The sequence below is a fragment of the Lampris incognitus genome, chromosome 10 (genome assembly GCF_029633865.1).
Source record: "Lampris incognitus isolate fLamInc1 chromosome 10, fLamInc1.hap2, whole genome shotgun sequence".
NCBI classification, from domain to species: domain Eukaryota; kingdom Metazoa; phylum Chordata; class Actinopteri; order Lampriformes; family Lampridae; genus Lampris; species Lampris incognitus.
This window is the reverse complement of record NC_079220.1, coordinates 56,883,210-57,027,388: the sequence shown is the minus strand read 5'-3', so window position 1 is coordinate 57,027,388 and position 144,179 is coordinate 56,883,210. Positions and strand designations below refer to the sequence as shown.

Here is a 144,179-nt window from a genome sequence, read left to right as displayed (position 1 = left end):
CATGGAAGACGAAGCCCCTCCATGGGATGTACCATCAACAGATAGAAGATGTGGCTGATATCGAGAAATCCTACTAGTGGCTAGAAAAAGCTGAACTGAAGGACAGCACAGAGACTCTGATCATATCAGCACAATAACAGGCACTCAGCACCAGATCGGTTGAGGCAGGGGTCTACCACACCAAACAAGACCCCAGATCCAGGCTGTGCAAAGACACCCCTGAGACAGTCCAGCACTTAGTAGCATGGTGTAAAATGCTAGCTGGGAAAGCGTACACTGAAAGGCATAACCAAGTGGCTGGGATAGTGTACAGGAACATCTGTACTGAATACAGACTCCAAGTCCCCAAGTCCAAATGGGAGACACTGCCAAAGGTGGTTGAGAATGGCAGGGCTAAGATCCTGTGGGACTTCAAGTCCCAGACTGACAAGCTGGTGATGGCTAACCAACCAGACATTGTGGTGGCCGACAAGGAACAGAAGACAGCAGTAGTGATCGATGCAGCAATCCCGAGAGACAGCAACATCAGAAAGAAAGAGCATGAGAAGCTAGAGAAACACCAAGGGCTGAGGGAAGAACTAGATTGGGTGTGGAAGGTGAAATCCACAGTAGTCCCAGTGGCAATAGGAGCACTAGGGACTGTGACCTCCAAACTGGGAGAGTGGCTCCAGCAGATTCCAGGAACATCTGAGGTCTCTGTCCAGAAGAGTGCAGTCCTAGGGACAGCTAAGATACTGTGCAGAACCCTCAAACTCCCAGGCCTTTGGTACAGGACCCGAGCTTGAGGAAGACACACGCCACCTGAAAAAGGGTGAGAGGGAGATTTATATATGAAGAGGACACGCTGTTGAGAAAATGATCACTCGACCATATCAGCCATCTCTCCAAAACTAAAATAAACTCCATCTCATCCTGGCCCGCAGCATGACAGATGTCAGCAGTCCAGAGACTCACAGAGGGTGTAAAAAATATGTGGAGGACTCGGAGGGGACGGACACATATGTTACCATGACGGCCTGACATTTAGAAACACACACACACACACACACACACACACACACACACACACACACACACACACACACACCAATGTGTCATGGGCGCATGACACACTAATTTCCTAAATATTGAACTAAATAAAGAGAAATGCATGTTGACATAGGTAGGTTATTCATTATCTGCAGAGTACATAACCAATTTTCTAACTTACAAATGAATTAAATAGCGAACTAAATAGACAGACAGACAGACAGACAGACAGATAGATAGATAAATAGATAGATAGATTGATTGATTGACTGATTGATTGAGAGAAAGTCATATACTACACCTGTGCCAGCAGATTTTTTTGCAGCAATAGGGCTATTATCTGCAGAGTAAAGGACTAATTTTCTTTATAACTTACAAATAGATAGATAGACGGACGGACGGACGGACAGATATAGATAGACAGACAGACAGACAGACAGACAGACAGACAGACAGACAGACAGACAGACAGACAGACAGACAGACAGACAGACAGATAGATAGATAGATAGATAGATAGATAGATAGATAGATAGATAGATAGATAGATAGATAGATAGATAGATAGATAGATAGATAGATAGATAGATAGATAGATAGATAGATAGATAGATAGATGGATGGATGGATGGAGGGGGAAATGCAGACCATACACCTGTGTCAGTGAGTGGTTTCTGGGCTGCAGGACAGTTTTCTGCAGAAGGTGCTGCGTCAGAGCCCTTGAAGGCAGTGGAGGTGGTAATTACCTGGCGAAAGGAGAAACAACTGGATAACCTGATTGTGTATCGATTCTGTATGTTGTGCTGTGGATAGATTCAGCAGTGCCAGGGGCCACAATGTGTGATGGGACCGGCAGCGCGATGTTACATGTTGTAAATACGATTGCTGGCATATCATATTCGAGGTACACCTCACACGGCTCCCCGAGAGAACCTTTATTCAGGAAATGAAATGGTGGCCTTCGTCCACTGTCTCATAATGAGCATCTGCCCTGGTAAACAAATAATATTTTTAAAAAAGAAATACAGCCGCAGCTTTTTGCTCAAAGTCAAGAAGATCAGAATTTCAATACACATTCTTGTCCTTTCCTTTTTTCTTCCAGAATATAACATGCAAGTTATGCCGTAGTTTGTGAATTTTGAGACCGGCCCTCAAGATGCAATGGGTGTCTATGGTATTTCGCAGCATCTGCTACGACCTAACTCCTCATCCTCCATGGAAAAAAACTGAACACCCTCGTTCCCCAGGAAAATAAACATTTTGTTAATAAATCTGATGGATAACTCAGATTCATTCTTTATTTTCAATCGAGGGAAGCTTCGGGATTTTAATCGGCGAGAGAAGATGCAGGGGGTCAGCAATGTGGGCACTTCTCCTCCCTGGTCTAATCACGAGCTGTTGACGGAGATGGATTTTGTTTTGTTTTGAAGGTGGGTGATAAGCAGAGGAAAATAATGAGCATTGTCTCATTAATGGATGATAGAAGAATGCAGTACGGGTCACACATCTCAAATGAATTATGCATGAGGCGCAAACAGCCACTGAGAGAGAGGCCACGCCATTTCGTAGCCATTGTTTGATCACGTCTTCTCACCCGACTGAAACTCGGTGACGCCGTAACTGGGAGGCCTTCGTCTGGAATGTGTCATGTGGCAAAATATGACAAGATGGCAGCTGGTGTTGTTTGATTTGTGCTGAAATGCAAACGGCCCTGCTAACGAGCAAACATCTTACCTTCACAATGTTTGGACTGAGGAAGTTATTGTATACACGACCCCCCCCCCCCCATCTCCTCATCTTCTTATGAACATAATTCCATCCATCCAGCCATCCATTATCCAAACCGCTTATCCTGCTCTCAGGGTCGCGGGGATGCTGGAGCCTATCCCAGCAGTCATTGTGCGACAGGCGGGGAGACACCCTGGACAGGCCGCCAGGCCATCATTGGGCCCCCCCCCCCCGAACACACACACACACACACACACACGCACACACGCACACACACACACCTAGGGATGATTTGGTACGGCCGATTCACCCGACCTACATGTCTTTGGACTGTGGGAGGAAACCCACGCAAACACGGGGAGAACACACAAACTCCACACAGAGGACGACCTGGGACGACCCCCGAGGTTGGACCACCCTGGGGCTCGAACCCAGGACCTTCTTACTGTGAGGCGACCGCGCTAACCACTGCGCCACCATGCCGCGACACAATTCATTTGAGGATTATTGATTTAAGGGGGTTATTTTTACTATCAAAACTTCATAGAAGTGAACGGCTTTATGACAGATTTTCAAAGAATTTTTCATCCTGTGAGAAAAGAGCTCGAACCTCTGTCCGTTAGTACTGAGTTGTGATTGAAATAAGAGCTTTGAAAGGGGATTTTTAAAAAAAATTTTACAACCGGTGTCTTATTGTTTGTATTTTTTGTCTCCGTGCACATAGGCTATGATGTCATTTTAATTAACAGCTTCGTCGTGGAGATTTTGGACATGGTGTCTTCTGGAGTCACAACACACGGTAACATCAGACATGTTTCAACAACTTCAAATTATCTCAGTTGTCTAAACCATGTATTTGTGAGTTAAAACCAAAGTGAAAGTTAAAAATTAGTACCCAAAATGTCCACGACCATGATTTATTTTGCATTGCTTAGCCACTTCTGGGTTCACCTTGCAGGAACGACCAGCCTATACTTTCCATATATATATATATATATATATATATATATATATATATATATATATATATATATATATATTCATGCACACGTGCAGGTTTGCTTATAGTGTGTGTGGCTCACCTCTGCATAAGCTATCTGCCAAAATCCAAATCCTAGTAAACCTGCAGCAATGGCTGAATATTTAACTATCACAAGGATAACTGGGTTGAACTGGACTTGTTGAAACATATATGTGACACTACTGTTTCATGGCCTCAAACGACGCCATTGTAAAGCAGTGTCTAGCGCCGCTAGACACTGCTTTACAATGGTGAGGAGATGGAGGAGGTTGCGAGGAGGTTACGGGAGGTGGCGAGTATTTGGCCAGATGTCCTACTTGCCAAAAGGAATGCGAAGCGGTGCGGTGGCCTCTCGCTTCCTAGTGTAGTGATCGCCGCGGGTCCACCAGGACCTTAGCATATCGCCATTCCTACGTAAATATGTCCACAGCAGCACCTTCTCCTGGTACCTCCTGTTTTCACAAAGTCTGCTGCGGGGGCGACCGGGTTCCCAGCGGTATAACCGGGTGGGTCGATTGGACTTGTTAGCCTTGGCTGGCAGCCAATCTAGGAGAAGGACAACTCTGATTTCAAACCCGGGCAGATGAAGCTCGCTAGCCTTGTCAGGCAGTTCATCGAGGAGAAGGAAAACTCTGATTTATAACCTCCACTGCCTTGCAGGTATACTCGTCTACGGGAAAGGCTTCGGGAAGAAACCCTGAGGAAAAATCTGCATCCGTCTCCATTGCCAGTCATCTCGCTTAGTCTTGCCACTGGTAGTAGGTGGTCTCGGACGAGAGAGTGGGGTTGATGATGCGCAACTCTTCCTCATCAGTCATCCATCACACGATGAGTACATGGTCCTCGTCGCTGCGACGGATGAATAACAGCGGTGCCACCGTTTCCAAAATCTCTACAAAGAAGCTGGCGGATGAAATGATATCATAACCGACATGCATCGTGGCAGGAATTGCGAAAATAACACCCCCGTTTTGGGGGGAAAAAGCGGAGTTACCCTTTAATGTCTCCACTGTGGCAAATCCACCCCTGCATTTAACAATCGGAGGGAAGAACTGCAACCAGCAGTATTTATAAGAACGTAACTTATCAGGAAATACACTTGTTTCTGTCAGTGCCATGAAAGAGCTCTCTCTCAGCTGCTCTAAACTACCCGGTCCTATCACCGCACAGTTAATTACCTTTTACTGCAAACACACAGGCACATAATAGCCAGTGAAGCATTTATAACAATGCAGGGGTTGAGGTCCAGACACTGTTTGTGTGAGGGCACTTGAGCTCAGGGCTGTTTTGAGAGACCCGCAGAGGATTGTGGATGTTCCCTTTGTTGCTGTTCCTTGGCTTTTACCTTTACCAGCCATTCTACATACGGGAACGAAAAAGAAGGGATTTGAGCAACGTGGGATTTTAGGCCACTTTTAAACTGATTTGCCACGGACCAACTTTGAATGGGTGTAGCTCGATGTTCCGTTTCAATGTCATTTCTTCACAGTAAGCAGATAAGAGATAAGTGGATTCACTGGTTTTCTTTATCTGCTTAATCAAATTGGGAGTCACATGAACTTGGAGTCTATCCCAGCAAGACAGGCGGGACCGCCCTGGAGAGGTCGCCGTACGGCCCACTCACAAAAACACAAACATGGGAAATGAGGGCACCCGGGTGGCAGTCTATTCCGTTCCTACCAACATGGGGATCGCTGGTTTACGCGTGTTACCTCCATCTTGGTCGGGCATCCCTACAGACACAATTGGCCGTGTCTGTGGGTGGGAAGCCGGATGTGGGTATGTGTCCTGGTCACTGCACTAGCGCCTCCTCTGGTCAGTCGGGGCGCCTGTTTGGGGGGGGGGACTGGAGGGAATAGCGTGATCCTCCTATGCGTTACAACCCCCTGGTGAAACTCCTCACTGTCAGGTGAAAAGAAGCGGCTGGTGACTCCACATGTATGGGAGGAGACATGTGGTAGTCTGCAGCCCTCCCCGGATCAGCAGAGGGGGTGGAGCAGCGACCGGGACGGCTCGGAAGGGTAGGGTAATTAGCCAAGTACAATTGGGGAGAATAGGGGGGGAGGGGGGAATTTTAAAAAAATTATATGGGAACACTGTTGTGCAGTAAGACTGATCATGGCCACACCGGCATCACATTTCAATTTATTTTGTTTTCCTGCTGGAGATGTTTCCGACACGTACATATTTCCCGTTGCACCAGTGTTCATCATCACATGTGGGTAAAAGTCTTCAAAAAAAAAAAAAATCCAACTTTACCACTATGGTACATATGGAGTGTGTTTCCAAACACAGTACGGATACCAGCTAGTGTTGTATACTCCATGGCTTGGATTGATCAAATAACTGATGGGGAAAAGTTGCAGATGTAAGCTTTAAATCATGCACTTTGTAACAAAACCCAAAGGAAGAAGTACAAACAAGCCATGTAGTGCCTTGTAATGCAAGCCTGCCTGTTAAGGTTACAGCATTTAAATAAACAATTGTCAGGCATAATCTCTCAAAATTGTTGCAAAGAGTAAATTATTAATTTATTCGTTTATGTATTTATCTCTTCAAATTTAAGTGTTTCATTATTCTTCAATTAAGGCAGTTTTTCTGTCCCCAGGGCAGATTTTCAAGGAATTTTTTATTTTTAAACAGTGATTGTATTTGTTAGAGTTAGGTGGTGTTGGCTATAAAAAACAGATTCGTGTCTCAGTGATGATATCTTTATACTTTTTCAGTCTGTTGAAAATTCAAATGTGGCAGAATGTCCCTGTTGTGGACTTGTCCCCAACCCAGACTTTTTAACTTCCCCTCTATAATAAAGTAATAAAAATGGTAAAATTCATGAAATCTTTACTTTGCATTTTCTCATAATAACTTAAAAAGACATATTTCAAATTCATACGGTTATACAGTGCATCCGGAAAGTATTCACACCCCTTCACTTTGCCTACATTTTGTTATGTTACAGCCTTATTCCAAAATTGATTAAATTCCTTTTTTTTCTCATCAATCTACACACAATACCCCATAATGACAAAGTAAAAAAGGTTTAGTAGAAATTTTTGCAAATTTATTAAAAATAAAAAACTGAAATATTGCATGTACATAAGTATTCACACCCTTTACTCAGTACTTGGTTGAGGCCCCCTTGGCAGCGATTACAGCCTCAAGCCTTCTTGGGTATGAAGCTACAAGCTTGGCACACGTATATTTGGGGTATTTCTCCCACTCTTCTCTGCAGATCCTCTCCAGCTCTGTAAGGTTAGATGGGGAGCGTCGCTGCACAGCTATTTTCAGGTCTTTCCAGAGATGTTCAATGGGGTTCAAGTCTGGGCTCTGGCTGGGCCACTCAAGGACATTCACAGACTTGTCCTGAAGCCACTCCTTCGTTGTCTTGGCTGTGTGCTTAGGGTCGTTGTCGTGTTGAAAGGTAAACCTTCGCCCCAGTCTGAGGTCCGGAGCGCTCTGGAGCAGGTTTTCATCAAGGATCTCTCTGTACTTTGCTCCATTCATCTTTCCCTCGATCCCGACTAGTCTCCCAGTTCCTGCCGCTGAAGAACATCCCCACAGCATGATGCTGCCACCACCATGCTTCACTGTAGGGATGGTATTAGCAAGGTGATGAGAGGCGCCTGGTTTCCTCCAGACGTGACGTTTGGCATTCAGGCCAAAGAGTTCAATCTTGCTTTCATCAGACCAGAGAATCTTGTTTTTCATGGTCTGAGAGTCCTTTAGGTGCTTTCTGGCAAACTCCAAGCGGGCTGTCATGTGCCTTTTACTGAGCAGAGGCTTCCGTCTGGCCACTCTACCATAAAGGCCTGATTGGTGGAGTGCTGCAGAGATGGTTGTCCTTCTGGAAGGTTCTCCCATCTCCACAGAGGACCGCTGAAGCTCTGTCAGAGTGACCATCGGGTTCTTGGTCAACTCCTTGACCAAGGCCCTTCTCCCCCGATTGCTCAGTTTGGCTGGGTGGCCAGCTCTAGGAAGAGTCCTGGTGGATCCAAACTTCTTCCATTTACGAATGATGGAGACCACTGTGCTCTTCGGGACCTTCAAAGCTGTAGAAATTTTTTTGTGCCCTTCCCCAGATCTGTGCCTCGATACAATCCTGTCTCGGAGGTCCACAGACAATTCCTTTGACTTCATGGCTTGATTTCTGCTCTGATATGCACTGTCAACAGTGGGACCTTATACAGACAGGTGTGTGCCTTTCCAAGTCATGCCCAATCAATTGAATTTACTACAGATGGACTCCAATCAAGATGTAGAAACATCTCAAGGATGATCAGTGGAAACAGGATGAACCTGAGCTCAATTTTGAGTGTCATAGCAAAGGGTGTGAATACTTATGTACATGCAATATTCCAGTTTTTTATTTTTAATAAATTTGCAAAAAATTCTACAAAACCTTTTTCACTTTGTCATTATGCGGTATTGTGTGTAGATTGATGAGAAAAAAAAGGAATTTAATCCATTTTGGAATAAGGCTGTAACATAACAAAATGTGGGGAAAGTGAAGGGGTGTGAATACTTTCCGGATGCACTGTATATGTGCAATTTGCACATTTTTATTGTTAAATATGGCTGTCCCTCATAGATCTGTCATCACCACCACACCCAATATTTTACAGCAACAACGCTTTTTCAAACAACAACGTGGTTGCCATGGAAACGGGAAGTGCCAGAGGCGCATGAGCAGTCATGGCAGCAGCGTGACTTTTTCATGTCATAAATGTAATGTAAAGATTTATATGTCCTGATCTGACAGGATGGTTATTACACATGTAGTAATGTGAAGGTTTATATGTCCTGATCTGACAGGATGGTTATTACACATGTAGTAATGTGAAGGTTTATATGTCCTGATCTGACAGGATGGTTATTACACATGTAGTAATGTGAAGGTTTATATGTCCTGATCTGACAGGATGGTTATTACACATGTAGTAATGTGAAGGTTTATACGTCCTGATCTGACAGGATGGTTATTACACATGTAGTAATGTGAAGGTTTATATGTCCTGATCTGACAGGATGGTTATTACACATGTAGTAATGTGAAGGTTTATATGTCCTGATCTGACAGGATGGTTATTACACATGTAGTAATGTGAAGGTTTATATGTCCTGATCTGACAGGATGGTTATTACAAGTCATTACCGAACACGTTACTAGTTGAGTATTTTAGTTCAGACATAAGAAACTTCACTTTATTCACGTGTTTTCATTGTACATTGTATACTAGCTAACAAGTTAGCTTAGCAAGTCTAAGACTTAGCCAACTCTTTCTCCGTCACATTTTGCTGTCACAACTTTGAAAAAAGCATCATAATATCAAACTTATTTTGTAGGACGATCAAAGCTCTGCTAAGATATTTGTTCCACACCACTTAACAGAGGTTTTGAACAAGAAAAATTTGATTTTAAAGAAATTTATTTTTATTTTTTCAAAATTTCAAAAGCCAAAAAATGCCTAAATGGAAGAATCACCCATGAGTGGAGAATGGAGATGAGCTGCTGCTGTTCTTGTCTCCAGAACGTGAGTTTAACGTTCAGAAACAAACCACTTGGCTGGGCAGCGGTAAATATGACCCTCTGTTTCAACAGCACCATGTCCGGCTCAGAAAGCCTCCTTAAATCTCGTCTCCAACATGTCTGGGTGAAGAAGAGAGATAAGAGACTTAACAACTTCTACAAGAAGAAGGGAAAAAAATAAGACGCTTGGATCAAAGCCGATCTATCGAACTTGAAAATGCTGAAGGCGCAACAAGACGTGATCCTTCACCAACTTCCCATCGACTTCACACAGTTTCCCACAAAACCCTGTGACGCACACCTGCAGTCCATCAATAACGAGTCCTCCATATTCCTGAATTCAGCCATCCTTTTCTTTTCCTTTCAAACAGGAATATGAAACAACTGTCCTGAGTTATAGAGGCTGTGTGTGTGTGTGTGTGGGGGGGGGGCTTTGTTACCTGCAGTAGGTCAAAACTGCAGATGTGAATGAAAACTGAAACGGAGCTATTCCTCCACTCATGCATATGCCAAAATCTAAATATGTCACCCTTCTGCTGCTGACTGATTGGACCACATTTCATCTTTTTTTTCCTTATTTTTTCCTCTGTCTCTTTCTGCCACCCAGAGATTGAGTGTTGATTGCCTGTCCCCTGCTGTTCCGAGGCACGGGTGTGATCCACAGGCGTCGGGACAGCAGGCCATTATTCAGTCTTTTAGATGTGCTGCTTCTTATCGCTGCACCGGCTTGACTGAGGCAGCTGCTCTTGTCAACACGTCAGCGCCCAAGTGTCCTTCGGGGACGGGCCTTGATGGGGCCCGCTCAACAAACTCCTCCACACAACACAATCTCCCACGGGCAGACGGACAGCTAAGTGTCATGCACTCCAATGTAGACAAACATGCCCCCCCCCCGAACCCTCATCTCCACCCCATACACATACAAGCACCCGGCCAAAATCAACACGCCACATCCTCGCCTTGCTGAGCTCACGCCGATGGGGACCTGATTTCAATTGGACTTCAGATTGCCGATGGCATGGACGACAACTTGCGGTCACTTAATATAGAGAAGATGATTATCTTAAATTAGAATGCTTCCAGCCGTGTTTCCCTTTGTGATGACTTGCCAGTCTGGATTAAAAGATATCTACCTGTGTCCTCGCAGGGAGTATTTACCCACAGTGATAAACTCATTATATTGTGATGTCTGTCACCTTTCTGCAACACAAACAACCAAACAACTTCTCAGAGGGCGTAGTCGAACTGCACGCTGCCTTTCTGGTCGAGAAAACAGAGCAGTGCACTGTGGTCCAATATAGCATATTATTATTACCATATAGTATGTTAAATCAGATCCGAAGCTGCCAAGGCTTAGAAATGTGTGGCCTTTGCATTCTTCTTTGTGTATTTTCATATGTAAAAGATATCATTGATATAAGCTCTGCTTCCGGTGTGGGAAGATGGCTGCGCGAATCCACATTTGCAGCGGCCTCCCCCCAGTGCCGGTGTGGGAAGATGGCGGCGCGAATTCTCATTTGCAGCGGCCTCACTCAGTTCCAGCCATGCAGTGTCTTTGTCCACGTCCGCGTCTAAGTTGTGTCTTCGTTTGATGGCTGGAAGAGTTGGCGCTGGATCGGCTGGGAGAGCGGGGCAGGCTAAGCTAACTGCTAGCCCATGCAGACCGGCAGTTCCGATAACACCGAGGGCGGTCTGGCCCACAGTCACCTGGCGTTGACTGTGGTGTTTTTGACGTCGTCGTGAGCAGTGCGGGGAGGTGTGTCGAGGGTGTCTGGCTGGGAGAGCTTGGTCTGCTTCGACCGGTGGGCCCGGGGACCACGGCCCATGCCTGTGCCCGAGGAGGAAATGCCGAGGACGGTCTGACAGGACGTGGAAGCGGGGCAGGCAGAGCTAACTGCTAGCCCATGCTGACCAACAGTTCCGACAGTCATCCTGGCTGGCGTTCGTTCCCTTGGATAGTGATTTTTTTGTGTGTTTAGTTTGGATATACGTGTTAGTTTGGGTATGTGTGTTAGTTTGGATATGTGTGTTAGTTTGGGTATATGTGTTAGTTTGGGTATGTGTGTTCTTGTAGTTTTTGGATGTGTTCTGGTGTTTGTGTTGTACTGCTGGGGGAAACGGCATTTCGTTTCATTTCATTTACACAACTACATGAAGTGAAATGACAAAGTGTCCCTGATTCCTGATCAACATTTGAAAAACCACTGACCTTCCTGTTGATAATATGTCAATGGTTTATACTAATATAGCACATGACGGAGGCATCGATGTGGTTGATTTTTATCTACGGTGCTCATTCAGATATGAATCCCAAGATGGCCTGTTATTAAAGAATTAACCAAATTGGTCCTAACAAGAAAATGCTGGCATGTACAAAGAATTTGCTTTATTTGCAGTTGAAGGGCACAGCTATGGGTAGCATCATGGCCCCGAACTACATTTCCTTGTGTCTCCACCAGCGCTACCATTAAATTCATTGTTTTCTTCCATAACCATTCCAGTCTCAACATCAATTCTGGAGACCATTTAATGGTCCAAACTCTGCCTATGTCTTTATAAAAATCTCGTTGTTGACCATCACTCCATTAGCTAACGTACATACTTCAAATAACCATGGGATAGTATAATGGCACCACAACAGAGTCCCTTATGTTATATCAACATACCACATCAGACCTGAGGTGCTGTGGCTCTGGGAAACAGCACTGGCCGACATGAGGTGTTAAGACTAAAAGAAGAAGAAAATAACTTCTAAGGACTACCATGACCTCTCCTTACCCTGGCAGAGAGGCTGCATACAGATCTTGCTGGATGAATTGTGTTTTACCAGAGGAGGGAATAAGAATGACCAAGGAGCCGGTCCACAGTCCTGTCAACAGATGCATTCACACCGTTCAGGGGGTTGAGCTAAATTCAAATCCGAGCCCCAGGGAAACGACAGCGGCTTCTCATTTTCCACTCTCACCTCCACCAGGAAATCATAAATAAGTAAGGCCTGCCCGCCAAGACCTTCTAACACACAGACAAATGCATGGATTACTGCTAAGCAGTGGAAACAGGGGGTTGTTCTCTCCATGACAGACATTTGGACGCTGGGAAGAAACAGTCGTGATGCTCCGATGTTTCACTGATCTCGCTGTTAACAGACCCGTCCTCGGACAGCTCACAGTCAGGTTTCCTAGAAGCCCAAGTGGGGATGCAGCCACATCATTTTTAAAACGTAGATAGCAACTCCAAACACAAATCTTCCATTTCTTTTGCTGAACGGTGCGGACTATTACCATTAATATGGGGTCAAAGGGCAAAACAATTGAGATGGAATCCGTTTTTTTTCCCACCGTCAAAGAAATACAGGCTTCCATGTGTCATAATACAGTAAGTCAAGCCATTTCCCCTCTTTTTCTCCCCAACTGTACTTGGCCAATTACCCCACTCTGCTGATCCGGGGAGGGCTGCAGACTACCACATGTCTCCTCCCATACATGTGGAGTCGCCAACCACTTCTTTTCACCTGACAGTGGGGAGTTTCACCAGGGGGACGTAGCGCGTGGGAGGATCACGCTATTCCCTCCAGTTCCCCCTCCCCGCTGAACAGGTGCCCTGACCCACCAGAGGAGGCGCTAGTGCAGTGACCAGGACACATACCCACATCCGGCTTCTATTCTGTCTGAGATTAGCGGTTTGAAACGCTACATGACACTAAAACAACTTATTTTCACTGAATACTGACGTACTTGGACACATCCACGTCAGAGACATCGACCCTGGTAAAGTGGTGAATTTCAGAAAAGTGCTGCTTCTGTGGTTCTGCCCCAAATGTTCTCCCTGCTGGAGCCCAAATCGGTCTGGTGTGACCAGCTTCCTCCCAGCCTTACTGGTGTCATGATGCTGCTGTCAGTAACAAACAGGGCTCTCCCACACTAAGTACGGAGAAGTGTTGCTGTGGGAGGAAACCGGAGCACCCGGAGGAAAGCCACACAGACACGGGGAGAACATGCAAACTCCACACAGAAAGGACCTGGGACGGCCTGGGGTGCGAACCCAGACAACGGTGCAAACCACTGGGACACTGTGCTGCCAAAGCACCATATAAATAAAATAAATCTGTCATTATGTTGACTGTTTGTGTTGAGTCTCATGAAATACAAAATAAGACAGCAAAATTCATAAGCATTCATGAGTCAGGTCTCAATTTCATAAAAAGTACACCACTACCCACTGACACATTTTATTCATTGTAAAAGAAACAAGATTTCCAGTGAGGATGCGACTAAGTTTCCAGAGTAACATGATCTACTCACTTTCCCCATTTGCATTCATTGTTAAAACGATTTTCTTGTTACAACGTTCCCTTCTGACGTCTTTCCCAGCTTAAATATTTACACAAATACACACGTGGAAAGGCCCAATCCATTACATTTTGATGCTTCCTGTAATCATAGGCAAGTCCCCTCACAGTTCCGTGTGGTGCATATTAAACCTGCCGTGTAAAAGATATCTGCGAATAATGAAACTCTTTGATGTGACAAAGTCGGGGAGACTTAAAATAGCAAGGACCGTTGTCACAAAATCCAATCTAAAACTTGGGCCCTGTTCAATCTTTCATAAGCCAAATTTCAAAAGAGGGGGATTGAATAATGTAGCAAAACGGAGACCTATTGTGTTTTACAGCCTCCACGAGAACCGCAAGAGCAGGGTGAGAAGACAACAGCCACCTTCCCTCTATCACGAACACTTTGTCATTTCGCTTCATGCAGTTGCGTACATGAAACGAAACGAAATGCCGTTTCCCCCAGCCCACAGCAATACAACACAAAGACAACAACACATCCAAAAACTACAAGAACACACATACCCAAACTCACACATATATATCCAAACTAAACAAAAGATCACTGTCCAAGGCAACGAACACCAGCCAGGATGACTGTCGGAACCGCCGGTCTGCATGGGCTAGCAGTTAGCTTAGCCTGGCCCGCTTCCGCGTCCTGTCAGACCGCCCTCGGTGTTTCCTCCTCGGGCACAGCTCCAGGCAGGGGCCGTGGTCCCCGAGCCCACCAGACGAAGAAGACCAAGCTCTCCCAGCCGATCTAGCATCAGCTCTCCCAGCCAGACACCCTCGACATACCTCCCCACACTCCTCATGATACCAAAAACACCAGAGTCAACGCCAGGTGAGGCCGTCGCCAGACCGCCCTTGGTGTTATCGGAACTGCCGGTCTGCATGGGCTAGCAGTTAGCTTAGCCTGCCCCACTCTCCCAGCCATCAAACGAAGAAAAAACTTAGACGCAGACGTGGACAAAGACACTGCATGGACGGTACTGGGTGAGGCCTCTGCAAATGTGAATTCAAGCAGCCATCTTCCATCAGATCCATCTCTACCACCACCACATCCCGCATTACAGTCGATCTGTGTGCTGTGGGAAGTGGTGCATATCTGACTGGCCGGACCAACACTTTTCCATTGAGTTTACCCCATCCCTTCTTCCAAACACCCCCCAAAAAAATCAAAGAAAGTCGAATCAGTTCATCTGGACACAATGTTTATTGACAGATACATTTCATCATTCTGTCAATAAACATTGTATCCAGATGAACTGATTCGACTCTCTGGATTATTGAGCATGCATCAAGACGTTTTGACCCCCCCCCAAAAATGGTACATAAATCTGTCAAAATACACTACAGCGTGACTATTGGGCACCTGTTCGGGGGGGGCGGGGGGAATACCGTGATCCTTCCACGCGCTACGTCCCCCTGGTGAAACTCCTCACTGTCAGGTGAAAAGAAGTGGCTGGTGACTCCACATGTATCAGAGGAGACATGTGGTAGTCTGCAGCCCTCCCCGGATCAGAAGAGAGGGTGGAGCAGCGACCGGGACGGCTCGGGAGAGAGGGGTAATTGAACAGGTACAGTTGGGGAGAAAAGGGGGGAAAACGCTCCCCCCAAAAAAACTGACATCTTTAGTCTCATTATTAGCTGTACTATTTGCATAGATTCAGGGGTTGCAACCCCTCCAAAAGTATTTGTGAGTGTGTCTAAAAAACATGTGCTGTTGTAATGTACTAAATATGATTTTTTAAAATTTACATTAAAGTCTTGATTGGCATGAAAATTGGCAAAGCATATTTCTCTGCACCCCCACCACTATTCTCTCTTAGTCTCTCCCTCATATTAGGTCACTTGGTATTGCCCACGCAGTTTCATTCCAGGTAGGATTTCGCAGAAACGCTATCGACAAGTGATCCAAGTAAGACGCGATCTATCACCTTTAACCTGCTCAAACTTCAATCTTTAGCTAAAAGTTTTTAAGTCTTTCTGGCGTATCGGCTTATTTTTCTGGGTTGTCGGTTCGCTAAAAACACGACTCGGACAAGCTAACTTTAGCTCTGTTGATCCGGTGCAGAAGCAATTTTACAATGTCCGACATTGTTGTGTAAGAAGTGGGGTTGTTGTGAAGCATCTAGTGTGTTGGTGTAGTGTTGTGTGTCTGTCACGTATCACGCTCAACCTTCACCGCTGGCTAGCAGACATGCCAACAGGAGAGCCGAGCCCGTGAGTCTCTCCCTGCCAGTCCATAGCCTCTCCATCAGCAAGCCCTATGTAGCGCCCCCTCGTGGCGACACACGGTAACTGGGTACACCTTGGACCCTGGCTGAACCACAAGGGACTCGGAGGAGGTCTGGCCCCTAGATGTGGGGTACGCAGGCCCACCGGTGTGTGGATATTCCCTGATGCCCATGAACCACCCCCAGCTATGGGTTAGATAGTGCCACTGCCTAGCGGATACCTCGGGAGGTATCCACTGTTTTTCTTGCCCTTTTGTATGTGTGTAAATGGGAGAGTACTGCTGGCGTGGTGTGTGGCTGCCGCTTCTCCCTCTCGTCGCCTCCCTTCCCATCCACCCCTGTATGTCTGCGTTATGTTTATCTGCTCTCTTGTTTCACCCCGTTTATTGTAAAGTGACTTTGAGTGTTATAAAAGCGCTATATAAGATTGATTTATCATTATTATAATGTCATGTAATGTGTCCAATCGGGATATGATGTAAATAATGTAACGTTAGCTACCCAACTGAAAATGTGCAGCCAATACTAGACCTACTTCAAATACAAACGTGACACAATGATCCTGTATCATATTACTACTACTGCTACCACTACTACTACCACTATTACTACTACTACTACCACTATTACTACTACTACTAACACTACTATTAATACTACTGCTACCACTACTACTACCACTATTACTACTACTACTACTACTACCACTACCACTATTACTACTACTACTAACACTACTACTACTACTACTGCTACCACTACTACTGCCACTACCACTACTACTACCACTACTACTACTACTACTACTACTACCACTAATACTACCACTACCACTATTACTACTACCACTACTACTACTACTACTACTACTACTACTACCACTACCACTATTACTACTACCACTACTACTACCACTACTACTACTAACACTACTATTAATACTACTGCTACCACTACTACTACCACTATTACTACTACTACTACTAACACTATTACTACTACTACTAACACTACTATTAATACTACTGCTACCACTACTACTACTACTACTACCACCACTATTACTACTACTACTACTAACACTACTATTACTACGACTACTACTACTTTCGGCTGCTCCCGTTAGGGGGCGCCACAACAGATCATCCCTTTCCATCTCTTCCTGTCCTCTGCATCTTCCTCTGTCACACCTGCCACCTGCATGTCCTCACTCACCACATCCATAAACCTCCTCTTTGGCCTTCCTCTTCTCCTCTTCCCTGGCAGCTCCATATTCAGCATCCTTCTCCCAATATACCCAGCATCTCTCCTCCACACATGTCCAAACCATCTCAATCTTGCCTCTCTTGCTTTGTCTCCAGACCGTCCAACCTGAGCTGTCCCTCTAATATACTCATTCCTAATCCTGTCCTTCTTCATCACTCCCAGTGAAAATCTTATCATCTTCATCTCTGCCACCTCCAGCTCCACCTCCTGTCTTTTCATCAGTGCCACTGTCTCCAAACCACACAACATAGCTGGTCTCACTACCATTGTTTGCTTTCTGGTGCTTCAACCTGTATATTCCTCTCTTTACTTTGACTTGGCGAGCCATCTGTTCCCACAACAGCTCCGCTCAGTGTCATGAAGTGGAACTCAGATACAGACCACCAACAAGCTGCTCCTGTCATCGCTCCAGCCAGAGACATGTCCTGCTGTGATACACGTGGGGGGTTGTGTGTGTGTGTGTGTGTAAAGGTGTATTTGTGTGAATGGGTCTAAGGGCATGTGTGCATAAATGTGCACGTGTGTGTAAACTCTCCGAACATGATACTGTTTAGCATTGGCAAAAGCTGTCAAGGTGAAATTGCTGAAGATAAAAGTGTAACTTCCGGGCAGATGACAGAGTCAGTAGGATGAAACAATAAACACCTTTACAAATAATGTGGACTATAAGATCCTGAATGGAGACTGAATGTTGATGACAGCATTTTTCTCGGCATGCGTGTGTGTGCCGAATGAGGAAGCTGCAGTCGGTCCATGCACAGAGGTGTTAGTATGGAGGACAGGACGGCACCACATGGACAGACCAGTCGGCTGATGTTGACACATTAAGTTCAGTCTAATGTCTGAATCCATCACACTGTCTCGTGCATGTGAAAGGTTGTGGTAACGTATTTTCTGCACTCTTCAGAGACCTTGCTCTAAATGAGGTGTTTTATTTTACCCATTATTTTGCAATTGTCTTTAGGGCTTTAGAAAACCACACAAAGTAGACAGTCCTGTATTAAACAAACAAATCTAATTTCCTTCTTAAAGGTCAGCCATCCCTTCAGAGGTGTGGACCATTTAAATGACTCATTGCCAGTCTTCCTAAAAGTAAATTACACACGCAGGGAGACACAGTCAGCGTCTTCGGGGTTTCAAACAGAATTTGCTCTGTAGTTAGTAGACCATCTATGTGGTCACGCATTTTGTCAAGAAAAATGGGATGGTTAAAAATGTTGGACCTGGGCATCCGGGTGGCATAGCGGTTTATTCCGTTGCCTACCAACACGGGGATCGTCGGTTCGAATCCTCGTGTTACCTCCGGCTTGGTCGGGCGTCCGTACACACAATTGGCCGTGTCTGCGGGTGGGAAGCCGGATGTGGGTATGTGTCCTGGTCTGCGTTATTATGAATCCCACAGCAAATCTAGGCAAGACATGGCCCCGCGTAGCATCCAGGCGCTAGGACTGGCCAGTACTGGTTGCTTCCGTTGGTTGGGTTGGTTAAGGTTAGGGTTAGGGCTAGGACGGGGTTAGGGTTAAGGTTAGCTAATCAGAGGCAGAGTAGGGGCGGGTCTTCCTAGAATCCTAGCGCCTGGATGTTACGCGGGGCGTGTCTTGCCAAGAAGTGCCATGGGATTCATAATAACGCATCGTGGTCACTGCACTAGCGCCTCCTCTGGTCAGCCGGGGTGCCTGTTTGGGGGGAAGGGGGAACTGGGGGGAGGAATAGCGTGATCCTCCCACGTGCTATGTCCCCCTGGTGAAACTCCTCACTGTCGGGTGAAAAGAAGCGGCTGGTGACTCCACATGTATGGGAGGAGACATGTGGTAGTCTGCAGCCCTCCCCGGATCAGCAGAGGGGGTGGAGCAGAGACCGGGACGGCTCGGGAAAGTGTGGTAATTGGCCAGGTACAATTAGGGAGAAAAAGGGAAAATAAAACAGCTGATCATGTGATTAAATTTAATTCACATTTTATTTTTTTATTCGTCAAAAGCGTTTCCATCGTCCAGTTAGCACAGGAACTCTACCGCCAAAGCAACCTCAAGCCGGCGTAACGCAGCACTGACAAAGCTTTATCGCATTTTGCAGTTTCCATCGAGCATTTCTGATGTGATGCTGCATAATGCGCATACGAATGTCTCGATGTGAGGGTCTAAGGACAGGATGCTGTGTCGGCATAAAGCCCCTTGAGGCAAATTTATAATTTGTGACACTGGGCTACACTATAAAACTGACTTCGACTTGATGGAAACACAGCTACTGATCTTTAAGAGCCGACTTCAACAATGTATTTTCCTTGTTCCAAAAAAAAGGAAAACCCAAAATACTTCACAAATAAATTCAGGTCTCGCCACAAGGGGTTTGCGTTTCTGACAGAACGTTGCAGGGGTATTTGTATTTTACACAACCTGCCAGGCGGAGGGAGGGGTCTTCAGTCCAGTGTGTCAGACGTGTGCACATATCTGGGGGGGGGGGGCAACAAGAAAGGGTATTTCACCAGGAGGAGGAAAGCTGGAGGGAAATAATGCGGTGTGGGGGTAAATGACAGCCACGTCTTCTTTCAAGGACAGCCAGAGGTAACTAGGGAGCTCACTGCTCCATTTGCCACAGGCCACAATGGAGTTCTCCATTTCCCTCTGTCCTTCTCTCCCTCTGTCTCTCTCCTTCTCTGTCTCTCGCTGCCTCTCCCTCTCTCTCTCTCCTTCTCTCTCTCTCCCTGTCTCTCCTTCTCTGTCTCTCCTTCTCTGCCTCTCCCTCTCTCTCTCTCCGTCTCTCCTTCTCTGCCTCTCCTTCTCTCGCTCCCTCTGTCTCTCTCTCTCTCTCCGTCTCTCCTTCTCTGCCTCTCCTTCTCTCTCTCCCTCTGTCTCTCCTCTGTCTCTCTCTGCCTCTCCTTCTCTCTCTCTCCCTGTCTCTCCTTCTCTGCCTCTCCTTCTCTCTCTGCCTCTCCTTCTCTCTCTCTCTCCTTCTCTGCCTCTCCTTCTCTCGCTCCCTCTCTCCCTCTCCTTCTCTCTCTCTCCGTCTCTCCTTCTCTCTCTCTCCCTCTGTCTCTCCTTCTCTCTCTCTCTGCCTCTCCCTCTCTCTCTCTCTCCCTCCGTCTCTCCTTTTCTGTCTCTCTCTCTCTCTCTCCGTCTCTCCTTCTCTGTCTGTCTCTCCTTCTCTCTCTCTCTCCATCTCTCCTTCTCTGTCTGTCCCTCTCTCTCCCTCCGTCTGTCCTTCTTTCTCCCTCTGTCTCCCTCCCTCCCTGTCTCTCCTTCTCTGTCTGTCCCTCTCTCTCCCTCCGTCTCTCCTTTTCTGTCTCTCTCTCTCCGTCTGTCCTTCTCTGTTTCCCTGTCTCTCCTTCTCTGTCTGTCTCTCCTTCTCTCCGTCTGTCCTTCTGTCTCCCTCTGTCTCTCTCCCTCCCTGTCTCTCCTTCTCTGTCTGTCCCTCTCTCTCCCTCCGTCTGTCCTTCTCTGTCTCTCGCTCTCTCTCTCTTACCATTACCCCCCCACCCCCCCTACTGTGACGACAGACTAACAGCGGCTCCCACAAGGACCAGGAGATGATTGCGAGCATGTCATTGGATCCGCTGGGCTGAGTGAGTTGCTATGCAGCGGACAGATGCTCCAGAACCCATCGACGAATGAGTCCGACGACAAAGAGGAAAATGTGCTGGCTGTGTGGGAATGCTACAGCAGAGGAAGTGCTGTCTCCTCAACACTCTGTCCAACTTTCAAAACATACAGCCTTTATGAAACAGCGCTTTCACCGATGGCGAACCTTTTACTTTTCATTCACGAGCTCTGACTCTGCTGTCGGTCAACTCCGGCCGCTGCGCATCAATTTCATTTTCATTCACGTCATTCTGCTTTATTACTGAATTTCTCTTCTTCGCCCTACTTCATACAAAGTTGAAGTTTTATTTTATTCACTGACTATCCATTTGCCTCTTATCAGTAATTAATCTGTGCACTTTGACTTCACGTGGAGCACTTTGCCTTGCCACGTAGAAACGTGCTGCATAAATAAAGCTTGATTGACTGGTTAGTTTATTAACTACTGAACACAGTTTCTGTTTGTTTGTTTGTTTTCAACTCATCATTTTTATAAAACACTAACCTTCTCATGTCCTCCTCAGCCGACTTAACCAAAACCTATTTCCTTTAATACCCCGGGCTGTTTCCCGTGCTGTACACTGCGTTTTAAAGCCAACATACTTCCCATCTCTCAGAATACACAGGGCTTCTCCGAAGATACACACTGCAAAACACCACCAACATGTGCTGATGTCCTCGTATGTCGACGAAACCCCAGTCACTTGACTGTAAGAAACGGGAATTGTGGTGTTAGAAGAAGAAGTGGCCATGGTGGAGCCGCTCTGAGTGGCCAACATGTAAATCACACCCAGGCTGACCTGGGTTCTGCACATGAAGTGGCTTCTGAAAGCAATACCACGGTGTGACTCGTTTTGTACTCTGACAAAAAACAAGAAGCATGGTACGCTACTTCGTGGTCATCTCATGTGTACGTATCCCACCCGGACTGAGCTAACAGGGAAGCGAAACACCCCGCTGCCGCATCAGAAGATCATGATGGTATGTCCTCCACCATTACAACCCATAGTGATCAGATGGTGGCGGCTGGCAGCAGCTGGAGTCCGGCGACTGTTAAAGCGTGTGCCAAACAAGATGAGGTCACCGTGGATGTTGTGACTACGGCGCTCCTTCCATCTTTAGGACCGTCCACCATATCACCATTAGCAAAGTTCCACATCCTGTCCATCAGCTCAGGCCAGAGAGGACGGAGAAAGTAAGTGTTGTGTTTATTTTCCACTGGAAAACCAGAAGTATACAAAAGTCTGAATATCGGCGACAGGCCCGGGCGCAAGTCCAGGAATACCGAGATGGCATCCAGCGCTTTACCCGTGCCCCCGTCCACAGGGGTAGTGGTTGTGTCAGGAAGGCATCCGACGTAAAATTTTGCCAAATCAGTATGCGGATTGACAAGACCTCCACACCAGATTCGTCGAGGCCCGGGTTAACACCGGCTGCCATTGATGCTGTGCCCTCACAGGGTACCGCTGGAAACTATAAAATCTGCTGGAGCCAGAAGAAGGAGGAGAAGAAGAAGAAGAAGAGGAAGAAGGTCTGAATTCCCTCGTTGGTTGTGGGCTGGTGTTGCCCAACAGGTAAAGCGCAGCACATCTGCTGGTGCTACCAGCACTAAACATTACCAGTAAGACCTGTTATACTTACTGGGTGTCGTCATGCGTTTTCAGGGGAATGTCCACCAGACGGCTTATTTCACCGTCTACGTTATGGTTGTGGTAAGGATGATGTAAGAAAACAGGAGACTCAGTAACTTTTCCTCTGTAAGACACATTTTAGACGGCAGAGACAGAGCGCAATCTTCAACATCTTCTACAAACCGGTTGTAGATATAAAACTGCCTGGAAATACCCAAAGACTCAAACCAAAGTTGTACGCGTTTCTTTCCCGGCCTCATTTATAGTACGTAAATCTTTATTTATACGGCACCTTTCAAACGCACAATCACAAACCACTTTACAAAAGCATAAAATAGTTGCAACTCTACATATGTGTATTTATATATATGAAACTAGAGTCCAACATTTTTTGTGGAATTTTCCCCCCTTTTCTCCTCAATTGTATCCGGCCAATCACCCCACTCTTCTGAGCCGTCCCGGTCTCTGCTCCACCTCCTCTGCTGATCCAGGAGGGCTGCAGACTACCACATGCCTCCTCCCATACATGTGGAGTCACCAGCCGCTTCTTTTCACCTGACAGTGAGGAGTTTCACCAGGGGGACGTAGCGCGTGGGGGGATCACGCTATTCCTCCCCCCTGAACAGGTGCCCTGGCTGACCAGAGGAGGCGCTAGTTGAACGACCAGGACACATACCCACATCCGGCTTCCCACTCGCAGACACGGCCAATTGTGTCTGTAGGGACACCCGACCAAGCCGGAGGTAACACAGGGATTCGAACAGGCGATCCCTATGTTGGTAGGCAACGAAATAGACCACCATGCTACCCGGATGCCCTGACCAGCTGTTTCTTAGGTCCCTTTCACACTTGAAAGTCCAAACCAAGGTCTGAACCAGAGTCTGGTTCTGGTGCTTTCACATCTGTTATTTTATAGTCATTAGGTTCAGGACTTTTGCTTTCATACCAGCGGACCTTGACCTGAACTTTTGGCTCGTTGTTGCCGCCAGGTGCGCTCGTTCTTGCTAGGTGTTACTGTTTGTGTTTGTTTTATCACTTCCTATGATTGATCCGAAAGTCCGAACCTTTGATTTCACATTAGATATTCATGAACCTTGGTCTGAACCGAGACTACCTCCTGAGCTTGGACCAAAGACCGAGTCTTTGATCCCTGTACCCTGGTCCAAGAGGTTTCACACCTGGCAATCTGGTTCGGACTTTTCTGGAAAGTCTGAAAGTCGGACTAAACAACTTAAGTGTGAAAGGGCCCTTAATCTCCACTGGTCCATTTTGTCATTTGGTCTGAAGTACAGACATATGGCGTAGGACCCATCAAACCATATTCAGGGTTTTATTTGCTTAAACAGATCTGATGGTAACACACCTGACAATTAAACAGATCTGATGGTAACACACCTGACAATTAAACAGATCTGATGGTAACACACCTGATAATTAAACAGATCTGATGGTAACACACCTGACAATTAAACAGATCTGATGGTAACACACCTGACAATTAAACAGATCTGATGGTAACACACCTGACAATTAAACAGATCTGATGGTAACACACCTGACAATTAAACAGATCTGATGGTAACAAACCTGACAATTAAACAGATCTGATGGTAACAAACCTGACAATTAAACAGATCTGATGGTAACACACCTGATAATTAAACAGATCTGATGGTAACACACCTGATAATTAAACAGATCTGATGGTAACACACCTGACAATTAAACAGATCTGATGGTAACACACCTGACAATTAAACAGATCTGATGGTAACACACCTGATAATTAAACAGATCTGATGGTAACACACCTGACAATTAAACAGATCTGATGGTAACACACCTGATAATTAAACAGATCTGATGGTAACACACCTGATAATTAAACAGATCTGATGGTAACACACCTGACAATTAAACAGATCTGATGGTAACACACCTGACAATTAAACAGATCTGATGGTAACACACCTGACAATTAAACAGATCTGATGGTAACACACCTGACAATTAAACAGATCTGATGGTAACACACCTGACAATTAAACAGATCTGATGGTAACACACCTGACAATTAAACAGATCTGATGGTAACACACCTGACAATTAAACAGATCTGATGGTAACACACCTGACAATTAAACAGATCTGATGGTAACACACCTGACAATTAAACAGATCTGATGGTAGCACACCTGATAATTAAACAGATCTGATGGTAACACACCTGATAATTAAACAGATCTGATGGTAACACACCTGACAATTAAACAGATCTGATGGTAACACACCTGACAATTAAACAGATCTGATGGTAACACACCTGACAATTAAACAGATCTGACGGTAACACACCTGATAATTACACAGATCTGACGGTAACACACCTGATAATTCAACAGATCTGACGGTAACACACCTGATAATTCAACAGATCTGACGGTAACACACCTGATAATTAAACAGATCTGATGGTAACACACCTGATAATTCAACAGATCTGACGGTAACACACCTGATAATTCAACAGATCTGACGGTAACACACCTGATAATTCAACAGATCTGACGGTAACACACCTGATAATTCAACAGATCTGACGGTAACACACCTGATAATTAAACAGATCTGACGGTAACACACCTGACAATTAAACAGATCTGACGGTAACACACCTGACAATTAAACAGATCTGATGGTAACACACCTGACAATTAAACAGATCTGATGGTAACACACCTGATAATTAAACAGATCTGATGGTAACACACCTGATAATTAAACAGATCTGATGGTAACACACCTGACAATTAAACAGATCTGATGGTAACACACCTGATAATTAAACAGATCTGATGGTAACACACCTGATAATTAAACAGATCTGATGGTAACACACCTGACAATTAAACAGATCTGATGGTAACACACCTGACAATTAAACAGATCTGATGGTAACACACCTGACAATTAAACAGATCTGATGGTAACACACCTGACAATTAAACAGATCTGATGGTAACACACCTGACAATTAAACAGATCTGATGGTAACACACCTGATAATTAAACAGATCTGATGGTGACACACCTGACAATTAAACAGATCTGATGGTAACACACCTGACAATTAAACAGATCTGATGGTAACACACCTGACAATTAAACAGATCTGATGGTAACACACCTGACAATTAAACAGATCTGATGGTAACACACCTGACAATTAAACAGATCTGATGGTAACACACCTGACAATTAAACAGATCTGATGGTAACACACCTGACAATTAAACAGATCTGATGGTAACACACCTGACAATTAAACAGATCTGATGGTAACACACCTGACAATTAAACAGATCTGATGGTAACACACCTGACAATGCTGTTTTGTGCAACTTGTGTAATGTTTGCTTATAATTTGGCCATCTGGACACATGTGAAAAGGTTAAAGAGCAGGACTAACAGGAGGTTTTTAAACCTGTCCAGTTTCCTATAACAATGAAATCTTGATTCAGGGCGTGTGTGTGTGCGTGTTTGTGTGTGTGTGTGTGTGTGTGTGTGTGTGTGTGTGTGTGTGTGTGTGTTTTGTATCTCCAGGCGTCTGCAAGTGAGATATTCTCCAGCTGACATTTGACATGATGTCCCTGGATTGTCATATGGTGTATTCAGCCAGACTTGTGTTGGAAGTAGGATAAGGGCCAAAGGTCAGGGTCAACTGTATGTTGAACGTTGATCTGAAAACATCCATCGCTTGGAGAAATCAGGATGTGTGGCCTCCGCCAAGGAAGTAGAGGCTGGCAGAACCACTAGTTTAGAAAATGTTCTAAGAATGTGCATGTATGTGATAAGGTCCCTCTTTCCACTATTTTATTTTTAATTTTTAATGTTTTTTAAGCTTTTTTAAAAAAGTTTTGAATGGCGGTTTTGTTCACTGTTGAGATTTTAGACGTAGATGTGTTTGGTTGTTTAACCGCTATCTTTGAACGGCCTAGACAAGTTCTTCTGTTGGTGCTTTAGTCTGTGATATGATGAGGTCTTGAGACCCATGACAGACAGAACAACCTCCCCTGCCAGGAGCTACTGACAGTCCCACACTGAAATGTAATGGTGCACCCTCAGCTCTCTCTCTTTCCTCTGGACAGTTCTGCCTGATGAAATTAACCCAAGGATCTGGGTAATAAATCAAAGGGGCTTGGTTGTCCAGTTGATAACGCCTCATCCTTGGCAATTATCTGCTGAATCAGATTGGTCACCACGAGTCTCGGGAGTCATAAATCTACAGCACCTCCAGATCCCTCTGATATAACCAAGGGAAATGAGTAAGCCAAAGAAGCTGCTGACCTGGAGTTGTTTTTGAGAAAAAGCAAAAGGAGAGGGGGAGAGAGAGGGGGAGAGACAGAGAGAGACAGAGAGAGACAAAGAGAGAGAGTGAGAGAGAGCGAGAGAGCGAGAGAGAGAGATTGTAGACTGGTGTTACTGTGTACTGTGCTGAGGCCGGACCAAGAAAGTTAACGCTAGCATTCATAATATCATAAAAGAAGAAGCCCTTTCTTTCCATAGCATATGTATTTACTTGGTCTGTGTGTTTATTAAAGTTATGCGGTGACATTTTCCATCTTTCAGTTATTGCACTCCATCAATCACTTCCCTCAGAAAATGAGTTTCCTCACTGACTACTGTGAAGTATCTCGCTGACAGTGCTGCTTAGCACCCATGACTGGAAACCGTGTGGTTAGTATGCAGCACACTATCACCATAAGGTTGCACGTGGGGTGAACGCTAGCCATGCTACCAAGTGCTTAACCATGTAATATTCAAAACAATGGTTTGACTAATCGATGGATGGATATTCAAAACAATTCGAGCTCGGTGCAGTAGTCTGTGGATCTGTGCATACGATATGCTATGCTGTAATAAGTTTAATATTTCTCTACTAGTGGCAGCCATAGTTTCTAATCTGTGCTCGATTCATAGAGACAAGACGTGGAAGAGACCCTTATTTGAAAAACTGATATATTTTCATTCTCAGTTTTACATGGACACCCATGCCATCATTATAGATTACTTTTATAACTTGGCTGTTATTTTGCAAATTGAATTATGCAACATACCAGCACACATGCCTTGCTGAGCAAACAACTAGCCAATAAATCTGATTTGTATCCTAATCCTGCTTTCAATTTAGTTTCAAATCCTTTCAACAACAGCACAGCAATGTTCTACGATACCTCTGTCAGAACCCATATAGGGGTTCCCAAAGTCTTGATACATGCTCAATAATCCAGGTCAGAAAATCAAAGCAGGTTGAATCAGTTCATTTGGATACGATTACTGACAGATACACTTCATCACACGTTTCATCACTGGCTTGCACGGGGATTCAAAGAGGCCATCTATGTGAAGAGGAAACGACCATCCCTGAACCGAGGGGGGGCCTAAGGGTATATCTATCACCATCTTACAATGCCGTGATTGCAACTATTCCCCAACCCTCTGTGGATAGTACACATGGCCGTCGAAACTCTAGTTAATGGTCACACCCATATTTGCATATGAAACTAGTCGTTGGTTTCGATCGTTAGGCACTGTATTGTTTATAAGGGCGGGGATACCTGCAGTCAGTTCAGATTGAAGAGGTCACTTGGTTGAGTGATGAAACGTATCTGTCAATAACCGTTGTGTCCAGATGAACTGATTAAGCCTTCTCTGATAGGGGTTCCCAAAGTTTTTCTTACCAGAACCCACCTTTGGAGACACTTTTTGGCCCTGGACCCACCAAATATTTTGCAATAAATTCTAATTACCTGTCAAAAGTGAGATCATTAACAATTCTCTCTCTATATTGATCATCCCAGCAGTATTCCCCCTTTCAGACTTCAATCAGAGACTTCTAACGATCAAATGAAACACCCAGGCATGCCAACACTAAATATGTCAGCCATATTTTGGAGCACAATTAAAGCATTGTCTGCATTAACTCAGAAAGTATGAACATTATTTTTCTTTCTTATTTTAAATATAAGCAGACATTTGATCTAAAAAAAATAAAAAGTGTGCCCTTTTTTACGTCTCCAAAAATACAGTTGATATTTCATGTCCCACCTGGCCCCCCTGCCATGACCCATTTGTGGGCCACGGCCCATAGTTTGAAAACCACCGATCTAAACTTCAATGCCTAGTTCATGAGCTGTACCTCCTCAGTGAACAGTCAATCTACAACACAGCATAACAGAGCTAACGTCAGTCAATTGTGGACAGACTGGGGGTTGATTTTTTTTCAACCCTTTATTCATACCACCTGCATGACACAGCACTCCCAGTGCTCCCCTCCTCTGTTTTACCACTACGCGGTTCAACGGCCGCAGTTAGGTGTGATAAATGATTTATTTTCCTCTGCGTTGACCAGAGTTGCTCGAAATTGCTCAAGCTGTTTGCCGGCATATAATGCCTTGTGAGTTATGTGGGTGCATTCGATTTGCCAACTTTGGGGGATTCTTTAATGCTCTGCTGCTTAAGAATGGGCGATGTGATACAGAGGATGCATGCGTCGGTCACTAACATTACAAAAAAACCCCAAAAAAAACCGAGAATGAGTAATAATGACCTGCCAGAGACTCTACTAAACTGTCCTTTTTTATTTTAGCTTTTACTTCTGAAGCTGCTCCTGTCATACTTCCCACCAGAGACTTGACCTACTGTGATAGACTTGGGGATTGGGGTGTAGTGTGTGTGTGTGTGTGTGTGTGTGTGTGTGTGTGAGAGTGGGTCTTTTTGTCCGTCTACTTACACATGGTGCGAGGGAGGGTAAGCTGGGTTTTGGTGTTAAGTTGTCTACTAGTATTAATGTTTTTTGCTGTTGTTATCTTTGTTTTATTTTCATTATAAATAGTGCAAAATACTCAAGGTAGCATACTTGCTGACTTGTGTCAAACAACCTTCCTACCTTTAAGTATTTTGCACTATTAGGTTATTTTACATTTCTACATTTTTCTTACCGTTTTTCCTTGTTTGTTCTCGTCGACCACACAACGAAATTTCCCGACGGGGATCAATAAAGTCTATCAGAAAAATCAAAAAACCTCAAGTATTTCCCACTCTTTAAATTATTTTGATATTTCTGCATTTTTATCACAGCTACTGCACAGACTTTGTGAATATTACTACTGTATCTCTAATTTCCCCTCCACACTTCGAACTCAGGGAGTTGCAGACTCAGTTTCGCTGTGCTTATGCAACGACAGTTGATGGAACCGGCTGATAGAAACGCGCTTGATTAGCTTCTTTTTTTTTTTACATTTCAAAAGGCCGCTTAAAATTCGAATGAAAATTAATGGAAACACGGCCAGTATGTCTGTAAGTGTACTTTTCCATGTCTGTAGGTGTACTTTTCCCTCTGGGTCGCCCATCCACACTGTTGTCCTCTTATAATACAGTTGCTGGCTTTCTACATTTTTTTTTCTGTCATTGGTGTTTTGTCTGAACTGCTGAAATCTCATTTCTGTCACCATCGATGTTCCGTTTGGCAGGACGGGGAGCCAGTCCTCCTCCTCATTATGCGTGACCTCCTCCCTGTTCGTCTCCACCTGCCCTTGTGTTCTGCCCTCCGCTGTCTGTCACACTCAATAATCATATTCGCACAGTGGAGATCAAAATGCATATTAACTGTCACAACGGAGGGGTTCAGAGCAGTGGCTGGACAGGCCTAATGAATGCCTAACCATCAAAATGACAATCATAATGGCGTGAAAGCAGTGTCCCGAGTGCCAGACACACACACAAACACACGTTTGTTTATATATCCTTGCGGGGACCAAAAAATTATCCGCCCATCCATTAACCGAACCACTTACTCCGCTCTCAGGGTCACAGGGGTGCTGGAGCCTATCCCAGCAGTCACTGGGAGGCAGGCGGGGAGACACCCTGAACAGGCCGCCAGGCCATCACCCAGGGCCAACATACACACACACACACACAGACACACACACACACTCTTACCTAGGGACAATATAGTATGGCCGATTCACCTGACCTGCATGTCTTTGGACTGTGGGAGGAAACCGGAGCCCCCGGAGGAAACCCACGCAGACACGGGGAGAACATGCAAACTCCACACAGAGGACGACCCGGGACGACTCCCAAGGTGGGACTACCCCGGGGCTCGAACCCAGGACCTTCTCGCTGTGAAGTGACCGCGGTAACCACTGCGCCGCCCCGGCGCTTGTATTATGCTGGTCAAAACATTATGCAAGACAGCAAGAAATTATGTTGGTCAAAATCCTTTTTCCTTAACTCCAAACCCTAAAATTACCCTAAACACTACACATAACCCTAACCATAGGATGAACCAAAACAAAACAACAACAAAACACCCCAAATTAACAGCTTACTTTAACTCTGAGCCTAATGCCTACAAAGGCATCAACATATGATGAGTGGTGTCAGTTGTGTTCACTGCTTAGTTCAGCGCAGAGCAGCTCAACATGAGCTGGAAGAGCACATAAGCTAACCTGCTAGCGGTACTCAGCTTTGCTGCTAACACAAGAACAGAAACCAAACCTGATAGCTCTGTCTGATGGCTGTCGTGCCATCATGTCATGCTGTAGTGTTCTGCGTTGTGGTATGATTTCTAATTAATGTTTTATAGCTGAGGAAACCAAGAGACTCATTAGCTTCCCCTCCATGTCTGAACTGGCAAACCAAAACTATTACTTTTATATATTTACATGCAATGATGCTGACATCTTGTACGCCACACAGAGCCGTCATCTCTGTGGACATGCTCTGAAATGTCAACACCAAGCGAGGTTAAAGTTCAAATACTTTTGAGCTTTGAGTGCCGTTCCAAAGTAGAAAAACTGAACGGTCTGTGACACCCCCCCCCCCGCCTCCCCGCCAAGGTACAGCGACACCACGAGGTTGGGTGAGACCCCTCTCTCCACAGAAAAACAACGGCTAGCTGTGGATTTTCCGCTCATTGTATGTTGTCAGCTTGAATTTCAACCTCAACTGTAAACCAAACCGCCTGCCCAGAAAATAAACTCTTCTCTTGGTATGGGACTAAAAACATGTCCCCATAAGGTTGGGGATTTTACTTCCCCGTGAGGACATTTGGTCCTCACAGTGTAGATAAACGCACACACACACGCAGTCTCTTAACACAGTGTCTTGTCATGATCCTGCCTCTGTCCCACATGAAAAAGGAAAATAAACGGATGAATAAAATAAAGTCCCGTCACTGTGGCCGAGATCGCTGAAGTCAAGAAGGCCGCGGTCTCCGGTGTGTGCCGAACACAGGAGAGGTGCAGCGAAGCTTACGGGGTCGGAGCAGTAGAGGCAGGAGCAGCTCACATCACCCCAGCTGATCCAGAGCATTGTGAATGTTCATTAAATCCTTCACAATACAAGAGGATTTAATCTGCCAATTTAATTATGAGGCCAGTGCACAGGAAAGGCTCCGGTCTAGATTCAGTCTCCCCCCTGAGATTCACCCTCGATCCCTTCGCTCCCATGACGAGAGAGTGTGAAAGAGAGCGAGAGAGAGAGAGAGAGAGAGCAGCCATTTGACCGGCGATGAAGGAAGGCCAGGCCTCGCCACGGTCTCTGTCACTGCAGTGGAGGAAGGGTGTAATGAGTGAGAGATGAGGATGGAAAAGAGGAGGAACAACAGAAAAAGTGTGGCCATTACTCATCTGCATGTCCTATTATCTGGAGAAAACAAGCAATATCCCACCACATAAACTGAGACTAGTGGAGAAAGGAGGCGTTACTGGAGGTGAGGGATGGTATGTCTGTACTGGATGCAGTGTCAGTAACAGCTTGAGAAGTTGGGTTTGTTTAGTTGTACAACATCTTCTGCAGGTTACACTCAGCTCTGAAGGGCTGTGGGGTGAACGGCAGTGAAACAACATGCTCGGCTGGCTGGAAGGCGAGCCAGCAGGGACCGAGGGAAGCTGATTTGGGACACAGAAAGCTGATTTTATTAAGAATGTCACTCTTTTTACCGCCCTTGCAAATGAATGAGATATAACAAGCTGGAACGGAGCTAGAAGGTGTAAGCACGTGCAACTCAAATCAGAAACCTCGTCACTCTTAGAAGATTTCTTAGAATGCAAAAAACGAGTGACAAATAAAAAGACACTGAGAGACTATTTCAAAATATAATACTGGATATTTTCTTCTTAACTGCAGCGAGAAGTACCTCAGAGAAAAGTAATAAACCAAAATCCGATTACATGTATAAATAAAACCAAACTACGAGAGCGTCTTTCAGGCACATGACATGGGAGCCGTGGACTATAGGACCTCTTGCATTCTGTCAGAGCCACATCATTGCATGGAAATGTGTAAAAGCAATGCTTCTGGTTTGCCAGATAAGCTTACATGTAATATCTTCATCACACGAGCTTCCACCTGATACTCACACCCAGTTTAAGACCTCCCATGCTGCAGGAGACCTCTAGGATGACAGCAGACAGGTCATGCTCTGTCTGCCAAACAGTTTTTTATTATTATTATTTATTTATTGATTGGGGGGATTTTTTTCTCCCCAGTTGTACTTGGCCAATTGCTCAATTCATTTTGTACATTTAAATTGCCAGCCACACCGCAAGGTAGCGCCCCCCAGCTGTGAGTCAGTCAGATCCATCCTAACATGGAAGTCTGTGTGAATTCATTTGCATCATAAGACAAGGAAATAAACCCCAACACTTCAACCAAAGACCACTTCTTAAGACGTGAGGGAGCTCTAATTCCACTGTGCAGGTCATTTTCTCAACTTCTATACATTTTTTTTTTAATATCCAGCACCCGTGACGTTCAGGTTTAGATGTGCACATGTCTATTTTAGCATTATTCTTTTACATTAACCAAACTTAAAGACCCGAATTTCCTTCCCAAGCTTTCAAACTCTGGCAGCAAATTAGTTTCTTACATTTCCCAGTGTCAAGTTTTTCTGACTGCAACTATTTGGGCCTATATATCGGTAATAACAGAAATGTATAAAGTACAATTAGTAGGAATGGTTGAAGCTAAACTGTTTATGCTGTTATTGTGTGATTCTAAGGCAGCATGGTGGCGCAGTGGATAGTGCAGTCGCCTCACAGCAAGAAGGTCCCGGGTTTGAGCCCCGGGGTAGTCCAACCTTGGGGAGTCGTCCCGGGTCGTCCTCTGTGTGGAGTTTGCATGTTCTCCCCGTGTCTGTGTGGGTTTCCTCCCACAGTCCAAAGACATGTAGGTCAGGTGAATCGGCCGTACTATATTGCCCCTAGGCGTGAATGTGTGTGTGTGTGTGTGTGTGTGTGTGTGTGTGGGCCCTGTGATGGACTGGTGGCCTGTCAAGGGTGTCTCCCCGCCTGCGGCCCAATGACTGCTGGGATAGGCTCCAGCATCCCCACGACCCTGAGAGCAGGATAAGTGGTTCAGATAATGGATGGATGTTTGATTCGACCCTTCTTTGTAAAAATTAGTTTGATTAAATACTTACTGTGCACTACAGCACTCGTATTCAGGTCATTACGTGGGGTATTCACCGAAATAAAGCCATTAGAAAGCAATGGGCTGCATTTTGTATTATGTAAGTTATATATATATATATATATATATATATATATATATATACACTTAGCATAAAAAGTAAGGAAATGTGTGTTCGGCAGATTATTTCTTTGTTGTTAACAATACTCCTTGGCAATAAATCGTATACCGTTGGAAAGCCTGTTTATTTCCCTTTTAAATTGTGGCACATGTGTAAGGAACATGCATTTGTGGGATGAGCAGCAGAGCTGAGTATGTGGGTTGTGCCCATGAAAAATTTGCCAAATCTTCCCTGCCAATGCCAAACAGCTTATTTTGCCGTTGCCATTGACTCTTGTTTTGAGCTTCTGGTACCCCAGGTGCTGACAATCAGCTGCCTGATATAAGATTTATTCCCAAGAAGCATTGTTACAACAAAGACATAATCTACCAAACACACATTTCCTTACTTTTTGTGCTAAGTTTATATATATATAGATATAGATAGATAGATAGATAGATAGATAGATAGATAGATAGATAGATAGATAGATAGATAGATAGATAGATAGAGAGATAGATCGGGGGGGGGGGGTCAACTTTTTCTCCAGAGTGTAAAGGGAATCCAGTTCAGCTCAGGACGCATGCTTCAGTGAACTGAAGTCTTACAATCCTTACAGTATCTTGCATGTTATTGTCTGCAGTCTGTAGATGATGATAAAGCAAATACATTACACCAGCTCATGGGGCACGTACCACACAACAACTTTTGTAGTCACGGGTCACCAACAAAGTATTCTAGAGCAAAACTGCCAGCAAGTCAGACCCCCCCCCCCCACACACACACACAACAGCAACAGACCATCATTAGTGGTGGAAAGAGTATTGATAATCTGTACTCAAGTAGAAGTACCGTTACATTACTCAACTATAAGTAAAACTACTTGTGTTAAAAATACTTAAGTAAAAGTACAAAGTACTCTTCTCAAAAACTACTCAGAAGATTAGTTACTTTTTAACCTTTGACGTTTAATGCATTATGGCATTAAGCATCCAATCGAAAGGGGCGATCCATGTAGAAGATATCTACTTTCAACAAAGCACATTTATTTGGTTAATTATAAAAGGCTGTTTTTTTTCTAAACAAATATACAGATAAAGCAGGCATTTTTTCAGTTAAAAGCATATTAAAAATGTTTTTTTAACCTGCGTAGAACACGTTAATTAGTATAAACTTCTCCCAAGGCACTGCAAACAAACAGCCAGGCAAGGGCCTAATGAGAGTGTCAGAACGCTTGGAGATGCTAGCATATCTTGCACAGTTCAGTTTCTGAACTTTTTGTTCCACTTCAGCAGGAGCTGATTTTAAGCTGACAGTCTATGCTGCTTCGTTTGGATGTGAAGAGTTGACCAGCACTGCTAAAAAGCCATTCACCTGCAGCAGAGCTGTGTTCGGCTTGAGTGAGAGCTTCTTAATGGCTGGGAAGGAGTGAAGCAGCACCATGCTGTCTGTGGCCCAAGCAAGATAACCGTCAAGCTCAACTGGACTTTGTGACTTCTGAGGGTTGGTCTGGAGAAGAAATCGCCATCAGCTGATGACTCACTTTGCTTTTGCTCACTCTCATGCTCCGTTGTTGATGTTTCCCATATGTCAAGCCTGTAGTTGCAAGTAGACAACAGTGAATATTCACACACACAATTAAATCAGCAAAACCACATCAAGGATACTTTGGTATTATGGGGAGCTCATCAATAAGTAACAACCTTTACGCTTGCCTTGACTGAGGAGTTATGAATATACACACTTATACATGTGTGCACACATAACACCACACGCACACAACTGGGATCATGTGAATCTTTGTCAAAAGTTGACCCTACTAGCCTCTATTACATCTGCTCTGTTAGTCCAGGAGGTCTTGAACTGCAGTAAGACTGCAGCTGTAGCCAACTCTGGAACCTAAATCATCTGTCCAAAATGCGTTTGCAGGCCGATTTTCAGGGCTCTGGTGAGTGGCATACAGGTCTTGCTTGATGTCTCTATCCTGGTAAAAGTTTGGGCAGTAGCTGGTGGATTACTGGCAGCAGCCATCCCATGTAGGAGCTGGACTTTTGACTGGAGGATGTTTGAAGATTTCACCCGTGGAATGCAACTTCTGCAGAATTCAACCTGTAAGATACATGTATATGAAATACAAGAATTAAAACCATCATAACTGTAACAGAGATAAACTGCATACAAATATCTAATTTTACTCACATTTTCACCAAGAACTCCTCTCACACCCTCCTGATGGCATCTTCCCCCTTCTCATCAATGATGCGTATTATCCTTTCAATGGCATGGTAAGTTGAATTCCATCATGTTGCATTGAGAGGAATGATCTGTAGCTCACACTTGCTCTCTACCACTTCACTAGCCAAATGAGATCGCCCAGTTTCGTTCCAAATGCCCTGGCATTTTGCAAAGGTTGCACGGGATAGCCCCTTGTAGGTGACATTCATGCCCTCTGCCAGGGCAGCATCTGTTCTTGCCACAAAATTTAGCAGGTGACATGCACATTGTTGATGGGTGGTTAGTTGATATTCCAGACCAGAGTCTTCATCAAGGATCACACTTGCATCAAGGTATGCAATATATTCACTCAGGTGAAGAGCATCTGGGTCTGCTTCATCATCATCATCTTACCTCAGCATCATTCTGTGCTCCAAACACATGGAAAGCTTTGGTGAAGTTGGATCCACTATCAGCTGTGGTTCTTACAACTTTGTCTCTAATCTTGTTTTGACAATGGACATCATCAAAAGCACCAGCAAGCATGTCAAATGTGTGAGACCCTCTCAATCTTTTGCAAGCTAGTGTTGCATATCTTCTTTCCAGGGACTCTTCCTCTATCCAATGGGATGTGACACCAAGGTAATTTTTCCGATGAGCTGACCGGTGGTTGCAACAAACTTGACTTTATAAGTCTCCAATCATAGTCTTCTTCATGTGATCAGTGGCTTCACAGATTCTAGTACAGACAGTGGGTCTGCAGAGGACTTTGGCTTGAGGTTGCAATGTGGTAATGAAGACTTTAAAAGTTGGCTGTTTTGTTTCGTTTGTTGTTTTAGAATGAATGGACCGAGACCTTTTCCAAATTCGCGCCGAAGCTTTTATTATCCCACATGCAAGACTCCATGTTCCAACACCCAAAACTCTAACCTTAGCACGTCACTATTTACACCTGGCTGTAGTTTTATTCCTGGTACCATGTTGTGTTAATATTTTACAATAACATTTTTAAGAATTATAGTTTAATTATTTAAGTGTGCATGCATGCACATGTTGGCTAGATCTGTCTTACTCGAAGCCCAGGCTAACCGATGACACTGTGGTGTTAAGTTAGCTGGCTTTATGTTAAACATATCAAAGACAGTTGAAACAATCACATACAAACATCTGTAAATCTTCTTACCTCAACGTGTTTTTGAGATTAGAGGCTGGATTCTTGTAAGCCGATACTACCATCCATGCATTATGCAAACCGCTTGTTCTGCTCTCTGGGTGGCGGGGATGCTGGAGCCTATCCCATCAGTCACTGGGCGGCAGGTGGGGAGACACCCTGGACAGACACCCTGGATAGACACCCTGGACAGGCCCGGTGTCTGTCCAGGGTGTCTGTCCAGGGTGTCTGTCCAGGGTGTCTGTCCAGGCCGCCTGTCCAGGGTGTCTGTCCAGGGGGCCTGTCCAGGGTGTCTGTCCAGGCGGCCTGTCCAGGCCACCACAGACAAAGTTTGCATTGCATTTGCACGTGGTCTCCTTTCCTCCCCGTTGGTGAAGAATTCTTCCAGGTGCGCCCACGGGCACTCGTCCTCCGTCTTTTCTTCGCCATCTTCACCGTTTTTACTGTTGTTATCCCCTCCATTTGGTTTCTGTTTCTCCGAATCTTCCATCCCTAAATTACTTCCAACTCCTACACTGCTCTGGCCAGTGGTCGCCTCTCCACACCGGTGCCCTTTCCCCGTCCCTTTGGCCCGGGTTTCATTTGGCCCGTTAGCGATCGGCTGGTGGTCCTCCTGGCTACAAACATGCAGATGAAAGGTCTGGATATAACTGAAATTGTAGGCCCACTCAGTAGCGAATTATGATTTTAAAGGTAGCACATGCATACTCGAGTAAGAGTGAAATTGCAATCTTGAAAAAAAAATACCCATAAAAAGTACAAGTGATTAAACAAGACTTAATTACAGTGATGCGAGTAGTTGTACTTAGTTACTTTCGCCCCTGGCCGTCACGCTGAGTTAGGCAAACGGCAGATTTGGCTTGCTAGCCAACGTTAGTTCGCTAAACTGCAACCTCGGGCGAAAGTTAGACAGAGGTAGCTAGCTAGCTAACGTTAGACACAGTCTAATTCAGGAACTCTTGAGGTAACAAAGTAAAGCCTATTAAACTAGCGAGGTAGCGAGCGACTCACATAACCTTCAGCGGCTCCATTGGCTTGCGAGACGCACATGAGCATAAGACTTCCTCCTAGTCTTCTTCTTCGCCTTCTTCTTCTTCTTCTTCTTCTTCTTCTTCTTCTTCTTCTTCTTCTTCTTCGTGTATGAAAAACCGAAATGCCCAAAAATTATTCTTTTTGCATTTGAACAATTTAATGTAATTTAACCCCTGGAATATTGTATTGTCCTATTTTATTTCATTTCTTTTTAATTTACTATTTCTGTCTCCTTGTTTTGTTCTCGTTGTCTTTGACATGTTTGATGTACTGTTCTTAGCTACTCTGTTGATAGAGTATACTGGCTTTGGTTGACGTGTTTGTATATTTGAAGTCTTTGATTTAAAAAAAAAAATCTTCGTCTTCTTCTTCTGCTGCTTCTTCTGCTTCTTCTTCTTCGGGCGTCCGGGTGGCGTGGCGGACATTCCGTTGCCTACCAACACGGGGATTGCCAGTTCGAATGCCAAAATCATCATCATCATCATCATCATCATCATCTTCTTCTTCTTCTTCTTCTGCTTCTCTTCTTCTTCTTGTATTTAATGGCGGATGGCAACTAACGTTTAAGGCGCATTACCGCCACCTACTATGCTGGAGTGTGGGCCAGAATGCTAACGGATGAACGGCAAGAAAAAGTTTTGAAAAAAAAAAAACAGTGTAACCTATTTTTCTGGACTTAACTGTTAGTGATTTTAAGTTCCTGTTATAAGCTGTTGCCACAGTATATGCCCTGAGCTCTTATTTTGAAGGCTGAAGAGAGAGCGGAAGTGCTGTATGCAGTGTTGTGTCAGTTAGCTTCTCAGTTAGCCTCAGCTAACAACGGCGGAGCTTCGTCGTGTCGGAACCCCGGCGCGGTGTGTGCACCAAGACTTCACTCGTCTTGCTGCTGTCTTCCGAGATAATTGAGGAGCAACATGTGGAAATACGGAGGCTCCACTTTCACACGAGGACCACTTTATTTGGATTCTTCCCCCAACAGAACGCCACAGCAACAACACCGCGTACAGCCCTTCCGCTCTCTCTTCAGCCTTCAAAATAAGAGCTCAAGGCCTATACTCTGGCAACAGCTTATAACAGGAACTTAAAATCACTAACAGTTAAGTCCAGAAAAATAGGTTACACCAGCAATACTAATAATAATAATAATGATAATAATAAGGAGTACTACCGAAGAATACCAATGGTAACAAAATCCGAACTCAATGCTTCCAACCGAATGGAAGCCATCACCACCCTGGCTACGCCTGTCATAACTTACAGCTTCAACATCGTCGACTGGACACTAGAAGAGATCAGGAAACTGGATAGAAAAACAAGAAACATACTCACCTTAGAGAGGACGCACCACCCAAAATCACATGTGGATAGATTGTACCTCCCCAGAAACGAGGGTGGCAGGGGTCTAATCCAACTGGAAACTGCCTATAAAACAACAACGCTAGGCCTAGATACTTACCTTAACACCAAAAATGACCCCCTTCTCACGATTGCTACAGCGCATGAAGAACAAAACAAAAAGTACTCCGTAGCTAACCAAGCCGCAGTGTTCAGAAGAGAGCTCCACCTCCCTGAAACACCGCAACCTGAAAATGAAGCGCCAACCATCCACGCCCGAAAAGTCAAACAAAAAGCAAAGTGTCATGCCCAAGAACAAATTAAACAAAATGGGAAGGGAAACAAATGCACAGGCAATACCCAAAAAGAGTAGGTGAGAAAGATGTAGACCAACATATGACCAACCAATGGCTCAAAACAGCTGGGCTGAAATCCCAAACAGATGGCTTTATCATCGCTGCCCAAGACCAGGCCATCAAGACCAGGCCACCAAGACCAGGCCATCAAGACTAGGTCATCAAGACCAGTTACTACCGGAGCAGAATCCTCAAAGATGGCACAGACCCAGCGTGCAGGATATGTGGTCAATTCCAGGAAACCATTGACCATATCATGGCAGGGTGCCCTGAGCTGTCCAGAACTGAATACCTACAAAGACACAACAAGGCCACCACATACCTGCACTGGAGCATCTGCAAAGAATTCAACACCAACACAAAAGACAAACGGTATGAGCACGAGCCCCAAACAGCAACAGAAAAAGACAACATCACAATCTTATGGGACATGCCAGTACAGACAGATCGTGAGACAAAGGCCAACAGACCAGACATCCATCATCAAGAACAAAAAAGAAAAAAGCTGCCTGCTCATCAACATGTCCATCCCGACTGAAAGGAACACCTCAGTAAAAGTAACTGAAAAACTGTCCAAATAGAAAGACCTTGAAATCCAGACTGAACAAATGTGGGGAATGAAAACCACAACAATACCAGTAGTGTGACAGGAGCCCTGGGACTCGTAAAAAAAGGGATGGAGAAATACACCCAACGGATCCCGCCGGGTAACATCAGAATACAAGAAGTACAGAAGATGGCACTACTGGGAACATCTCATATCCTAAGAAAGGCACTATCCGTCACATAGACTTCTACCTCATTCTAACCCGAGGCCCAAGGAATGGACCCGCCCGCTCGTTATGCTGTATTATGGCATGAAGCTAAAGGACATTTGTATCATAATGATAATAATAACAGCACTAGATCATCTTCATTATGCCAATTTCTTTTAAGGACACAAACAATGGTTTATATTCCCCCCCCCCTCAATACTGCATAAATTCTTAAGATTAAATACCCCCACCCCAAATGTCTTGCGCTCCTCAGCTTTTCTGTATGTGATGAGTATTTCTGGCCGTGACAGATAAAATGCTCAACAAAACATAGACTGTAGTGAGGACAAGAGCCACTATGATGGGCAGACGAGACGGTCAACAAACGTCAAGGATAAGAAATGGTACGGTCCACTTTACAGGCGTCTGAAATCCTACTACAAGATTCGATTACAGGTAAGGAAGATATATAAATGTTTTGACCCCCCCCCACCTGTTGGTTTTATCTCTTCGGGGGGGAGGGGGGTCCAAGTCTTAATTAGGGATCAGACCCCCCCTCCCAGTGAAGAAATCTGTTGCTGTCTGTAGTACACTGAAATACATGCAAGCCTGTTTCTTCTTGCAGACAAAAGCATACAGTACCTATGTGTTAACAGCACACTAGTATGACGATGATCAAAATCAGAATCTGCATTAATAGCAAGTTTCAGGCATCAGAGACTATGAATCAACTCCATGCCAGTCTCGTAACATATCGAACCCAAACTGGGCAGCAGAAAAGATACGAAAATAGGAAGTGATATCCCAGGACCCCGGTGCTTCAAACGACGAGTAAATGGGCATGACAGGGAGCGTCGGTGCTACGGCGTCTCCAGGTGCAAAGGCTCATGATGACAACCCCTAATCTACTGCTGCAACATCAAATGTAAAGAGATTACACAATGTTACTCACACACCCATATTAATAAAATCACTGCAAACTGAGAAGGGGTAAAAGGGGGGGGGGGTGACTGTGGTATTTGGATCAGTCCCTCGGGTTTTCTTCCGAGCTGGAGAAGACCTGAAATAATCATATGCAAACAAAACTGTGTCAAATCTAATCTAAATACAGTTTCTATATCTTTGCATGGATAAACAAGGGTCTGCATGGGTCTACATGAGTCTGCATGGGTCCACATGAGTCTGCATGAGTGCATGGGTCTGCATGGGTCTGCATGAGTCTGCACGGGTCTGCATGAGTCCGCACGGGTCTGCATGAGTCTGCATGGGTCCAGTATAGATTTCCAGGGGAATGTCAACCTCACTGTTCTTTTCTTATTACCTCCAGTCTGGGCAGCGGGGCACATGGTTTTACTGATGTAAGTCTGTGAGGGGATGAACTGACTTTAACGAGGGAGAGACCACAGCTGAGAGACGAGATCATTTCTCCCTCCCCCCTTTGTTCATCTCGTCCGTCTTTTCCATATTTTCCCCCATGTTCCTGTTGACCGGTGGATACTAAACGTGCTCCTCCTGGGTGATCAAAGACACGCCGCTGCAGCAAGGTGAAGGAAATGATGCAGGAGAAACAACAGCAGAACGTGTGACTTAATATTGGGGATCGGGGACGAGCTTTCATTTGGACTGTGACTGCAGGCCATTAAGGCAGAATGATCCTGCACTGTGGGCCGTGCAGGGCTGAGACGGGGGAATTTTAATCAAATGAAATGAAACCTTTTTTATGCCATCTGGTCAGGGAGGAACAAACATTCAGGAAGCTGCAAAAAACTCACTTATGGAATGTACAGGAGCAAATTTCAGAGGAATGGGCGGCACGGTGGTGCGGCGGTTAGCACGGTCACCTCACAGCAAGAAGGCCCTGGGTTCGAGCCCCGGGGTAGTCAGACCTTGGGAGTCGTCCCGGGTCGTCCTCGGTGTGGAGTTTGCATGTTCTCCCCGTGTCTGTGTGGGTTTCCTCCGGGGGCTCCGGTTTCCTCCCACAGTCCAAAGACATGTAGGTCAGGTGAACTGGCATTACTAAAATTATCCCTAGGTATGAATGTGTGTGTGTGTGTGGCCCTGTGACGGTCTGGAGGCCTGTCCAGGGTGTCTCCCCGCCTGCCGCCCAGTGACTGCTGGGACAGGCTCCAGCATCCCCGTGACCCTGAGTAAGGATGAGCGGTGTGGATAATGGATGGATGGATGGATGCTCTCCAAGTTTTCATACTTTCTATGTTGGTTGTCTGCAGTACTCCGTGTACCAGTAAACAAGACACGACTTATATTGTGTTTCTGTTCATCCTCGTCCAGTTGGCCAGGATACTTCTAGTCTGCAGCATCACATTTCCGGAGCACTGCTGGACGACACAGCGAGACACATTTTGCTGCATAATGACGTCCACTAGCTGAACAAAGGCCGTGTGTTAGAGAGGGTGTGCGACCTGCGCGATGAGCTTGTGTCGTTTTTGTTCAGACTGTGGGGGCAAAAAGCCCAAGAATATCAGGGGTTTTTTTTAAGTGACAATAAGGTGATGGCACGTCTCATCTAAATCCCCTTAACCTGCAGGACAAGAGCCACGCTGTCGCCGACACCGTGCGAGGCGGCTGAAGGGTTCCGGTCACTGCTGAACCTTTTGGAGGGAGACATTCGTGGGGAAAAGTTGCACTTCCCAAGTCTGCACGGAGCATTGTGAGAAGAAGAACAACATGCGGGAGGATCCGGCGACGATGGATTTCATGACGAGCTGAACAGAAAACTCCAAGGAACGACTTGAAAGCTCCCCTTATCTCTCAGATGACACCCTCCTCTCCCTGAGACAGCCGCTGTGTTCTGGCTGACAGCCAGCGGGCTGCAGAGGCCAGAAGACCGGTACCTTCCACAGACGAGGCAACTCCTCACATGGAGGTCTTGGAGATGGGAACATCTGATTTGCTCAAAGCACAACACAAGGACGCTGGGGTGAGTGACTGTCGGAGCAACGTGCTTGTCCAAGCTCGATTCAGAAGCATGAGAGCTGCTGCAGCGCTCCAGCTCACAACTTCCCCTCCGCGAACACTCGTGAGGCATCGTCTCCTGCAATGAGCTCGGTCGAGAACCAGGACAGAAACAGACTCCAGACCACATGTTGGCCAGTGCCTCAGGCTGCCACAGCAGAATACAGACCAGCATCAGAGGGACCGCCTCACCCTGTCACCCTCACGCCTCTCACTGACTGGTGGATGAACAGCCCTTTACTTTTGTCCATTTGTCCATGTCTACTTATTTTGTTTCATCTGTTTTTTCCTGTGTGAGCCTCAACACAGGCTTTGAGAATCCCAGGCCTAAATCATTACTACTACCACCACCACTAGTACTATTACTACAAATAATAAGGATGATAATAATAAGAATACAAATAATAATGATAATACAAATAATAATGATAATAATAATACAAATAATGATAATACAAATAATAAGGATGACAATAATAATAATAATACAAATAATAATGATAATACAAATAATAATGATGATAATAATAATACAAATAATAATGATAATACAAATAATAAGGATGACAATAATAATAATACAAATAATAATGATGATAACACAAATAATAATGACAATAATAATAATACAAATAATGATAATACAAATAATAAGGATGACAATAATAATTCAAATCATAAGGATGATAATACTAATAATAAGGATGATAATAATACAAATCATAAGGATGATAATACTAATAATAAGGATGATAATACTAATAATAAGGATGATAATAATACAAATCATAAGGATGATAATACTAATAATAAGGATGATAATAATACAAATCATAAGGATGATAATACTAATAATAAGGATGATAATACTAATAATAAGGATGACAATAATAATAATACAAATCATAAGGATGATAATACTAATAATAAGGATGATAATAATAATGATAATAATCATAATAGCAGCAACAACAACAACACCTGCATATAAAACAACTTCTTGCTGGTGCAGTGGAAAGAACCTGGATGTTCTGGCCCTTGGCTCGGCAGGCATGACATAATTTGGCCCTTGGGGAAAACTAATTGGGGAACCCTGCCGTAGGCGGTGTCATCTCTCCAGAAAAGCTCAGGTGCACCGTGGAGTTTTTGCAGAAGGTCCTGACGGCTCTGGGTGGGAGGGAAAACACAGCAGCTGGGAGTCACGCGGCGTCGCCGGCCGGCTCTGGGGGACCTGAGCCGGCCGGCCGGCCGGGCGTTCATTCGTCACCACTTACGGAGCCGTCATGGGAGTCCTGTTTCCAGGGCCCTTGACAAAGTGTAACACCCCTCTTAAATCATTCTTAGTAGAAGAGTGACCGTCTTGGGTGTGTGTATTCATGGAGTGATGCTGGTGAACTGAGGATTACGGTCACCGACCTGGCTGACGCCTTGCATTTGGACGTTTCCTTGGTTCTGACTTTTCAAAACAACAGTGTGCACTGCGGCATGCAGCCCCTGCTGGGGGTTCCTGATGCTTTCATTTCCTGTTCTGTCTCTTGATATTTGTTATCTGTAAAAAAAAAAGAAGAAGAAGGCACACTGGTGTCCTGCATGGTCGGTTTTGGCCACGCTTAATTTATCTCTAAGCAACTTGAATAAGAAACACCTCAAGCAGGTTTAGTCCCATGTGTGTCTTAAAGGGGGATCAAGTGAAAAAAGTGTTTTTTACCTTATTATTCAGCACATCTCCATCTCTACCCTTGATGGCCCTGACCTGCTGCACCTCCCTCGGTCTAGCCAATCGCTACACGTCCTTCTCTCCTTCCTTAGTGTCCAACCCCTCACACAGCTCACCATACGCCGTTCCCCGTTTTAAAAACCGTCAAGTTAAGTTTGTTCGTAATGTAAATAGGTTAATTCACTAAGGTCCAGAGTAGGAACCCTGTCTTATGGGGGGGGGGGGGGCTCGGGGCCTCGGGGTCGGCCCTATCTTGTCCTACCTTGCTGGCTGTGTTGTTCCCTTGGTTCTGGGACGTTGGTGGGTGGAGCTGAGACCTGGTCAGAGATGCGGCACACCTGAGCAGGCCGGGCTCAGGAGGCTGTGAGTCAGACCTGCAAGATCCTCTCCGCCTCTCTTCCTCTGGCCCGTCGACCGGCGTCATCCGCTCGTACTTTGTGTTTCACACACACACACACACACACACACACACACACACACACACACACACACACACACACACACACACACACACACACCCTGCTGCATCTCTCTCTCATTTAATCTACTTAATTCAAACACTGAGCATTATTTTCGGGGACAATGTGTGGTCTTCCTCTTGTGTCACACACCACTTTGGAGCCAGGTTGTGACCCCAGTGAGGAGGATCTACCCCGTGTGCAGTGTAACGTCAGGATAAAAACTGCCCCTCCTGGCAGAAGAAAAAACAAATGCTTTGACTTGCAGACGTTGCGGCCATGGTACTAAGGCTGCCCCGAGTGCCTTTTTATTGGGGGCGTCAAATATTTGGCAGCACCCATTCAAAGCTTCACTGCGGGGGGGGGGGGGGGGGCGACGACAGACTGTGCCATAATCAAATTAGATAAATTACAGCTTTAGACTATAAAAACTAAATTGCTCATATGTTCTCAGTTATGATTAATTATGTCTTCATCACGTTATCATAGGCTGTTGTGGTAGCTAATTAATTATCGTGCCATTGAGAGATGAAGGAAAAACTGGCAGGCTGCGTTCACGTGGACGTCGTCACCACTGTGGATGAGAGCACTGTGGAGCAGGCAGCTCCCTGGGTTCCCGGACTAATGGGCCTCCCCATCCTGACGACCCCCCCTCCCCCCCTTCCTGTAACACCTACAGTGTGCTTCACAGTTGACCATGTCAGAAGACACAGTCGGTGAGACTCCACGCTAGCAAGGCGGCAGGCCCGGATGGTGTTAGCCCCAGGCTGCTCAAAGCCTGTGCCGCCCAGTTATGTGGTGTGCTTCACCATGTCTTCAAAGGATCCCCGTGCTGTAGAAGACGTCCTGCCTCGTTCCCGTGCCTAAAACGCTGCGTCCCAGGGACTCCAAGGACTACAGACCGGAAGCATTGACATCACACAGTATGAAGACCCTGGAAAGACTCATCCTGCAGCAGCTTCGGCCCATGGTCGAGCCACACTTAGACTCCCCCCAGTTCACCTACCAGCCCCGACTGGGAGTTGAGGATGCCATCATTTGCCTGCTTAACCATGCCCACGCCCACCTGGATAAGCCAGCGAGCCTTGTGAGGGTCATCTTCTTCGACTTCTCCAGTGCCTTCAACACCGTCCGGCCAGCTCTACTGGGTGAGAAGCTGGCAGCACTGCAGGTAGATGCCCCCTCTTGTGTCCTGGATTGTTGACTACCTTACTGGTAGACCACAGTATGTGCGCTTGGAACACTGTGTGTCAGACAGAGTGGTCAGCAACACTGGGGCTCCGCAGGGGACGGTCCTGTCTCCCTTCCTTTTCACCCTCGACACCACCGACTTCAACTACCACACAGAGTCCTGCCATCTTCAGAAGCTCTCTGGTGACTCTGCTGTAGTCGGATGCATCAGTAAGGGCGAGGAGGCTGAGTACGGGGCTTGTGGGGGGAAACTTTGTCACGCGGTGTGAGCAGAACAATCTGCAGCTCAACGTGACTACGACAAAGGAGCTGGTTGTTGGTCTGAGGAGGGACATGACACCATGTCTCCATCCAGGGGGTCAGTGTGGACACTGTGGAATACTACAAGTGCCTTGGGGTGTATAGAAATAATAAACTGGACTGGGCGAAGAACACTGAGGCCCTCTACAAGAAGGGACAGAGCCGTCTCTACTTTTTGAGGAGGCTGAGGTCCTTCAACATCTGCCAGACGATGCTCAGGATGTGGTGTGAGTCTGTGGTGGCAGGGCTCTCCTGTTTGCTGTCGTGTGTTGGGGCAGCAGGTTGAGGGTTGCGGTTGCAAACAGGCTCAATAAACTGATTCGCCGCAAAGCCGGTGACGTTGTGGAGGCGGAGCTGGACTCTCTGGCAGCGGGTTCTGAGAGGAGGACTCTGTTGAAGTTATGTGCCATCATGGACAATGTCTCCCACCCACTCCATGACGTGCTGGTCGGGCACAGGAGTACTTTTGGTGACGGACTCATTCTGCTGAAATGCACCACAGAGCGCCACAGGGGGTCATTCCTGCCTGTGGCCATCAAACTTTACACCTCCTCCCTCACAGTGTCAGACACTCGAAGTCAGTAGTCATCAGACGGGCCCTTCCACTTGTTTCACCCTGTCGGGTGTGTGTTTGTGCTGCAGTAATACAGTATAGACAGGGTGTTATATGCTGGAGCATGGCGCACATATGTTGACATATTTTATTCTTATTTCTATTTCTTATTTTATCTTCCATTTCTATTTATTTCTGTTTTTCTTATTTCCATTTGTTTCTATTTTCTTGTTGTCTTGTATCTTGTTAGTTTTTCTTTATTAGAGCGCGAGTGTCTGTAATAGGACCCAATTTCCCCTCGGGGATGAATAAAGTATTTCTGATTCTGATTATTGAATTGTGTAAAACAAACACAAAACAATTTTGTACACTATAATTTATTTTGTTCTGCAAACAATACATCACCATAGCAACCCATCGTTCTGTAGTTTTTGCCGTCCTGCTGGCTCCATCGTGCAGTTTGTTGTTTTCCCCGCGCCTATTGCCAACTGCCGTTTAATTTATTTTTTTAATACTGATTTTGCCGTTGGATTACAAGCATTGAAGCATTTGGGTCAGCACTACTATATGGGCTGAGTATAGCTGAGGTATGTGCGAGTTGAAATGCTTTATAATCCTTCCACTGAAATCCCTACCAACCAAACAGCAGAGATGTGCTACCTGAGCATTTACCCGCTGCCATTTTCTACATGTGCACATACAATGTGCACACAACTCATGACCGAAAACGCCTCTGCAAGGGCAACGCTCTACTCCGCTTTGACTTGTTGCACAATAATCCCTCAAAGAAACAAAATTCTTTAGAAAACCAAAAGAAAGCCCACACATCACTTACGCGTTAACATGCTGCACCACCTGCATGGTGACAGGGAACAAGTTGAAAGGCAAGATTTGCAAAGCAAATTGTTCTGTCCATTCTGAAACTCCCAAGTAATTTCTGCTGCTTTCACATACTTGTTTTCACACTGCTGTATGGAAAAAAAGAGAATTATGATTAATGAACAAGGCTTGGTGCCAATGCCCTGTATGTCAATCATTAAGTCAGTCATCAAGCCGAGCTGCTATGCTGCATGCAACTGGAACAAACTACCACAAGATCTTAGATGTGCCCATATATAACAATTTCTAAATCTAGGTTCACAACATTTCTTTTTTCTTGTGCCCATGATTGAGCATTAAAACTTGCACCTCATTCCTGCTGCACTTTCATTCTGGAAGTAGATCTCTAGTCACTCCCAGCGGGGAAGTGACGATGTATTTATTCTATTTTTTTTTACTTTGTGTTTTCTTTTTATAGTACCTGTCTTTTAATCATATTACTCTTTTTGATTACTATTCCAAAGTGTATTTCATGTACTTTGTACTCTTTTAATTATATTTTAGATATGATTGTTCCCATTTGTTTTTGTTTACTCTCTTTTAATCATATTTTATATGGTTGTTCCTTCTCTGTTTTTATCTGTGTAAAGCACACTGAATGACCCTGTGTATGACATGTGCAATACAGATAAACCTGCTTGCTCGCTCAATGATTTTGGACAGAATCAAGTATTACTTTTCTGTTTTTATTTGAGTTTTGATACTGTATCAGCCAGTAGCGTACCATGTGGTTTCAGTCAGGGCCTTCAGTGACGAACTGCACCCCCCCCCCACACACACACACACACACAATATCATATGGGTGCTGATACAGCCTCCACAGCTACATACAAAATACACTATCTCACACTATATGCACTACTGGATCAACACCAACAAGACAGCTGATTTTCAACAACCACAACACATACCACTGTGCACTATAGCAGCAATTGCAGCATCAGCAACACATCTTCCTTGATGTCACTCAGCAACCAGGTTGCACACGCACACCACATGGCACAACCACAGAAGCAACTAGAAGGGTGCACTCAGCAGAGTGCAGATCTTCCCTAAGTGTATCTCCCCTTCTCTGGTGCTCCAACTTGACAACAAACCACACCTTTTTTCTTCCCTACCGGTAGAAGGGGCCCTAATTAAAAGACTTCAGATGTGTTTAACTGTTGTGGTTTCATGATATAAAATGGATGTATGTGGATGACTTTCATAAAGCAATGGCACAACGGTGAGAAAACAAAGCTCAGCCGTGGGAGATGTTTTATTGCAGCGACTGAGGTGATTTCCAGCTGAGACTAATCCTACTCTTGAAAATGTGTTTTTATAACAGAGTTTTAACATTGGAGTCTATGGCACTTCCGCGTCTCGTCCTCCTCACGATGTCAATTCAACAAACATGGCGACAAGGCGAATAAAGCGAATTGTTTTTAGTTCATCCGGTGTTGCGTTTGTGGACGCTACATTCCATCGCCACTGGGTGGCGCTGTGAGAAGCGGCGTGGCGGCGAGGGACTGCTGTACGGGGACAGAAGAAGAACGAGAGTGCGAGGACAGGAAGTCGGATGGAAGCTACGTGTTGCTAAATAAATTCACCTTTATTTACTTATTTTTTCACCTTTATCTACTTATTTTTTTCTGTTATTTATTTTTTATAATTTACTTTCTCTTTTGTGTCTTTATTGTTTTTTTTTATCTTCAATCTCTTGTTTTTGTGGTGTCTCGTGTGTCTATTTTGCTCTGTTTGAATGTATTTGAAGTATCAATAAAGTAAGGGGAAAAAAAGTGTTGCTAAATAAAGTTATTAACGGGTCGCTCGTCTCCTGTGCTTCACTCCGCGACGTAACACAGTGCTCCCCCAGTTCCGCTGTGCTGAGATCAGCGGTCAGCTATTTGGCGATCCGCAAAATAAGATGGACGTCTTGTTTACTTGTTTACTTTCTCATTCATGGTGGCCAGCGTGGCTGCCTGATCTAAATCATGCGTGCGGCGGCGGAGAGCAGCGTTGGTGGAGCGAGCCAGAGAGTGAACGGAGAGAGGGAGCGGCGATAGCGAGCAAAAACGTTTCCCGACGGTTTTTTATCACTGCAACCACGGGAGGTTCTCGACCATACAGCCATAACTGTTGCTGTAACAGTCGAAATCGTGAAATGTACCTTTAAGACAGGGGCGTACTGTGTCGCCTAGGAGCAACGTCATTAGACAGCGCCTAAGTTTCCGCCTTGAATCAGTAGACAAATGGGGCCACGGATACATCACGGGGCCCCTGGGGCACCAAAATTTGATTGGCTGATGATACGGTCACTCAAACCTGTAATCAGTTTGCGGCTTCGAGCTTCCAGGAAAGATTAGCGACGCAAAACCAGTGCTGGTCCAAGGAGCTGTGACGCATTTAGATGACGTAGCAAATCCCTGCTCAGCCCCATGAGGAAACAAGCGGTTGAGTTCAGGCACAGTTCAGGCACACTTTAACTGTGAAAAACAAATCAGGATTTGTTGGATTTTGACAGGGCCAGCAGAGAGGAAGAGAGCAGAGCAGAGAAGGCCCTGATAGCCCACCAGCAGCATCAGCGACTAGTACGGAAGCGGCTGATCTTTTTCCGTTTGGAACTTCATTCCGGCGGAGAGCTTCTTGGACAGTCTTGAAAGACTACTGAAAACCTACCGTTTTACTAAGGCCTATGGTCTGTAGTCTTTTGATCTTTGTTTTAATCTTTCTTTCTTTTTCTTATCTGGTGTAAAGCATCCTTGGGTTCATTGAAAGGCGCGATACAAAACTCAGTTGTTGTTTATTTTTAAGGCCTTTCCCTCACTATGTGCCATCGTCCTTTGGCCAATCAAAGACCACTTACCTCTTGTCTCCAACTGCATTCTTACTCGTTGTCCCTCCTTAACTGCACTGCCCAGCAAACATTTCCTCTCGTGAATGAAAAGGCCCTTGTCCAGCTCGGCACCAGCTAACGTATCTGAGCCTATAGTACATTTAAACCAAGGACACTCTTCCACAGCGGCCCCAGGATTTATGGAAGGACTGAGATCATATCAGCGTACTGTGCAATGATAATAAGCTTCCACCAATTCATCATCGTGGTCAGAAACCCCTTACCTCAGCTTAAGTCTCCATTCATTCCCCCTGAATAGAGACAGTCTAACATCCCACACCCCCATTTCCGATTCCTGCCCATGATAAATGAAAAGTTCGGGGACAATTGTCTCCCTCGTCTCTTGTTTCTTTTCATAAGCGTTTAGGCTGGCACAGTTCATTCATACCGTGAGTTGTCAGCGCTCTTCCAGCAGATACAAACAGCTTTGCTACACTGTTTGTATTCACTTATTAATAAGATCGCTATGAACGCCATTATGGACATTTCTAAGCCTGTGTGGCTCCAATGGACGTTATTCTTTATGATGTGCAAGATGCATGGTGAAGTCAGAGAGCTCAGCTCATTCAATTCAGACACAATAGTGACTCATAAAGCCACTGTCTGTCAGCGATGGCTATAGTGTTTTTTGTTTTGTTTTGTTTTACAGAACAGGTAATGCACTTCAGAGATAAAGAATTAAAAGATTTACATTTTCTATACAAGCAGCGCAAATAGCTCCTGTCAGCCATAATTTTGCACCTTTTGTAAGGGGTGAGAGGGGCCTCAGAGAGCCTCCACTATTTTCTTTACGTCCCTCAACCGATGTATTGAGCCAGTTTTAACTGACCTTATGACACTAATGAGTTAGAAATTGAAACACTTGGGCAGTGGGGCGGCATGGCTCAGAAGGTAGAGCGGGCCGTCCAGTAATCCGAAGGTTCCTGGTTCAATCCCCGGCTCCTTCAGCGAGTACGTCAAAGTGTCCTTGAGCAAGACACTGAACCCCCAACTGCTCCTGATGAGCAGCTGGGCACCTTGCAATGGCAGGCTCTGTCGTCAGTGTGTGAATGTGAGAGACACACACTGGAAAGCGGTTTGAGTGGTCGGTAGACTACAAGAGCGCTACAGAAATGCAGTCTATTTACAGACAAATCGCTTTAATTTATTTACAGAAATAAAAATTTGTGAACCAAAACAAACTTTTAATTCCAGGCTTCCCGAGCCCCCCCCCCTTCTGGGCCCTGGTAGTCCCCCCCCCCCCGTCACTACGATGCCCCTTTTGGTGCATACAGATGTATGACTGCTGAATCATTATTCTCTCTACTGACGGCAGCTAGTTCATGAAGACAGCGGTGCTTCCCCGCGTTCAGTGCGCACATTGAATACAGTGGTTGCATTTGCTGTTACTAAAATAGCCCCCTACACGGACTGGGGTCAACAGTTATGGACACTAGCACGCTCTCCACTGCAGCTGCAACAGCGGGTTGCAACACACCAACAGCATATTATATTTCCTTTATTTAGATTTCTGGTTTGTTGTCAATCAAAACTTTTCAAGTTTCTAGTTAGATGTGGCAACACGCATCACAAACAAACCACATTCTTTGCTTCTGTGGCCACATCGTATGTGAAAAGTGCAGGCCGGGGGCCACAGTGTTTTTACCGTTTGTACAGGATGAAGAAACTCCCCGAGTATTCTGATGAAACTGGTCACCGCGTCCAACAGAGACGTACAGCTGAGGGTTTCTATGCACACTACAAAGAAGGACACACAACAACACAGCAACATAACCACACTTTAACCTTAACTGTACTTCATATTACACACAGACAGACAGACAGACAGACAGATAGATATAGATACTTTATTATTGTCGTTGAGTAAATTTATTGCCACAGCCTGTACATGAAAATACGAGGTTTACCTCCTTACAGATTTACATATACATATATATGTACATATATAGTACATGTATACACTCACATGTGTGTACACACAGGTACAAGTACATGCTACAAGCAGGTGTCCATGACATCCAGTGGGGCATGGGGACATGGGCACACAGACAGACGTAATATCTATGTGATCAGTGCACTGTATTGTAATATACCAATATGCTACTAATGTAATGTACTATGTACAGAGGTTTGTCACCACCCTTCCACACACCTCATCTGATCCCAGTACTACATGTGTTGTGTAGTCTGCTGAGCGTGGTGTGGGGATGTCCTTGTCATGCACCCTGTGTGCTGTCCTGCAGGAATGTGCACTGCTCCATGTTGTAAGCCAGCGCAGACAACCAACACAAATTCTCGTGTGTCTGATTTCTGACTCGAATCCTGACTCTGGCCTTCTTTTCGTGCTCCTGCAGACCACAGAAGTTCTTTCAAGTGTAGACCTGTGACTAAAATGAATTTTACACTTTTTACATGTACTTTCCCCTCATACCAGCCACCTGTGAGGTTTTTGAAAGCAGTTTACTTTTATTACCCAAGCTACTTAAAGTCCTATCGTTTTTTTTTTAAATCAACGCGCAAGATCAGATTAGCCAACGCTTCCTTGGCTGTTGACACGCCACACGAGCACGGTTATTATCACCGTGGATCCCATTTGAACGTTCAAGGTGCGAGAAAGCGATGTTGGAAAATGTGGTCCTTTTAGGCCGGCCCAACCAGAGGGGAACGCGGGGCTGACATCAAACCCAGGTCTTAATTATATCAGAACTTCTTATATCAACCTTTCACATGTCTCTGTTATGGAAGATAAGCTAAATCCATCTTTGTCTGCCTATACTTCCCCAGGGGAGCGACGCTTATCACACCGCAGCATCTCCGGAGAGAAGCCTCTGCAGAGCAGGATTATCCCCCCCAACCCGCCACAGAATACTGAAATGTTGTCCCCCCCCCCCCCCCATCGAACCCCCCAGCTTTACTTTACACACGCTAAAGACTTGGGTGTGTTCTCTCCTTTTCAAAATGGTCACCTTGTTTTAGTGCATTCATTTGTTTATATAAGAGGGAGGGGGAAAGTGTTCTGACATTCCAATTTTGGGAAAGCCAATTACTGGAAGAGTGACATTTCGTCTCGATTAATCTTGGGAAAGGAGGGGGACGTTGTGCCCCGCTGGGATAACAAGGACACAACGGTCTGTATTGTCACGTGTGGTGCTTTAACAAAGAATGACAGTTTGCTTCTCCCCATTACTGGTGTGACGTGATGTAAGGACGGGGAGCGAGGCTTCCTTTTTTAAATTTATCTATTTATCTGTTTTACCTGAAACGACTACAGAGGCTTGCATGTAACAGGTATATACATCACGCCAGCTCCCTCACGCCTCCGGGCACACGCACTTCTGATGGCCTCAGAACGGGTCGGACCCTCGAGTTGACTGGTTAGTGCAGTGGCCCGTGGTGCGGGAGACCCGGGTTCGCTTCCCGGCCCCCCCCTGAATTCACTACATTGGTGTCAGAAGTGGGATGGTGAGACCGCGAGGCCATCGGAGGCGCATGCGCCCAGAGGCGTGAGGGAGCCGATCGCGTTTCCTGAAGGAGGGGGGTAGTGTAATGACCACGGATAACTAGACTCGCTAGCCCTTGGCTAACGGGTCAGACCCTTTAGTCGACCGGTTAACGTAGCCGCCCGTGGTGCGGGAGACCCGGGGTCGCGTCCCGGCTGCGGCGGTTCCTGGCTGCCCCCTGCCTTTGCTACAGTACTTCATTTCTCCTACTCTCTGCCTTATGATGCTGTAGGTGCACAACGCTCATGTATTCAACATAACATGCGCTTGGCTGTATGACGTCCATCTCAGTCACCACACGTCAACCCAACCCAGTTTATTACAGCACGGCCTGACGTCCTCCATTTACATGCAAGTGTACACGGCAGGTTGAATTTTTCTGTGTTGGTTTACTTGAATTGGGTTGGTGTGTAGTCCCCTAAACATCTGCACAAGGGATTTAACATCACACCCTGCCTATCACTGAATGGGGAAGCTGAACTGCAAAAAAATAAATACATATATAAATGAATAATAAAACCAATTACAGTTCACCTGAGTCCAAGACAAAGGTCCATATGGGGACAATAAAGTGCATATTGTATACATACATATAGATATATGTATACATGTATATTGTATTTCATCTTTTGAGCCCTGAATGGCACATGTGCAGTCTAAATTGTAAAAGATTTCCCATGCATCCTTTGGTCTCCACTCGATGGGGTCTGGGATTTACGCAGCGGTCGGTGAGTGCCATTTGTGCACGGCTGCAGCCTCTGAATATATTACAGCTTGCTTCTGGGGGGTTTACGCTGGGCAGACTCGAACTTTATTCACATTCAGGGCCAGGTGAGAAGCCAGTCTCCGAAGGTTTCTCTCAGACAGTCTGTTAATACAGACCAGCCATCCTAGGGAAGAGAGGCCAATTCAGACGGCACTATATGGAATACTAATACCCTCTGTCTTACACAGATCCCTCACACCGGGCTCCCCCCACCCCCCACACCCAAAGCTGCTTTACTAAGTCTGAAAAGCTATTTTCTCAGCGTTGCAAATGTTGTCAACTGTCTGACATGGGACTTTGATCTCAATTGTGCAGCTTCTCTCTGCCTGTCTCGCGTGGCAGGAGGACAGACAAGGCTCTTAGGTTGGAGACCGCTGGCTTCCGGAGTTGCAGGAAGGGGTGGGTGGGTTGGCAGATTGGGGGGGGGGGGGACTTTGGATGAAGACCCTGGTGGGAGGTGACAGCTGACTGACAGTTATTCAGCTGTGCTGGACAAATAACAGCTAACAGATTGCCTGGCCACAATTACCAAACCTGTCCAGGTGACAATGGTGTCAACCTGGCCAACCTGCAAAAAGAAAAAAGACAAGATTCCTCGAGGTATTTTACCTTGTTTTAAGTCTCATAATGCAAGTATGGCAGCTCAGAAGGCCATTCTTTGCATTCTTTTCTTAGAACTTTAAGAGCCTAATGTAATCAGTTTAAATGTGTGTTTAACACTATAAAATACTTAGGACAAACAGGTCTTCTAATGTCTTCAATTGTTGCATACACCAAGCTGCAGGGGATGCAGCTTTACAAATTTCCTTTACAAATGCGTCCCCATTTGTAAAGGACTTTAGCTGGATCCATTGTGTGCGCTGCCTTTCTTCTTGTTGGTTTTTACTGGTGGTTGGCACCCGAAATGTTGCATTACCACCACCAACTGAAATGTAAGAACTTCACAGCACCAACTAGCCACATGCCACATTGTACACCAAAAGTGATCCCACCCATGACACCGTCCACTCTACAACCCAGACCCAGTCCGAGTTGATGCAAATGCTTCCCGCAGTGTAACATCTAGATATTCTCCAGATATGTCAAAAACATTCAAATACCGCCTGGCAGCGTTCGGCACCGTCTTGATCCTTTACGACTTCCCCTCCGCTTCAGCAGCGCAATTTATGACCATGGTAATGAATGCCAAAAACCTTTTGTCTATGCAGACATTCCGGTCAGCGCCGTCCCTTTTCTGCTTCGGTTCGTTTTGCACTTCCACCATCTCGTCATTTCTCTCCAATTGCTTCACGGCTTCGGCATATGGCAATCCCATTTCTGCTCTCATCTTATTCACTTTCTCTTCCTCCATTATTTTTTGGACACTGTACTGATCCCATATCACGAGTTCCCTTGCAGTGCAGGCCCTTTGCTTGTACTTCCTCAACTTTATGATCTTCAACATTGCAGTTGTCCTCTCCATATCTCCCACATCTTCTGAGTCCATTACGTACCGCAGCACCGTCTCCACATTCTTGACGACAAAAACATCTGAGAGGCGCTCTCTCATACGGCCTCACCTTGTAACTCACATAATCAAGGTACACTCTTTCTGGCTATTCCCCTTCACAGTAAAACACAATTTTACTGTCCTCCATCTCCCCTTGTCGGAATCCAGTCGTTCTTATTGCCTCACACACGCCTGCAACATCCCGAAGTGACTCAGCCTCGGGCCACTTGTCACCCCGCCCTTTGCTTTTAATCCGAGTGGGAAGCAAGTCACACAGGGATACCTGCTGAATACCCTGATCTTAAGGGCTCCATCTCTGACGCTTTGAGATACAGCAGTTATCATCTCCAAGTTTTTCCCCGAGAAACTTTCTGACATCATGCGGGTCATTGAACATCCAGTCTTCCCTTGTCACAGCTTTCATCCCAGCCAGGTGCGTCTCTTCTGTTCTCAGCGACTCACTAGAATTGCTTGGGCAGGGGCGTCCGGGTAGCGTAGCAGCCTCCCCCGTTGCCTAGCGACACGGGGGAGGCCGGTTCAAATCCCCGCGTTACCGCTGGCTTGATCGGGCGTCCCTGCAGACGCAACATAGCCTGGGTGCGTAAGATGGCGTCGTCCGGCTTCCGACGAACGAGTACTTGCACAAGAACTTCCGGTCTGGTTTGTTGAGCTTAGAGACGGCTCCATTTGCAGGACCTCCCTAAAATCACAGCCAACGATGTGCATCGCATCGTGCATGCCCCCCCCCCCATGGCTCAGACGAGCAAAAAAAGAAAAGGGGTTTACGATGTATACTTCGAGCTACAGCGACAATTACGAGGGTGAGTAGCGGCATCATTAGAACTATGCTAGCTAGCTAGCTAGCTAGCTAACTAACGTTAGCTGGCTGCCTTGCAACTAACGTTACCTTGCTACTTTTACACAAGCCATGATACATGACATGGCAGTTTCACATTGTATCTTCTGTACAGCTGTTAAAGTAATAGCCCAGTTCTTATTGCAATCTACTACCCGTGGGCGTGTGTGAGAGAGGCACGGTGAGGGTTGGAGAAAGTGAACAGGTGAGTTAATCTGGCAGCAGGCGCGGATCTACGGGGTGGCAACAGGGGTGGCAGCTGCCACCTCTGGGACACAGTCTTGCCACCCCTGTTGCCACCCCATTTATAAATCAGATAATGTGTTTTTAAAGTGTATTTTATGTACATGCATGGCGAAGGTCAATGAGACCCGCACCAAACTCATCTCAAACAGTAGAGAACAAAATACATTCGATGAAATCCGAGTTTTGAATAATGTCCATTGCCCCCCTCCTTGAACCTCATGCCACCCCCTTTGCCACCCCAGGAAAAAAAAACCTCTAGATCCGCCACTGTCTGGCAGGGGCGATTAAATGAAGTGATACAAATCAGACATACCTGGTGTAAAACCGGACGTCCTCATCGGAACCTGCAAATCGCCTCAGGCTGGATTTGGACTGTAGCTGGACGGTCTCTAGTTGTTTCTGGAGCACTTCTTAAGTTTCCTCATTGACTCGTTGTGGGCCAGGGCATCGTCCAAAGCGGCGGGATGAGGAGCCACGCACTAGTCCTGCTCTCGCAGGCAGCTGCTGACATCCATCTCATTATCGGAGGAGTCCAGAGCTGGCAGGGGGGCGCCAGCAGGACGCTCCCGGCGCTCCCACACACCCAGCCCGGGTGCGGGTTTGGGGCGCTCCCACACACCCAGCCCGGATGCGGGTTTGGGGCGCTCCCACACACCCAGCCCGGGTGCGGGTTTGGGGCGCTCCCACACACCCAGCCCGGGTGCGGGTTTGGGGCGCTCCCACACACCCAGCCCGGGTGCGGGTTTGGGACGCTCCCACACACCCAGCCCGGGTGCGGGTTTGGGGCGCTCCCACACACCCAGCCCGGGTGCGGGTTTGGGGCGCTCCCACACACCCAGCCCGGGTGCGGGTTTGCAGTACTCATTCCACGCAGAGTGCGGGGACAGCTCCTTTCTTGAGCCTCCTTAACACGCCTGTAGGGGGCGCAGCGAAACCACCCGGTTCAGCATGCCCACTACACCCTTCTGTGCTCTTGGTGACGGTAAATGCATGCCTCCGAATCTTCGCTAGCCACTTGGCTCTTTCCTCGCAGCTACTAGGGAATGGCGGGAAACTTAAAACAAAATCATAGCGCGCCGAATTACCACACTGCGGCACACAACAGCGCTCAGCGGAGCCGGACTCACCGCGGTGATACTTGAACGTCCCTCTTCGCCTTGTCTGAGTCACCGATTTTTCGGACGAAACTAAGATTTCGGACGGATAAGTTAGCAGCGAACCAACGACTCAGCGGAACATAAGCATCCGGTTGTACCGGAAGTTCTTGTGCAAAGACACACCCGGAAGTTCCGCAGCGCGACATTAATTCACAGAGTCGACTAATCGGCCGTGTCCTCATTTCACCCTGAGTTGGAAAAATGTATTGTTTGGATATACTGAATTTGATTGGAACCTCGATTCTCAGTATTACTTAATCAATTTGCTAATTATCTTAACAAAATGTTATATTCACAGATCTAAATTCTCTAGCAAGAAACCTAATTTTCCTGAGCCGTCTGCGCATGTCAAACAATACATTTCATCAATATCTGATAGTGAAAATAAAAAAGCTGTAAACACATATAAGCACTTTACGATTTACAAAATATTTAGTTAAGCGTGTAATTTATTTGTTTTACTTTATACAACCCCCCTGGCGTATTTATGTTAATGTTTATGATAATATATGTGTTAATGTTGTATACATTTAATAATGTGACTATTGTTGATTGACATTGTTGTATACTATTTTTGTTCACTTTTGTTAATAAAGTTCTTAAAAAAAAAAAAAAGATTAATCGGCCGTGTCTGCGGGTGGGAAGCCGGATGTGGGTATTTGTCCTGGTCGCTGCACTAGCGCCTCCTGTGGTCAGTCGGGGCGCCTGTTCGGGGGGGGGGGGGGTCTGGATGTTTTGCTCTGAGCTCGGGATTTCCAGTTCAAAGTGGGATTCTGACGGTTGCTTCTGCTTTGGACAGCGGCCAGGCTGATGACAAACGGAAAGCAATCCGGTTGTCTTTGCGACAGTGGCGTAAAAAATAAAAACGCTTGGAAACGCTGGAGGGGGGAGGGGGGGTGAAGTTGTCTGCAGACACTAAGATAATCTGTCTTTTGATTTTTTAGATAAAATATCTTGAAACATGGCCTGTTGCCATGAACCAAGCAGTGTAACCTGCCAGTGGTGTCGGGACATTCTGGGTGCGAGGTTTTGAAACAAGCCTTGTGTGACTTAAAACAAGGGACGGGCCCCTTGATGAGCTTCTCTTTTTCTTTTTTTGCAGTGAACCTCAGCTGTCAGACCTGGGGGGCCGAGGCGGGGGCGTCCGAGGACCCTCTTCCACACAAGTCCCCTCAGATTTACCTCCCACTCCGACTCCTACCAGAGGAGAACCGTGCCGCTCGGCGAAGTCGGCAGCCAGGCAGAAAATGTGAAGAGAGGCGAAGAAGGCCGTGTAATTGACTTTGAACTGAGGCGAAAGATTAGGCCGGCGGAGGTGTATCCGATTGTAGCCAGGCCCCCTTTCTGCCCCCCCCCCACCACCCACATTGAAACCTGCCACCCTTCATTCCTGACTAGATAAACGATGACAAGTGTTAACAACACAGGTGCCTCCCTGTTCGAAATGGCTCTAGCGTCATGACACCCCTTCTTTTTTTATCAGGCTATTCTCGGTAGATGATCTGCACACTAGATGGTGAATGCGTGGGTGTTCAAGAGGAGTCCTCCTCCTTTTAGCAGCCTGAAATTTAAAAAAGAATCCCTCGAGGGCTTAACCCATATCCACAAATATCTGCAATGGGAGAAACGGGCAGGACCCATATATGCCCGCCACATTTCTGGTCTTTTTCCAAACGGGAAGGTGTTTACGTTTTTAACCTCTGCTGTTGGCAGGCTTGGCATACAACACAGGGAATTTGCATGCCAGTGTGTCCTAGACAGTTAATCTGCAAGTGGAGTTCAGGCTCTCCCCCTGCAAAGGCACTCTTTTGATTATCAAGAAGCGCTGGTAGTAGCGCCGTCCTTTGGATGATCTGTGGGATGACAAGAGCACAGGGTTTTTGTTCTGCATTTATAGCCACAACCGGTCCCCCTCTTCCGCATGTTTGAGCAGCTGAACAACCAATCAGCTTGTGCCCCTTCTCCGACAGGGGGACAAGCTGGTGATGATGTTCATTTAGTGCTTACTGGGTCTTGACCCTATAAAATCTACTTCTAAAAATAGACTCCTTATGTCAGGTACAAAAACCAAACCAGGGACTGGGTAGCAAACATAATTTGCATGTTAAATACATTTAAATGTATGCTCAGTACATTTGCATGATGTGTCCATGACTGCCATGTTTTGTTGTGGTCCGTGCTGGCTGGGTGCTGATTGGGTTCTGACTCAGTGATAATTATGTTAAAGGTTATTTTCAAACCCGCTCTCATTATTCAGGCCTCCTCTGATAGAGGTGGCCTCTGTTACTGCAGAAGGGCTTTAATTGACTCCAGGTCTGGCGCTGTGCATCTTAATCTCACATCCAGGAAAATGGACTTGCTCCAAAACCCACCGCTGAACTAACTACCTATTCATTTCAATTCAATTAAATCAGTAAAAAAAACAAACAAAAAACACTTAAATTTGTTCCTGATGGGTAATGAAGAGCCTTGCGTCATAGGAACAAACTGCACAAACACACACCCAAACATCTTATCAACACAAAACAATGCATACCACAAAACGCCGCGTGATAAAACTACACACCACTGTACAGCAGTACGCATGATGAACCGCTACACAAGCTTCGCAGTACACAGCTACACAGCACAAGTACACCTAAGAGGGGCAACTGCAAAATGTAGCTGTGCATAAAATGCAGCGTGAACAGCGTGCAAACCTCGCGCGCCGCACAGTCCAGCTGCAGACGGTGTTGCATGCATGCACGTATGTATGTATGTATGTATGTAAGCCACCGTCACAATCACCAAGCCAACTACTATTCGTAAAAAAAACACCCCCACTTTTCCCATTTACGCCAGAACCTCTTATCTGGACAGACTGGGTCCTCCCGCGCTTGCGGACGCAGCCTACGTTGAAGTTTGCTTGTTGAAGTTGTGCTTTTAGTGAGGCACCACTTCCATGTAGCAGGTAGTGCTACCACCTGGCGTACAACACTGCTGCCATAGCAGCACTACACCAAGCAGTAGTACATTTGCTACATAGTAATCATGTCACAGTAGTGCTAGCTCTATGAAGTAGCGCTAGTAGTACTTCAATTAAACGGCAACCATTTCCTAGCCAAGAGTGCGTGTCAAGTTAGGTGCATTTTAACTCCAGAACGAGCGGGGCGTCACCCCTACCTAGAACCGCCACGGCCGGTGTTTAAACTCCATATCCTGCCAAGATCGACACCCAGCTGAGATATTACTGCTTTACATATGTCAGTGTGTCAGGGAGGAACCCAACTGGCACCAACATTAACATTTCAACAACTGTAAGACTGTTTTTCAAACAATTTAAAATGGCCGCTGTCCCACGCCTGTAAATACTGCAAGGCCTCGGGTGGTAGTCATGCTGCGTCTGTAACCAGACACGTTGGACATCATCACACATCAAGTTTAGACCACTTCTCTGCACTGGAGGGCGCTAGTGTGTTTCTAGGACACAGCCACGAACTTCACCAAGGAAATGACGCGACAACACACGTCATAAATACTGACGTGACGCCACCAACGCCTGCAAACGACCAGGGCCGGTCATGTTGACCGGCCCTGGTCGTTTTAGGCAGATCTTATAGTAACTGTTTTTATTTTTGTGCAGTTGGTCTAAAACTCATTTTAATGCAATATATGCAATTTTAGGAGCGGCAGGTCTGTACCCCCCCCCCCAAAACTTATTAAACTTTGAAAATCCACAACAGTCACAACGAGCAGCTTGGTCGTCCTGACGTGGACGCACAACAGAGCGAGAACGAGGTAATCTTTATCCTCACTGCCAATGACAATTGATTCAGTGAAACTGGGGTCTTGCTCAGTGTGGGTTTCAGCAGGATGAATAAATGTAAGAGCAGCTGGGATCTGAAATAACGGACGGCTGATGTCCCGTTTGGGCTGCAGCACCGAATCCTACACGTGCTGAGAAGCAGGGAGGTCTCTTCGCTTGGAGGTGAAAACCCGTCAAATGAAAATACTCATTCTTTCACTTGGCCGAAACACACACTACACACACACACACACACACACACACACACACACACTATGGCTGTGTGCTGTTTGACAACACAAAACACGCCGAGTCAGACGGGAATCAGAAGGAAAGTGCCGGAGTTTGAAACTTTTCTGCCTCTTCGACCCGCCGACATCACCTGTGGGTCACTGCAGGAGCTATTCATAGACAACTGGACCCTGATGGCTTTTACTCAAGTAGGCAATTATGCACCAGCAGCCTCTGTAATGGCTGAGGTCCCTGGTCCCGCACTGGCGGCGTGCGGACTCCGGTTTCAGGCTTTCTGCTCCCTCAAGTGGCAAAGACAAAAAGGACTCCGCAGAGGAATACTCTGCTTTTTCCCCGTTGCTTACAGCCTCATTAAGTCGTCTGCACAAGCTTCGATTGTTCTCTGCAGAGGCCGGATTCACAAAACCTTCTCAAGAGAGGAACAACTAAAATACTTCCCCCTGCCTGACAAGTTTGGTCCCAACAATAAAAAGTTATGAAAAGATGATGTTCTCAAAAAGCACTCTTCTTTTCTTCTTCCTAACTTGGTTTGGGTTTCAGACGGTGTACCCCGCCATCTTGTCGGCGTGGCGGAGAAATGGAAAGCCTCCAGTTTCCTCCACTGAAATGTCGGTTGTGTAACATCAGCTGGAGAGCCACCGACAGGCCCGGGGAGTCCTGACGGATACCCGCCGCTGGCTGGCCCGGGTCAGAATAACTCACGTCCACTGACAACAACACCGCCAAGGCTCCAGTTCATAACGGCCTTCCAGCCAGACGCTAACCATCCTCTTTTATATTCAAAATGACACCTGTCAGTAATTCATCGAGCTTAAGTTGTCCTAAATAGCTTTTCCAAACTGCTTTCCAAGCCAACGTTGACACACTACTCTCCTGTCAGACAGACTTTTATGTTGACAAACTTGCTCATTTCAATTTGTGTACATTTAAAATTCAGTCGACTAGAAACCCCGTACAGATGGTGCGCCTCACCAAAGTTATGCTATTGCCCTATTGTGAGAAGTTTGGCAAAAAACTTTTTTTCCCCCCAAAAGCCTAAATACAAAAGGGCATCCGGGTGGCGTAGCGGTCTATTCCGTTGCCTACCAACACAGGGATCGCCGGTTTGAATCCCCGTGTTGCCTCCGGCTTGGTCGGGCGTCCCTACAGACACATCCAAAGGAGTTGAACCAAGTGCTTGATTCAACTGCTTTGGATAACCATGACCTGGATGAATGAGGACATTCACAGACACCTACAGACACCATTGGCCGTGTCTGCGGGTGGGAAGCCGGATGTGGGTATGTGTCCTGGTCGCTGCACTAGCACCTCCTCTGGTCAGTCAGGGCACCTCTTTGTGGGGGAGGGGGAACTGGGGGGAATAGTGTGATCCTCCCACATGCTACATCCCCCTGGTGAAACTCCTCACTGTCAGGTGAAAAGAAGCTGCTGGCAACTCCACATGTATGGGAGGAGGCATGTGGTAGTCTGCAGCCCTCCCCGGATCGGCAGAGGGGGTGGAGCAGAGATGGATGACTCGAAAGTCGGAAGAGTGGGGTAATTGCCCAGATACAATTGGGGAGAAGGGGGGGGGGGGCTGGAGAGGCCTCTTAAGGTTCCCAAAACGGACACACTCCTCACCTTGGCTGCACCTTGAGATGCTGCCCATGAATATCACAAACAGAATCAGAGACAAGGGACAACCTTGGCGGAGTCTGACAGTGACACCCACCGAAAACGTGTTTGACTTTGTGCTGAGAGTACAGACACAGCGCTCACTTTGGTTATACAAGGACCGGATGGCTTGTAGCAACCGCCCCCGTACCCCATATTCCTGCAGTACCCCCCACAGAGTGCCTCGGGATACAGTTCGTGGACTTGGAGAAGGCCCCGTAAGCCTTCTCCAAGCCCACAACACACATGTAAACTTGCTGGTCAACCTCCCATGCCCCCCTCAGCACTTCCACCAGGGTAGAGAGGTGGTCCGTTGGTCCATTGTTCCACGGCCAGGAAGGAGCGGTTTGCAGCTGAGTGTGAAATGGCCGGGATGAGAGTCAGCACCTCCAACTCTGAGGCCATGGTCCTGTACTGGATAATGGTGGATTGCTCCCTCCGGGTTGGGGATGAGTTGTTGCCTGAAGTGAAGGAGTTCAAGTATCTCGGGGTCCTGTTCACGAGGGAGGGTAGGATGGAGCGGGAGACTGACAGGCGGATTGGTGCAGCATCAGCAGTAATGTGGACGTTGTACCGGACCGTTGTGGTGAAGAGGGAGCTGAGCTGGAAAGCAAAGCTCTCAATTTACCAGTCAATCTTCATTCCATCCCTCACCCATAGTCATGAGCTCTGGGGGGTGACCGGAAGGGTGAGATCGCGGATACAAGCGGCTGAAATGAGTTCCCTCCGTAGGGTGTCTGGGCTCAGCCTTAGAGATAGGGTGAGGAGCTCGGACATCCAGAGGGAGCTCGGAGTAGAGCCGCTGCTCCTTTGTGTCGAAAGGAGCCAGTTGAGGTGGTTCGGGCATCTGATTAGGAGGCCTCGTGGGCGCCTTCCTTTGGAGGTTTTCCGGGCACGTCCAACTGGGAGGAGACCCCAGAGTAGACCCAGAACTCACTGGAGGGACTACATGTCCAATCTGGCCTGGGAATGCCTTGGGATCCCCCAGGAGGAGCTGGCGGGCGTTGCTGGGGAAAAGGGTGTCTGGAGTGCCCTACTTGGCTTGCTGCCACCGCGACCCCACCCCGGAGAAGCTGCTGATGATGAGATGAGATGAGATCTCCTACAAATTTCTTCTTGGGTCATTTCTTAAAGTTAATCATAAGAAAACATCTGTGAATCCAGACTTCAGATTTCAGTCTGCTGCATCTGTTGCCCGAGTTCAGAGAAACCGACGAGGATTCAAACCACCCTGAAGTCGGTGTTTCAGATATTAGATCCAAACTCTGTTATCACAGAGCGCTGATACAGACAACACAGAGAGGGTTCGTCTACATGGAAGATGACAGAACTGCTGCATGGATGGGCATCGTCAGAGACGGGAGGTGTTGTGGACATTTTCATCCATCATGGCAACATTAGTCACTTTAGATTTTTTTTTTTTTTTACTTTAGAACACCAAAAGTATACCCGTTTGACAACCGAAATTGTGGAAATGACCCAGGTTCTCTCATTTAGTGACAAATTCGTGTAAAAAAAAAAAAACTCAGGCCATCAGACATTACTTTATTCTTTGAGCGGACACTGCAATGCAAAAGATGTATACACGCTGATAGCACAAGCGGTTGAAAACACACCAGGCCAAACTAAAAGCTCATATTCTGAAAGTATTCCCACATAATGAATTTAAATTAGAAACCTCTTGGCTTTCTCCATAAGGTAAAAGTCCTGTTACTCTGACCTCAAATTCTAATTCAACACCTTCTGTCTCTTGGCCTCTGTGCCATGCAACGTTGCCAGCTCGTCCTCCTGGTCTCGTTTGGTGACTCGGTCTGCCTCAGGCGTCCTCTGCTCACCATTGATGTTGGTGCCGAATCCTTTACCTTGCCTCAGCTCTCTCTTCTCTCGCCGCCCCTCCATCTCACCAATTTCCTCAGCAAAGAGGGCTTTGAGCGGGGGAATTAGCCTCGGGAGGACTCTGAATTCTCCGAACCGGATCTGAAAGAGGAGAAGGGAAGGAGGGGGGCAAGAAGGTCAGTGGGGTGTAAAATCTGATCAGGCTCAGGATCAGTATCAAGCCTGGTCCAAAGCAGTTTCAGCTGGGTTTTTAGACACACAAGATGACAGTGGCCAGATCTGCAGTTTGCACCACACTTCTTTTTTTTTATAACTGCACCTGAGGAGTTAAAGGGAAAACAAGTGAATTCTGTGACGTCACACCAGTGCAATACCAAAGACGATTTATATCAGACATTAAAAGATGACATCACGGGGCATCTGGGTAGCGTAGCGGTCTATTCCGTTGCCTGCCAACACGAGGGATCGCTGGTTCAAATCCCTGTGTTACCTCCGGCTTGGTCGGGCGTCCCTACAGACACAATTGGCCGTGTCTGCAGGTGGGAAGCCGGATGTGAGTGTGTGTTCTTGTCGCTGCACTAGCGCCTCCTCTGGTCAGTCAGGGCTTCTGTTTAGGGGGGAGGAGGTAACTGGGGGGGGATAGCGTGATCCTCCCACGCGCTACGTCCCCCTGGCGAAACTCCTCACTGTCAGGTGAAAAGAAGCGGCTGGTGACTCTACATGTATGGGAGGAGGCATGTGGTAGTCTGCAGCCCTCCCCGGATCAGCAGAGGGGGCGGAGCAGAGACGGGACACCTTGGAAGAGTGGGGTAATTAGCCAGATACAACTGGGGAGAAAAAAATTCACCTCACCCCCCAATTTTTTTTTTTTTTTATTCTAGTAGTGTCCAAGTTCAGGGTCCACTCAGTGATTTATAGCTGACCATTAAAGTATAAAACTCAAGGGCAAAGTTACGGGAAAGAAACGAGGAACAAAAAAAAAAACCTATGCAGTCCACTAAGTTGGCCCACGTCTCTGCCATTTCTCACTTTGGGAGAAACTCCCCCATTTCTGCCTGTGCCGTTTGCAACAGCTGAAGCTGATGATGCTGGGTCACATCTCAAATCTCCATTTAAACAAACAGGGATCCAGTGAAACCGTTTCTCAGGGTCCACCTGCGTTTTTCTGGATCTTCACACGGGGCCCGTTTCGATGACAGTACCCTGAACTGCGCCAGCTACATTAGCATCGAGCGGTCCCGTCTTAAAATAAACAAGACTAAGACCTCTTAAGGTACGCCACATGATAAAAATGAAATAAATCACTGAACAGCATATTCTTTTCCACCAGCGTCACCATTTCACAAGACTCTCACCCTCATGTGGTCAAACGAGATTCCCACTTTGTCAGTGAAGTCTTCGCTGAACAGAGGGATCTTGGCGTAGCGCTGGCTGAAGTGGTTCAGCATGATGAAGTCAGCGTTCATCTTCACGCCCATACCGATGGCCTGGGAGGTGGTGCTGCCGGGGCAGGAGAGCAAACATCAAGACACGGCCCCACATTACACCGCCCAACTGGCGAGGCTGCAAAAGCTCAACGACTTTTCTTTTTTTTATTTTTTATAAGTAAACGGCGAAATTACTTTATGCATTGCAACCTCAGTTCAATGACTTTCCTCAAAAGATATTTTCTTTAGATTCAATTTCATTTCAGTGGGAATAATTCTTGTTTCTCCCCTTTAAACACAAAAGATGCCAGCGAGAAAGCAGCTGCTCACCGCCTCCATAAAGGACTTACAAAAAAAAAAAAAAAAAAAAAAATCAATGTCAATTTCTGTGGCGAACGTAGCGAGTGACATTGTGCTCATAAATGACTGCAATCTCCAAGTAGCAAAGCAAGTACACTTCTTTGTCAGCTGAGAAAAACCTCATTCATGGCCACATTTACTTTCAAATCACTTGCATTTCCCATGGTCGAAGCTCGGCAAAAGCTGCAGACCTCTTCCCTGCAGGCTCTTCCCTGACAGACTGCAACGGCTAAACAATAACACCCACTTACCTATGCCTTTTCTCCACCGCTTCCACCTCCAACCCGTCTTCTAAGGTGGCCTCGTGAATAAGTAATGTTGCATTCTTTCCTTTAACAACAATCAAAAACACGAATCACAAAGACGAGCACTTTACAGCCTCCTCCGCTCCCACAGGAAATCAGTCAGTCAGGTCATCTGTAACGGAGGACCGGCACGCCGCGTCTGCCGGGAGAGCTGAGAGCATCTCCAGCGAACGGGCGTGGGGTATGCCCGTTGTCTTCAGAGAGCTTTTCCTGGACAACACCTAGCTAGTCAAGCCGTTTAAGAAAGGGGGGATGAAGTGAGGACCCCACAGGATCTGAGAAGAACCTGCCGCCTTAGAGAGCTGAAACATGTTTTGATTCATTTGGAACAAGGCGGCTGAGATGGAGACGCTGCAGGGGACATGTGCAGCCATTAATCCAGGAGCTACTCAACACCTGTTACTCTATCAGCTTGCGTCTACACCCAGCCCCGGGCGTACTGACCTATGTGGGCGAAGGCGTCGCACGGCATGGTGTCACCAGAAAACGCCAGCTTCCAGCCAGACTTATGGGTGATGCTGCAGGCGAAGGCATTCTTACAGTGACGCACGCGGCACGTCTGGAACTGAGACAGGAGCAGAGACACACATCAGCGTAGCCAGCACGCCGGGTCATAATGAATGGTGACCCGTCACTGAAACGGACGGGGTTGAGGAATGTTCTTTATGGTCCGTTTACTCGCCATGTAACAGTGCCTTCGTCTGAAGTTTGTGCTCATGTCTGCCAATATGTTATTACATTGCGTAGCATTTGAGTATGTGTGGATTATAATTCTTATAATGCTGCGATAAGCCTTACTAGGGCCGTGCTCAGCAGAAATATTAAAAGTTATGGAACGATTTAACAATTATACCTTGGTCTTACTGGAACCTCGTGTGCATGCGTCTGTCACACTGAAGGCGCTTTTCCAAACGCCAGTAGCCTACTGTACACAGACAGCACCGCAACCGTCTACTACGCAGGTTACGGTCTGATAATTAGTGAACAAGGCTACGTGAATACCCATTCTGAATATATAAATGCTGCCTTGTGATATTCACCTCAGCCTACCTGCAGCGTGACTGACTGACACACAACTCACGAGTTTTCTCAAAACGCCAACGAAGCAGATTCCTTATTTTGATTTCGTCAAAACGACGGATGGCATTTGGATTCATCGTTTAAAAAATGACAAACAGGGCGTCCGGGTGGCGTGGCGGTCTATTCCGTTGCCTACCAACACGGGCATCGCCGGTTCGAATCTCCTCCGGCTCGGGCGGGCGTCCCTACAGACACAGTTGGCCGTGTCTGTGGGTGGGAAGCCGAATGTGGGTATGTGTCCTGGTCTCTGCACTAGTGCCTCCTCTGGTCGGTCGGGGCGCCTGTTTGGGGGGGAGGGGGAAAAGCGTGTTACCTCCCGCGTGCTACGTCCCCCTGGTGAAACTCCTCACTGTCAGGTGAAAAGAAGCGGCTGGTGACTCCACATGTATGGGAGGGGGCATGTGGTAGTCTGCAGCCCCCCCCCGGATCAGCAGAGGGGGTGGAGCAGTAACCGGGAGGCTCAGAAGAGTGGGGTAATTGGCCAGGTATAATTAAGGAGCAAAAGGGGGAAAACCCCCCCCCCAAAAAAATTTGCTAAACGACAGGAAATTCTTGGTTAACGTAACCCCTGTAACATGCATGTATATTCCATTATTATCATTAAATAAAAAATGTTTCCCGCCTTTTTCTCCCAATTGTACTTGGCCAATTACCCCACTCTTCCAAGCCGTCCCGGTCTCTGCTCCACCTCCTCTGCTGATCCGGGGAGGGCTGCAGACTACCACGTCTCCTCCGATACATGTGGAGTCACCAGCCGCTTCTTTTCACCTGACAGTGAGGAGTTTCACCAGGGGGGCATAGTGCGTGGGAGGATCACGCTATTCCCCCCAGTCCCCCCCCCAAAACAGGCGCCCTGACCAACCAGAGGAGGCACTAGTGCAGAGACCAGGACACATACCCACATTCGGCTTCCCACCCGCAGACACGGCCAGTTGCGTCTGTAGGGACGCCCGACCAAGCCGGAGGTAACACGGGGATTCAAACCGGCAATCTCCGTGTTGGTAGGCAACGGAATAGACCACTACGCCACCCGGACGCTCATTATTAAATTATTAAGCTTTTATTTAACCAGACAGATGAATTCCACTGAGATTACAAGATGTTTTTGAGGGAGCCCTGGTGGCCGAGATACGTAGCAGCAACACAATGTTTCAAACAACATACAGGCAAACATGAACAACAGCGACAAAACATACAGTAGCAACGTATGGATGTGTGTGTGTCTGTACATATATGTGTGTGTGTGTGTTTGTGCGCGTGTGTGTATATGTCACATACTGAATAATGAAGCAGAGGATAACATGTTCCAATGTCTACAGACCTTCTCCAGATCGTTGTGCTTCAGCAAAGTTTGGATGACTGACTTGGTCTCTTGTCTTTGCACCTCGGCACCCTCACACAAATAATTGCTCGGGACAATGCTGAAAGACAAAATAAGCATTTAAATACTCATCCAGATGTAATCCTTCTACAAAGGCTTTTTAGGGCAGAAACCGCTTGCTTCAGCAGGATGAGAAGGCGGAGGTAAATAAAGGGGAAGTGTACGTTGGCTTCTTGGGGATCCCTGTCTCTACGTACTTGAAATGTCTGAGGATCTCCTCGCAGTAGTTGTGATACTGGTTGAGCCAGGTCATGATCTGGACTGGAGCGACCAGACAGATGGGGCTGAACGCCATTCCTAGAGTTGTCTGACATCCGCAGGCAGAACAACTGCAGTTAGTCGGTCAAACTTAAAAGAGTTACCAAAGAAAACTACTTGAATACAAGTGTGCAGTATTATGAAAGGGAAACCGTGTACTGACCATGGCTCTTTCCCTCTGGTACAGCAGCTTCAGCAGCCCCTAGCACAACCACATTTATGTCAGGGTTAGCAGCTAACAGTAGGTCACAGAATCACAATCAGATTCATCTGCCACTCAAGTTGGGACACACAAGGAAATGGGTTGCTCACACAGATCTCCTTAATGTAAAACTAAACAAAGTAGTATCTATGTAGGAGATGGAAAATTAACAAATTACTTTGGAAAATAAAGCAATATTTAGTATTTTCTATACAGGATGCACATGGCCTATGCTACAGCCTGAATGACTGCCAGGGCAGAAATCTACGCATAACAGGAAGTAGAGCTGGACAATATACTGATGTAAATGGACATGGTGATATGAGACTAGATGTGCTGTGTGATTCTGGTTATGACATATGGTGATATAAGATAAATAAAGTCTGCACTACAGTAAAGTGAGACAATTTTCTGTCTCTACCTGGTTCGTCATCATATCCACATCGCTAATGATCATTTCTCAATCTCTTTGGAAATCTACAACAGTCATCCCCAAAATATCACCACAAGATATTGAGGTACTCAATAAGAGACACAAAGCAATGATTAAAAGAAGGATGTCACCAAGAAACAATGCTTCCTTTTCGTTGACAAGTAGGAATTACTGAGGAGATAGTTCTGCTGTTATCACACGAATTACTGCACACAAAAACGACAACAGCGGTGACCGGCTGCTCGGCTGCTTACTGTGTGGTGGTCGGCATGCAGGTGTGAGATGAAAACTGTTGATATCTTGGAGAGAGCTTCGTCCACACCGTCCCCATAATGTCTGCAGAGCTGACCGAAGGTTCCCTCGCCACAGTCCAACAGCACGGACTGTCTCTGGCTACACACAGATATACAACACACGTTCAAGTAGCAAGGGAAGAATGAAATGGAAGCTAGAGGACAGCGTTCATGCAGACACACGCATGTGTCATGTACGTGCCGTGTATGTGGCCAGTACGGTCTGTCTCAGTGAATGCTGTTAGCCAGGGAAGGACAGTTAAAGTCAGACCGAAATCACTGAACAGATTTAACTCTTAAAACTTTGAACACGGCATCATTTGACATTCACCAACATGTTTTATTTGTAAATTACTAACATCGTGTCTTTTTATACCTTTACCCATAACTACCCTCAACTGTGAAGAACTGAGGGAGTGGTGTAGTCCTCATTACTATTCATCAGACCTCTGAGTGACAAGTACGAGCAAGGGCTGGCAGTAAGAGGGGCGGGGCTTCATATTTTGATCTGATTGGCTGTATGTAAATTAGTGTCTGATGACTTCATGAGTATCAAAAAAAAAATTTGACCAAGAAGCTGAACTGGGGGGGGGGGGGGCGGGGGGGAGTTCTTTTAGAAAGAGAACAGAAAAACTAAATCCTAACTTTTCCCTCTTCGCCCCAGTAGAAAGACAGTCGCAAAAGCGTGACGATTAAAGCAATACTACATGTTGGAAAATACTGCTCCCGTGCGGGTCCGAGTATAACATGGGCTGTGAACAGACTCGAGGCGCATACCTGATATTAATTAGCGTGCCACTGACATTCCTGATCTTCATGGGAAGTGCAGATCCCGTTCCTAAGAAAACCACCTCTGGATACTTCGCCGCTTGCCCTGCAAAAACCATGCAACTGTGATTAACTTTCATCAAAACAATAAATAATGGATTTATTTATTTATTTACATCAAGCAGCTTTTACCCCATTTCCCTGTGCTAAACAATACTGGCAGTCTAATTTGTACATACTGTCTTCCATGTCACTTTTACCATCTTGTGTGCCGATACCGATTCCGTTCTGTGCTTCACATAAGACACAGATGGAGCTTCGCAGCATGACAGCATGCAGCAAATGACACGGCTGCCCCCTTGTGGCCACAGCGCAGCCGTACAACAACAAAAATCACTCAACTTTCTCATTAAAGGTCAAACACGCCCAAAACTTTTCTTATGGGCTCGTAATATTACAAATTAACAAGTGCATGTTTATTTTACATTTACTATGCCTTTATAATGCGGAAATCTGTGATTTCTCTCCATGAATAAGTTATTCTATCTTTTTGAAATGTGATGACAATGTGGTGATTCTGTGGCACAAACTAAGCCTTCCCGTAGAACAGTGACGTGATATAGTTGGACGGAGGAGGCAGAGAGACACTGCTGACACTGATTTTCTAGGACTACAAACAAGGTGTAGCAGCCACTGTGGCTGGTGTGCCGTCAGCTTAGCGGTAAACAATTCCCACCCTTGTAAAAATGGATCCTGGGATGAAAGCTGACAGACAGTCTAATGTATTACAAACTACATCAAACTATTAAGGGAACACTGTTGTACTGTAATACTGAGACAAAGCAAGAGAGGCAAGATTGAGATGGTTTGGACATGTGTGGAGGAGAGATGCTGGGTATGTTGGGAGAAGGATGCTGAATATGGAGCTGCCAGGGAAGAGGAGAAGAAGAAGAAGGCCAAAGAGGAGGTTTATGGATGTGGTGAGGGAGGACATGCAGGTGGCTGGTGTGGCAGAGGAAGATGCAGAGGACAGGAAGAGATGGAAACGGATGATCCGCTGTGGCGGCCCCTAACGGGAGCAGCCGAAAGTAGTAGTAGTAGTACATTAATATTGATTGTCATAGCCACACTGTCATCACGTTTCAATCCTTTTTTTCCCATTGGAGTTGTTTCCAACATGTACGCATCTGCCACTGCATCAGTGTTCGTCCTACTTGGTCAATACCTTTCAACAGCGGTATTTGGAGACTGAAGAGTGTAACCATGGTAAAGATGACTGGTAGTATGATGTATCCGGACTCCATGGTCCAGATTAATAAAATAACAAATTGTTTATTTTTTGTTTAAAGATTTTTTTTGTGGCGTTTTTGCCTTTATTGGTAGCGGAGAGTGAAGTGGAGGGCAGGAAACAAGAGAAGAGAGAGATGGGTATGACATGCCACAAAGGGGCTAGAATTGAACCAGAGATGTTGCGGTTATGTAGCATGTGCCATAACCATTTGGCCACCAGGCCACCAAAATAACGAATCATTAAGACACAGATTTTAGTTTTAAAAGCAAGTAAAGTTTTGTCCTCTCCAACACGGTCACACAGCTCACCAGACAGCACTGCAGCATCGGTGGAGCAGAACTGCTTGCACTTTTCCACTTCTTGGAGAAAGTCAGGGACCTCTGCAGCCTCCTTCACAAACTCCTCAGTGTCACAGGAGGGGACTGCATCCCTAACAGATGAGAGAGGCAGAGTAAATCACACACCACTGACCACACAGGCACTTCTGGGGAAAATAAAGGCTTCTTAACTGAGATTTGACCTTGGTGGACTTTACAGTGCTGGATGTGAAGTGGAAAGAAATGCTTGACTCTTAAGACAGAGCGGGGGAGGGAGGGGGGAGAAAAAATAAGAAAATAGCAGCTCGGTGTGTGTGCAGCGTTCCATTACAGATTGTTTTTTGTGACAAGATGGGCCTCGCAGCTGCAAAGTAATGTTTGGTAAATTGGGGGTATGGAAGGACAAACTAACCGTTGCCACTGCATTACGGGTCTAAGCTGGAACTTGAGCAGAGACTCGGCTCGGACACTGGGGTCATGCAGGGTGGCCTGAGCCTCCTGGGGAAAGAAAAAAAAACTGAGCTGATACTTCTTTTACTCAAAGAACTTTTCTTTTTGTTCTGATTTTGGCTTAATTTCCTTGGGTTTTATAGCGTTTCTGTAAATTGTTTTGTAAACTTCTTCAGCTAAAGTGCAACAGGAAAGAAGAGGGAGGACAGAGCTCTGGCTTGTCTTTCAAGCTCCAAGGTAGCGCTGCCTACCTCAGACAAACTTAAGTCCTGTAAAAAGTGAAATGAGTAAACTGAGTGAGAGGAAAAGTCCGATAACAATGGCCGACTTTGCGGCGCTAGCCTATAGCTTGACGGAGCTTTACATCACCTAAGCAGAGATTCTACCAACTGGGTGGAGCCATCTCGGGAGCAAGAGTGTGCGTTTGGGTAAGCTGGCGCCGAGGTTGGTAGAGCGAACTCGGAGGAGCTATTCCGGCTGGAAGCTCGGCGAGTGGGATTTGTACTACTATGTGAAAGTGTATTGATAACAATACTACCAACACCATGATGTTAGTTACTGCTGCTACGACTAATATTACTAGTGTCACTACTATAATATCACTGCTGCTGCGCTGTTACTTTATATCACTACTCCTACAGAAATGATAGTACTACTACTACTACTACGATACCACTGCTGTTACAACTGTAAACTCTCTGCAACCACTATTACTAACACTACCACCACTGCAACTAATACTGCAGTAACGACACCACCACCACTACTACTACCAAATACAACTGTTCATATCAGAACGCACTGTGAGCACCACGTGTTCACCACCATCACCTTTGTTTTGTAAGTCTTGAGTTTTGGAAAGATCTCCGGGTGAATCATATTCAACTGAGTCTGGATCTTGTGGCTTCTGATGTTGTGGACCGTAGAGACTTGTTCATTTAGTATGAGATGCTCCGTCGTGCTTGGAAACCTTTAGAAAGACAGACAGGCATTAGGAATCAGGAACAGCTCTCCCAGCTGACCCAGTGCCAGCGCTCCCAGCCAGACACCCTCAAAACCTCTCCCGACACAGCTCACAATAACACCAAAAAAACAGTCAACGCTAGGTGAGGCCGCCGCCAGACCACCCTCGGTGTTATCGGAACCACCGGTCTGCATGGCCTAGCAGTTAGCTTAGCCTGCCCCGCTCTCCCAGCCATCAAACGAAGACAACACTTAGACGCAGACGAGGACAAAGACACTGCATGGACGGTACTGGGTGAGGCTGCCGTAAACGCGAATTCACGCAGCCATCTCTCCACACCGGCAGCAGAAGCACGGGAGAACTCAACCGCAATATAGTAAATTGAAGGTTAGCTATAGATTACTCTTGGTGCCCTGCAGTAATTGCTTCACTTCAAATTGAGAGACTGCCAGTACTGAAGTACTTTGGACTTATGCAACTCATGAACTGATAATGTGTGTGACTACCAGATACAGTCTGATTTTTAGCTAGATCTCTGACATTTTGTAAGGAAATCATTTCACTAGTCAATTTTTTCATTGATTTCATGTGAATAAGCAAGGTGATGCTTGTGTTAAAGCGCTGCTTGTAGTGTGAAACAACTGCAAGTGTGACTCCGAAATGACAAACAAACAGCCACGAGTCTGTTTCAGTAACAACTGACTACGTACCTCTCCATCCACTGTTTGTACTTGTCTGTTTTCAGGACAGATTCTGGAGTAATGTGGACCACTAACACAGCAGCATCCTCTGTCCCTTCTGTTTGGTACCTAGAAATGATGAAAACACCTGAACTGATGGACCAAGTTCAAAAACCAAATGCTCAATATTCCAGTTCAACTTCGCTCTTCAAAAATAAAAACTGTGCTGTGCGTTGATCGTATAGAGGCACTAATTACCTGCTGAGCTGCTTGTTGGTGCAAACAGCTTCAGTAAACTCTTCTGAGGGGCACTCCACAACAACAAAGGCAGGTCCGGGGTCTGTAGGAGTACAAACTTGCTCAGGCCGAATCTACAAGACGGGAGTAATGTCATTTCACAACAGCATGGCATTTGAAAGACACCAATCCTGTCCTTGTTCACACTAGAGCTAAGTACGGTTGTTGCTCCCCATTTTAGCGCTTAAATCACATCAGATTCACATTCAGTCTGGTTAACGACATAAGCGACAACTGGTAGCAATGAGTCCTGCTGGAAACAGGAAGTGACAAATGAAGTTGACTCCAGTTTCTGTGTAAATGAGCTTGGCTGTGTGTATGCATGGGAATGGGAGTTGACAACTGGTAGTTAATGTGTAGTATTCACAATGTAATAAAATGCTCCCTCAATGTTCAATTTCTGTTCAAAACAATGGCTGCGGTGGCAAAGCAAGATTCAACTTGGGCAGATGAGGAGACAAGATTATTTTCAAGCTCAAGGGCGGATTCATTTTTGCTGTATTCGTTGTCAAAGACGCGCCCTCTCCAGCTTCTCTCAGCGGAAATAAAGAAAATGTAAGGACTCAAGTCATATTTGTCGACACTGGAGATCACGTTTACACCCACCCGACATTCAGAGCAAATATCCCACTATTACAAACTGACTGCTGGTGCTGCAAACACAGGATCAACTCCTGATACTCTTTCAAACATGGAGGAGTTCTCCATCTTCAAGGCTCAACGTTTTCGGTTTTTATTTTTCAAAGTCATCCAGCATGCCGAATTTCACCACAATAGGACACAGTTACATAACCTCACACGAACAGCAACAACTTTTGGGTCCGTGGAAACATAAAACCCGGGTGAAAATCAGTTTAAAAATCTGGGTATTTTTCAGTGAAAATCAGTAAAAACCGAATACGCTGAACCTTGTCCATCTTCTAAATGCGCTTGTGTGTGTGCGAGTGTGTACGAACACAGAACACGAGAGGCTCCATTTAAAAAGTTTGATTGTTGAGCATGAAGATGCAATTGTGCTTTGGGCCAAAGTTAAGACCCTTTTACCAAAATTGTGTAACTCCTGGGAATAGGTACCGCACAGGACACAATCACTACTTTTGGGCTTCTTTATTTTTTTGTGTTATCACTCTAAATTGAATTGAGTAATTAAGTTCCGCCTTTATGGTTTAGGCAGAAAGATTAAATGAAAAACAAATACAAAAAAAACCCTCAAAAACAAATCAAAATACTTTAAATGTTTGAAGTACCTCTTTCCCTTCATACGTGACGCTTTTCCCTTTCTTCAGCTCTGCAATGAGCGGACCGATTGCCGCTGTACCGCTGTGGTGGAAAAGAAAAAACTCTGTTACAACCACATACTTTGTGTTGACTTTAAGAAGGCAAAAGCACATTTGTGTCACATAAAAGTTTACTCACACGGGCAGCCCGAGCTCTTTAGCTGGAGTGACCAAGAAATTTCCTTTCTTAGCGTGAAGCTGCAAAAGGGTTTGGTAACCGACAATCAGATGTTTTCTATTGGATTTTTCTCATTTAGCATATGCTTTTGTCAAAAGTGACTTGCATGACAGTCAATTTACAGATATATTTGTGTGTCAACCTAGATGCATCTTAAAAAACACTAAATAGTAATCATATTTTAGCTACCAGCGCATCATGCCAAGTGCAAATAGTGCCAGTGGGAAATGCAATAGGTAGCTTACCAACAGGGACATACATACGTATTAGTAAGCATGGATTAAAATGTGACTACACACACACACACTCTATAAAAGGTGTTAGAACAGGTGTGATGTCCTACCTTGCAAACAAATGCAACCACCAATTTAGTATCCCTTGTGCTGTTTGTTCTTTCTCCTGGAATAGATTTGTAAAAAAATCTTGAATTTCTTTTTATGCACACAAAAGCAATGTTTTGACCTTCCAGAGAAATCTCAGCATCCAGGCAGCTGGACTGCTCCTGGCCCCCGAGCCTTACCTGGACCGTCTGCGCATTCTCTCTTAACACTATCAGTGTTAATCTTCACATCGTTGTCTGGGTTCCACAGCCCCCTCGTCTGGGACTGGGCAGAACTGCGCGACGGGCTGCGCCTCCCTGGCCTGGAGGGGGAGTGTTTTCTGTCATTGCCTCTCGAGTGAGCTACAGCGTGATGATGTAAAACATGAGTCAAGAGAGAACATTGGCGGTGCTGCATTTTTTTCTTGCTGACACTATGGGGATTTTAATTATTTAGCAATGGTGCTCCTGAAGTACTGCTCTGAGATTCACAGAAATGCACAGATACACAAGGCAATTAGGTATGAACATCAAGCTAACATATTGCATGCCTCATTACAACAAGCACAACTCTGAATTCACAAAGCCAGGAATCAGCTAGACTGATTAACGGAAATCCTCATTTTGACTTCTGGACGCTTTGGGACTAGAGTAGCAGCATTATGAAGTGCGACACATACTGTGTCACTTTGCCATTGTGCTGCTAAACAGTACTTGGTCAATAGCAGCTAGGATGAACTCAGAAATGTTGGACTTGAGTGATGAGTTCCCATCCCGCATATAAACATCATCCTTTAAAGACTGGTAGCCTAACACTTTGGACTTGATATTGATTTTCAAACAAAATATTAGAGCTGTTACAATTTTATAAAATTGTAAATCATCTGATGTATCGAAAGATAAAAATTACAAATTATGATTAGAAGTAAAAACAAAAATTAATTGGGGAAGCAATCCTAGGGCGGCAACATAGACTATATCAACTCCAGGCTCCTCGCTAGAACTGCCTACGTAAGACATAAGGCCAGAGAAAATCTTTCAGCAAGTTAACATGCAGGGATACAAAGTGAAAGGATTATTTATTTCATATATAGGTAGAATTATTAAATCTTAACTTACCAAAAATTGGCACTTGATAAACTGTCATTGTGTCATCGGTGTATGTCTCGGTGTAGGGTCGCACCGCTGGGGGAATGTGGACGGTACAACATATCAGTAAATATCAAATTATCAGCTCTATTAAATGCATTGTTATACCAAGGGTGCACACGTTCAACAAACATAAATTCAACCTACATATCTTGATGTCATCCAGTTGTCCGGAGAAGACCTTTATGGCATCTAAATATTTTTCCTTATTGGACAGGGAAGACATGACACCTTGCAATCAACTGGATCAAATATTCCATAAAATATTACACACACACACACACACACACACACAAGCATATAACATTCACTGACCAATTGTGGTGGTCCAGAAAGGACACACTCAGGGACCCCAGTGTCCTTCAAGGTTAATATCATTCCTGCAGCAGAAACCAAAGATGTGGATGAGAACAGGGCAGGAAAAGAGGCCACACGTGTGAAGTAAAAACGACAAGACAAGCGCCTTGGTAGTGGACGACAACAGACCTGATAAGCCCCCAACGTTTTCCCAGCTCAGTCTGGTGAGGAATATGTTGTCCAAGCGGGCGGCTTTCAACCTGTCGGGGGCAACGAGGACGTTTAAATTCTCCATTCTGCGGCTCAGAGGAAAGCTGCGTGTGTGTGTGTGTGTGTGTGTGTGTGTGTGTGTGTGTGCAAACAAACCCACTTGTGTTCCTGCATGAGTCTCTGTGTGCCTTCGCCGCAGTTGAAAAGGTACCTAAGAGGTGGAGAGGGAAGAGCGAGGCGGTTTGCCTGGCATCAGTCAGGGGTGTGAGTTGCACGTCTGGCAACGCCAGACTGTGGACTTTAATCTGGTTCCTGTCACGTGTCTCAGCCCTGCGTGGTGTCGACGTACCTGTTGAACTCGGAGAACACGTACAGGGAGGGCCCATTGTCCCGGGCCCCCGCACCGACCACCTGCACGTACACGTTGGTGGGCCCATGCTCACCGGTTCGTTTGCCTCTGCCCTCCTTAGACTTGACTCGCCGGAGGGCGTCTCGCTGTTTGGAGCTGCCTGCGCTCATCGTCGCCATCGTCCGGAGAAGCTGGAAAACAGCCCCATGGAAACCAGCGTCACTGCGGGAGACTGCGCCGGGGCGAGCCGCCGACGGGCGCCTCACAACAAACAAGGTCAGAGATTTTAGCGTCAGATTAACCGTATTCATAATAAATACCCAGCGTACTAAACCAAACAAAAAAAACCGCGCCCAAAACCCCTAATTAACGCCACCAAATATTCATTTTGGAGGAACACAACGTGAGCGGTTACCTCACGGTAGCTAACGTCCACCACTTTAGGGGGGTTGACACATGTGGGGAGTTCTTCCGGCAGTGGCTGATGACGTCACGCACATCTCCTTTCTCGTTGGTCGTTTTATGGGCCGGTCGACCAATCAGAACGGACATATGACATTTTTCTACGTCATGACAGATCCTTGAGAGTTTAGCGGCGCACAGAAGCGAACGCGCTGTCACGAGAAGGGCTTTAAATACAAGGATATTAAATTTAGAGTTATAATGGAGGATAGAAATATGGAAATGGTATACAATAGCCTGATTATTAGGGCGAAACAATTGAGCCATCGACCCAGATTTATTAATGCCAGGCCACTATTCTTAGTCTTCACGAATGAACTAATACATTTTAAGAAAGCACTGAAATGGCTACTAACCAAACAAGCTTTGCATTTTTAGAAAAACATAGAAATATTGATTTCTGATTAGACCTCTGTCTTTTGACTTTTTCTTATTTTTTCCCTTATTTTTTGTTTTGTGAAATACAAAAAAAACGAGCCTGCTGTCAGAAAACGACCGAATATCTGTGTGTGTGTGTGTGTGTGTCTATGTCTATGTCTATATATACACACACGTGTAGTCAGCTGTACATATAATATATATTTGAAGTTTCAATAAGACTACATTTTGAAAGGACGTTGACATATCCTCACAATAGCATCCAAAGTCCCAGTTCTTGAGCAGATTTTGTTCTTTTACACCTAAATGAATTATTTGCAGAAACCCTTAAAGGTGTATTTCTAAAAAACGCAAGTCTGGGGTTTAATTTTTTTCGATTGATTCTATTTTTTTAAATAAAGACTATCTTCATTTCTGGAAAACAGGTGAAGAAATATGGACTGCATTTGTGATGGTAGCCAGAGCCATCAACACAGCATATTATTCATCCTACACTGATGCAGACCCAGTCACATGACCGAAGGACTAACCCCTGACCTACACTGATGCAGACCCAGTCACATGACCAAAGGACTAACCCGACCTACACTGATGCAGACCCAGTCACATGACCGAAGGACTATCCCCTGACCTTATATTGCCTTAGTAAAGGCTTTGCTCGTCCTCATGAGTTTTTTTTTTTTAATACTCACTCTAATACTATGGTACTTACATACATTGCAACACCATCATCACAGAATTAGTACAGCAACAAAATACATATGCATAAATATATTATCAGTCATCACTACATAATTTGTTTATGGGTCTATGGAATTAGGTCACAGAATTAAAAATTAATTAGCCACAGTTGGACTTGAAAATAAAAAAATACAACACACTAGTTTAATTCTCTCTCTTTATTTATATCGTCCATTGCAGCGAGGAAAGCCATCTCACAGGGGACAGTAGGTAAAACATGATTCTGTCCAGCGATGCATTAACCCTTTTTTAACCATTTAAACTGCTTAATACCCTAAGAAGCAAAGTTCCATTACAATACCAAACACAATGCTTTGACTCACATACATGGAAGAAATCTGGACGATTCACAAAGAGCATGATTCCAGTATGTTTCAAAGTCTCCAAATTAAATATTCCACATGTGAATTTTGCTCTATAAATACATTTCCAGGCTTTTTTTTCTCCTTTTTTTTTTTTTTTTTTTTTTTACTTGTTCTGAATCATCATTCTGTTCCACTTTGGAGATGAGGTCTTGCATCGACATGAGTGAAGACCATGGCTGACTGGTTCCGTTACTATTATACTTACATGAATGTGAAGCTGTGTGTCTGTTGTGTGTGTGTGTGTGTGTGTGTGTGTGTTTTTGTGTGTGTGCGTGCACGTGTCTGGGTTTATGGAGAGAAAGAAAGAAAGAAATGTGTGAACGTTCATATGTTATATGGATGTGACTGAAATGAACACCACTTTTTTTTTAACTGTACGTGGCGTGTTTTAAGTTTTCGTTTTTTTTTTCAACTTTTTTTGTACAATTCTTCTCTGTAACACTGCAATAACGGGACCAAGCAAATTTACACCAGGCTTTGATTACTTTGTTGTCATTTATGGTTTTGATCTCGTTCTCATTTCAGGCTGTTGTTCATTTTTGTCTTGTGCTCCGGTATCAGTCCACATACATGGGTGAGCCGGGAGAGGATGGCATCTGATCCAGGATCCTGCAGACATAACCGGCGACATCAACAGAGCGCTTCTCGTACATCTGAATGAATGGGTGTTTCTGGGATGGGGATGAAAAGCAGAAGTTAAAATCTTACTCACCAGCAGGGATACCTACACAGCACATACATAGCATCGAGTCATGGCATCAACTGACTTCGGAACTGTCACGGTCTCACTCAGCCGTCTTAACAGGTGTTGGAAAACTCAACCTTTTTGTGGTTCTTTGTAAGTCATCTTGCACAGTGTTTCACAAATACTTCAAGGATGAGCAGATAGTGCAACTCATATCAAATGCACCTATGTTACGCCGATGAACTTTGTACAATAGTGTCCATCAAACGGCACAACGTCATGGAACATGTTGTGTAAAAGTATGAAAAATTCTGCTGTTTTCTGGGTTCCCTAAAGATCCAACATGAACTCACCAGCAGCTCTTTGTACTTTGGCCTTTTTGACTCATCCTTTGTAAGGCTTGAGAAAATCAGAAAAGAGATGAATTAGTAATACCACAAAAAGACAAAAGACATGTTAAGACCACTAGGTGGCGACATCAACAGCAGATGACACATCATCACAAACATCTTCAGCGGAGGAGTTTCTGCTCTGACCCGGCTGTGACCCTGTTTCAAACGCAATCTAATGATTTGAGGGGGAAAAAAGTTCACCACAGAAAATATAGCAAAATACAACTAATTCACTGTATTGCGACCCACTCTACAGCTGACACAATATGGTGAATATGGAGCTGCCAGGGAAAAGGAAAAGAGGAAGGCCAAAGAGGAGGTTTATGGATGTGGTGAGGGAGGACATGCAGGTGGCTGGTGTGACAGAGGAAGATGCAGAGGACAGGAAGAGATGGAAACGGATGATCCGCTGTGGCGACCCCTAACGCGAGAAGCTGAAAGTAGTAGTAGTAGTAGTAGTGAGTACTAGTGACATACCCTACAGCTGACACAATACGTGAAGTGTTCCGGAAGGTAGGAAAAACGCAAATACTGGAAAATTCTCAAAACAGACCCTCTTGTGGGCAAGTCTTTTGAAAGTCCACCCAGATTCGGTTATAAGTGGCTTTCTAAGTAATTATCTGACGAGATCGTACATGCCAAAGAAAACGTTGCATCATTTCCTGTCATTTGTTCCTAGTGGTAATTTTCCTTGTCACAATGGTATGATAGAAGATATCCATTTTATTCATCCTGAAACAGGAAGCTGAGGTAAAAGTAAATGGCAGAGGTACCTGTAATACTCAGTACATAGTCTACTTTATTTGATTTTTTTGGATCCCCCCCCCCCCCCGTTTCTCCCCAATTGTACTCGGCCAATTACTCCACTCTTCCGAGCCATCCCGGTCACTGCTCCACCCGCTCTGCTGATCCGGGGAGGGCTGCAGACTACCACATGTCTCCTCCCATACATGTGGAGCCGCCAGCCGCTTCTTTTCACCTGACAGTGAGATCACACTATATTCCCCTCGCCCCCCCCCCCGCCCCGAACAGGCGTCCTAACCAACCAGAGGAGGCGCTAGTGCAGCGACCAGGACACATACCCACATCCGGCTCCCCACCCACAGACATGGCCAATGGTATCTGTGGGGACGCCCGACCAAGCCGGAGGTAACACGGGGATTCGAACCGAATGTCACCCGGACGCCCTGTGGTTTATTTTCTAAAATGTCACACAACTTCTATAATATTAGAAAAACTAAACGAGAACTGAAAAGAAAAAAAATCAGTGCAGGTAAGTGTGGTATGAGTAATAATGATGAGACATCAGCAGCAGCGAGACAATTCAGCATCCACCAGCAGCTGGAGCGAATGAAGGAACACATGCACTGAAACTACCAGAACGCCTCAAAGGGGCGGCGAGATGAAATCCTTCTTTAAACAGGATCTTTCTTTACTCACCATTGAGAGACATTGATGCCAGAGGATCTTAATAAGGAATTATTTGTTTGTCCTCTTTAATTGTCACCAATGTCTCGCGTGATTTTACCTGTTGCATCAGATTTATTATAGATGACTGTTAACGCGCGTGTTGGGTATATCGCTTTTGGCGTGCCGATTAAGGGCATCACGCCCGAAACGCTTGTGCAGAAATAATAAAACATTATTTGGGAGTGCTGTCCGGCATCTTTCTGAGGGCCTTCTCAAAGGCAGCCACAGCCATGTTTTCTCACCACAGATTGACAAAGGTGATGAACTTGGGAGAGAACCGCCGCTCTTCTGAGTTGCTGAGCTGTGGAGGGTCTCCTTTAACCACCTGCGTCAACTGGTCAAACACACTGTTCCACTTTGGGTAGGGAAACCGCCCGGTGGCCAGCTCATACTGCAACACACACACACACACACACACACACACACACACACACACACACACACACACACACAAAACCAAATAAATACAAACAACATACTGTGTTTGGGTCAAAGTAAGTATGTACTTAGAAGATCATACCTTACAGACTGATCCATGGACACAATAAAATATCAAAATAGCTGAAAGATTTTTATTTTTTTGTGGTGAGTGGGGTTCTTTTTTCTTTTTTTGGTCAGGGGTCAAGACCAGTGGCAGCTGGCCAGTAGAGGGCGCTGGGGCGCGCCCCTTCAAACATCAAGAGATGAAAATCTACTTAAACATGTTAAATATAATTTAGCTGTATAATTCAAATAATTATGAAATAAAAGTGTTTTCAGTCTGTGAGCGCCTGTCAGCAGCATTAAATATTGGTTCAAATGGTATTTGGTTGATTTCTGTCTGAATACATATACTTCCTGTCTGAATACATATACTTCCTGGGTGAGGGGCGCCGGCCAAATGACACCTTATGTAAGCCCTCAAACTTGTGGCGAGCAGGTGACCTGAGGCTGCTGTCTGATTGGTTTCTTCAGGTTTTCCAGGAAGCGCAGTTCTGTGCGCCCCTGACACGCCCACTTTTATTGGCAGTGAATTGGTATTGTCTTAATGTCTTTTTATCTAATGTGATTTGATGATTCTTGTGGCTGTCAATCATGTTCACACCCACCACCACGCCTCATCTCGACTGTCAATCATCCACCGTCTACCAACCCTGATAAAATCTATAGGCTACACTGTCCTGCTTAATAACTGTGACTGTGTGGACATTAAAGTAGCTGTCAGGTGTGCTGCACCAAGCTAAATTGCGCCCCCCACCCCGAAAAAAATTTTTTTTAGCACCAGCCGCCACTGGTCAAGACGCAACTTAAGACTATGGACTCACTCACCAGTGTGATTCCCAAACTCCATACATCTGACCGAACATCATAGCCTTGCCTGGAAGCGCTGGGGTCTATTCTCTCAGGCTGCGGATATAGAAGAAAAAAAAAGACATGAAAAAATAAATAAATAACCAACATGAGAGAAGAGTGTAAAGCTCTGCAAGATGAAGGAATTATTTACAAAAGAAAAATACTTCTTAAAAAAAACAAAACCAAAAAAAAAACAACCTAATCTGATTCCAAAATAAAAAAACAAAAATTCCACCAGTTCCCCACATAAATCATGTCCATAATAAGCCTGTTTCTGTCCGTCTCTAGAGACGCCCATTTTAGGAATACTGAGGAGCAGCCTCGTCCCCTCTGGACATGTTTTCAGCAGCGCAGTATGTGGTATAGAAACGCCTCACAGCTTTGAGCCCCGAGTTGAAATTCCATGTTCTCATTCCTGGCCTGCAGCACTCAAACGTGGCTCTGCACGCTACACACGACCGCTTCTGCCAATTACCTCATTTATGACCCCCCCCCCCACCTCCACCACCACCATAACAAAACCCCAAAAAACAGATGGTAAGTGCGGCGCTTCACAGCAATGGGTGCCAGTGACAACCGCGGAGCGCTCCAGTCAGCCGGCCAGCGCGGCGGCACGGTGGGAGCACCTCTCCGCCTCGTTAACGCCAGCAGATTAGACGATGAGGTCACCTACGGCAGCGGGAGACACACTGCGCTACAGCGCTGACGCGTCTCACGGTATAGAGGCCACGTGAAGGCCGGACCACATCTGCCGAGGGCTGAAACGTGTGCGGGCTGTACTCTAGTCTAGCTGTAACAAACGGACTGACGCCTCACAGTGAACAGCACAACAGTGGAACCGCTGGGTGGTTTTTGCTTCCGCAATCACTTGATGTCAGTGGTGTTTTCATAAAGAAGTACAGACACAATCCCAGCACATACAACAGACACGGGCTGACATGATGTACGACATGTTGGCTGATGTTTCGCTTTCAGAGACATTACTCACATGATCAGACTACAAAACACAACCCTGACACCAAAAGGTGCAGGTAAGGGCAAAAGGGTCTGTTTGAATATTTAATAATTAGGGATGTCTGGGTGGCGTGGTGGTCTATTCCATTGCTTACCAACACGGGGATCGCCAGTTCAAATCCCCGTGTTACCTTCGGCTTGGCCGGGCGTCCCTACAGACACAACTGGCTGTGTCTGTGGGTGGGAGGCCAGATGTGGGTATGTGTCCTGGTTGCTACACTAGCGCCTCCTCTGGTCGGTCGGGGCACCTGCTCGGGGGGGGGGTACTGAGGGGAATAGCGTGATCCTCCCATGCGCTATGCCCCCTGGTGAAACACCTCACTGTCAGGTGAAAAGAAGTAGCTGGCGACTCCACATGTATGGGAGGAGACATGTAGTAGTCTGCAACCCTCCCCAGATGAGCAGAGGTGGTGGAGCAGAGACCGAGATGGCTCGGGAAGAGTGGGGTAATTGGCCAGATGCAACTGGGGAGAAAAAGGGGGAAAATTCCACACACACACAAAAAAAATATATGCAGTAATTAAAGATACGGACACTTTCATCATGATGTAAATAGTCCAACATTAACCCAGACCATGTGGCCAGTGTTGGACAGACCATGTGGACAGTGTTGGACAGACCATGTGCCCAGCGTTGGACAGACCATGTGGACAGTTGAACTGCCGCAGAGGACCCACTAGCTGATCAGTGCTCAGCATGGCCAGGCACCAGGCAGGCAGGACTGGCAGTTGGAAACAGGAAACTGGAGCCATGCGGCTCTCAGATTCCTGGGCTGTGAGCTCACAGCTGCGGGAGCCCGGAGACAACTCGCCTCAAACCAAGACATGAATGAAGCCGCCCTTTCTTGGCCTTCTGAAAGGCGCGTGGCAGAAGTGTGCTGCGGTATCCTGATAGCGCCTCGCCAAATTTAGAATGGAAACTGCTGTGGACGGAGAGGAGGAGGGTGCGGAGGGGTTCCCAGCTCATGTCAATGTAGCATAAACCCCCCTCCACACACACACACACACACACACACACACACACACACACACACACACACACACACACACATACACAGACAGACACACACCTCCCAACGGAAACAAAAAATAAACTGAGGTGGTGATGACGACATCATTAGATCACTCCCTGCAGTACCAGCACTTCAGCGGTCATCGTCTGTCTCACTCACTCACACACACACACACACACACACACACACACACACAAATGCACCAGTTAGCAACAAGCTAATGCACAGACGGGTGATAACATCTGAATGCTTGGCCCCTACAGTGAGGGGGTCCGGGGGCTCTGCTATGCTGTGGGGGGCATTTTCCTGGCATGGTTTGGGTCCACTTGGGGTCACTGCAAATCAATACCAAGTTTTTCTGAGTGACCACCTTTATCCTATGATGAGACATGTCTATCCTGATGGGAGGGGTTTCTTCCAGGCTGACAATGCCCCCAGCCACAGGGCAGGGGGGGGGGGTGTCACTGAATGGTTTGATAGGCATGAAAATGATGTAACTCATACGCTGTGGCCTTCACAGTTACTACATCTCAACCCAGTTGAACACCTATGGGAGGTTTTGGACCGACGTGTTAGACAGCGCTCTCCAGCACAATCATCAAAACACCAGATGAGGGAACATGTTCTGGAAGAATGGTGTCCATCCCTCCAGTAGAGTTCAGACACTTGTAGAATCTATGATGAGGAGCAGTGAAGCTGTTCTGGAGGCTCGTGGCGGCCCAACACCTCACTAAGACACTTTATGTTGGTTCGTCTTTTATCACCAATCTGTATATCTGCAGTACAATCCCACATACCACAAGACAAAATGCAACAAAAAGAACAACAATGCAACACAATAGTTCCAACAGTATTTCATTACTACACCAGTACTACTCCGTTACTACATTGACTAGTAAAGCCAGTTCAAGCGAATGTGATGCCCATACTTCCCCAATGACCCAATTTTTCTCCTCAAAACTTTTATTATCGGGAGAAAGTTGACTGAGCACACATGCCCTGCTACACGTTCACACCCGGCAGCTGGCCAACTCTACTGCTGGCCACCGAAGAACCCTGCAGGGGTAACTAGTGGGGTCTGGTGCTTTGCTCAAGGGTATTTCCATCAACAGTTATAGTTGCTGATGATAGAAGGAACCTTGCTCATTCATTACCTTTACCCAGAAGGCCCGTGGGCTCTGAGCAGTGGTCTTCCAGTACCAAGCCAGCCTTTTCTACTCTGTAAGGGCATCCACAAACACACACTTACCGCCATGTATGGTCTGCAACCTGCATCCCTGGTTTTGGCGATTGAGTCAACCAACTGACCACTGATGCCAAAGTCACACAACTTTATGTTGCCATTTCTGTCCAGGAGGATGTTCGATGGCTTGATATCTGAGGGTGGAGATGGACAACCAAGATTCAACAAAGTGCAATGATCTATCAAGCTAATCGGAAAAATTCAGCGACACTGAGAGAACAAACAACATTATTTCAATGGGAAAACCATTGCGTTCAAGCTGGAGTAGCCATCATTTGGGCTCACAGCACACTGTAGTATGTTTTACATTACTGTAGGTACAATGGCTGCAGGACCTAGCAGCTGCTCATGGCAGATAATATGGTGTAAATGAGGTAAGAAAGCATCTTACCTCTGTGTATTATTTTCAAGTTTTCCTTTAAGTGGTTAAGTGCGTTCACAGTCTGCAAACAGCATACAAAACAGGTTTCAGTGTCAAAGTGAGGGTCACTGGGTCCATTTATGCTTTATCTGACAGACACGGACCACACAGGCACTTACAGCTAATGTTATTTTGCCTAATATTTCCTCTGGAATCACGTCATCTAATGAGCAATATACATATTTGTAGAATTTGTCAAACGAGGTAGACATAAGTTCCATACATATCCAACAGTCGCCCTGAAACAAAGCAGAACAGATGAAATAACACAGGTGTCACACTGCAAACGTGTCCCATTAATATGAACTTAAACACATTACATTTAAAACATTTAAAGCGTTCTCACCTCTCTGAAAAGGGCACCATAGAACTGTACGATGTAGGGACAGTCACTACTTCTCATGACCACGTCCAAGTCCATTAACAGCTGCTTTTGTTCCTTCTCATCAACCGTTGATCTAATTCTCTGAGAAACAAACATATCCACGCAGGTTAGAGACAAAGACTGTATCACATCATGGCGGTTTTGTCTGACTATAAAGATCCTGCAAGTGCTGCACGCTTGGAGCAAGTTCCCATAAAATAACTTCCATCCATCCATCATCCAAGCCGCTTATCCTGCTGTCAGGGTTGCGGGGATGCTGGAGCCTATCCCGGCAGTCATTGGGCGGAAGGCGGGGAGACACCCTGGACAGGCTGCCAGGGCCAACATGCACGCACGCGCGCGCGCACACGCACACACACACACACCTAGGGACAATTTAGTACGGCCGATTCTCACCTGACCTACATGTCTTTGGACTGTGGGAGGGAATCGGAGCCCCCGGAGGAAACCCACGCAGACACGGGGAGAACATGCAAACTCCACACAGAGGATGACCTGGGACGACCCCCAAGGTTAGACTACCCCGGGGCTCGAACCCAGGACCTTCTTGCTGTGAGGCGACCGCGCTAACCACTGCACCACCGTGCTGCCCAGAATCAGAAATACTTTATTAATCCCCGAGGGGAAACTGGGTCCTATTACAGACACTCACGCTCTAGTAAAGAAAAACTAACAAGATACAAGATAACAAGAAAATAGAAATAAGAAAAATAGAAGATAAAATAAGAAATAGAAATAAGAATAAAATATGTAAACATATGTGCGCCATGCTCCAGCATATAACACCCTGTCTATACTGTATTACTGCAGCACAAACACACACCCGACAGGGTGAAACAAGTGGAAGGGCCCGTCTGATGACTACTGACTCCGAGTGTCTGACACTGTGAGGGAGGAGGTGTAAAGTTTGATGGCCACAGGCAGGAATGACCTCCTGTGGCGCTCTGTGGTGGATTTCAGCAGAATGAGTCCGTCACCAAAAGTACTCCTGTGCACGACCAGCACGTCATGGAGTGGGTGGGAGACATTGTCCATGATGGCACATAACTTCAACAGCATCCTCCTCTCAGAAATCGCCGCCAGAGAGTCCAGCTCCACCCCCAAAACGTCACCGGCCTTGCGGCGGATCAGTTTATTGAGCCTGTTTGCAACCGCAACCCTCAACCTGCTGCCCCAACACACGACAGCAAACAGATGAGCATTAAATAGCATTTCTACTGTCCCCAAGGAACATCAGATTCACAAGTCTGCTCGTCACCAATGTTTGTTTAAAGAATAATCACGCCATCCGGGTAGCATGGCGGTCTATTTCATTACCTCCAGCTTGGTGGGGTGTCCCTACAGACACAATTGGCCATGTCTGCAGGTGGGATGTGCCCTGATCGCTGCACTAACGCTTCCTCTGGTTGGTCTGTTCGGGGGGGAGGGGGAACTGGGGGAAATAGCATGATCCTCCCACGTGCTACGTCCCCCAGGTGAAACTCCTCACTATCAGGTGAAAAGAAGCGGCTGGCGACTCCACATGTATTGGAGGAGGCATGTGGTAGTCTACAGCCCTCCCCGGCTCAGCAGAGGGGGTGGAGCAGCGACTGGGATGGCTCAAAAAACGGTAATTGGCCAAGTACAATGGGGAGAGAAAAAAAAGGGGGGGGATAATCACTAGCTTCACTATCAACTTAGAGCAGGCATAAATGAATGAAAAAATAACGGAATCATACACTCAAGATGCGGTATAGATAGGTAAACAAATTCATCCGGTCACCTTGACAGCCATGATCTGGTTGCTTGGCTTGTGCACCATCTTATTGACAGAGCCGTAAGCCCCTCGCCCGATTTCGCCCAGATCTTTGAGATCCTCGGCTGTGAAGTCCCAATGCTGCTCAGGGGATATTTTCAACTTCCCTGATGACTCGATACTGTGTGTCCTCAGCCTTTCTCTGAGAACGACATGAGCACATGTGCATGTTAAGATGACAGTCAACAGAACAGCAAACACTGATTTGGACAGACAGAGCAACAGACAGACAGAGCAACAGACAGATGGACAGATAGACAGATAGAGATAGTGAGCTAAAGCCCACTTGACATGAGTTCTTTGTCAGCATGTGGCATAAGCAGACCATTGATCTGGCTGGACTGGCATCCTGGCTGATGCACAGCCGTGAGGCGTACTTACATGTGAGGGTTCTGGAATGGAGGACCCGCTGTATTCAGTGTGAATCTAGTGGTGGATTTGATTGGAGGGTTGGCAAAGTTAAGCTTCAGGGCTTTGCGTTTGCCTGGTTGGGAAAATGCATACCGAAAACTAGATTTATAAAGACGAGACAGCAGCTGTGAAGGCTGATTAAGACCCAAGAAGCAAACACAGTCCACCGCAACACAGCTGAATGACAACCCAGCACACGCCAAACACACACCGCACAACATGGAACCCAGAGGGACTGTGTTCATCCAAACTCACTTAAATACAGGCACCACATGCTTTTTTTTGAAGGAAAGGTGTGACTGCTGGCGTCCCCTTCACCCTACAGGCCGCACCCCACCCAAAAATTTAAAAAAATCATTTCAAATCTGCAGCCATGTTTCCTCACAATTTGTTTTATTTTTGTCCCCCCCCCTTTTTTTGCCCCAATTGTACCTGGCCAATTACCCCACTCTTCCGAGTCCTAGTCTCTGCTCCACCCCCTCCGCTGATCCGGGGAGGGCTGCAGACTACCACGTCTCCTCCGGTGCATGTGGAGTCACCAGCCGCTTCTTTTCACCCGATAGTGAGGAGTTTCACTAGGGGGACGTAGCGCGTGGGAGGATCACGCTATTCCCCCCAGTTCCTCCTCCCCCCTGAACAGGCGCCCCAACCGATCAGAGGAGGCGCTAGTGCAGCGACCAGGACACATACTCACATCCGGCTTCCCACCTGCAGACACGGCCAATTGTGTCTGTAGGGACGCCCGACCAAGCAGGAAGTAACACGGGGATTCGAACCCGCAATCCCCGTGTTGGTAGGCAACGGAATAGACCGTCACGCCACCTGGACGCCCTCACAATTTCCCCCAATAAAGCCTCAGTTCAAAACAAAATGACCACATGCTGGGTAACCTTAACTTTTGATGCAAAAATGGGTAAGAAAGAGATAAAGAGAAGAGAAATGAACAGGCCACGTCTACTGATGTCTCTGTATTTGCTCTAAATGAGCCAAAAATAAATAAATAAATCAAGCATTTACAAAGCATGACTACTAATCTAAAAGTCTGACCAGGTTTAGCCCAGGATCTGGAAGTCAGATGGCAAGGCTTCTCATGAGAAAATGATTTATTCCAGACAAGAAGGCCGTTACTTCAACCCTTCCCTCGGGCTGACGGAGCCAGCCAGTTTTAAGCCTGTTCATCGGTGGCATGATACGTCCACCTATTAACCACCGTGTCTCTCACAGCTTTTCATTGATATGCTGAGCCTATAAATACCCACCGTGTTTCTAAACCACCATGCAAAGCTTTTCTATTTTGGAGCTCTGTGCACTACTGATTTGACTTACAGAAATAGGACAAAAAGAAAAGTGTTCAAGAACAATGAAGCATGCCACCAAAATCCCGGATGCCTGCATTCAGCGCACAGTGTGTGAAGCCGGGCACAGAGGACCCGCAAGCAAACACATAAATGGAGAGAGGGGGAGAAAAAAAAGACACTAATGGAGCTCAATGGAGACGCGTTCTCAAGGCCAACTGCTTTGATTTCACCTTGAATTGAGGGAAGCGCTCCATGCTAGCTCCACCCAAAACACCACAAGAATGTGTGTACTCAGATTCCAATAGGCCGAATGGAAAACAATGCTGGAAAAGAACAACTCTGAATCTGTGTCCGTGTCTCAACAGGCAGATACTACGCTTAAATGCAGCTCACACACTACCCCCGCCGCCCCGGAAAAACAAAAAGAAGAAGTGGCTCGGTGGTGGATTATATACTAAAACCAGTACAAATGGGTTAAACAAAACAAGCCCTACAGGGGCAGAAAAACAGGCAACTACTTGTGCTTGTTAGTATCACATCATCTAATGAGCAGAGCTTCCATTGTTGAAAGAGAACTAGGACGGATGAAAAGACCGCCATCCTCCTCAGGTTTGCCCAACATACACTATGCCAATCGCCATGAGGACACAGGCTGACTCTTTATTGCAGGGGGTCAATGGAAGCTCCTGCCCATAGGCTTGTGCCGATGAGAGCAGACAGACAAACGTTCAAGTACCGAGAAATAACATTTGCTTTTGACAAGTTACTCCCCCACTTTTGTGCCAACTCACTGAAACACTTAACGATAAGGCATACTTTCTAAAGGCTTTATTAGTGGTTACTGATTACTTTATTAATGTGTTATAAATCAGTAATAAGCGATACTAACACTATAACAAGACTTTTTGCAGCCTCTTGGTGGAACGGTGGCCCAGTGGTTAGCACTGTTGCCTCACAGCAAGAAGGTCCTGGGTTCGAACCCCAGGCTGTCCCAGGTCCTTTCTGTGTGGAGTTTGCATGTTCTCCCCGTGTCAGCGTGGGTTTCCTCCGGGTGCTCCGGTTTCCTCCCACCATCAAAAAGACATGCATGTTAGGGTTAATACTCCTGTCTGTGCCCCTGAGCAAGGCACTGGAAGGAAGAACTGGAGTTGGTCCCCGGGTGCTGCAGCTGCCCACTGCTCCTACACAATCATCATCATCCTTCCACCGCAGTTGAGCAGGGGGAGGAGTAACCCCCATAGACCAATTACTATGGCCCACCTGAATGTGGACATGTCCTGGTAATTCAGTCAAGGTTACCCCAGTTATGGGTTAAATAACAAAACAAACTACTGCCTTGTAGACGCCCTGGGAGGGGTAAAGGCTATGGGACCTACCCAGACAGAAACCGGGCTCCGAAGGAGTTGCGACCTCGGTCTACTATCAGCAAACGACAAGCAAACCTACACAGTAGGATGGGTTACGTGCAGAAGACACATTCATTTTAACCTGTACAATGACGAAAATAAAGTGGCTTCTTTTCTCTGTGGGTTGCCAGTTTAGGCGCCGACATGGGGAGAGTCTCCAGATGTTCTAGCAGTCTTACGAACCACCACCTAACTTTAACTCTTAACCACTGTAGCTGTAGTCGCTACTGCACAGAAACCGGCTTTTTTTTTGTTGTTGCATGCATTGTATGACAGTATGACCAGGAGTGTATGACATTTTCAAGTCCTCAGCAGTCACATGGTTTCTGACAATGTCTTTTCAGGTTCTCTTCTATTGATTAACATGTGGACTCCCAAACTGGCAAGCCAAAAAATATTCTAGTATCTGCTAAACTGCAAACCTTGCACTTTGACTTTTGCGAAGTTGTAAATCTTGCATTACATTTTGACTTTATTTCTTTATTCTTTAATTGAAATGTCTTTTTATGACTTGTTAAATCCTTTTTTATTGTATCTTTTTTTATGTGAAGCACATTCAGTCTGCCTTTTATTTCAAATGTGCTATATAGGGGGCGTCCAAGTAGTGTAGCGGTCTATTCCGTTGCCTACCAACACGGGGATCGCCTGTTCAAATCTCCGTGTTACCTCCAGCTTGGTCGGGCGTCCCTACAGACATCATTGGCCGTGTCTGCAGATGGGAAGCCAGATGTGGGTATGGGTCCTGGTCGCTGCACTAGCGCCTCCTCTGGTTGGTCGCAGGCACCTGCTCAGGGGGGACTAGGGGGAATAGCGTGATCTTCCCACGTGCTACGTCCCCCTGGCGAAACTCCTCACTGTCAGGTGAAAAGAAGTGGCTGGTGACTCCACATGTATGGGAGGAGGCATGTGGTAGTCTGCAGCCCTCCCCGGCTTAGCAGAGGGGGTGGAGCAGCGACCGGGGCAGCTCGGAAGAGTGGGGTAATTGGCCCGATACAATTGAGGAGGAAAAAAAAGCTGGGGGGATGCTATATAAATAGAGCTGCCTTGCCTTTTATTAATGCATGATGACATCTTAATACTGATTTATACCACATGAATAAACTGAGTTCTCCACCATTAATGAAGTAATTAGTAACCACTTATACTGTATAATACCTTATTGTGAAGTGATGCCCTAACATAATAATGAGCCAAAACAAGGGGAAACCCTCCCCACAAGTGCAGATGTCTGGTTGCTCAAGAGACAATCTGAAGACAAGTGTACTGAGAGTCAGCAAAGGACACAAGTTTAATCTCACGCTACTGCGGACAAACACAAGTGAGCGAGCCACATTCACTTTCAGACTCCCGGCACAAGCCTACTTGTGATCCATCACCGCTCCACGTGGATTAGTTGAGAGCAGGGCAGACTCCCCCATACCAGAGTGTCAGGCACAGACAAAGGGGGGGGGGGTGCTGTAGCAAAAGAGGTTTGGCTTACTTGGGGGCGCTCCAGACAGGTTTATCTGAAACCCTGGAGATGAGAAGACAACTTTTATTTTCTTCACAGTCCCTCTTAAATTTGTCCTCTTTTCACGGCTTCCTCAACAGACCGTTTCTTTATCTTTACTGAGCACGCGTGTCCCAGTGACCGTGAAAAATGGCCCGCTTTCACAACCGAATGAAGACACTTGATGCCGCAGATGACGAGTCCCTCTCGAGCGTTCATGTCCACTCTTCATCATCCTCATCAAAACTGAAGTGTTGTTAAACTGCCCCCGGAGATATTATGAGGACGTCCGTTCCATGTAATTTACCAAAACACGGCTCCTCTAGGCGGCCACTGGCTTGTTAGATTTGGCAAATGAATTCTTGATAAGTGACCAATCTCAGAAATTGGCCTTGCGTCAAACACACCACAGCATTCAGCTACAGGGTTAAACGCATTTCCTGCGCGGTAAAGCATTTACATGCACACACGTTCCCACAACAAACCAGGACTTGAGGAAGACACATTAAACGGGAGAATTTAAAGAACACAGGGGCAAAAAAAAAAGGTTATAATAAAATAAACAAGAGCAGAATGAACAAGATCAGGAGGAGATGGGGGATGATAATGAAGTACAATCATGAATCACAGTACAAGCTAAAACACAACAGTTATATAGAAAAGGTCCACTTTTTACAGCTCACCATCAGTCCCCATCGAGCCGGCAGTTACGTTTCATTAGTTAGCGTTAAAGTGGGGGTGAAAAGGTGGTCAGTGAAATAGGAAGGAAAACAGAGGATTACGCCACAACACTCATCTTATATTATCCCAGAATTTCAAATGCCAAAATCAAATAAACAGATTCCTGTAAATTTGGACTAAGAAGACTAGTGAGGTGATGTGACGTCACAATATTATTCCTTGGCCCGACTAGTGCTGGACAATCATTCAATATTATCATTTAATCGTCTTTCAGCGGTACTATATCAAGACGACTTTCTGATACGTTTATATTGCGATAAGCAATTTTGTGTTTTAAATGAATGATAATGAGAAACATCCATCCATTATCCATCCATTATCCATCATCCAAACCGCTTATCCTGCTCTCAGGGTCGCGGGGATGCAGGAGCCTATCCCAGCAGCCACTGGGCGGCAGGCAGGGAGACACCATGGACAGGCCGCCAGGCCATCACACAGGGCCCACACACACACACACACACACACACACACACACACACACACACACACACCTAGGGACAATTTAGTATGGCCGATTCACCCGACCCACGTGTCTTTGGACTGTGGGTCCAAAGACACGTTTTGGTTTGATATTACACTTTTCATTAGTTGGATTCTCAGCTGATATTTTTCCACATGTCAGTAGATATCTTGACATATATTGTGTAAAACGTACTATGATTATCGTGATAATATTTTCCAAATCGGCCAGCACTAACCCCGACATATGAATTTGGACAAACAAAATATTAAAGCAAATAAAGAAGCAACCCCTGTGCTTACCTTACAAACCGTGTGATAAGTTGGTGTAAAAATGTCATAGCATAGTCATCTCTGTAAACATAATTAGCTTACTACTAAGTGGAACTGGGTGGATGGGAGAGGGATGAGTCCGCTGTGGAAAGCTACTAGATTTGCCATTAGCAAATAGTATGTTCTCTGACTCAGGTTTACCATCATTCTTTATCTGAAATTATGTTAAGTTTGTTGTAAAATATTCGTACTACAATCCAGTACCGTGTTGTGACATGAACAGTCTTTGACAAAGAGAAAGATTTTATCAAAGTACCCTCAAAAACTAACAAGGAACTTTTAGCTTTTCATGATTAATAAATTACAAATGAGATGCTTGTCTGTCTCTATTAAATCAATAAAGTGTGTAGCTACCTGTTTCACTCTGACATCTCCAGCAGGTGTTGGATTCTGCAAGTCAAAATGAGACATTGTTTGTACAAAAATCAGCATTATAATATGCAGTGGCTTTTTATGTTTGTAGGAATGAGATATAGACTTGGATAACTGTGTTGACAAGTGCTGATGAGGATGCATGATCCAGCCTCAAGTTTCAGGATGCTCATTCCAGAGGACATCCCATAAACACGGATAATGGTGAGGTTATCTGTGCTACAGTGACACAAGATGAACTCATCACTTTGGAGAAGTCATCAGACCACAAAGATTGACGGCTTTATAACTGAGCATTACAAGGTGATCTGGTGAAATTCACCAGTATTTGATGTGTTGAATTAATCACGTTAATCAGATGATGTAGGAAATGCTATACCACATCTAGCAGGTAGAGAGGACAGAGAAACTTTGGATCTGCATTAGGTACAAGAGTAACTACTCTCATTATGGCATAGATTGTAGTTTATGTACGTATGTATATAGTTTTGATATAAACTTAGCACAAAAAGTAAGGAAATGTGTGTTTGGTAGATTATGTCTTTGTTGTAACAATGCTCCTTGGCAATAAATCTTACATCAGGCAGCTGATTGTCAGCACCTGGGGTACCAGAGGCTCAAAACAAGAGTCAATAGCAACAGCAAAATAAGCTGTTTGGCATTGGCAGAAAAGATTTGGCAATTTATTCATGGGCGCAACCCACATACTCAGCTCTGCTGCTCATCCCACAAATGCATGTTCCTTACAAATGTGGCGCCATTTTAAAGGGAAATGAACAGGCTTTCCAACGGGATAAGATTTATTGCCAAGAAGCATTGTTACAACAAAGACATAATCTACCAAACACACATTTCCTTACTTTTTGTGCTAAGTATAGTTAGTAACTATAAACAGTGTATGTATATGGTTTGTATATAGTTTGAAAGCACAGCCATTCATCCCGCCATCCATTATCTATATGTCTGCCTAAACCAATTCCGGGTCACTGAAGGGCATCTGGAGCCTATCCCAGCATGCACTGGAGCAGAGGGAGGGACAGATCACCCGTCCATCATAGGGCCCACACCTCACACACAGCCCATTCAAACACCTATGGATGATTATGATTATGGATTAATCACATTCATTAGGAGATCATCTGAGAAATACTGCATCACTCTTAATAGAGAAACCTTGGATCAGCGTTAGGTGAAAGTGTCCTCACTCCCAGTTACAGTTTGTAGTTAGCTAAAAAGTAAAAAGAACATATGTATACAAATTTATGTATTTTACACCTATAATAATACTGGTATATCAGATATCAGGTCAATATCGGGCTAGAATAGAGTATCAGTACTGGAGGTTTTACCCAAGATTAAAATCTGATACTAAAGGCCATGAAAAACATTTTCTAAATAACAGCAAAATAGCTTGGTTTACTATTTTCATGGCACATAGAACACGGTATTTCTTTAAAGGTAAAGAGAGGAAAAGGGATTCTATCTCCTTTTTTTGCCAACTAATCAGTACTCGGTATGGGCCAATACTTCAATCTCTCTCTCAAAAAAAAGTGCCAACAGTGCATCCCTACAAACCGTATATGTATTTGTGTGTAGTTTGTAATCACAATCCTCCATCCATCCATCCATCCATCCTGCACAACCACTCATTTCTGTACCTGCCCAATCCGATTCAATGTCAGTGGCGGGGGGCTAGCGCCATCCCAGCAGGCAAGAAGAAGGGCGCGGGCACAGATACCACTGGACATTTTTTTTGGGGCACACCTTTGTGCTATCAATCATTGGGCATACTTTTGGGCATTTAAAAAAAACTCCCAATTCACTTAAAACGTACGGGACTGCGGGAAGACACCCACACAGGCCCAGACAGATGGAGGATCGTACGAACTCTACACAGCTGAGCTGGAATCGAACCCGCAACCCCCTGACTTGAGGCCGCCAGCACTGACCACTAACCTACAACCTGTCCTACTCGCCTTTTCCCATCCGGGGAGCAGGCTGAGCCTTCCGTGGTTAGCCAAGCTAACCTCAACCTTCGCTGGGGCAGATATTTCGCGTTCCCCTCCGCGCTTACCCTGCATGCTGCTCATGGTGGTGACGTGCTGAGCCTGGGACTGCTGCTGCTGCTGCTGCTGCGCCGCGGCTCCTGCACCGCCGCCGCTGCTGCTGTTGTGGCCGCCGGCGGATGTTGTCGAGTTGTTGGGACTGAAAGTCGCCATTGTTGTGTGTTTGATTTCCATCAGCAGCGCCGGAGGCTGCAATGCAGACACGCCGAGACCAAGTTCGCCCTCCCCTGCCCGGGCGGAGAGAGAGAGCAGCCGGGCTTCCGTAGCTTCGATTTGGCAGCAGGTGGGGGGATAGCTACGAGCGGAGTTAGTAGTGGCACACGCCTCAATAACGACATAAAGTAGTGTGCGTGTGCACAAGTGCCAGCTTGGTAAGCCTCCTCAAGTTACACAACGTGCAAGTGGGGGGCTAGCTAACACGGGTAGCTAACGCAGCTAGCCAGCCGAGCGGCTTAACGATCCCGCGATCAGCTGACCCGGTGACACTAGCGAGCACGTCAGCGCCCACGGCTGCCAGGCGCGGAGCGCTGTGGGCGGGTGTTTTACATGCGCGAACGTGTACGCGGCCCAACCGTACCGACTTCCCTCGCCGTTTGTAGTCTTCCGGCTTATTACGAAACGGAAACGGGGCGCAGGGACGCCTCTTTATGTGACACGCCTCCCGTGGAAACCGACGCCGGACACGTTAACGTTCCGCATGACACGCGCTCTTTACGTAACCCGGTGTTTGTTTGTTGTTGTTGTTGCTTTTACATTTAATTTTATGGCGATAGCGAAAATAAAGAAATTGTATTTTTCTTGACACTGGCGATATCCACAAAGGCGGGAAATAACTACTAAATTACAATACTACACCATTTATTTTTGTGGTCGTTACAGGGCGGAACCAGTTGTTGGGGGGGGGGATAGTGGGCGGATGTTCGGGGTTCGCATGTTTTGTTTCACAGGGTCGAAGGCAGCGGGCGGCGCCCCGTTTTGGTCCAAAATGGGTTGTTGGCACAAGCGGCAGGTATATACCGGTGGACCATGGTATGCATATAAAGCCCACCCTCTTTGTAGCGTCGCTGGGGATTGGGTGAGTTTGGTTCACCGACCCGTGGGTGGTTTTCTCTGTTATTTCGCGTCAGAGCGCCTGGGCGGGGAGAAAGGGACCGTCAAGATCGTGCCGTGGTATAAATCGAACGAATCGCTGCGCCGGCGTCGTTTCACAGCGAGACAGGGCCGAGCTCCTGACCGTGCGAAAAGTTTGCTGACGTCAGACGTCACAATGGCGGAAGTCAACAGAGAGAAGCGCACGAAAACATGGCTGTACGTCGCTTGGCAGGTTTGCAACGTGTCCATGTCGTTATTCTTCGCTCTTGCAACGTACGTACAGGTGAGTGGTGTTCCTGACATGGCTTCATTAGTCTTCAGATTTCCAAAATACTACTACTAGTACTACTTTCGGCTGTTCCCGTTAGGGGTCGCCACAGTGGATCATCCGTTTCCATCTCTTCCTGTCCTCTGCATCTTCCTCTGTCACACCAGCCACCTGCATGTCCTCCCTCACCACATCCATAAACCTCCTCTTTGGCCTTCCTCTTCTCCTCTTCCCTGGCAGCTCCATATTCAGCCTCCTTCTCCCAATATACCCAGCATCTCTCCTCCACACATGTCCAAGCCATCTCAATCTTGCCTCTCTTGCTTTGTCTCCAAACCGTACAACCTGAGCGGTCCCTCTAATATACTCATTCCTAATCCTGTCCTTCTTCGTTACTCCCAGTGAAAATCTTAGCATCTTCAACTCTGCCACCTCCGCCTCCTGTCTTTTCGTCAGTGCCACTGTCTCCAAACCATATAACATAGCTGGTCTCACAACCATCTTGTAAACTTTCCCTTTAACTCTTGCTGGTACCCTTCTGTCGCAAATCACTCCTGACACTCTTCTCCACCCACTCCCACCCTGCCTGCACTCTCTGCTTCACCTCTCTACTGCACTCCCTGTTACTTTGGACAGTTGACCCCAAGTATTTAAACTCAAATGCCTTTGTCACCTCCACTCCTTGCATTCTGACCATTCCACTGTCCTCTCTCTCATTCACGCATAGGTATTCCGTCTTGCTCCTACTGACTTTCATTCCTCTTCTCTCCAGTGCATACCTCCACCTCTCCAGGCTCTCCTCAACCTGCACCCTACTCTCGCTACAGATCACAATGTCATTCTTCAGATTCTTCAGATTTCCAAACATTAACGAAAATCTTTACTTTCTCATAGATCAATGATCCCGATGCTGGCTTATGGATGGTAAGATAGATCAATCAAACTATCTTGGAACATATAGCGCATTAGAATGCAATGTCCTTTACATTAAGTTAGTAATGACAAAAGAAAGACACAATGAAGAGAAAAGTCATTGCACACTTGTTATTTTGTCTTTTTTTTTTAACAATTATGTTGCTTACAGCAGTTTTCTGTTGCAGGTTGGTTATGGTGTTCCTGCAGCACTTTGTTTATTAATTGGCGTAAAGCCTCGTGTGACAGGTAGAGATTAATTTAAGATTTATTAGTCATCATTGGAAATACCAATTCATGGCGCTAAGATTTATTAATGGGGCATGAACCAAAACAGTTCAACAGAATTTGCTAACCTTTTACCCATCTTCCATGACTGACTGTAAAGCTCTTGCTTGAGTTGTGTTGACCTTGCGACCGTGTTTCGCATAAAGATACGGCTGTGGAAACAGTATTTGAAAAAACAAACAAATAAAAAGCAAACAGTACAAGTAAAATTGGATCCAAAGTTTGAATTACATGAAGGTTATTGCACATTCCATATGTGTATTTTGACTTATCTCTTTCTACTGTGTTCCAGAATCGTTACCCTGGAGGAGGCTTGCTGATCTCCATGTAATGATTTCTAGCGCTGTTATTGGAATGCTGGGATGGACACTTTACAAAGAGCGTATCACCAACATCTTTCAACAAGAGGAGGGAAGGTACAATAGAAGTTATTTCTGCTTTATTTCCATCTGTACAGCTACATTAAATGAAAGGGCCCAATTCCACCAACCCCCATTATCTTTATTCATGATTTTTATGTTGTTTTCATGTTCATTTCAAATTCTTCCACTGATGCGTTCAAAGCACCTACTAAATGCCAGCGTGAAATATAAATGTACAAATGTTGGGATGTTTAGAGTACATGTTCTCACACGGTATTTATAAGATGTGCTGAATTTGAAATCATAAAGTTGTCTCTTTTTTCTTTTCCTAGAGAATTTTCTGGTCTTGCATTGACAGTAATTTGGCTTCTGCTGTGTCGTCACTCTGGGAGGTAAGACTAACATTTCAGCCAAAGACGTGCCTCTAATTAAAATGTGTCATCTACTTGAGTGTCCCTCTTTGACATTATTATTTCATACGCAATGCTATGTTACTGAACTGTATATCAAGATGCTATTAAAATGTGCTTTGTTTTCCATAAAATGTTTGACTGCTGTTTTCTATAAGGGGACCTGTTGGGATGCTGAGAGTGTCAGTGGCCATTGCCATCACAGTTTTCCCCTTCGTGACCTGGCTGTACTATTATGTCAATAAGGAACTGAGCTCCAGTTGGCCATCCCATTGTCAAAATGCTATTTAGTAGCCAACGTGTTATTTCATTTGTAAGTAGGGTGGGCAATTACCTTTGTCACACTGTGAATACAATTTTGAATTGTGCCTTGATCGACAATTCTGCCAGTTATTCTGCTTTTGTATGTTAATGTTAACTATACAACAGCAACCTTGCTTGTCAATACAACTTGTGTAATATTCTTCAAATTGGAGATTAACAATAATACAGATGTTTGTCATCAGAAGTTAAAGAAGAACTGGATGTCTTTGAATACTTTTGTACAATAATCAACATATATATTATGTATTATCATATGTATAATTTTATATTGTATATTAGCCATCTATCATTAGTTGTTCACATTTAACAAAAGAATGTTTTGATAATAATCAGGTGAAGTGGAACGTCAATAGAGTGCAGAGGAGCACCATTTTTGTTGATTTTTTTTTATAATTGGACTAAACTTTTTTTATTTAATACACAACGAGTTGGGTACATGAGCACTAACTTTAATTTTCTGTCACCTAATCTACGCTTTGTAAAATGAAATATAATAAATCACTTATTCAATCATTTGCATGCAAAGAAGGTTGAATCAGTTCATCTGGATGTAACGTTTATTGACAGATATGTTTCATCAGTCAACTAGGGGACATCTGTAGTCTAAACTGCAGGAATCCTCACCCTTTATAAAGAATACGGTACACTAGTGTTTGATTATCTTACCTGGGTTATTGAGCTGCATCGAGACGTTTGCGTATTTAGTTATGAATGAAAGGAAGAAAGCAACGGTTTGTACCAAAAACAACTGCCCCTACAGCGACGGCCACTACAGATCATATTTTATGAGTCTCGCTTCTCTATGGCAACAGAAGAAGAGTTTGGGTACGTCACTTCCGCTTTTGGGGGTCAGTAAATCGCGCTTATAAACTGGTCTTGGAACGGTTTCTTTTTGCGGTCTCATTTGGTTATAAGGCGTAAGATCCGACCCCAGGTCAGGCAGTTGTATGCGCTATTTTCCGTCGCGAACTCACGTTTCGCGAAAGTGTCCCCACTTCCGTATCGGACGGCGCTCAGCTAAACCATCTAGTTTTAACATGGCTTTGAGTCTTTCGTGTCATAATCTAAGGTGCGGGTTATTTCATAGTAAGATACTGCAGAAGTGTTCGTATGACCAGACGGTGAGATCTGCACTCAGCATTCTGACGTCAAGAGAGATCGGGGCGAAACGCGGAGTCCACTGTATGGTAGGTCAAAGCACGACCGGCTCCGGACAGCCGACTTTAAACAGTCTGGGCGTCAGCACGAAGAGCCTTTAATGGAAGTCCACAATAAGGAGTCGGCCGTGTCGTTCGTTACCGCTAACCGCTGCTGTCCCCGTGTCATCTGATGCGCAGGTGGCCGTGAATTTGTGTTTGACGCGCAGAGCCGCAGGATGGTTGACTCGAGGGTTTTCAAGAGCGTTCTCCTCCATGCCTCCACCGCCCTCAGCTGGTAATAAATCCAAGAAGTTTGGCGTATGTAACCCTTCTTATTCTGATATCACAAGTTCCGTTTTCACTCATTATAGTATCATTTTTTATATTAGTAATTAACTTACCGCTGCAGTTCTAACTAGCTACAATGCCAGGTGTAGATTTCAGAAGTTATAATTTGATAACTGCCACTACTACTACTACCGGCTGCTGCCGTTAGGGGGCGCCACAGCGGATCATCCGTTTCCATCTCTTCCTGTCCTCTGCATCTTCCTCTGTCACACCAGCCACCTGCATGTCCTCCCTCACCACATCCATAAACCTCCTCGTTGGCCTTCCTCTTCTCCTCTTCCCTGGCAGCTCCATGTTCAGCATCCTTCTCCCAATATACCCAGCATCTCTCCTCCACACATGTCCAAGCCGTCTCAATCTTGCCTCTCGTGCTTTGTCTCCTAACTTTCTGATAACAACTGGTATTTTAACCAGTTAAAATTGGATTTTTATATTGACAAATAGAATAGAATTAACTGGCATTTTAAAAGCTGTTTTTTTTAACCTAAAATAGCTTGCCATACCCATAAAGTGTGAGAGCCCCCAGATTGGACATGACGTGTCATATGAGTTCAATCTATCAGTTAAACTACATCAAGCACATTTTTTACACGTAATGCAGCGCACTTCACATGAAGTGAAAATGCACAGATAAACATGAGGTACAAAGACCATTTCAGGAGACCTGAGCAGGCTCATCGTAACCGTGTTAAGATTTCAAAATACGTCTTGGTGCAGCACTAGTTTCAGTGTATGTGAAATCTGTTGGTCAGCATTACAATGGTGAATCAGTTTAAGGAACAGCCAACATGATGTTGCTCCACAAGGCCTGATGTTTATTTGCTTCTGTTTAACAAAGCTAGAAATAACAGGATTTAAAGGTTGAATCAATTCATCTGGACATAGCGTTTATTGACAGAAACATTTCCTCACTCATCTAATGCCCCTTTTCCACTGCATGGTACCAGCTTGACTCTACTCGCTTTTTTTGGTTTTCCATTGGGCAATAGTTAGGGATAGTACCTGGTACCAGGTACTTTTTTGGTACCACCTTCATCGAGGTTCCAAGTGAGCTGAGCTGATACTAAAAGGTGACATGAAAATACCATTATAAATAAATAAAATATAAATATAAATATGGGCGGCAAGGCGGCGCAGTGGTTAGCGCGGTCGCCTCACAGCAAGAAAGTCCTGGGTTCGAGCCCAGGGATAGTCCAACCTTGGTGGGTCGTCCTCTGTGTGGAGTTTACATGTTCTCCCCGTGTCTGCGTGGGTTTCCTCCGGGGGCTCCGTTTTCCTCCCACAGTCCAAAGACATGTAGGTCAGGGGAATTGGCTGTGCTAAAATTGTCCCTAGGTATGAATGTGTGTGTGTGTGTGTGTGTGTGTGGGCCCTGTGATGGCCTGGTGGCCTGTCCGGGGTGTCTCCCTGTCTGCCGCCCAATGACTGCTGGAATAGGCTCCAGCATCCCGCGACCCTGAGAGCAGGATAAGCGGTTAAGATAATGGATGAAATGTAAATATTTATTCATTTATATTTATTTAAATATAAATAAAATCTTTAAAAAAAACTAGTCAACGCGCCCACAAATGACCAGCGGGGCTTCGACGTGAGGGGATACTATCTGCAGTGGAAAACAAAATCCCAAAAGTAAAGTCAGTCGAATAGAGTAGAGTCGAGTCAAGCCAATACCATGCAGTGGAAAAGGGGCATAAGTGACCTCTTCAGTCTAAAGTGATTGCAGGTATCCCCAACCTTATGAGCAATACAGTGGCAATACAGTGGCAATACAGTGTTCAGAGAGGATTGGGGATTGTTTGCAATCAGCATTGTAAGATGGCGAAAGATGTACTCCTACCCCCCCCCCCGGTTTATAAGGGTGGGGATAACTGCAGTCAGTTTAGATTTGAAACGTTTCTGTCAAGCGTTGTGTCCAGATGAACTGAAGAAGAAAGAAACAGGTTTCCAAGTTCTCTGAATGTTTTGTCATTGTCTTTTCTCCTTAGCCTGTGACTTGGAAATCTCTTGCAATAACATTTGCTCTTGGAGGAGCCCTTCTTGGAGGGATGAAATATTTAAAAAAACAAAAGGAAGAATGTAAGTATTTCATAAGTTAATTCACACATACATATGATGTATGTGTGAATTACCTAAATAGTGAAATTACTGAAGATGATAATATACTATTCATTTGATATTCTCGCATTGAGAATTCCTTTCTTACAGGGCGCTGATCATTTTAATTGAACTAATTTGAGTTTAACATTTAGTTAACTCGTAAATTGTGAAGGAAAATCATTCTTTTGTAATTTAACTGTTGTTCGCCTTTTCTTTTTTTTTCTTTTTCTTTTTTTGCTTGTTTTTGGGTTGAAGTGATTGAAAAAGAAAGGACAAAGTCAATAGGAAGGCCAGCAATTGGAGGTCCATTCTCCCTCATCGATCACAACAACAAACCCACCAAGAGTGAGGACTTCTTGGACCAGTGGGTTCTGATCTATTTTGGATTCACACACTGCCCTGACATCTGTCCAGATGAAATCGAGAAGATGATTGAAGTGGTGGATGCAATAGGTATTACCCTAAGGTCTATTACTGACAGTTTTTTTTTTTTTTTTACCAGGATCAGTTTCATGACTGAGTTGGTCTACACATACAAAGATATTCCTTGTCCCTGGTTGCCCAAAAACATCACATATAATTTGATATAATAAAAAAAAAATTACAAATGCATATTAATGAAGTGATGATTAAACAAGCTTCCCTTTTAATGCATTCAAATTTAAAGTGGCCTTTTTTCACCAGATTTCCTGCTCTTTTATGGCTTTCTACAGATGAGATAAAATCTCTCCCAAACCTGACGCCCATTCTTATCACCATTGATCCTGACAGAGACACGCCCGAGGCCTTAGCTACATACGTCAAAGGTACAAAACACTTAAGACAAGCTTTACTTGCAAACACGTTTTCTGTTGCACAGTTCACCTTCGTGCTTTATCACTTAAGCTCTAACTGATGTGCAACATATTTTATAGAGTTTTCACCGAAACTGATCGGCCTGACGGGGACGATGGCACAGATCGAGCAGGTCTCCCGAGCCTACAGAGTCTATTACAGTCAGGGCCCAAAGGACGAAGACAACGACTATATTGTGAGTCACCCTATGCTCCAGTGTTAGTTATACTGTATGTGATAATGATAGCCCCCCTTTATATTTGCCTTTTAGGGTGAGCATCAGGGTCCAAATTAACATCTCCCTCTTTGTCTTTAGGTTGATCACACCATCATCATGTATCTGTTGGGCCCTGATGGAGAGTTTGTCGAGTATTTTGGACAGAACAAAAGAAATGTGGAGATTACAAATTCCATTGCGGCACACATGAGAAAGTATAAAAAGGGGAAGTAAGGGGCATACCTGATCCCGTTTTGAAGAACTGACTGACTGAAAGCTTGCTTCGGGGTTCCTTGTGTGCACTTGAAATCTGATTTGAAAAAGAAAAAAAAAACACAGCTTTTGGTATGGGCATCATATATATTTATTCTGCTGGTACACCTGCTGGTATGATGTCAAAGTGTCTGCAGTATAACATTCCCGTCTGAATTGAAAATGGGCCATATTCTGCTGCATGACTTATGCTGTCATCCAAACTGTTTGACGTCATATTGCTCAGGATCAGCAAAGGCAAGAAAGCTTAGGATTCTTCATATTTGGGACTCTGGGCCAAAGTGTTGAACTGAGCCCCTTTTTCATGTTTAGGGCCCTGGACATTTTTGTTTTTCTCCAGCGGTCTCTTCATCATTTCTCTTCAGAGCTTCTCAGTGGAGTGTGTCTGTCTCTGCCACAAACACTGAACTGTTCAGTATGCACGACTTTGCATTGCAGTGGTCCATTCACGGTCTTTGAAATTATGCCTGAAAATGGAAATCACGTCTGTTTTGTCCGTGTATTGTCCTTGTATCACGTTCAGATTCAGTGTTTTATCAAACAATTCATTCCACAGACAACAAAGTAATAAAAATAATTTTGGTCTAACAAAAAAAAAAAAACTTAACTGGTTGGCTGCCTATACTGCTCGACTGAAGCCTTTCCAGAGAATATACACTCCATACTGATTCATAATCATCATCACCACTGTGCTGAATTTGACCTTATTGTCAGTGTGCTGTCATTTTCTGCCCCTTATATCAGACATTTTCGTGATTTGGATCTCTGGTCTCGCAAAAAATATGATGAAGACACAGCTGCTGATCAGTCTTGATTTCTTCATGTGTGGTTTCTGCCACAACACCCATTGTTTGTCCTGTGGAAACAGGCTAGTGAAAAACTAGGTGTTCCTGAGCTGCTGCTGCATTACAACAGGGAACGATGCATCTGTGAGTCAAAGAGGGTTGCTTTTCACTTCTTGCAGAAGTCAAAAAAAGCTACACAACTTGTCTCAGTGACCTCAACAAGCCAGCGCCTGGACGGAGCACATGGTCCTTCCCCTGCAGCTCCGCTGTCCATCATAAATCAACAAACAGAAGGGCTTAGAAACTTATTTTTCTCAAGTCACTGGTTTTCAACCCATGGGTTGCAGCAGGGGGCTGGATGGGTCACAGGTTGGCCAAAATAAACAACTTTATTTTTGGCCATAACATTTATCTTAATTAACTTTTTTCATACTTTTTGTGTCAATGCAGACAAATAATGTAATTGTATTGCAAAATATCACTAAAATAATTTAGTGTTGACAAGCCTTGTTTGTTTTATTTCGGCGTCAGTAGGCCATGACTGAACGGTGATACGGGGAATTGTGCATTGGTGAACAGCACAAAGAGGACTGTTCATTATCTTGCTTTTTGACAGGTAGCTAATGAGAGTTTATGGGTCCCGGGCCAAAAAAGTATCTCCACTGGTGGATCACGTCATGAAAAACTCTGGGCACTGCTGCCTTAAATGAAAATAGTGTCTATTAAAATGAGTGAAAATATTTTGGATGAGACGTTTCACTCAGCGAGTATCAAGAAAACATCGCTTAACTGAAAAAGATCATGGCTGAGAAAAGCTTGCATGGTAAACAAGTGAAATAATCTTCCCCCGTTTGCAGGTCTTTCGAATGTCAAAAACAAAAGTTGGAAGCCGAACACTATAAATGTGATAATATGGGCTATAACGAGATAATATGGGATAGATTAGTAAATATTTTTTGTTGCAGTGTAGATTATTAGTAGTCTGCAGTTGCCTTATTCCAAGGCATGTCTGCTTTCCCCCCCACCATTGACTCTCCCCTAATCCTGGGCAGATGCCCCCGCCATCAGATCTATTTTCCACCAGGCAAAGGCATCTGTCTCTCAGACACAACCAGCTGATGGGGATTTTCCCCCAAGCAATCTTCCCTCTCTTCTCCCTGACCTTCGAATTCATGCAAATGGCCTCACCGTGTCCTTGAGACCTTCGCCCCTGTGTGCCGCCGCCGCCGCCCAGTAGGAGTGTCACCGAGTTAGACCCGCAGCTGTTGCCAGAGCTTCAAGTGACATTAAGGCTCCATCAAATCAGCACCAATTAGGGTGTCTGATTCACTGCCAGAGGGGCCTTTTTACAGCCTGTGAATAACAACAGCTTTAAACATCTCTTTCCAGTTTCCGAACACCCAGTAGATCTCAGAGAGGCTCACGTGAAGGAAAATAGCAGGTCTCTGAAGGGTCTATGAGAAGACTGTGGGTTCAGTCTTGGACTCATCAGGGATCAGGAACATTTGTCGTTTCCCCCCAGCCCACAGCAGTGCAACACGAAGACAAAAACACATATCCAAAACCTACAAGAACACATATATCCAAACTAAAAAAAAAAAAAAAAAAAACTACAAAAATATATTTTAAAAAAAACTTTTTTTTTCACTGTCCACAAGAGCGAACGCCAGCCAGGATGACTGTCGGAACTGCCGGCCTGCATGGGATGGGCTAGCAGTTAGCTTAGCCTGCCCTGCTTCCGCATCCTGTCAGACCATCCTTGGGTTTTCCTCTTCGGGCGTAGCTTCGGGCAGGGCCGCAGTCCCTGGGCCCACCAGATGCAGCAGACCAGTCTCCCCCAGCCGATCCAACGCCAGCTCTCCCAGCCATCAGACGAAGACACAAACCCAGACGCAGACAAAGACACTGCATGGACGGCACTGGGTGAGGCCGCTGCAAGCGTAAATTCATGCCGCCATCTTCCCACACCGCTACTGGGTGAGGCAGCTGCGAACGTGAGTTTGCGCCACCATCTTCTCACACTCATGCAGTTGTGTCTGTTACTGCAGCTCTGTGGTTGTCAGTTGCTGTGTTGTTGACCTCTTATTGCTCCACTGAGGGTCATCACCGTTGGCAACTGGCAGATCAATTGAAAAAGACGCCACTAAACGTATTGATTGAGGCTAAATTAGGGCCGATTAAAAAGACGGAAATATTTAGTGATATTTCTTTTGACCGTGCTTAAAGGGGTGTGTTGAAACTGGGGCTGGGCGATACTGACAAAATCACATATGTCTTGACTGAATACCTCAATGCAGATAACGTGATGTATTTGTACTTTCACTTTACTTAATGCAGCCTTTAAGACCAGGAAATGGCAATATCGAAGTTATATCACCATATTACCAGAATTACTACTACTAATACTACTATTACTACTAATACTACTTCTTCTTTCTTTCTTTCTTTCGGGTGGTTCCCTGTTTCTCAGGGGTCACCACAGCGGATTTTACAGTTTCCATCAGTACCCTGTGAGGGCACAGCACCAATGGTGGCCGTTGTTAACCCGGACCTTGACCGATCCGGTATGGAGCCTCGACCGATCCGGTATGGTCTTCTCAATCCCCATAATGATTTGGTAAAGTTTTACGTCGGATGCCCGTCCTGACACAACCACAAACGCTATGGATATGGATATGGACCATATTACCAGAACCCCCCCAGAATTAGGCTCATGAGACAATATCCATATTTACATCAATATATTCCCTAGACATAAGGGCCGTCTAGCAATCGGAAGGCCGGTGGTTCGATCTCTGGCTCCTGCAGAGAGCGTGTTGAAGTGTCCTTGAGCAAGGCACTGAACCTGAACTGCTCCTGATGAGCAGGTTGGCACCTTGCATGGCAGCCTCCAACATCAGTGTATCAACGTATGGGTGAACGTGAGGCGTACACCTTTAGAGCACTTAGAGTGGTCGTTAGGCTAGAAAAGGGTTATTTCAAGATGCAGTCCATTTCCATTTACTGTAGCTTAGCGCCAAGAAGGTTGTGCAGTTTTCTCCCTTGAACAACAGTCCCGACTCTATTTGACTCGTCAAGTGGAGGGCCGGCCCTCTTAACGCTCCGGGCAGTCTGAAGCACACCAAGAGAAATGTTGTGTATTTTATATTCTGCTCTAATACTTCATGTTCGAATCATATTTAATATTTTCGCCTGCATGACCACAACACTCCAGAATGAAGGCAACGCTCAACCACAGGCGCGTCTCCTGTGACATAACAACACAACTTCAGGTTTGATCGTGGTTAAGTATCAAGACCGTCAACCGAACAACTTCCAGTGGTTTGGATGGACGGCTGAGATGAAAAGCGGGTCTAACGTAGACACTAAATGAAGAGACGGGCCTTCCATTCATGGAAAGAAGATGAAGTGGACGGCTCTAAATACGCTGCAGGCCCTCAGCAAAGCTCCCCATCATCTCAGGCATCACTCTGCGGGGACACACGCTGCAGTTGCGGCACATACTTGTGCTATATTGACACAGGCAATTGAGACACATTAATAGAAATCCTCTCAAAGGATTTCAAATGGATTTGTTGGGCATTTATGGATTCATTGTTATCCCTGTTATCTGGATTGGTCTCTCGGGCATGCTTGGACAGGAGGTCCCAATAGTTTGTTTTACTGATGAAGCAGGTCTGGCTGTCATTTCTGTGTCAGATGGACCAATGCCAGGTTAAGAAGATAAAAAAAGATGAGCAGTCTGTGCTGTATTATAAACACACGGCGTGCATTGGCCTGAGACTGCTTAAAGACACTGTGGATGGGGAAAAAGGAGATTTAGCGAGACTGTGGACACGTTTCATTCCTCTCCAGACATGCCAGTGTGTATTTTTACTGTAAAGGCCAACAAGCGTGTTCTTGCAAATAGTAGTGAACCAGAAGTGGAGTTTTGTCATGACACTTGTAGGAGAGAAACTTGTGTTTTTTTCTCTGTTGAACATGAATGAACAGAAACAGGTCTGTATCTGGACTGTGTTAACTGTTTCTCTCAACACACACCCATAGACGTACACGCACCCCAGTCGCCAGACAGCCAACGTCAGAATTTAAGCAATGCACCAACAGACCTAATCTTCCCTGATCCCAGAAAATGAGGCCTGCCCTGTCGGGACCCAAAGCCCCCTAAGCTGGTTGTCCTTAGTGATCATTGCTTTTTAATGGGCAGGCTGGAGGCTTACAATTGAAACTGTTTAAAAGTGACACAATACAGCTATACATAGACAGTTCAAAATACAAAATGGACATACTTGTCTATTCCAAAGGTGGCATGTAAGCTAGATTTGATCTCTGGCCAAATATAGGAGGAGATGTCAAGCGACGGCGACAACGTTGCGTCCATCTCATATAAAAGCTGTCAACGTCTTGTTAGTGCGAGGTGTGTTTGAGGCATTCAGTCAAGACTGAAAACAATTACGACGACAGAGAGGGGTCAGTTGTGTTGACGGGTGCTGAAAACCTGCAGGATTTCATCCATCTGTCACTGTGCTTGGTGCACCCGGCCGGGTAAGTACTCTGCCCCAGTATTAAGTTGGCTTCCATTTTTTGGTTGATGTCTGGGCTGTTTGCTTTTCTGTGTTTCTCCGAGTCGATCAGAGATCCAGTGGGAAGGAGGGTAATGACATGTCTCTGTCCTACAGCAGTAGAAAATGAGTGATGCTGAGATGGAAATATTTGGGGTGGCCGCCCCGTACCTCCGCAAGCCGGAGCGGGAGCGGATCGCGGCCCAGAACAAGCAGTTTGATGCCAAAACAGCTGTCTATGTGGCGGACCCAAAGCAGGAGTATGTAAAAGGAAAAATCAGGGGCCAAGATGGCTCCAACGTTACTGTGGAAACTGGGGATGGAAAGGTCGGTGAACAAGCACGTGTTTTCTGTTTTAATACAAAGAATAAATTCTAACCTGAAACTGCAAACCAATGGATGAATGATGCACTGACTGACCAAATGATAGACAGATAGACAGACAGACAGACAGACAGACAGACAGACAGATAGATAGATAGATAGATAGATAGATAGATAGATAGATAGATAGATAGATAGATAGATAGATAGATAGATAGATAGATAGATAGATAGATAGATAGATAGATAGATAGATAGATAGATAGATAGATAGACAGACACGCACACACACACACACACACGGATGGACGGACGGACGGACACACACACACACACACACACACACATGGACGGACGGACGGACAGACGGACGGACGGACGGACGGACAGGTAGATAGATAGATAGATAGATAGATAGATAGATAGATAGATAGATAGATAGATAGATAGATAGATAGATAGATAGATAGATAGATAGATAGATAGATAGATAGATAGATAGATAGATAGATAGATAGATAGATAGATAGATAGATAGGCTGACATTCAGTTTTCTGTCATTCGTCTGCATGCCAACCTTTTTTTAGTAGTTTTTTTCTTCATTTAATTTTCTTTTCTAGGTTGTGGTCGTATCACAGGATGACATTCGCCCCATGAACCCTCCTAAATTCGACAAGATTGAGGACATGGCCATGTTGACCCATCTCCATGAGCCTGCTGTGCTCTTCAATCTCAAGGAGCGCTACGCTGCCTGGATGATCTACGTAAGCATAAAAACCTGATCCAATCACACTCCAATTACACTCCAGTTACTCTCCAATTACTCTCCAATTACACTCCAGTTACTCTCCAATTACTCTCCAATTACACTCCAGTTACTCTCCAATTACACTCCAATTACACTCCAGTTACTCTCCAGTTACACTCCAGTTACGCTCCAGTTACTCTCTAGTTACTCTCCAATTACACTCCAGTTATTCTCCAATTACACTCCAGTTATGCTCCAGTTACTCTCCAGTTACGCTCGTTACTCTCCAGTTACTCTCCAATTACACTCCAGTTACTCCCAGTTACTCTCCAGTTACTGTCCAATTAGTCAAACCCAGACATAGACACAACTCTGGGCCGTTTTTGTGACATAGAACAGATCACATGTCAGCTCTGTGATGCTCAAAACACACACTTTATTATCTGTGTATTAACACTGCAAAACGCCATGTCACAATTCAGACAAAGTTCAGGATGTTCAAGTCAGAAAATCCCGAAACAAGCAAACTAATGTGACGGGGCCTTAAGATATTTCAACTGGAAACCAGGTAAAATCACATGCTCACCCGAAAGACTGGAAACAAGTTAAATTACATTGATTTTGAGATATTCTTTCTTGTCTAATCAAATTGATTGATTAAACTGAACAAGCAATCATGCAGTTATTAGATAAAACCACTTGAAGCAGTTTTCAGCAAAAAAAAAACACCCTTTCTTATTGTACTTCCATAAATGACTTTTAGGATGAAAAAAACAAGAGAACTATTCCTAAATCATAACAAATAATCTATCAGACATCTGGTCGACACCAGGCTAAACTGGAGTGTTGGTGTTGAGGATTTTATCCAAGGCGTCCTGGGTAACAGGACTTATTTGCAGTAAAAGCAAAATGGCTTCATTTACTGCATTTTGGCACATGGAAGCCTTATTTCTTTAATGGTAAAAAAACAAAACAAAAAACTGTTTCTATCTCAATTGTTTTGCCCAATGACCCAAAACTAATGATCTAAGTCTGCACTGTTCAGCTAAAGTAATGGACCAGATCGGTACTATCGGTATCGGGGATACTCAAAGATCCGTACACGGATTTGGTATCAGCAGTGAAAATGTGGTATTGCAGCATCCGTAATAATCTTATATTGTCAGTTCTTGATAAGTAAATGATTAATGACACAAGGAAAGACATTTCTCTACCCCCCCCCTTTCTCCCCAACTGCACCCGGCCAATTGCCCCACTCTTCCGAGCCCTCCCGGTCGCTGCTCAACCCCCTCTGCCTATCCGGGGAGGTCTGCAGACTACCACATGCCTCCTCCCATACATGTGGAGTCGCCAGCCGCTTCTTTTCACCTGACAGTGAGGAGTTTCACCAGGGGGGCGTAGTGTGTGGGAAGATCACACTATTCCCCCTAGTCCCTCCTACCCCCAAACAGGTGCCCTGACTGACCAGAGGAGGCGCTAATGTAGCAACCAGGACACATACCCACATCCGGCTTCCCACCTGCAGACACGGCCAGTTGTGTCTGTAGGGACGCCCGACCAAGCCGGAGGTAACACGGGGATCCGAACCGCTGATCCCTGTGTTGATGGGCAACGGAATAGATCACTACACTACCCGGACGCCCTAGGAAAGATATTTCTGATTTAAGACTTGTCATACTTGTACAGATGCACCATTTTTACAGTGTTTTCATTACAACATTTTGCAGACCTACTCAGGCCTTTTCTGTGTGACGGTGAACCCCTACAAGTGGCTTCCAGTCTACAACCCAGAGGTAGTGGCGGGGTACCGCGGGAAAAAGCGGCAGGAAGTCCCACCCCATATCTTCTCCATCTCTGACAACGCCTACCAGTACATGCTCACAGGTAAGACGTGTGATAAAGCAAATGTCCAGCTATCACAGAGCAGTGTGCTGTTTTTGCCTTAGCTACACTGAGGTCTGACAAAGTCCTGCTTATTTTTTGATAGATCGTGAAAACCAGTCCATCCTGATCACGTGAGTATAGTTTCACGATAGGGCAAAAAACTGAAATTTCAATGTTTTTCATTTTATGTGACACGTGTTGCGATATTAAAGGAAAACAAGAGTTGTCCAGGCTAGTCCGTGATGAACACAATATTTCTCATGGACTCGGTCTCATCTGTGAATGACTGAAGAACTGGTGTCTGGAAAAGGATTCAGGAGAATACAGGAAGATTCCTGTCACTGCCCCGCAGTTTGAAAAATTGCAGTACTTTTAAAGATTCAAACTCACGTAAGGGGCTTAACATGACAACATATGTCATTCAACATCCATCCATCCATTAGCCGAACCGCTTATCCTGCTCTCAGGGTTGCAGGGATGCTGGAGCCTATCCCAGCAGTCACTGGGTGGCAGGCGGAGAGACACCCTGGACAGGCTGCCAGGCCATCACACAGGGGCAACACACACACACACATTCACACCTAGGGGCAATTTAGTCTGCCCGATTCACCTGACCTACATGTCTTTGGACTGTGGGAGGAAACCAGAGCCCCCGGAGGAAACCCACGCAGACACAGGGAGAACATGCAAACTCCACGCAAAGGACGACCCGGGACGACTCCCAAGGGTGGACTACCCTGAGGCTCGAACCCAGGACCTTTTTGCTGTGAAGCGACCGCACTAACCACTGCACCACCATGTTGCCCTAATTTAACATTTTATTGCAAAAAATATAAAGCTCTAGCATTACAAACGTCTTTGGAATGACCGAAGCAATACAGCTTGCTGATTGGTTTTTGAATAAATAAATATAACTTTCTCTTTCAAGTGACCGTTCCAGTTTTTGTTTTCTATCAAACAGTATAGAAGTTTTTGGTATAATGCAACTGATGGGCCCATTTAGGCTGGCAGATCTTTTGCAGTGGGACTTTTGCACATGCATACATTGCGATGTCGATGCTGGAACAAAATATTGTTAATTTCTATCTCATAATGCTGTCTGCTGCAAGTGTTTACTTAAAATCACAACCCCTCATCACATTCTGTTTCCTTTAAACTCTGGCAGTGGAGAATCTGGTGCCGGGAAGACTGTGAACACAAAGCGTGTCATCCAATATTTTGCAACAATTGCATCCATCGGTGACTCCAGTAAGAAGGAGAGCGCTGCCAGTGGTAGAATGAAGGTTCACTCTTCTTCTGGCTTAATGCAACAACGTAGTGATCTGATGCAAATACAATTACTGTGTTGCAAATACTCCTGTGTGAACTCAGATCAGTTGCTTCCATACATGAATTTGTCTTTTTTTTTTTTTTGGACAGGGCACTCTGGAGGATCAAATCATCCAGGCCAACCCACTGCTGGAGGCTTTTGGAAATGCCAAGACTGTGAGAAATGACAACTCTTCTCGTTTTGTAAGTCTACATTGGCTAGTGCAACATTTCACCTGAAATTAAGTTAACTATCTTCTTCTTCTTCTTCTTCTTCTTCTTCTTCTTCTTCTTCTTCTTCTTCTTCTTCTTCTTCTTCACTATAATAATAATAATAATGATGATGATGATGATGATGATGATTATAATAATAATAATGATGACTTTCAATCCAAGGGAAAATTCATTCGCATCCACTTTGGAACAAAGGGGAAGCTGGCATCAGCTGATATTGAAACTTGTAAGTTTGTGCACTGTATTGTAATTGTATTTTTACTGCTTTTGATTTCAAGTATAACAATTCTTTTTTTATCCCTCTAATTTATTTTCATGTTTACATCTAGACCTTCTGGAAAAATCCAGGGTAACTTTTCAGCTTCCGGCAGAGCGGAGCTATCACATCTTTTATCAGATCTTGTCAAACAAGAAGCCAGATTTAATCGGTAAATTTGCTTTTCGCAAAGTGTAAATGTGAATTACAGTGCCCCTCATTGATATAGTGTCAAAACTTCAGTGATGCTTACAGAAATGTTGAAATAGCAAAGCATTTGCAGGAAAATAAAAGCTGCAGTATGTGCTAAACTGACACATCTGGATATTCACCCTTGACAGTGGTATTAATGTTCTCTTCTGTTTCAGAAATGCTGCTCATAACCACCAATCCATACGACTACCCTTTTATCAGCCAGGGTGAGATCACTGTGCTAAGCATCAATGATACAGAGGAGCTGATGGCCACGGATGTGAGTACACTTTTAGGACAAATTGAGACATATTGGTATGGGATACATCTCAAAATATGGTTTGAGGAATCACAGAGGCCTCTTTTGCTATTAACTAACTAAACTATAAACTAAACTAGATCAAACAAACTGTACTAAACTAAACTAAGCTAAACTAAACTAAGCTAGACTAAACTAAACTAAAGTGAACTGAAGTTAACTGAGCGGAACTGAAGTAAACTGAACTAAACTAAACTAAAATGAACTAAACTAACTAAAGTCAACCCAGCTAGACTAAGCTAAGCTAAACTAAGCTAGTGTTACACTTCTCTGGCTTGAGAACATGTATACAGATAAGTATTCCTGTTAAACAGGATAAAAAGAAATAATTAGGCCATGCAGTGTTTCCTGGTTCAGCGTTCCTCAGCTTTGTAAGGAAATCGCGAAGGTCCATCAGTCCTTGGGGGGGGGGGGGGGGGGGGACAAAAGCACCACACTGCCACCTCCTGGCGAGGCTGAAACCTTACCAGTCCCTGTATTTCAGCAAAGGGAGTATTATTGCCATAATGGCTCACAGTGGAATAAGAAGCATATTATTAATATAATAATGATATAACCAAAGAAAATAAATAAACAACATAACAACATACATTACATGTGACCACACATATTGTGGGCGTCACACTAGCTAGACTAAACTAAGCTAAAATGAACTAAACTAACTAAAGTCAACTCAGCTAGACTAAGCTAAGCTAAACTATGCTAAATTGAACTGAACTTAATGAAACTGAACTTAATGAAACTAAAATAAACTAAGTTGAGCCACACTATACTTAACTAAACACCGCTCAATCTACCAAACTAAACTAAACTAAACTGAGCTGAACTTAACAAAATTAAACTAAGCTAAAGTGAACTGAACAGAGCTAAACTAATCTAAACTCAACTCAACACAGCTTAGATAAACTAAACTAAACTAAACCGAACTTAACTAAACTAAACTAAGCTAAGCTAAAGTGAACCACACTATACTTAACTAAAGGTCACACTCCACCATGTGTCTTTGTCCCAGAGTGCCATTGACATCCTGGGCTTCAACATGGAGGAGAAGCTGGGCATCTACAAGCTGACCGGTGCTGTGATGCATAACGGCAACATGAAGTTCAAGCAGAAGCAGCGAGAAGAGCAGGCCGAGCCCGATGGCACTGAAGGTGACACTGTTTCTGTTTCTGCTGCTTCTTTGAGCCTGATTTCAAGCCCATCTGGGTTTTGCAGGCGCTTAAGGTGGATGGGGTTGTGTGCTATATGCTCACAACATCACAAGCATCATTCTCAAAGAGGGTGGAGGACCCCCTTCAACATGCACAACATATATAACATACACATACGATCAAATTACATGTGTGCATAGGCAGCTAATAATGAAAATGGTTGTGGGTGCTCATCTAGAAAGAGAGATGTAAAAGCACATACAGCTTGCTTATTTCCCATGTTCTCCCTAAGAGGTTTAAATACCGTCATGAAAATAAAATGGGTACATACAGACGACCCTTCCACACACTAACACTCAAGAACAACTTTTATTTTTATGCCTACCCATGAGAAAGTGTAGTTCTGAACATTGTTGATATTTAATGGACAAGGTACACCATTGAAAGCCAGCAGTCTGACGTTTCTCAAATTTCTTGGCAAAAGTGGAAGGCGTACGTAGCGTGGCCTTGGTCAAAAGTTGGTAAAGTCAAAGGTAAAATCATGCGTCGTGTATTTGGTTTGTTTTATTTGACAGCTGGCTATTTAAGAATGTCTGTTTGATTTGGCTAAACTTTTTTTTTTTTTTTTTTTTGAAGGGAAGGATTGTGGGCAAAAATATTTGGAGGGCGTCCGGGTGGCATAGCGATCTATTCCATTGCCTACCAATACGGGGATCGCTGGTTTGAGGGATTCAAACCAGCAATTACCTCTGGCTTGGTCGGGCGTCCCTACAGACACAATTGGCCGCGTCTGCGGGTGGGAAGCCGGGTGTGGGTGTGTGTCCTGGTCGCTGCACTAGCACCTCCTCTGTTCGGTTGGGGCGCCTGTTCGGTGGGGAGGGGGAACCGAGGGGAATAGCGTGATCCTCTCACACGCTACGTCCCCCTGGTGAAACTCCTCGCTGTCAGGTGAAAAGAAGCGGCTGGTGAGTCCACATGTATCGGAGGAGGCATGTGGTAGTCTGCAGCCCTCCCCGGATCGGCAGAGGGGGTGGAGCAATGACCGGGACGGCTTGGAAGAGTGGGGTAATTGGCCGGGTACAACTGAGCACCCCAAAAAAATATTTGGGGTGCTCAAGCTCCTCAAAACCCGCAGTGCTGATGTCTATGGGTGTGTGTGTGCTCAACAAACATACTGTATATGTGACCGTACCAAACAGATGTAGTCAGTGTAACCTTTTTCTTGTTATATATGTACGTGTACATCCAATAGTGGCTGACAAAGTCGCTTATCTCATGGGCCTAAACTCTGCCGACCTGCTGAAAGCCCTGTGTTACCCCAGAGTGAAGGTTGGGAACGAATATGTTACCAAAGGGCAAACCGTCCAGCAGGTGCAGTGTGTTGTTTCTACACCTGTAAGTACAATTCCTTTATACTCAGTGCATTACATTTCTCATGAAGTGTGTCTTTCTTATTTGCAGGTGAACAATTCGATGGGTGCCCTGTCTAAGGCAGTGTATGAGAAGCTGTTCCTGTGGATGGTCACCAGGATAAACCAGCAGCTCGACACCAAACTGCCAAGGCAGCATTTTATTGGTGTCTTGGATATTGCGGGGTTTGAGATTTTTGAGGTGAATATTGACCCAAGATTAAAAAAAATAAATAAAAGAAAACATCCTCTTTTTTTCTCGATTGAATGCAAATAACGTCACTGATGATGTATTGTTTATACCCAAGGCTCAGCGTTTTCGGTTTTTACCGATTTTCATCGAAAAATACCCAGATTTTTAAACTGATTTTCACCCGGATTTTATGTTTCCACGGATCCAGAAGTTGTTCCTGTTTGTGTGAGGTTATGTAACAGTGTCCTCTTGTGGCGAAATTTGGCGAGCTGGATGGCTTTGAAAAATAAAAACCGAAAACGCTGAGCCTTGTTTGTACCCAATGCAGATGAACAGCCTGGAGCAGCTGTGCATCAACTTTACAAACGAGAAGCTGCAACAGTTTTTCAACCATCACATGTTCGTGTTGGAGCAAGAGGAATACAAAAAGGAAGGGATCGAGTGGGAGTTCATTGACTTTGGCATGGACTTGGCGGCCTGCATTGAGCTCATTGAGAAGGTACATACCATCGCCTTTTAACGCCACGTACTGTTGGGAGCTCTTTATTTCTGGAACATGCAGGAGACAGCAGGAAAAGCAGAGATTCTGCTTTAAAGAGAGCAGGCTGACCTGTCGTAGGAGCAAACACCAGCCGGGTTCCTCACCACGGGAACATTTACTCAGTTGACTTGTTGCCTCAGCTGAAAACATGAGCTGGTTTATATTGGTTTGACATGTCCCTCCATGTCCAGCCCTGCACAAAGTCAGCGCTTTCCAAGCTGTGAGTCCATGTCAGAACCATGTAATCATACCTACGCATCACAAAGCCTTTACCCTGTATCTCTACTGACGTGGGATTCAGTGTCCCATCAAGTCCAGAGATCGGCCTCCTCTCTCCTCAGGATGAGGTGGGAGAGAGTTGTCCTTCTCAGGCTGTCTAACAGTATCAACATATACCAACAGTATATCCTTTTGAAAAAAAAGTTTAGGGCATCCAGGTGGCATAGTAGTCTATTCTGTTGCCTAGCAACACTGGGATTGCCAGTTCGAATCCCCGTGTTACCGCCAGCTCGGAAAAGTGGGGGTAATTGGCTGGGTACAACTGGGGAGAAAAAGGGGGAAAGGGAACCCCCCCCAAAAAAGAAAAAAGTTTACTTCAGTGCACCATTAGTATGCCTGTTATTATACTTTTGTTGTACTTTGAGACTTGTGAAGTACATTTCTGAGTAGACATTTAGCATTTGTGTAAGTCAGATAAAAGTACACATTTCAGTCCTAACTACACTTTTAAGTTCACTTTGCATCCATGTAAAAGCATATTTCTATAAACTAAAAAGTGGGCCAATTTAGTCCAAGGTATAACATAACAAGGTATAACATATCAGTACACCTAGAAGCACATTTTTAGTACCCCAAAGTTAGTATGCATTTTATGCTTAAGTGTACTTTAATTACACTTAAAGTATCCCACTTTTCATAAGGGATACTTAAAATACATATGACAGGTACTTAAATAAAACCAGGAGGATATGCATATGCCACTTCTTACTTTAAAAAAAAGAAAGATGAGGTAGTCTGTGAACAAAAGAAATAAACAAAATAATAGCTCACTTGTTTTCACTTTCTCCAGCCGATGGGTATTTTCTCCATCCTTGAAGAGGAGTGCATGTTTCCTAAGGCGACTGACGGCTCCTTCAAGAACAAGTTGTATGACCAGCACCTTGGAAAGAACAGCATCTTCCAGAAACCCAAGCTGTCCAAAGGCCGGGCCGAAGCCCATTTCTCTCTGGTGCACTATGCCGGCACCGTGGACTACAACATCAGCGGCTGGCTGGAGAAAAACAAGGACCCGCTGAACGACACGGTGGTCCAGCTTTACCAAAAGGCCGCCCTGAAACTGCTGTCTCAGCTATTTGCCACATACGCCACCGCTGATGGTCAGTTCCCTTTGCAGCACCACTGCAAAGCCTGCACACACAGCTTACTAGAAATGCTGGAATGAGAAAATCTCAAGTACTTTTCTAACCCACTATTATCCATCTGCTCTCTCTCTTTTGGCCAAATATAGATTCAACTAAGAAAAATGCTAAGAAAAAGGGCTCCTCTTTCCAAACCGTTTCTGCACTTTTCAGGGTAAGATTCAAGATGTCATATCACGTGTCATGTCAATATAAACTGTCACCCTCTTCAGGCACCATTTTTTACATCTTCATCATCCACAGGAAAACCTCAACAAGCTTATGGCTAACCTCAGATCCACACATCCGCACTTTGTACGATGCATTATCCCCAATGAGACCAAGACACCAGGTGAAATCAAATGAATGGATGGATGGATGGATGAACAGATGGATGGATGGATGAATAACCCAGTTTAAAATCTACCACAGGGTCCATGGATCACCATCTCGTTCTGCACCAGCTGCGCTGTAACGGTGTGCTGGAGGGAATCAGGATTTGCAGGAAGGGATTCCCCAGCAGGATTCTCTACGGAGACTTCAGGCAGAGGTAAATAATGCACTGGGGTTTTACTTACTGACCCGCGACATCAACCGTGTCACACATGAGAGAATATATATAAAAAAAAAAAAATCAATTTTCCACACAAACACAAAAAAAAGACCCATCCCCTTCATAGATACAGAATCCTGAATGCCAGTGCAATCCCTGAGGGGCAGTTTATCGACAGCAAAAAGGCTTCAGAGAAACTGCTCTCCTCTATCGATGTGGACCATGCCCAGTATAAGTTCGGATACACAAAGGTAATTCCATTTCAGTCGTTTTTCAGTAGTTTGAGGAGTGTGTTGGTATGTGTGTGTGTGTATTATTGTCTATATGTGTGTGTTTCTGAGCAAGTGTGTAAATGTCTGTAAGATGTGAGTATGCCAGTGTGCTTTGTGTTGCACATAACTGGGTGGTATTCTACAGAGTGAATATTAAGTACCCAGTTTTTTGCTTGTAAAGCCGATGTCTCTGCCACACACACGTAGGTGTTTTTCAAGGCTGGTCTTCTGGGTCTCTTGGAGGAGATGAGAGATGAACGTCTGGCGGTGCTGATGACACGGATCCAGGCTGTGGCCAGGGGTTATGTCACCAGGCTGAGGTTTAAGGAGATGTCAAAGAAAAGGTGTGTGAGAGCGAGCCGGCGCTCTGTGGAAACCCACTTTAAATACTCACATCCTCTTTTTCAATGTAGGACACCCAAGTTTGATAGTTTACTATACAACAGCAATACTTCATCCATCCATTATCCAAGCCGCTTATCCTGCTCTCGGGGCCGCGGGGATGCTGGAGCCTATCCCGGCAGTCATTAGGGTGGCAGGCGTTGAGACACCCTGGACAGGCCGTCAAGCCATCACAGGGCACATCCATAATCATCATCCATACATAATCATTTATTTATATTCAGCTTCATGACATGTTTGCTGGACAATAGCTGTACATAATTTCCATCTGTTTAAAATCATTTATTTATTCAGCTTCATATTCAGCTTCGTCTTGCACTGCTCCATACACAGCACTTGTTGCCGTAAATGTGCTTATTGTGCGACAGCTGTGCAGATAATCCATTTACACTTCACACCCCTGTGGTCTGTGAATTCCCCCTTCATTGCTGTTGAAGGCACATAATGTATTTCAGTATAGATGTATGTATACTTATGTATGTATGTATGTATGTATGTATGTATGTATGTATGTATGTATGTATGTATGTATGTATGTATGTATGTATGTATGTATGCATGTGTATGTATGTATGTGTGTGGGTGGTAGGGTAGTTGTAGTAGTAGTAGTAGGATGCAGGTGGAGGATAGCCTGGAGAAGTGGAGGTATGCACTGTAGAGAAGAGGAATGAAAGTCAGTAGCAGCAAGCTGGAATACATATGTGTGACTGAGAGGGAGGACAGAGGAATGGTGAGGATGCAAGGAGTAGAGGTGACGAAGATGTATGAGTTTAAATACTTGGGGTCAACTGTCTAAAGTAACGGGGAGTGCAGAAGAGAGGTGAAGAAGAGAGTGCAGGCAGGGTGGAGTGGGTGGAGAAGAGTGTCAGGAGTGATTTGGGACAGAAGGGTACCAGCAAGAGTTAAAGGGAAGGTTTACAAGATGGTTGTGAGACCAGCTATGTTGTATGGTTTGGAGACAGTGGCACTGATGAAAAGACAGGAGGTGGAGCTGGAGGTGGCAGAGTTGAAGATGCTAAGATTTTCATGGGAGTGATGAAGAAGGACAGGATTAGGAACGACTATATTAGAGGGACAGCTCAGGTTGGACGGTTTGGAGACAAAGCAAGAGAGGCAAGATTGAGATGGTTTGGACATGTGTGGAGGAGAGATGCTGGGTATATTGGGAGAAGGATGCTGAATATGGAGCTGCCAGGGAAGAGGAGAAGAGGAAGGCCAAAGAGGAGGTTTATGGATGTGGTGAGGGAGGACATGCAGGTGGCTGGTGTGACAGAGGAAGATGCAGAGGACAGGAAGAAATGGAAACGGATGAGCCGCTGTGGCGACCCCTAACGGGAGCAGCCGAAAGTAGTAGTAGTAGTAGTAGTAGTATGTATGTATGTATGTATGTATGTATGTATGTATGTATGTATGTATGTATGTATGTATGTTTGTATGTAAAGTACGTTCTGAGTTCTGACAACCCAAGACAAATTCATTGTATGTGTAAAAGTGTACTTGGCCAACAAAGCCTGATTCTGATACCGTTAAGTTTTAAATTACAGATTTAATGTCCCGTTTTACTTTGTCGTTGTACAGGGAGTCCATCTTTATCATCCAGTACAACATCCGCTCTTTCATGAACGTGAAGAACTGGCCTTGGATGAGGCTTTTCTTCAAAATAAAGCCGCTGCTGCGAAGTGCAGCAGCAGAAAAGGAGATGCAGAACATGAAAGAGGAGTTCTCACGCATGAAAGAGGAGTTCTCCAAGTCCGAGGCCAGGAGGAAGGAGCTGGAGGAGAAAATGGTGATGCTTGTACAGGAGAAGAATGACCTCTATCTACAAATTCAGGCAGTAAGTTGATGCTCAGAGCCGAGTTCAACATGTTGGGTTGATAGTGCTGATTACACTGTGATTACACTGCTGTTGCTCTTATACTCTTATACTACATGTATAAGAGCAACAGGAAAATTACTACTACACTACTATTGCTACTACTACTACCACTACCACCACCACTTCTAAGACTACTATTTCTACCACTAATACTACTACTTCTACTACTACTACCACCAACACTTCTACTACTACTACTACTTCTACCACTACTACTACCACTTCTACTACTACTACTACTACTACTACTATTACAACTACTACAAGAACTACTAAAACTACCAGTACTACAGGGCGTCCAGGTAGCATAGAGGTCTATTCCGTTGCCTACCAACACGGGGATCGCCGGTTCAAATCCCCATGTTACCTCCGGCTTGGTCGGGCATCCCTACAGACACAGTTGGCCATGTCTGCGGGTGGGAAGCCGGAAGTGGGTATGTTTCCTGGTCGCTGCACTAGCGCCTCCTCTGTTCAGTCGGGGCGCCTGTTCAGGGGGGAGGGGGAACTGGGGGGGGAAAGCGTGATCCTCTCACGCGCTACGTCCCCCTGGTGAAACTCCACACTGTCAGGTGAAAAGAAGCGGCTGGTGACTCCACATGTATGGGAGGAGGCATGTGGTAGTCTGCAGCCCTCCCCGGATCAGCAGAGGGGGTGGAACAGCGACCGGGACAGCTCGGAAGAGTGGGGTAATTGGACGGATACAATTGGGGAGAAAAAAAGGGGGGGGAAATTGAAAAAAAAAACAAAAAACAACTACCAGTACTACTACTACAACTAATAATAACCTCTATCTAGAAATTCAAGCAGTAAATTGATGCTCAGAGCCACGTTGACCATATTAATTTGATAATACTGATTAATCTGTAGCAGAAAATAGGTTAGGGAAAAGAGGGTAATGAATACTTACATATATGAAAATCCGGAACAGCAAAATTACTACTACTACTACTACTAATAATAATAATCACGAGAATAATGATAATAATGATCATAATAGTAATGTTAATAGAGTAAAAACAGAGGAATATGAATGAAGATAGGTATAACAGTATTTATGTATGCTAGGTAACACAGTCCTGATCATTTACTCCAAAATGGGTCACATCGTTCAAAATAATACTACCGTAGCGTATTGTCATATAATGGACACTGTCATCTTCTAAAAGGAGCGAGAGAACCTCTGCGATGCTGAGGAGAGGTGTGAAGGCTTGATAAAGAGCAAGATACACCTGGAGGCCAAAGTCAAAGAGTTCTCTGAGAGGCTCGAGGAAGAAGAGGAAGTCAATGCTGAAATCACCGCTAAAAAGAGGAAGCTGGAGGACGAGTGTTCGGAGCTCAAGAGGGACATAGATGACCTCGAGCTTACCATTGCCAAGGTGGAGAAGGAAAAATATGCAACAGAAAATAAGGTGAGAAATCTTCTAATCTCATGATTAGGAAGCATAAGTACGCCACTCTACAAACCAGTTATACAAGTGGAGTAGTTATTCAGTGGCTACTAGGATGGGTGATTCCTGCAGGCTGAACCAGTAGTCTCATAGTTCTGACTGTTGTTGATCCAGGATAGAAGCAGGCACACTTCTGACTAAGTCAACATTTCTTTCTGAAGGTGAAGAATTTGATAGAAGAACTCACCACGCTGGAGGAAAACCTGATGAAGTCATCGAAGGAGATCAAGGCCTTGCAAGAGGTACATCAGCAGACCTTGGATGACCTTCAGGCTGAGGAGGATAAAGTTAACTCTCTCACAAAAATCAAAATCAAGCTGGAGCAACAGGTTGATGACGTAAGTATCGCAAATCCAAGCAACACCACAAAACTTGTTTTTGGTTCAAAACATACTTTTGCACAATTTTCCAATCATTGCTCGTTGATGAAAATGGACGATGGGGTTGGTCCTTCCCAGCTTGAGGGGTCTCTGGAGCAGGAAAAGAAGGTGCGTGCAGATTTGGAAAGATCCAGAAGAAAACTCGAGGGGGATCTGAAGCTGTCTCAGGAAACCATCATGGACCTGGAGCATGAAAGACAACAAATGGATGAGAGGCTGAAAAAGTAAATGTAAACTTATAAACTGGAAACTAAACCACTAACTGCATTTTAAGAATATCAAATTTGCACATTGAAATGCAAAAATCTTTGTGGAAATTTGATATTCATAGAAAATTGATTATAAAATGACAGAAATGTGGAAGATGACACATTTTTAGTGCATGCTGACTCGTAAAATTCTTAACCCTCTTTTCAGAAAGGACTTTGAACTCAGCAGTCTGCAGTGCAAAGTTGAGGATGAACAAGTGCTCAGCACTCAACTACAGAAGAAAATTAAAGAACTTCAGGTACTTCCTGGTTCACCTGCACACAAAGGCCAGCAGTATGTCAGTGTACTGATCTGAATCCATTCTGTATGTCTTACTTGTTTGTACTATCTATCTATCTATCTATCTATCTATCTATCTATCTATCTATCTATCTATCTATCTATCTATCTATCTATCTATCTATCTATCTATCTATCTATCTATCTATCTATCTATCTATCTATCTATCTATCTATCTATCTATCTATCTATCTATCTATCTATCTATCTATCTATCTATCTATCTGTTTATCTGTCTGTCTGTCTGTCTGTCTGTCTATCTATCTATCATAGGGCAGCAGTATGCAATCCTTGCTGTCTTTTTTTTCTAAGACAATTTTTACATCAAACATTTACTGCAGGCTCGCATTGAGGAGCTCGAAGAAGAAATCGAGGCTGAGCGCTCCACCCGGGCCAAGGTGGAGAAGCAGAGGTCGGATCTCTCCAGGGAACTTGAAGAGATCAGTGAGCGGCTCGAGGAGGCCGGAGGAGCCACCGCAGCTCAGGTCGAGATGAACAAGAAGCGCGAGGCCGAGTTCCAGCGACTACGCCGTGATCTTGAGGAGTCCACCCTGCAGCACGAGTCAATCGCCGCCACCCTGCGCAAGAAACAGGCTGACAGTGTCGCCGAACTGGGTGAACAGATAGACAACCTCCAGAGAGTCAAGCAGAAACTTGAGAAGGAGAAGAGTGAATTAAAAATGGAGATTGATGACATGGTCAGCAATGCAGAGACCATTCTGAAAAGCAAGGTATACACAGCTTACAGGATAAAAACGCCTTACGTCAAGTCAAGTCCATTTTATTTGTATAGCCCAATATCACAAATTACAAATTTATACTTTTTTTTATCCTTTAAGGAAGCTCCCGTTTCTTTACAATCTGGGTCTTATTTTCATAGTTTTTACCATCACAGATATTGGTTATGATATAATTTTACACACCAGCTTCATTTTAGAGATTTTGGACACTCGACCGCTGCTGGACACAGCTTTACAATGGCATCTTACAGGGAAAGTGAACACAAGCAACAAGTCTAATTTAACCCAATTTCGAAATTCAAATATTTGGAAGTGAAAACAAAAGTACAAACTGAAAGTTAGTATCTGAAATGTCCAATATTATCAATGGTAGATTGCATTGCTGAGCTACTTCCTGGTCTAACTTGCAGCCTACACTCACTGTTGGTAATAGCAACAACCCACAAACTACCCGTCCAGTGTAACTGAGAAGTCATATATAATGGGAAATTATGTACACAGTCTAAATGAGAACAGGTTTCAGTTTCTCTGTGAAACACTGTTGAAAAGCTGAGTCTTGCATTGGTCCCACGACCAAAATCTACATGATGAATCTGGTGAGTAAAATAACACAACTGATATGCACGCTGGTAAAAACTGCAAAAATAAGACCCAGTTGGTAAAAAACTGGAATTTTATTTTAAGTTTACACTTGCTCAGTGCATTTCTTTATTTTTGAATCTATATCCATCTATCCATTATCCAAACTGCTTATCCTACTCAGGGTCGCGGGATGCTGGAGCTTATCCCAGCAGTCACTGGGCCTGTGCAGGGTGTCTCCCCGCCTGCCGCCCAATGACTGCTGGGATATACATATCAACTATATATAATATCAGTATGTATATTTCTTAATGTTTCTTCATTGTTACACATTGCAAGTTTACCTGATATTCATAACTGCTTAATATTTCAGGCTAACATGGAGAAACTGTGCAGGAGCCTTGAAGACCAGTGCAGTGAATATAAGGCCAGGGCAGATGAAGCCCAGAAGTCTCTGAGTGACAACACTACACTCAGTGCTCGTCTGCAAACAGAACATGGTAAGATACAAAGGGTTAGATACAATGGTAAGGTATAAATATACAGAACAAAATTTTTTTTTTTTAAATCACTGCATATCCTCTAAATCATGAACAGGAGAACTTTCGCGGCAGCTGGAAGAAAAGGAAGCTACTCTTTCCCAGTTGAACAGGGTGAAATCTGTTGGGAGTCAACAAATTGAAGAGCTGAAGAGACTTCTGGATGAGGAAACTAAGGTCAGGAGCGAATACAAAAGTTAAATTTTACTGGGCGTCCTGGTGGCATGGCGGTCTATTCCGTTGCCTACCAACACAGGGATCGCCAGTTTGAATCCCCGTGTTACCTCTGGCTTGATCGGGCGTCCCTACAGACACAATTGGCCGTGTCTGCGGGTGGGAAGCCGGATGTGGGTGTGTGTCCTGGTCGCTGCACTAGCGCCTCCTCCACGTGCTACGTCCCCCTGGTGAAACTCCTCACTGTCAGGTGAAAAGAAGCGGCTGGTGACTCCACATGTATGGGAGGAGGCATGTGGTAGTCTGCAGCCCTCCCCGGATTGGCAGAGGGGTTGGAGCAGCGACCAGGAGGGCTCGGAAGAGTGGGGTAACTGACCGGATACAATTTGGGGGGTTCAATTATACTTGTATGCCTATAAATTAAGTATGTCAATAAATATTTCCTTCATATTTTAGGCAAAGAACGCCCTAGCTCACAGTTTGCAGTCGGCACGTCATGACTGTGAACTCCTCAGGGAGCAGTATGAGGAGGAGCAGGAGGCCAAAGCAGAGCTGCAGCGCTGCATGTCCAAGGCCAACAGTGAGGTGGCTCAGTGGAGAACCAAGTATGAGACCGATGCAATCCAGCGCACCGAGGAGCTCGAGGAGGCCAAGTGAGAAGCATACGAATGAATGATTGAAGGAATGAATGAATGAATGAACATTTCATGTAAGTCTCATACCATCTAAAATCGTTCGTTACATGATGCACAATGCAATATTTAAAAAACGAATGAGCTGAACTTCATCTAATGAATTAAATGAATAATTGAGAAAAAATAATGAACTAAATAAATGAATCATCACTGTCAGATTAACACTTTAAATTTCTGAAAGTCTATCAACAATATACAAGCTAAAAGCGACTAATATAAGACTACAGACCTATACAACAAGCACTGTTTGATTCCACAAGGCAACTGTTTCTTCTTGCAGTTAAGTCGCAGCCTGTCACTGATAATCACAATCTTCTCTCTTAATCTTATGAAATAAACCCTTCCTCTGATCACAGTACAGAGAACAGCGTAAAATAAAATGCATGGGTGTCTGGGTGGCATAGTGGTCTATTCCGTTGCCTACCAACACGGGGATCGCTGGTTCGAATCCTTGTGTTACCTCCGGCTTGGTCAGGCGTCCCTACAGACAGAATTGGCCGTGTGTGCGGGTGGGAAGCCGGATGTGGGTATGTGTCCTGGTCGCCGCACTAGCGCCTCCTCTGGTTGGTCAGGGCAACTGTTCAGAGGTGTAGGGGGAACTGGGGGGAATAGCCTGATCCTCCCACATGCTACACCCCCCTGGTGAAACTCCTCACTGTCAGGTGAAAAGAAGCGGCTGGCGACTCCATGTGTATCGGAGGAGGCATGTTGTTAGTCAAGGCTCAGCGTTTTCTGTTTTTACCGATTTTCACCGAAAAATACCCAGATTTTTTAAAAGGAGCAAATCGATTTAAACTGATTTTCACCTGGATTTTGTGTTTCCAGGGATCCAAAAGTTGGTCCTGTTCGTGTGAGGTTATGTAACAGTGTCCTCTTGTGGCGAAATTCGGCTTGCTGGTCGGCTTTGAAAAATAAAAACCGAAAACGTCGAGCCTTGATGGTAGTCTGCAGCCCTCCCCAGATCAGCAGAGGGGGCGGACTAGTAACCGGGATGGCTCGGAAGAGTGGGGTAATTGACTGGACACAACTGAGGAGAAAAAGGGGGAAAATTTTAAAAATAAAATGCAAGTCATTTTCAATTTCATTCAAGACACATAAATGACAAAACCTACCTCATTCATCAGTTTCAGTTTCCAGATAGAAAGGAAACATAACACACACGAGCCGGGCGCATGAAGATGTTTTGCTGTTGAATGACACTGAAGGTGTGTCTGTCACCATGATGGTAGCCAGGCACTCCAAGGCTGTTACACTAGAAATAACATGTTTGCTTCAAAGGAAGAAGCTGGCCCAGCGACTCCAGGAGTCTGAGGAGATGACTGAGGCGGGCAACGCCAAGTGCGCTTCACTGGAGAAGACTAAACAAAGGCTGCAGGCGGAAGTGGAAGATCTCATGGTTGAGCTGGAGAGGTCGAATGCCGCCAATGCTACCTTGGACAAAAAACAGAGAATCTTTGATAAGGTATTTATTTTAGCAGGGCTCATTTCAACTTCAGCATGATAACCTATTTACATACTATTTACATACATGTTGAGGCTGCATTTCCTACACGTGCTGGCTTCCTCTACATGCATCAGGTTCTTGCTGAGTGGAAACAGAAGTATGAGGAAAGTCAGTCAGAGCTTGAAGTCTCTCAGAGAGAGTCGAGGGCTCTGAGCACAGAACTCTTCAAACTGAAAAACTCGTATGAGGAGGCTCTGGACCACTTGGAGAGCATGAAACGAGAGAATAAGAATCTCCAACGTAAGAGTCTTGTTTTGGCCTGAAATAAGGTTTCATTTTGGTGATTATAAGACAATGAAACTGTGTTTCATGTAGATTTTTTTTTCTAATTTCAGAGGAGATAACAGATATTACTGAACAAGTAGGACAGTCTGCGAAAACCATCCACGAACTGGAGAAGGCAGCAAAGCAAACTGAACAGGACAAAAGGGACATCCAAGCAGCTCTTGAGGAGGCGGAGGTTTGCTTTTTCCATGATATGACATTCCCGTCTTCACCGTGTCCTTAAGAGGATGTCCAGATCATTTGAGTTTGTTTCTTTTCATGTAGTCCTCCCTTGAGCATGAGGAGGCCAAACTGCTACATCTTCAATTGGAGCTGAACCAGATTAAATCAGAAGTGGACAGAAAGTTGGCAGAGAAAGACGAAGAAATTGACCAACTCAAGAGGAACCACCAGAGAACGGTTGACACGTTGCAGAGCACGCTAGATGCTGAGACCCGCAGCAGGAATGATGCGATCCGGGTGAAGAAAAAGATGGAGGGGGACCTGAATGAGATGGAGATCCAGCTGGGCCATGCCAACCGCCAGGCGGCTGAGACCACCAAACAGCTCAGAAACCTCCAGTCTCAACTCAAGGTGAGTGTGAACCACCGGGGTTGTTGGGGTCGTTCTTTCGAGCCCTAAAGCATTGTACATGCCTCAAGCACAATAGTTTGTGTGACTCATTATCCGAACATATCGCACAGCAACGTTATTCTTGCCTTTTCCAAACGGCTGAAGTCGAGGTGAAGCAGTCTTAACATGGGGTGAGAATATAAACAGGCAGTCTTTGTGACACAAAGAGTCAAACAATCAGAATCGTGTTTGTTGACCATGTAGGTGTGCACATACATGGAATGTGACCCTGGTGTCGTGGCTCTCTCAGTTTACTTAACATAGAACAACAACACCACAACACAACAATCTTCATATACATACACAAGCACTGACTTATACAGGTGAAATAAGATGATAAGGTGCGATGGTGCAGCGTTGACAGTGATAAGCGTTCATTTGAATGACAGCCCATGGATAGAAACTGTTTTTATATCTGGTTGTTTTGGAGTCCAGTGCTCTGTAGCGCCTACCAGAGGGGAGGAGTTGGAACAGGTGGATGTGGATATAGACAAACACACGCAGGGAGGTTTTCCTCGAAGCTGGTCACATAGAGCAGCGAGCAGTCAACATGGAGCTGGAGGTAGCTGTGTGAAGAATGAACAGATATAATTTGCAGATCACTTGAAACCACTGTGGAAAGTCAGTGTAGACTTACTTCATCATGTCGGTTTCGGGAAGTTGCAAAAAATTTCGGGCACAAACCTCTCCAACCCTCCAATGCAAATGAAATAATTATTTTAACAGCACTTCGTTTGAAGCTCGCAGCTACTCTAAGCCCCAAACATCCCCCCCCTTCTTTTTTTTCTCCCCAATTGTATCTGGCCATTACCCCTCTTCTGAGCCGTCCCGGTCGCTGCTCCACCTCCTCTGCTGATCCGGGGAGGGCTGCAGACTACCACATGTCTCCTCCCATACATTTGGAGTCACCAGCCGCTTCTTTTCACCTGAGAGTGAGGAGTTTCACCAGGGGGACGTAGCACATGGGAGGATCACGCTATTCCCCCAAGTTCCCCCTCCCCTCTGAACAGGCGCCCCGACCGACCAGAGGAGGCGCTAGTGCAGCGACCAGGACACATACTCACATCCGGCTTCCCACCCACAGACACGGCCAATTGTGTCTGTAGGGACGCCCGACCAAGCTGGAGGTAACACGGGGATTTGAACCAGCGATCCCTGTGTTGGTAGGCAACGGAATAGACCGCCATACTACCTTGATGCTCCAAACATCTTTAAGGGGGAAAAAAAGCATATGCAGGCTTCAAAATAAATAATGTGTGTAGCCTGTGTGTAGCCTGTGTGTGTGTGTGTGTGTAACTATTTGCCTACTCATTTCTAAATATTGACATATGTCATCATAATGTGTCAATACAATTTGAATTCTTGAATCTTTATTTTTTGCTGCCCCAGGACACTCAAGTCCATTTAGACGAAGCCCTGCATGCTCAGGAGGACCTAAAAGAGCAACTGGCCATTGTAGAGCGCCGCAACACTCTGATTTTGGCTGAGCTTGAGGAGATGAGGGCTGCCCTGGAGCAGTCAGAGAGGTGTCGTAAGTTGGCTGAACAAGAACTGATTGATGTCAATGAGAGGATCCAGCTGCTGCACTCTCAGGTAAGGAAAACTGGTGAGTTCAGACCACGAAACAGTTCAGTTAAATGTGCCGTACCCTCACTTCTTATCTGTTACAACAGAACACCAGCCTCCTGAGCAATAAAAAGAAGATGGAGTCCGACATAGCACAGCTGCAGTCAGAGATGGAGGACACTGTACAGGAGGCAAGGAACGCAGACGAAAAGGCCAAAAAAGCCATCATGGATGTAAGTTTCCCCAAATCTTGAACATATTAGCCTTTTTTAGTTTTTATATTAGTTGCAGGATAATTCCGTTCTTTTAAGACCCGGGTCTTATTTTCATAGTTTTGCCATTTTACTCAATGGCTTCAGTTTGACGATTTTGGACATGGAACTACCACCAATGGACTATTTTACAATGGTGTCTTATGGGGCAACTGAACAAGTGGCGACAGGCATGGGCGCAAGTCCATGAATACTGGGATGGCATCCAGCGCTTTACCTGTGCCCCCGTCCACAGGGTTAGTGGCTGTGTCAGGAAGGGCATGTGATATAAAATGTTGCCAAATCAGTATGTGGATTGACAAGACCATACCAGATCAGTCGAGGCTCCATGACGGCTCGGTCAAGGCCCGGGTTAACAAGTTTGCACCCCACACTGGATGCAAAATGGTTTAGGGGCAGCACAGTGGCCCAGTGGTTAGCACTGCTGCCTCACAGCAAGAAGGTCCTGGGTTCGAACCCCAGGCCATCCCAGGTCCTTTCTGTGTGGAGTTTGCATGTTCTCCCCGTATCTGCGTGGGTTTCCTCCCGGTGCTCCGGTTTCCTCCCACCATCAAAAAGACATGCATGTTAGGGTTAATACTCCTGTCTGTGCCCCTGAGCAAGGCAATGGAACGAAGAACTGGAGTTGGCCCCCGGGCGCTGCAGCTGCCCACTGCTCCTATACAATAGGGTGGTTACATGCAGAAGACAACTTCATTGTAAGTTGCAAATAAAGTTGTAAGATGCAAATAAAGTTGCTTTCATAACAACAACGGCCGCCATTGGTGCTGCACCCTCACAGGGTACTGATGGAACCTGTAAAATCTAGTGTGGTGACCCCTGAGAAACAGAATAAGCCAGAAGAAGAAGAAGTCTTATGGGGCAACTACTACTACTACTACTACTACTACTACCACTACTACGTTCGGCTGCTCCCATTAGGGGGCACCACAGCAGATCATCCGTTTCCATCTCTTCCTGTCTTCTGCATCTTCCTCTGTCACACCAGACACATGCATGTTGTCCCTCACCACATCCATAAACCTCCTCTTTGGCCTTCCTCTTCTCCTCTTCCCTGGCAGCTCCATATTCAGCATCCTTCTCCCAATATACCCAACATCTCTCCTCCACACGTCCAAAGCATCTCAATCTTATCTCTCTTGTTTTGTCTCCAAACCGTCCAACCTGAGCTGTCCCTCTAATATACTCGTTCCTAATCCTGTCCTTCTTCATCACTCCCAATGAAAATATTCTTCAACTCTGCCACCTCCAGCTCCACCTCCTGTCTTTTCATCAGTGCCACTGTCTCCAAACCATACAACATAGCTGGTCTCACAACCATCTTGTAAATAGTTGTCTGCAAATATTTCAATATTCAAACAAATATTCTAATTAGGCATTCATTTAGTCAGTGTCATTTCCCATATAAATGTTCCATTTTCCCAGTTCTTTTTAGATATATTTTCTTGGACTCTCAAAATGTATGTCCACTTTTCCACAACAAAAATGTCTTGGACAATTTCCATCCACTGTTCCTCGTTTGGAGTGTTAACATTAAGCCAGTTTGTGGTAACGGCTTTCTTACTTGCTGCACGTAAAACTTTAGTCAAGTAGAGAGAGATCTTCTCTCACCACAACATCATCAATGTCACCAAGCTACACCACAGGGCAGGTATTTGGGATTTCATATCCCACAATATTGTTGATACCTAAGTTTACATTCTCCCAATAAAACCTCATCTTTGTGCATTTCCAGAAAGTATGCGAGTGGCCAGCCTCTTGTGCGTTCCTTTTCACTTCCAAATATGTGGCTTAGATAATTGGGTTGAGTTGGATTTGTTGAAACAGGTCTGACATAAGATGCTGATGTAAAGTCATGTCTAGTGTTGGTCCAGTGTCCAAAATCATTACAGTGAAGACAGTGAGTTGTATGATAACAACCGGTATGTATAAGTGCAAAAACTACGAAAACAATTGGAATTAACTTGTAATGTCATGGAAATAAAGGAGTTTTCTTTTTCTTTGAGGTCCAGTCCTCATGGACAGCAAATTTAACAGTTTACATTTCTTAAAGGCCGCCATGATGGCTGAGGAGCTGAAGAAAGAGCAGGACACCAGCGCTCATGTTGAGAGGATGAAGAAAAATCTGGAGGCTACAGTGAAGGACCTTCAGCAACGCCTGGATGAAGCAGAGCAGATTGTTCTGAAAGGCGGGAAGAAGGAACTGCAAAAACTGGAATCCAGGGTAACTTTGCTGCTATTTCCCAAATTTGGAGAATGTTGTTCTTCACTTCACTTTACCAAGTAAGCTTCCTCGTATTTCAACGTGTATTTGGTTACCAGTAAAACAAGCTTGAATGATGAGTAATCAAATACATGGAACGATTTGAATCAAATGTATATTTCTTTTCGAGTGCATGACGCATGGTTTAAGTTAACTGTATTTTTCAGGTCCGCGAGTTGGAAAATGAACTCGAGGCAGAACAGAAACGAAGCTGCGAGGCCATGAAGGGAATGCGAAAGTATGAGAGAAAAATAAAAGAACTTACATACCAGGTACATGGACATTTTTGCTGCTAGGTGCTGGATTTGAAATACATGATACAAGCTATAAGACTAATGAGAGGGATGCTTTAGGGTGAGGAGGAAAAGAAGAATGTGGCAAGGCTGCAGGACCTGGTCAACAAGCTGCAGTTGAAAGTGAAAGCATATAAACGACAGTGTGAGGAGGCGGTGAGTACTGAGTCACTGTATGCTTTACTGGCTTCATGTATATCTCAAGAAAGTATTTCCATGGTGCTCAGTTAATTTCAGTGTATCTTAACAAATACGTTTGACGCACAGGAGGAGCAAACAAGCATTCATTTGGCCAAAATCCGGAAGGTGCAACATGAGCTTGAGGAAGCTGAGGAACGAGCAGATATCGCTGAATCCCAAGTGAACAAGTTACGAGCGAAGAGTCGTGATGTTGGTGGCAAAGGAGAATAGATATCGGCAGCTTCTACTGTTTTATCTCACCTTGTCAAAAGATCCAACTAGTAGGTGACATGCATTATGATTTAGATTTAGTTTGTGCCATTTCATTTTCTTTATGGGATGGTCAGAGGGAATCATAGTTAGTGGGGTCTATGGTGCAACTTCTGCAGGCTGCTATATAAATGACCGTAAGAGTAAAATAAAGAATTGACAAAATTATGAATCTGTGTCATTGTTTTTCCATCTTCAAATACTCTTGTAACAATGGAAATGTGACAGGACGGTGGGCCAGTGGTTAGCACTGTTGCCTTACAGCAAGAAGGTCCTGCATTCGATCCCCAGGCCGTCCTAGGTCCTTTCTGTGTGGAGTTTGCATGTTCTCCCCGTGTCAGCGTGGGTTTCCTCCGGGTGCTCTGGTTTCCACCCACCATCAAAAAGACATGCATGTTAGGGTTATTACTCCTGTTATTACTCGTCTTATTTACAGTAAAATGTAAAAACTGCAATAATTCAAAGAGAGTGGGCGACAAAATACATTTATGTTACAATAGCTTAACATATGACTCTGCCTCCCCGAGTAAAACATTCAACCAATTCACATTCAAATGCTGAGCGATGCAGAAATCATTACGTCGAACCTCTTCAAAGCATCTTCTCATTGCACGTTGATATCGCAATTTAGGGGAAATGCTACGATAATAAAATCGCCACGGCTCATCATGGCGTTTTGCACTGATTTGCCGCCCATAATAATCCACCCAGAGATATACCCAGAAAGTTGTACTCAGAATTATAAAACGGGTGCTGGTGTGAGAAAGACTAAACTCATTTCCTCAGTCTCATCTGACTGCAGTCTAGTTTGACGGCCAAGAGATGGAGACACCTCCAACATTTTTAACCAATGAAAACTGTAACTCTAACATCATGTTTCCCCAAACAAGATCTGTTTTTTCAGATGACTAAAATCACACACCTGTAAATAACATTATTATTTTTGTTATTATTATTATTATATACATTGCAACAGTTAACATAATTAGGAGAATTCAGTTTTTTTGTCAATATTCATGCAAACAAGCAATAAAACAAAAAACAGCACCAGACAAATAGAAATCTATTGTGACGTGGTCAAATAATAGGCTTCTTAGAAAACCTTTCAGAGTTAACAAACAGCTTTTAATTACCGTGTGCCAAGCTAGTCATAACAGACACAAGTTTATACTGGTCTCAGCTCAATCATTTTCTTGCCCACAGAAGCGACCTTATCTATTTGCCTACTCTTTACCTTCATGGTGGGAAATAGCATGTTGTCTAATACTACTTCTCTCATAACGTCCCCATTACCTTCCACCACATCCCCACTATCTGTAACAGATATGCCCGTTTTTAACATGTTCAATATCCCACAACATAACCAAAACATCGACACTTCAGTTGCATCGTGGGTAATATGCAAATGAACTTGGAGCATGAACACTAGTAGAATTCGCCAATTTGTTGTTTTTGTTTTTTTGTCATTACACTTGTTTGCCTTCTTGTCTTTATTATACTGGGCTGCTGTTCGTTAGACAACCCAGAGGCAAACCCCTCGCCCGAAATATTTCCGGAGATGTTGAAACTTGTGGTAAGAAGCTTTGTTTTGCTATCTGTCATAGATATATTATTATTATTATTATTATTTGATGAGTGCATGTGTTCGTTAAGGTGACTCTTTACTCAGTGATTCTTGTTCTGTCACGTTACAGGTTGTTGAGCAGGTAAAAAGACGTGGTACCGCTCAGCGTGGGGCTATGGTACCGTAGTCTGCAGCCATCCCCAGATCAGTGGAGGGGCTGACCGTGACGGCTCGGAAGGGTGGGGTAATTGGCCGGTACAATTTGGGGGGGGGGGGGGTTAAAAATAACATTACTAATGTAGCACAGTTCCCTGGGATTAAAAAGAAGAGGTGATGCGTTTCATTTGTTCTGTTTACTTGCCGTTTACCAGATGTAGCAACGTTTTCAATGCATTAAAATCAAGGCAGGCATACCGGCTCTCTGGAACGTTGCACGTGTAACGGGGGCAGTTCTATGCTGTTCTACGCTGGTCAGCCTGCTGCACGCCCGTCACTCTCATCATTAGCTCTGCGTTGTGTTCTAGTTTGGGTGGGGCCCCAGGTGTTGTGGGGAGCCCTCAGTCTCTCATCATCATCATCATCATCATCATGATCAAGGAAGGAGGGGGGGCACACAGGACTCTATTTGGCCCACCTCGCCATTTATTTTCTGTACGAAATCGCAGGAAAGAAAAGGAAATACAATGTCGTGTGTCTCATAACGCAGCTATAGGACAGTCGCCTCTCAGCTCTATAGCCCGCGAGCTGCGAACTATAGTAACAACAGCATACCCTAGCAACCAATCAACCAACTTTCTTAGCAACAGGAGAGCCTAGCTAACGCTTATGACCAACGGCCGTTACATTAAACATTACAAAACATCACAAGAAAACAAGATAACATTACTGAAATGAAAACACACATACCTGTACGAAATCACAGGAAAGAAAAGGAAATACAACGTTGTCTGTCTCATAACGCGGCTATAGGACAGTCACCTGTTAGCAGACAACATTAACCAGCTTGTTAGCTAGCATCACCGGCGACACTTCCCCGACTAACAAAATAATTATAAATTCCCTATAAATACTCCCCAAATCACACCCAGCTATAAGCTTACAATATTACCTAACATTTATCATTCATTACAATTGAAAAACAATCTATATAACATATTAAATTTAACGAATTTGGCGGAGCAACAGAAAAACGTACCCCTCAGCTCTACAGCCACGCGAGCTGAGAGTTTGACAGACCAACCGTAAACCAAACATGAATCTCTTAAAGAGACAGTACAGGTATGTGACGGCCGTTGTAAAACATACATAGAAATAAATAATGACATAAAATAAAACGTAGTAAACACAAATAGCAGCACACAGACAGGATTTGGTGATATTTCCTACTCAAACAGAATAAAATAAAAACGTTAATTGTAACCTGGTTACACACGTCTATCTGTACAGTGAACTGCTGCATGGGCAGTG

General features: G+C 45.2%; 5 protein-coding genes across 11 annotated transcripts; 3 read left to right on the top strand and 2 right to left on the bottom strand.

Moving 5' to 3' along the window:
• Positions 1-66,971: 66,971 nt before the first annotated feature.
• elac2 (elaC ribonuclease Z 2) lies at positions 66,972-82,001 on the bottom strand. Of its 2 annotated transcripts, XM_056287301.1 has the most exons (24): positions 81,559-82,001; positions 81,370-81,420; positions 81,189-81,259; positions 81,018-81,082; positions 80,850-80,907; positions 80,673-80,738; positions 79,755-79,916; positions 79,578-79,633; positions 79,196-79,254; positions 79,027-79,099; positions 77,741-77,853; positions 77,513-77,611; positions 76,670-76,808; positions 75,801-75,886; positions 75,380-75,501; positions 73,790-73,886; positions 72,974-73,112; positions 72,248-72,286; positions 72,024-72,133; positions 71,767-71,866; positions 69,810-69,930; positions 69,312-69,390; positions 68,629-68,773; positions 66,972-67,414 (listed from the first exon to the last, which is right to left on the bottom strand). In XM_056287301.1, exons 1-24 carry the CDS (start codon positions 81,867-81,869, stop codon positions 67,166-67,168), a joined length of 2,610 nt encoding a protein of 869 aa, XP_056143276.1. In that variant the 5' UTR covers positions 81,870-82,001; the 3' UTR covers positions 66,972-67,165. The 2 variants fall into 2 exon arrangements, with proteins under 2 accessions (XP_056143276.1, XP_056143277.1); XM_056287302.1 differs by lacking the exons at positions 68,629-68,773; positions 69,312-69,390; positions 69,810-69,930.
• Positions 82,002-83,295: 1,294 nt separating this feature from the next.
• Positions 83,296-102,403, bottom strand: map2k4a (mitogen-activated protein kinase kinase 4a). Of its 2 annotated transcripts, XM_056287303.1 has the most exons (13): positions 101,837-102,403; positions 99,745-99,780; positions 97,849-97,881; positions 93,635-93,737; positions 93,221-93,395; positions 91,420-91,539; positions 91,193-91,312; positions 91,044-91,095; positions 90,659-90,786; positions 87,360-87,437; positions 86,294-86,442; positions 84,543-84,588; positions 83,296-84,175 (listed from the first exon to the last, which is right to left on the bottom strand). In XM_056287303.1, exons 1-13 carry the CDS (start codon positions 102,000-102,002, stop codon positions 84,062-84,064), a joined length of 1,320 nt encoding a protein of 439 aa, XP_056143278.1. In that variant the 5' UTR covers positions 102,003-102,403; the 3' UTR covers positions 83,296-84,061. The 2 variants fall into 2 exon arrangements, with proteins under 2 accessions (XP_056143278.1, XP_056143279.1); XM_056287304.1 differs by lacking the exon at positions 97,849-97,881.
• A 566-nt stretch (positions 102,404-102,969) lies between these two features.
• Positions 102,970-106,056, top strand: tmem220 (transmembrane protein 220). Of its 2 annotated transcripts, none has more exons than XM_056288540.1 (6): positions 102,970-103,203; positions 104,083-104,112; positions 104,289-104,349; positions 104,681-104,804; positions 105,083-105,142; positions 105,319-106,056. In XM_056288540.1, exons 1-6 carry the CDS (start codon positions 103,096-103,098, stop codon positions 105,449-105,451), a joined length of 516 nt encoding a protein of 171 aa, XP_056144515.1. In that variant the 5' UTR covers positions 102,970-103,095; the 3' UTR covers positions 105,452-106,056. The 2 variants fall into 2 exon arrangements, with proteins under 2 accessions (XP_056144515.1, XP_056144516.1); XM_056288541.1 differs by having other exon boundaries at positions 103,078-103,193.
• A 425-nt stretch (positions 106,057-106,481) lies between these two features.
• Positions 106,482-111,623, top strand: LOC130119639 (protein SCO1 homolog, mitochondrial). The gene is made up of 7 exons (XM_056288200.1): positions 106,482-106,671; positions 106,822-106,941; positions 108,957-109,047; positions 109,324-109,521; positions 109,782-109,874; positions 109,983-110,098; positions 110,219-111,623. The coding sequence occupies exons 1-7, from the start codon at positions 106,522-106,524 to the stop codon at positions 110,351-110,353; spliced, it is 903 nt and encodes a 300-aa protein (XP_056144175.1). The 5' UTR covers positions 106,482-106,521; the 3' UTR covers positions 110,354-111,623.
• A 732-nt stretch (positions 111,624-112,355) lies between these two features.
• On the top strand, positions 112,356-141,165 carry LOC130120150 (myosin-8-like). Of its 4 annotated transcripts, none has more exons than XM_056288818.1 (39): positions 112,356-112,366; positions 115,871-116,066; positions 116,684-116,827; positions 118,539-118,695; positions 118,799-118,826; positions 119,861-119,978; positions 120,115-120,207; positions 120,400-120,463; positions 120,567-120,665; positions 120,862-120,965; positions 122,017-122,155; positions 123,408-123,526; positions 123,617-123,766; positions 124,086-124,256; positions 125,368-125,674; positions 125,806-125,870; positions 125,960-126,047; positions 126,128-126,245; positions 126,376-126,499; positions 126,728-126,864; positions 128,501-128,756; positions 129,965-130,207; positions 130,408-130,584; positions 130,705-130,850; positions 131,044-131,134; positions 131,518-131,907; positions 132,869-132,995; positions 133,093-133,211; positions 133,665-133,861; positions 135,182-135,365; positions 135,482-135,647; positions 135,743-135,867; positions 135,957-136,265; positions 137,694-137,897; positions 137,978-138,103; positions 140,196-140,366; positions 140,573-140,677; positions 140,759-140,854; positions 140,966-141,165. In XM_056288818.1, exons 1-39 carry the CDS (start codon positions 112,356-112,358, stop codon positions 141,107-141,109), a joined length of 5,808 nt encoding a protein of 1,935 aa, XP_056144793.1. In that variant the 3' UTR covers positions 141,110-141,165. The 4 variants fall into 4 exon arrangements, with proteins under 4 accessions (XP_056144793.1, XP_056144792.1, XP_056144794.1 ...); XM_056288817.1 differs by lacking the exon at positions 112,356-112,366 and adding an exon at positions 125,726-125,743 and having other exon boundaries at positions 115,866-116,066; positions 125,368-125,678; positions 125,813-125,870; XM_056288819.1 differs by lacking the exon at positions 112,356-112,366 and having other exon boundaries at positions 115,866-116,066; positions 119,861-119,957.
• Positions 141,166-144,179: the final 3,014 nt, after the last annotated feature.

Coding starts and splice junctions, on each gene's coding strand:
- elac2 (XM_056287301.1), bottom strand. CDS start 81,869: ATGAATACGGTTAATCTGACGCTAAAATCTCTGACCTTGTTTGTTGTG. Junction 80,739..80,849: donor ACTGGATGACATCAAGATAT/GTAGGTTGAATT, acceptor ACATTCCCCCAG/CGGTGCGACCCTACACCGAG. Junction 77,612..77,740: donor ACCAACAAGCAGCTCAGCAG/GTAATTAGTGCC, acceptor CATCATTTCTAG/GTACCAAACAGAAGGGACAG.
- map2k4a (XM_056287303.1), bottom strand. CDS start 102,002: ATGGAAATCAAACACACAACAATGGCGACTTTCAGTCCCAACAACTCG. Junction 97,882..99,744: donor GAGATGTCAGAGTGAAACAG/GTAGCTACACAC, acceptor TCTCATCTCCAG/GGTTTCAGATAAACCTGTCT. Junction 84,176..84,542: donor CAAAGTACAAAGAGCTGCTG/GTGAGTTCATGT, acceptor TCCCCATCCCAG/AAACACCCATTCATTCAGAT.
- tmem220 (XM_056288540.1), top strand. CDS start 103,096: ATGGCGGAAGTCAACAGAGAGAAGCGCACGAAAACATGGCTGTACGTC. Junction 103,204..104,082: donor CTCTTGCAACGTACGTACAG/GTGAGTGGTGTT, acceptor ACTTTCTCATAG/ATCAATGATCCCGATGCTGG. Junction 105,143..105,318: donor CTGTGTCGTCACTCTGGGAG/GTAAGACTAACA, acceptor GTTTTCTATAAG/GGGACCTGTTGGGATGCTGA.
- LOC130119639 (XM_056288200.1), top strand. CDS start 106,522: ATGGCTTTGAGTCTTTCGTGTCATAATCTAAGGTGCGGGTTATTTCAT. Junction 109,048..109,323: donor AAAAAAACAAAAGGAAGAAT/GTAAGTATTTCA, acceptor TTTGGGTTGAAG/TGATTGAAAAAGAAAGGACA. Junction 109,522..109,781: donor TGAAGTGGTGGATGCAATAG/GTATTACCCTAA, acceptor GGCTTTCTACAG/ATGAGATAAAATCTCTCCCA.
- LOC130120150 (XM_056288817.1), top strand. CDS start 115,866: ATGAGTGATGCTGAGATGGAAATATTTGGGGTGGCCGCCCCGTACCTC. Junction 130,585..130,704: donor TGGAGCAACAGGTTGATGAC/GTAAGTATCGCA, acceptor GGTCCTTCCCAG/CTTGAGGGGTCTCTGGAGCA. Junction 133,212..133,664: donor TTCTGGATGAGGAAACTAAG/GTCAGGAGCGAA, acceptor TTCATATTTTAG/GCAAAGAACGCCCTAGCTCA.